This window comes from Pleurodeles waltl, chromosome 11, assembly GCF_031143425.1.
Source record: "Pleurodeles waltl isolate 20211129_DDA chromosome 11, aPleWal1.hap1.20221129, whole genome shotgun sequence".
In the NCBI taxonomy this organism is placed as follows: Eukaryota; Metazoa; Chordata; class Amphibia; order Caudata; family Salamandridae; genus Pleurodeles; species Pleurodeles waltl.
Genome location: NC_090450.1, coordinates 227,740,874 through 227,862,769, shown reverse-complemented (window position 1 = coordinate 227,862,769; position 121,896 = coordinate 227,740,874). Strand labels below are relative to the sequence as shown.

The window sequence follows — 121,896 nt, the reverse complement described above, 5'->3', positions numbered from 1 at the left end:
AGCTCTAAAGCTACCTGTGACTGCGGGTGGATTAGGCCTTCTGGACTTAAAAAAGCTAATAATAACTACGTATCAAAAAGGTAACTGGTTCCCAGCTCAATCTGAGGACTAATTATATATAAAGGGATGAACAGTGCCATATGTTAAAGAAACACTAATTACATTTTAAAAATGTTACATTTTGTTTGTGCAATTTACATCCCAAATATTTTGAAGATTCTATGTGTACTCGACACTTAGGGATAACCCAGACCACTAGTTTGGCTTTTGCTCAATTTCAAAACCATTTTAAGACTTGGGCAAAAACAGGCAATTGCCTTGCACAACCTTGCAAGGGGTCTGGCCCCTGGTCACCCTTCACAAACACAAACAGCGGATCATTGCACCAGAAGAGTTTTCCAAGGTGAGTGGGTGCTGCTTGTGCAACCACTTGAGAATGCCTATTCTGTTTCTCTCCTGTCTGCAGAGACAACACACCAGGTACCAAATACCTTCCAATAGTCTTGGTGGACCCATCTGGGCCGATTTTAGAATTGCCCCACCTTGTTCTGCTCTTCCTTCTTTATCTGGTTCTTAGCAGCAACCTCTCATTTGAACTGGATTTCATCCTCCTCTTTTAGTATCTTTGACTGGTAGTCCGGGCTCCCAGTTTTGAGATAAATGCAGGGTCCCAGACACATTCTAGTGCTGTGAGACTACAGACAAGTTGTAGGTACCTCATATCCTGACATTAGGTGTCAGAGTGTCACCCACACCATCTGCCCTGCCTCATTAAAAAATGTTTTTAGGTTGAAAGTCCATGGGCGGATGGGGTGAGCCAGATGTTTTTGTTCCGTTTGTTTAAACTAGCATTAGATTAATGACCTTAATGTTTCCCCAAACTGTCTGGCAGGGGTTTTAAAATTTTCAGTAACAATCAAAATGTTGTTGTTACTTTCTCTTTGAGAAAGATTGCGTAGGAGTAATGTCCTTGACAGTGCTGAAGGGCATTAATTTACTAATTAACACGGATGTAATGTGACACCTGAATGTAGCATACCAGGAAGCAATCACAAAAGACCACAGTGAATAAATAGTACTATGCTGAAAGAGTAAATAACATGCACTGATAACATAGTGAGGCATTGCCTCTCTTGGGTGTGTCTTTAAAACTGACGTTTGTTGAATTTTTGTCCTGAATTTTTACCCTTTGGGCTGAATGTTTTTCACAATCCTGTCCAGAATTTGCCTCAATGCCAGGTGGTCACCCTAGTCTGGAGTTAGGGGTAAAGAGTTATGTTCCAAGTCCCGGATCAGCTACTTCACTCTAGGTGGTCATGTATGAACAAACATTCTCAAACATATACAACAACAAAAGCCATTCCGAGATAACTAACCAGTCACCCATAAACATTAGCAAACCCAGTTAAACAAGAATACAGGAAGCTCAATTAATAGTTCAAGAAAAAAGAAAATACAGCCGCTATTCTTTTATTGTCATATTCACTCAAAAGGAAAACTGGCAGGGCAAATTCAGCAAATGGGCCCTGCACAACACCCACCAGTGGATACCACCGGAAAAACAGTCACTCAGGTTGAGCTTTTTAATGCATTAAGTCCACTTAAAACATTTAAGTTGATTACTTTGCTGTCTTACCCTGCAGCAAAAAGTCAACACATTCCTGCTCCAGTAAACGGAGTGAATACTTTAAGAAGTGGCACAATTCAGTCAAGAGGTTGTCCCTCCCCCCACCAGACAGTTTCAGTGCAGTCCCCTTAAATCACACATACAAGTCGTCCTTCAGTTAATCTTTCTTTCCGTTTGTGCAGCTAGAGTAGCACGGGATGTGAGGCGATTCTTTTTCAGTCCGGTCCACAATGTTAACAGTGCTGCTGGGAAGTAGTTTTGGAAGTGAGGTTTGGTGACTACAAAGCAGTCTATATGGGCTATGAGGGGACTCTAAACATTTCAGCACTGGAACGGGGCCACACCTTTAAATGCTTATCGGCGCCATCCTATCTGGGTCATCAAGGGTCGAATGAACATTTTGTCTAAGCTCAGTCCCAAGAACAAGCCTTCGAATACTCGTCCATCTCCTCCTGCGTGCGCAATAATTCTTGTATTTCACTGTCGGAAATATCCTCCTCTCCTGTGCAGGCCCGGACCTCAGAAAGTTGTGGCATTCGGAGTTTTTTTCTTGGATTTTCAACGCATGGTGGAAGAAACGGCCTTTTTACCTCTGGCCCCTGTCCGTTTACCAGTTTACTAGTAGGAAGGCTGGTCCCTTTTAATTTATCATGCGGTTCATCAGTCATGCTTTCTGAACGGTTCATTGAGCAAGACTCCGGTCTAGTGATTTCTATGTGGGAACCAAGAGCCTGTTCGAGCAAGAAGTTCCGATGATTCAGGATATCGCCTAACCACTGGACGACCATTTTAGCGTTCTTAGCGAACTTCTTTAACCAGGGAAGACTGTATGCCAGTCTTAGCAGCACACTGTAAATTTCTTTAAGCCGCTTTGTTGACGGTGGTGGCTGATCAATTTCAGCAAGCTTACAGAAGAAGGGAAAGGTGTGCTTCAAGCGTGAGGCTGGGCGAAGCGACTGCCATGCTAGATAGGCAGCAGCAGTGATGATGGGAATGGGGTGACGGCCGGTCACTAACCACGTGTCACTGGCCACTTCCATGATCTTCAAGGTCATCTCTGCTATTTTGTCTGCATCCTCTGAATGCTGAGCTGGAATGTTGCTATCACTCCGACACAGTCGAAAACTGGAAAAAATAGGAAAAAGGAAAGAGAATAAACGATGAGAAGTCAGTCTTTGTTGAGATTCAGTCATTTTTTTGAGTTTAGGACAAAACACAGCAATCCAACTTCAAATTAAAAATAAAGGATTATGGTTAAATCTACAAAGAATGTCCCACCTCTTTTTCAGTGCAAGTGATTTACTCAGACACAAGTCCCCTCAATTTCAAAATAAACAGGTGAAACACAAACAATCCCACAAAACCTTTAAGTAAAAAGTCACAGCCCACTGCATCAAAAGTAACCAAAAGTGTAAGAAGCTTCAAGGTTGCTGGACGCTCTTCGCCCAAACAAAGATGTAATTGCAACTAATCATCTGGTTATGTAGACTAGTTGTCAAATCAAAAAAGAGATGAGGAGATCGAGCCAATCATGAAGATAATAAATTTTAGAGCAGCAGAGCAATTATAACAAAAGTTAAACTAAATATAGGGCAAATTGCAGAGGGTTGTAAAACCAAAGTTTAGCTCATACATGTTAAAATTCAATGATTGCATTTTAGTAAATACAAAATTAACATTAAGTCACTTCCGTATTTACACTTGAAAACAACTTTTATAAATTCAAATATCTAACCAAAAAACAAAGTAAATTCATATTTAACAAAAACCATTAATAAGCATTTGTAACATTTAGTGAAAAGAAATAAGATAGTTTTTAAAATCAATGTTTCAACACATTATGTAATTAAAAAGTATGTACATTGATAAATTGTTAAATTTTACTGAACCGTCTTTTTTTTTTCCTTATTTCTCATAAGGGCAGCAAGCAAGGACAACAGAAGGTTCTTCAGAGAAGGAAAGTCTACTTCTAATTTGACATTATAACTAAATTAAAGGATGCAGCAGATGCAAAGTTTAAGGCGGTGTACTTGTTAGGTTAGGTATGGTATTATATGAAGTTGATAGCTTGTACAGGTCAGAATGGTTGTATAAGAGGGTGTGTTTAAGATTAATAATGTATATGTTATTTGCTTTATGGGTGTACGGACGTTTGAGTGATTGTGAGGTGTGTAATATTTTGCAGTCGGTGTGGGATTGCCCAGTGTGTGTGTGTGTGTGTGTGTGTGTGTATATATATATATATATATATATATATATATATATATAAAAAAATGTCACTTACCCAGTGTACATCTGTTCGTGGCATGTTCTGCTGCAGATTCACATGCTGTGCACTGCTCCTGCCATCTAGTGTTGGGCTCGGAGTGTTACAAGTTTTTTTTCTTCGAAGAAGTGTTTGAGTCACGGGACCGAGTGACTCCTCCCTTTCGGCTCCATTGCGCATGGGAATAGACTCCATCTTAGATTGTTTTCCCGCAGAGGGTGAGGTAGGAGTGGTAGAATGAGAATAGTAAAGATGTCCATGCAATGGAATAGACATGTATGTACATAGTTTGCGTTAAAGTAGTGTATATTTACATAAATACAATTTCTAATTGCAACTTAAACGGCTACAGGCTACTGGGAGGGCGCATGTGAATCTGCAGCGGAACATGCCACGAACAGATGTACACTGGGTAAGTGACATTTTCCGTTCGATGGCATGAGTAGCTGCAGATACACATGCTGTCCATAGACTACAAAGCAGTAATCCTCCAAAAAGCGGTGGTCAGCCTGTAGGAGTTGAAGTTGTTTAAAATAATAATCTTAATACAGCCTGTCCTTCTATGGCTTGTTGCGTTGCTAACACAGCTACACAGTAGTGTTTGGTAAAAGTATGAGGTGTGGACCAAGTGGCTGCCTTACAAATTTCTGTCCTTGGTGTGTTACCTAGAAAGGCCACTGTTGCTCCTTTCTTTCTAGTGGCGTGTGCATTTGGTGTAATGAGTAGCTCTATTTTAGCTTTAAGGTAAAAAAGTTTGTATGCATTTAACTAACAGTCGGGCTATGTTCTGTTTGGATATAGGGTTACCAGCATGGGGTTTCTGGAATGAGACTAACAATTGTTTAGTTTTACAAAATGGTTTTGTTCTGTCTATGTAGTACATTAGTGCTCTTTTTACGTCTAATGTATGCAGTGCTCTTTCTGCTACTGAGTCTGGCTGTGGGAAGAAGACTGAGAGTTCCACTGTTTGGTTTAAATGAAACAGTGAAATGACTTTTGGATTTGTGCGGAGAACAATCTTATGTTTGTGCACTTGTATAAAGGCTTCCTCAATAGTGAACGCTTGTATTTCACTAATTCTTCGTAGTGAGGTGATTGCTACTAGAAATGACACTTTCCAAGTTAAAAATTGTATTTGACAAGAATGCATGGGTTCAAAAGGTGGACCCATGAGTCGTGCAAGTACAATATTAAGATTCCACGAGGGTACTGGTGGGGTTCTCGGAGTTATGATCCTCTTTAGTCCTTCCATGAAGGCTTTAATGACTGGTATTCTAAACAGTGATTTTGTGTGTTTAATTTGCAAGTAAGCCGAGATTGCAGTGAGGTGTATTTTGATGGAAGAAAAAGCAAGATTTGCTTTTTGTAGGTGTATTAAATAGCCTACGATGTCTTATATGGACGCATCTAACGGTGTGATGTGTTTCGCGTGGCCGTAGAAAACAAATCTTTTCTATTTGTTAGCATAGCAATGCCTGGTGGTAGGTTTTCTTGCCTGTTTAATGACTTCCATACACCCTTTTGGAAGATTTAGATAGCCAAACTCTAAGACTTCAGGAGCCAGATTGCTAGATTGAGCATTGCTGGATTGGGGTGCCTGATCAGTTTGTGTTGCGTTAACAGGTCTGGTCTGTTTGGAAGTTTGATGTGAGGTACTAGTGAGAGGTCCAACAGTGTGGTGTACCACGGTTGGCGTGCCCACGTTGGTGCTGTGAGTATTAGTTTGAGTTTGTTTTGACTAAGTTTGTTGACTAGAAAAGGAATGAGTGGGAGAGGGGGGAGAAAAGCGTAAGCAAATATCCCTGACCAGTTGATCCACAGAACATTGCCCTTGGACTGAGGGTGTGGGTACCTGGACACGAAGTTTTGGCATTTTGTTTTGTGCCGAACAGATCACGGTCTGGTGTCCCCCACTGGCTAAAGTATTTTTGTAGTATCTGGGGATGTATTTCCCACTCGTGAGTTTGTTGGTGACCTCGACTGAGATTGTCCGCTAATTGATTGTGGATGCCTGGGATATATTGCGCTATTAGGCGAATATTGTTGTGAATTGCCCAATGCCAATTATTTTGTGCTAGGAGGCATAGTTGTGATGAGTGTTTTCCCCTTGTTTGTTTAAGTAGTACATTGTTGTCATATTGTCTGTTTTGACAAGAATGTATTTGTGAGCTAGAAGAGGTTGAAAAGCTTTTAGTGCTAGAAAGACTGCTAGCAGCTCTAATTGATGTATATGTAGTTGTTTCTGTTGGTTGTCCCACTGTCCTTGTATATTGTGATTGTTGAGGTGTGCTCCCCACCCAATCATTGATGCAACTGTTGTGAGAATGGCATGAGGCACAGGGTCTTGAAAAGGCCGCCCTTTGTTTAAATTTACAGGGTTCCACCACTGAAGCAAATAGTGTGTATGGCGGTCTATCAACACTAGATCTTGGAGTTGACCCTGTGCCTGCGTCCATTGTTTTGCAAGGCACTGTTGTAAGGGCCGCATGTGTAACCGTGCGTTTGGGACAATTGGGATGCATGATGGCATCATGCCTAGGAGTTTCATCACAAATCTGACTGTATAGCGCGGATTTGGTTGTATTTTTGGTACCATGGTGTGGAATGATTGCAAGTCCAAGCCCACAAAGGGTACACTCACTTTTTGAGTGTTGCTCCCAAGTGTTGTTGAATGTGGGATGGTTGCAAGTGTGATTTTTGGTAATTTATAGAAAACCCTAGAGTGTGTAGGGTATCTATTATGGAACATGTGTGATTTTGGCACTGCTGTTGAGTGTTATCGTTTATTAGCCAATCGTAGAGATATGGGAATACATGCACATGTTGTCTCCTTATGTATGCTGCTCTACTACTGCAAGGCATTTTGTAAATACTCTGGGGGCTGTTGTAATCCCGAAGGGTAATACCTTGAATTGGTAACGTTTTCCTTGTATAACAAACCTGAGGTATTTTCTGTGAGATGGATGGATATATGAAAATACTCATCTTTTAAATCCAGTGTTGACATGTATGCTCCCTGTTTTAGTAATCTGACTACATCTTGTAGTGTCACCATGTGAAAGTATTCTGATTTGATGAATAGGTTGAGAGTCCTGAGATCTAAAATTGGTCTTCGTGTTTTGTCCTCTTTGGGAATAAGGAAATATAGGGAATAAACCCCTGTTCCTTTTTGTTGATGAGGTACTAGTTCTATGGCCTGTTTTGTTAATAGTGCCTGCACCTCGGTTTGTAACATTGTTAGATGTTACGACAACAGTTTGTGCGCTCTTGGGTGAATATCTGGAGGATAATGTGTGAATTCTATGCAGTAACCATGATGGATAATTGATAGAACCCATGTGTCCGTTATGATGTTTGGCCAATTATTGTGGAAAATTCCCAGTCTTCCTCCCACAGGGGATGTGTGTTCGGGGGAGGGTGATGGGCAAGTCACTGCTTGGTACTAGTGGTCTGCTTTGTGGGTTGGAATTTTCCCCTGGGCCTTGGGAATTGTCCCCTGAAGGACCCACAAACCCCCCCCCCCCCTTCTCTGATATTGTGAATGGTAGGAGGATTTTGTTTGAGAGGTGGAGGTTTCTGTTGACTGTGGTCTAAAACCTCCCCTATATTGCGGTTTTCTGAATGTCCCTCTGTATTGGACAAGTAGAGCGCTCCCATTGCTTTGGCCGTATCAGTGTCCTTTTTCATTTTTTCGATGGCTGTGTCCACTTGTGTGCCAAATAGCTGTTGATTGAATGGCATGTTGAGGACAGCCTGTTGAATCTCCAGTTTGAAACCTGAGGATCTTAGCCAAGCATGGCATCTAATTGTCACTGCAGTGTTTACTGTTCTTGCGGCAGTGTCAGCGGAATCTAATGCAAATCGTATTTGATTGTGCGATATTGATGGTCCCTCTACCACTTGCTGAGCTCTTTTCTGGTATTCCTTGGGGAGAGGTTGGATGATATCGCTCATCTCGTCCCAATGAGCTCGGTCATATCGTGCAAGGAGGGCTTGAGAGTTTGCTATGTGCCACTGATTGGCAGCTTCTGATGCTACCCTCTTTCCTGTCGCGTCGAACTTCTTGCTCTCCTTATCTGGAGGCGGTGCATCTCCAGATGACTGAGTTGGCTCTCTTTCTCACAGCTCCAACCACTACAGAGTCTGGGGGCAGCTGCTGTGTGATGAACACTGGTTCTGACGGTGGTGGCTTTTATTTCTTTTCCGCTCGTGGAGTAGTGGCTCTTCCTTTCACGGGCTCCTGAAAAATTTGTTGGGCATGTTTAAGCATGCCTGGGAGCATAGGCAGACTTTGGTAGGAAGCATGCATTGAGGACAAGGTATTAAAGAGAAAGCCGTCCTCCAATGGCTCTGTGTGCATGCTCACATTATGGAAAGCAGCAGCCCTAGCCGATACTTGAGTATATGAGGTGCTATCCTCGGGTGGAGAGGGTTTCGAAGGATAGCACTCCGGGCTATTGTCCGACACAGGGTCATCATAGAAGTTTCAGGGGTCCGTATCCTGTTGCAACTGCACAGTGTGTGTGGGAGACTGCAGTGGGCTTGGCAAGATGTGAAATTGTTCTTTGAGGGGAATGCAGTGGAGAATGTTCTGGGGAAAACTGGTGTTACGGAGATTTTTCTCTAGGCATTTTAGCCTTTGGCTGCTCAGTGTCTGAACGTCCTTGGAAAGCCAGTTTCCTTTTGAATTTGAGAGGAGGAGCCGTTTGGATCTTCCCAGTATCCATATGGATCTGTATCCTTGCCTCCATTTGGTGAAGTTCCTAGAATCTGTGTCTCTCTCAATTGTTTGAGTCCATGTTCCTCTGTGTACGAGGCTTTTTGCGTCTCCAAAGCCGTTTTTTTTTGGTATCGAAATGCCCATGCTGACAGTAGGCCTCGGCTCCGAAAGACTCTTTCGAGGCTTCGCTGACTTGACGAGTTGATGTAGAGTGTTCTCGGTCACTGATTCTCAGCTCGAGTCTGAAGACTTCAGCGCGGATTTGGCCTTTTTCGGTGCCAAAGATGTTGCTTGGTCACCGGTTGATTTCTTATGGGTCGAGCCATTGCCTTCCGGCAGTGGCGTCCCTGAGGCCTTTATTTTCGTTTTGAACTGACTCTGGACTTCGGTCAGGGCAGGCGTACTCAAGTGCTGGCCTGCTGTGGTGGTCGGTCTGTGTTGGAGTCGTCAGAATTGGAACCTTGGATGGAGATAGCCATCTCCCCTTCCTTGATGTCGAGGTGCTATGAACTCTTCGATGCAATTTGCAATCGCCTCGCCCTGCGATCCCTCAAGATCTTCTTCGATCAAAAGGACCTGCAGGCCTTGCAAGTACCTTCTCGGTGGTCCGGTGACAAACACAGATTACAGACCCGGTGTTGGTCTGTGTAGGGATATTTAGCGTGGCACTGTGGGCAGAAACGTAACGGGGTCCGGTCCATTAGGCTTCAACGTTTTCTTCGGACGGGCAGACCAGGCCCTGGCTGGGCGCGGAAGCCCCAAAGGGCAACCGAAACTTGTTTCGCCGGTGTCGATGCAAGAAGTTTCGCGATCGAAAACAATACAGACGATTTTCGGTGAAGTTAGTCTTTTTCTGAATCGAATACACAGAGCGAAGAGGAACACATCCGAAACCGATGGCAGAAAGAAAACAATCTAAGATGGAGTCGATGCCCATGCGCAATGGAGCCGAAAGGGAGGAGTCACTCGGTCCCGTGACTCGAAAAACACTTCTTCGAAGAAAAACAACTTGTAACACTCCGAGCCCAATACTCGATGGCAGGAACAGTGCACAGCATGTGTATCTGCAGCTACACATGCCATCGAACACATATTATATATATATATATTTGTTTTTAAAGACGGAAGACACCACCATTAAAAGCCATTTTTTAACACTGCTTTTATTTTGGGGACTTTTATTGTTAATGAATTTGACCCTGGAAAAATATATTCTAACATTTTAAAAACACACTACTTTATTTTTCAGAGTGCAGACCATTCTTTAAAATTAGTATTAAGATTTTAAGAGAAATATTGTTTTCAAAGGATTTTTTTTTTTAACTCAAAGGGAATATTTTATTATGTCTGAATTTTTGCATTTCATTTTGGTTATCTGGATTTCTGGCTGGAAAAGAGGATTTCTTTTTTGTTTAAGGAGACTACGGCTAGGGAAAAGCAAGTATGTATTTTCCTTCCTAGTATTTTACATTGTACAGGTGAGGTTATTAGTTTGCTGCATTTCTATTAATATAGTGTATCAAATTTGATATTTACCTCAGGTTATTTTTTTAATACAAAAATTTCTTTAAAAATATATGTATGTTATGATTTTATTTATGTTAGTCGAAATATGTAAGGTTACTTTTAACATTACATTTGTGTGTCTTATATATTTTTATTTGAATGTGCCTAAGTTTTATGTGGGATAATTCTGACAGGAAACTAGGATTTTTTTTAATTTTTTTTTTTACATTTTTATTTTACCCGTTTGCATTTTTTGCATACTCGATTTTACTATTTTTTTAATGTAGAACTGCTTTTGGAATTTCAAAACACAGTATGCAAAGAACATGATTTGGTGTTTTTGTTTTACACTTTCATTTTTCAATTAGTTCTGTGGTACTCTGTGGGCTGCATGGATGTGTGAGAAAGTGCCTCTTTTTAGAGGTGGTCACCCCCATTTTTTGCCCAGACCCAAGTGTATGTGCTTGGACCCATAAAACATAGCAACTCTGGCTAAACCACAATTGGCATATTTATCTCTACAGTAAAATCGTAGTTTATGGATCAGCAAACTACACAAAGGCATGTAATTGTCACCTATGGACTGCAGCACATGTTTTGCCACTCTTTAGGCTGAAAAGAAATCATAGCCTCAGGCCTACAAATTTAGCCTGACTCCTTCAACTTTTTAACCAGCAGGCAAACCTGTCAAAACAACCCTTTGACAGACAAACCATCATTTTAAATATTAAATAAGTTATCCTGAAGTAGGCCTTGTAGCCCCCAAAAGAAGGGGACTAGTATTTAAAAGTTGCAGACGCAGGAATGTTATGTTGCCATTTATCTACTGTGATTAGTCCGCAAAAGCTATTTTAACTGAGAGGCTGAAGCTGTCCTATAAGTAAAACTAAAGTACAGAATAAAATAACTGCCATCTGTGGTTTGGTAGAAGGTACTAGAATAAATCAAAACACTATTTATATTGTTAATAATTAAAAAATTATTTAGCAAAAGTAGCTTTTAACAAGTTAGACCGTCTCCCTTGATTCTTAGTAGGCTAATTAGATTTAGTGTGCCTGCAGGTGGCCCGACCAGTGCTTTCCGTTAATGTGGTAGGAAAATGGCTCTCAGAGCACAAACAATCACTTAGGCTGTTTCAGCAGATGACCTATGTGTGAGTTAGGTTTCAAATCAGCTAGGTAAGAATAGCTGGGGAAAGATTAGAGCTGTAATTAACTTCAAAAGGACAAGAGTGACATCCACCCATTCACAGTGAAGTGTAAATGGAGACCTGGGGAAGGCAAGTGTTTTGTCCTGCAGGTTCTCGGTAGCCAGTTTGGCACCAGCCCAGTGGGAGGGGGAAGTGGTCTCAATCATTTTGGTGTAGCTGAGGAAAGGGGACTGCTCATTTCAGTCAACAAACACCTGGGTGGCACACCCTGCCTTTAGTGGCAGGGAGATTGCGCCATGTTGGATTTGGCTAGATTGGTGCTATGTAGGAAAATTATCAGTAAGGCAAAGTGTGTTGCAAAAGGGGGGGGGAAGAGTTGCCCCTGTGATCTTTCTAATTGATTAGGGAGTGTCCAGGAGTCACCCTCACTCACTGACTTGTGAAATCTACAAAGCAGGCACCTCACCCAAAGAATATCAGAACATTTTTCTGGACCAGTGGAAGATCAGATGAGGACTGGACCTGCCGTTTGGTACCTGTGTGGAGAACAGAAACGGACTTGCACCTACTTGTAACCAGGGTTAAGACGTGGACTGTAAGGATCAGTTGTTTGACCTGTGTGACTAAAGGGAAACAACAAGCTGCAAGAGACCTTTGTCTTCAGTTGCCCGGCAGCAACTGCACTTGAAACAGACCCTGCTGGTAGCCTTTGCTGGATTGGGCTTGGACCCAAAGTACTTTCCTTGAGGTCCTGGGAGCTTTAGAGGTGGCCAAGAGGAGCATCTTTAGAAACACTGATAAGTTGGGGCTTAAAAATGTTTTGACTCCCAAGATCAAAACGTTGGCAGGAGCTTGCAGCAAGAGGTCAGATATAGCTGCAGTCTTTTTTTATTTCCCTTCTTTCTTCGCTGGAAGATTCTGAGCTCTATTAGAGAAGGACTAAGTCATAAAGTAGAAATCTTGACTAGGCTCATTGGAGCTTTACTTTGTTGCTTTTTGCCTTAAAAGCTTACAAAAAAAATATTGGTGTCTGCTTATTGTTTTTTTGTTGTTCTTTTCATGTCATTTTGCTCATTAAATATTTCTCTATATTTTTCTAAATTGGTTGAGGAATTTATTATGTTGTGTTTTGACCTTTTAACTATTTTGTTACTGTTAAATACTTTACACCAGAGGTGTCCAACCTTTCTGTATTCAGAGCAATTTTTGTTCAGGGAAAGTCCGGTTGGGCTACTAGAAAAGAAAAGGTTACTAGCAGACATCTGTTGGTGGCATGTAGTGCTGTAGATTCACATGCTATGCATAAGGTCGCCATCTAGTGTGTGGTTCGGAGTGGTACAACTTGTTTTTCTTCAAAGAAGCTTTCGGAGTCACAGGATCTAGGGACTCCTCTCTGTAATACTGCACATGGGCATTGAGCCCTTTGTTAGATTGTTTTGTCACAGGCGGTAGAGTGAAGAGGATGGGTAAGATGTCCATGTAATGTATCTACATATGTACAATATTTACATGTCAATAAATTGCAACGGCCACACGTGTCCGGGGAGGTGGGAGGGTGCTTGTGAATCTACAGCACTACATGCCATGAACAGATGTCTACTGGTAACATTTTCCGTTTGATGGCATGTGTAGCTGTAGATACACATGCTATGCGTAGACTTTAAAGCAGTCCATCCATCAAGCAGTGACTAGCGTGCAGGAGTTGCAACTGTTTGAAAGTGTTTTTAGTATTGCTTGGCCAACATTTGCCTGTTGACATGCAAATGCATCTAAACAATGTTTTGTAAAGGTATGTTGTGAGGGCAATGTAGCTGCTTTACAAATATCTGCTGTAGTTATATTACCTAAAAATGCCATGGATACACCTTTCTTCCTAGTGTAGTGCGCTCTAGGTGGTGTAGGTAAATGTCATTTGAATACACTTGACTATCCATCTAGCTATACTTGCTTTAGATATAAGCTCTCCTTTAAGTGGCATTGAAAAAGCCCCAAGTTGTTTTGTTCTTCTGAAGTCTTTGGCGCTGCCTATATAATAGACAAGAGCCCTTTAACATCAAGAGTGTGTAGAGCCCTATCTGCTACAGAATCTGGTTGGGGAAAGATAAGGGTAATTCAATTGATTGATACGAAATTGTGAAACTACTTTTGGATTAGTTCTTCATACAAGTTTCTCCTTGTGAATTTAGAAGAAAGTTTCTTCCAAGGTTAAAGCCTGGAGCTCACTCACACATCTAAGGGAAGGGATAGTGACTACAATTCCGGTCATGGAAAGTAGCATTTTTTAAAGAAAAGGAGTGTAGTGGCTCAAAAGGAGGACCCATAAGTCTTGTGAGAACAATGTTAAGATTCCAGGATGGGGCTGGAGGAACCCTTGGTAGAATGATTCTTTGAAAGTCCTTCCATAAACGCCGTAATAACAGGAACTCTTAACAAAGTAGTATTCTGTTTGTTCTGAGGATATGCAGCTGTAGCTGCTAAATGAAGACAAATGGATGTGTAAGCAAGATTAGCTTTTTGTAAATGCAGTAACAATCTCTTGAACCATTCGCTTGAGAGGGTCAATGTTTTTTGATTGACAATAGCAAAACAAAATGTTTCCATTTTGCCACGTAATATTCTCTAGTTGTGGGTTTACGTGCCTCTTTAAGAATATCCATACATTCTGGTGGTAGATATAAATACCCACCTTCTATGACCACAGAAGCCATTTCCCCAGGTTGAGCGTTTTCGGGTCTTGAAGTCTTATTGGTCCTTGATTTTGTGTTAGAAGATCTGGTCTGTTGGGGGAGCTTCTGATGTGGAACTACTGAGAGACCCAGATGTGTTGTGAACCATGGTTGACGTGCCCACGTAGGAGCTAGTAGGATCATGGTGAGGGAAGATTGTCTGAGCTTCCGCACAACAAAAGGAATGAGTGGGAGAAGCAGAAAAGCATAAGTAAATATTACTGACAACTCATCCATAGAGCATTGCCTTTGGACTGAGGATGAGGATACCTGGAGGCGAAGTTTTGGCATTTTGAGGTGTGGCAAATAGGTCTATTTGAGGTGTTACAAACTTTTAAAAGTACTGGTGAAGGACCTGTGGGTGGAGTTCCCATTCGTGGACTTACTGCTGCATCCTGCTAATCAGGTCTGCAAATTGATTGTTTGGCCTTTGCGAGGTATTGTACCACTGTGTGAATGTGGTGATGAATTACCCATTTCTATAATGTTTGTGCAAAATGGGATGGTTGAGGTGATTGTGTGATCCCCCGTTTTTGAAGATTGTAGATGGCAGCCATGTAGTTTGTACGTACCAACACCACCTTGTGTTGCAAGTGTGGGCGGAAGGCTTTCATTGCTAGAAAGACTTGCAGTTCCAGGTGATTGATGTGTAAGGACTGTAGAGTGTTGTTCCATAGCCCCTGGACTGTGAGGTCATGGAGATGAACTCCCCAACCGGTATGTGAGGAGTCTGTAGTGAGTGATCTGAGACACACAATCTAAAAAGGGCCACCCTTTCATACAGTTTGCGGTGTTCTACCAATGCAGAAAGCGAGGAGCCTGGCAGTCCAACAACACTAGATCTTCCAGTTGACCCTGTGCTGGAGACCACTGATGAGTGAGGCGCTGTTGAAGGGGAAGCATATGAAGTCTGGCATGAGGTACAATGGCAATGCAGGATGCCATCATCCAATTGGCGCATAAGTCCTTACTATGTATTAATGGTTCTCTGTTAACAGAGCAATCATTGTTTGAAAGGTGTGAATACAGGCTGAACTGGGCAAAGCTAGTCCTAATTGTGTATTGAGAAACACTCTCAGATGGGGCTGTATTCGGAGAGGTTGAAGATGGGATTTGTGGTAAGTGATGGTGAATCCTAGTGTGTGTAGGATTTGAATTGTGAGTGGAGTGTGATGTTGACATTGTTGGAAGGTATTGGCTTTGACTAGTCAGTCACACAAGTAAGGGGAGACATGAATGTGTTGTCTTCGTAGGTGTGCGCCCACTAACGCAAGACATTTTGTGAATACTCTGGAGCGGTTGTGACCCTGAAAAGGAAAGACCTCAAATTAGTAAGGTCTTCCTGCAACCACGAATCTGTGGTATTTGCGGTGTGCCGGATGAATGGGAATGTGAAAATAAGCATCCCTTAGGTCTAAGGCAGTCATAAAAAAAAAAAAAATAATCGCCTGTTGGAAAAGGGGAATGATATCTTGTATCTCTGACACCGTGTAAAGGTCTATGAGACATCTTTTTGAATATTAGGAAAATACAGGGAGTAAACTTCCATACCCTGGTGTTGTAATGGCACTGGTTCTATGGCCCCTTTGAGAAGAGGAAAGCATACTTCCTCTTTGAGGAGTGCAAGATATTCTTGGGAAAGTCTGAGTAGGAGGGGGGCATGTTTGGAGGAGTTGAAGTGAGCGCGAAACAGTAACCATTTTGAATAACTGAAAGTAACTATTGATCTGTGGTAGTTTGAGATCATTGTGGGTAAAAATGTTATAGCCTTCCCCCTACAGGAGTGGTGGGAGGTGGAGGCAGTCATTGTATGGTGGTGGATCAGGTAGATGTCTTTCCTCTGCCTTTGCTATTGTTCCTTCTAAAGGAACCTCTAATAACCTCTGGAGTAGGACTGGCTTGAGAGGGGAGCTTAGTTTGTGTGAAAGACTGGACTGTAAAGGATGACCGAAAGCCTCTTGGGAACCCTGGGCGACGCCAATGACCTCAGTGCATCCTGGCATGCAGTGCCCCCAGAGCTTTGGTAGTTTGATTATACTTGTTGAGCTTTTCAAGTGTGGTATGTACTTGTGGGCTCAATAAGCACTCTTTATGGAAAGGCATGTTTAACACTGCCTGCTGTACTTCTGGTTTAAACCCCGAGCACCTGAGCGAGGCATGTCGTTTAATGATGGCGCGGATATTAATACTGCGGGCTGCTGTATCAGCAGCATCCAGCACACATAATAGAATTATTGGTAACAATGTGTGCTTCAGCTACAATTTTTGCACCTCTTTTACAATATTCCGTGGGGAGCTATTGAGCTCTTCCATGGCAACCCAGTGTGCCCTGTCATGGACTGGTTAGGTGGAATTGGGAGACTATCTTAGGGAGAAATTTGGGGCTGGTGCAAAGGACAACCATCTCCCTATGACCTTAAAAGAAAGGTTCTTCTAATGTTAATACTGCAGCTAACTGACACACCCAAGTAAAGTGATAGCAACTAGGTCTGCCACCTTCCAAGACAGGTACTGAAGGGGACAAGTTACTTACCTTTGGTTACGCCTTATCTGGAAGAGACAATATCGATTTGCAGATTCCTTACCTTAGAATTTTCCCATGTGTAAGTATGGACTTAAAGAATTGTCTCGAGCTTTGCCCCTGCGCACTGCTAGGTGGTGTTGATCGGCTCTGCGTCTGCGTCACCCGTGCTGGATTATGATGTTGCGGATCCTATATAGGTGCAACCCTGGTAAGCCGTCAGTTTATTTTCACTACGTTCCAGACCAGAGGCGCAGAGCCATGAAGACCACTGGTGCGTCAAAACTAGGGCTCTGCAGTGGAGTCCCTGTCCCTACAAAACAGTTCGCAGAGCTGGGAGGATGGGTGGGTCGGTAAGGACTCTGCAACTAGATATTGTCTCTACCAGATAAGGAGATACCGAAGGTAAGTAACTTGTCCACGTGATAGACATCTAGTTGCAGATTCCTTACCTTAGAAAAGATACCCAAGCATTACCTTCCCCGGAGGTGGGTCTACAAACCTATTCGGTCCTGCTGGACTTTCTAGTGCAAACTGCCTGCCCCTACAGACCTGACCGTCCAGGCAGTACTGTTCAGTAAACATGTGGTGAGATGCAGAGGGTGGCAGACTGTCTGCACCGCTGGCTCCCTGATCCACGAGGATGGTGATGAATCGCACATCCTCGGCCATGCAGAGGCTGGGCAGCATGCACGGCACGGTGGCTGGATATGAACAGACTTGGCATACCTTTCAGTAGCCACGAGAGGGGCTAAGAAAACAACCCCCCCCCCCCAAAAACACCTGACTGAGGAACTCTAGGGGCTGCTGTGAGGCCCAAGAATCTGGACGTAGTGTCCAGTGTTGGCTGGCGTGGAAAGAAAAGAACTGACATTGGTGCCCTGGGGTGGTGCCTATATTGGACCCGCAACGTCATATCCGGCGCAGACGATTGATTGAATCTGGACGTAGCATGAGAATCCTTGAAGCACTAAAGCGCAGAGTCTGCGGCCATCAAAAGGCATATCCTTAAGATACAAGATTGGCTTGGACATCCTGTGAAAAGCAAGACATCCTCTACTAGACATGGCGCCTAAGGGCACTGTCAATGCAACCGCTCTGCCCAGTGAATCGGTAGTGTTCCGTCCACATCGGATTGTGAACTTTCCTGCATCTCTCCCATTAGAACCTGCTTGGAAAAGTTAAGGTCAGGCATTCTTCTGAACCTGTGACAGCACTTGTGGAACTATATTCTACAGCATGTGGGAATAACGCCCAAAAGGCATGCAGTGCTCACAGACCACAAGCCCTGCCTGTTGGATTTTGTATCCGGGGGTGCGGAAGGGAATGCGCGCGCTGGGAGGTGACTGCTTCGATAACCATGCTCTCATGGGTTGGGCATTGTGTCAGGAAACCTGGGTCACTCAGTGGCAGGCAATTGTCCTGTTCACAGGAGCCCCTGAGAAGAGACAAGAGAATGCCGCTACCTGGTGAGGGGTCCAATCCACTGGCTTCGCCCAGGTACGTACAACAGTCCTTAGGGTCTTGGAGGAGGTATTCTAAAGGGTCCAGCGACCCCTCCCGTTCGTCTCTGAAACGGAGCCCACAGTAATGTGGCTTTGGCACCAACAGAGGCCTTGCCTTCTATGTTGTATTCTGAGTTGGCGTCATATGAGGCCCATCCATCAGAGTCGGAAAGGAGGATGGGCGGTGCGCCGCCCAAGGGCACAGGCAGCACCAGGTGCAGCAGCATCAGGCCAGGGCCAGCACCTGGGAAGGTTAAGGTGGTACGACAGGCACCATCCTGATCCAAAGGATCCATGGGTGCACCCCCCAGAGCCTAGGCTGAAGCAACCTCTGTGGAACCTAAAGAGGCCTTTCCAACTTAGTAGGACCCAAAGGTACACCAACGGATACCCAAAACTGGGGCAGATGGCCTAAAAAACTCAGAGTTGGGTAGAGGTCTCTCCTCAAAAGTCAGGGAGGCGCAGTCTCAGCCCAGATGCAGGCTCCGCAGAGGGAAGCCTAGATTGACGACACTCCTGCTCCCTCATCAGCCGACAGACAGGATGAAGTCTAAGAACGCTTCACTTTCTTTGACTTCTGCTTATGCCGCGACTTACCCATTTGTCCATAGGACATGAGTAGGACGACAAAGGGGGGAGGGGGGGTCTCTATAACTGATCCCCAGACCTTCCTCTCAACCAAGATTGGATGTCTGGGAGTGTGACCACGACCCGAAGTCTAGCTCTGAGTAAGACCCAAAGAAACACAAGGTGCATATCCGTTTCGGACATTACCCAATGACAATATCCACAGGGCTTGAAACTGGTCTTGCAAGAAGACATCCCTCAACACACCAGGAGAGAAATACTCAAAAAAAGTTCCAAGAAAAGTAAAAAAAAAAAGACCAGTCAAAAACCGACTGAGGGGTAGCTCTTTTTTAGGATCAGTGTTGGCTGGCGTGGAAAGAAAAGAACGGACATTGGTGCCCTGGGGTGGTGCCTATATTGGACCCGCAACGTCATATCCGGCGCAGACGATTGACTGCATCCATCAATGCCACCTAATGGTGTGCAGGGGTACGGTGAGAAAAACCTCCGGATCCAGTCAGACACCTGGGGAAATTCTAAGGTAAGGAATCTGCAACCAGATGTCTATCAGATGGGCAGAAACTGAGGACCCATGAGTCTCGTCAGTACAATGTTGCATGGTGGGCTGGTGGAACCCCAAAGGGGAACAACCCTTTCGAGCCCTTCCATGAAAGCTTTAATGACTGGGATTCTGAAGAGAGACATGTTGTCTACTCTGAAGGTAGGCAGCAACAGAAGCCAGGTGTAATCATAATGAGTTTAAGGCTAGGCCTGAAATCCTCAAACAAAGCAGATAATGTTCTGCAGTGTGGCAATTAAGGGATCAACATATGTCTTGACTGACAATCGCACACAAATCTCTCCCACTTGACTTTATAGCATGCCCAGGTCTGTAGGCTTCTTTGAGAATGCACATGCATTCAGGTGGAAGATTAAGATATCCAAATTCTATTACCTTTGAAGCCAGATTGCAAGGTTGAGAGATCTAGGGGTCTGGTGCCTGATTTCTGAATGTCCTGCATGATAGGGCCTGGCCTGTTGACGGGCCTCTTGCGCGGAACTAGAGCGTTTGAGTAGAGTTGTGTACCAAGGCTGGCTGGACCATGTAGGAGCCACCAGGATGAGGGTGACAGATGTTTGCCAGAGCCTCCGAACCACAAATTGAGTAGTGGGAGAGGTGGAAAAGCATAAGCAAATGTCCCTGACCAACTCATCCATAATGTATTCCCTTTGGATTGTGGGTGTGGGAACCTGGATGGGGAGTTTGGTGTTCTCTGCCGTGGTGGAAAAGGTCTATCTCTGGAAACCCGAGCGCTAGAAGTACTGGCAAACTGAGTGGGAACTCCACCCGCAAGTAGACTTGTGCTACATCCTGCTGAGGAGGTTGGCAAAGTCACTGTCCATCCCCAGAATATACTCCGCTACCAGGTGGACAGCCCATCGCTAAATGTTCAAGGCTAACTGCAAGAGTTTCGGAGACATGGTGTTGCCCCATTTCTGAAGGTAATACATGGCGGTCATGTTGTTGATCCGAACAAAAATGATCTTGCCCATCAGGTGAATTAGGAAAGCCTTATACTGCTAGGTGAACAGCTAGACGTTCCATGTAATTGATGTAGAGGCCCTGGTTTGGGCTCCCACCAGCCCTGGACAGTCAATCTGCAAGTGCACACCCCCTTCCACAAGGGATAAATCTGTTGTGATTGTCCTCTGCAGAACAGAGTCTAGAAAAGGCCACCCCTGCAAAAGATTGTTGTTGTTCCACCACTACAGAGCGCGACAAGTGTTCTGACGATCAACACTAGTTGTCCCAATGACCCTCCACCTGAGACAACTGTGCACTAAGCACTTCTGCAACAGACATGTCTTGTCTGGTATGGGGTACAATAGCAATGCAGGAGGCCATCAAGCCAAGAAGACGCATGAATGTCCTCAGCAAGACCAGACTGTCTGGCTGGAAAATGGGACTAATATTGGGTAAGTGTGGAAATTAATTCCAAGTAAAAAAAAAAAAAATGTCAACACCCATTGGTTGGGAGTGACCTTCCACCAAATATTAAGACGCTCTCCAACAGGTGGTTTGTTAGTGAGGAGGAAGGAAAGGCAAGATAGGGTTTGGTGGCAGTGGTGGCGGTTGCAGTGGCTCCTTTGGGGGAGCCACATTTACCTCAGCCCAGTGAATTGTTGCTTCGATATACTCCACTGAAGTAACCTCTGGGAGAAGGTGGCTGGCCTGCGGATGTAGATAGGATGTGGAGGAGTCAGTCGAGGTGGTTTTCAAGCCTCCACAGAAGGGTGTATGATCAAAAGGCGTCTCAAGTGCATCCATAGCCTTTGCTGTCGCCATATCTTTAAATTTACTACAAAGTATGGCCTACTTGTGGTGAATAGATGCGGACCATCAAACGGCTTGTGAAGGAGGTTCCCTTCGACCTCTGGCTTGAAGCTGGAAATAGAGCCAGGAATGGCTGGCAGGAGGAGGCTGGAGTTCATTGTTCTTGCAGCTGTGTCTGCAGCATGTAATACACAGTGTATAGTGGTATTTGAGAATTGTTTTCCCCCCCCCCCGCCAGAAACAATGCCATAAGTCCTTTTCCTGTACTTCTCTGGGAGATGCTGGAAGAGATCCTCCATTGGTATATTTGGAGAGTAGCCCAATGGAGTTAGCAAAGCCCCAATGACTGGCTGATTGCATGGCTACCCCTTTCCCCGCAGCATCTATATGCTTGCTCTCCTTGTCTGGTGAAGGAGTGCCACCTGTAGCCTCTCTTACGAGCTGTACTGACCACAAGAGACTCAGGTGTCAGCTACTCACAAACGTAAATTAGGACAGGAGGGGAGGCCTTGTATGTTTCGTTCATCCTGAGATTAATTACATTAGCACAGATGAGGTCTTGCAAGATGTCAGTAGTGTGGTGGAGTAGGCTTTTGAGCATGAGAAGGTATTCAGTTGAGCAGTGGGTTGAGGAGAGGTTTTCAAAGAACAGGTCCTCCTCCAAAGGCTCTGTGTGAAGATACACTATATGGAAGGAGGTGGGCCCACCAATAAGTTCCTGATAGGACATGAATCATCCATCAGGGAGGGGGCAGGCATAAGTTGGGGTCTGTAGCCGCCGGTGAGTCTGCATCGCATTAGTCCCATGGGTGGCCCGTTGGGTGTGCTGTTCTCAAAAGATGAGGATTATCTTGGTGTAAATATTGCAAAGTGACATTGTTTCTTTTTTTGTGTGTAATATCTGAAATGATGCTTTAACGCATAACGAAGTACACCCCAAGTGAGCCAACACCTCTTCCCCCTCCACGTCAATCTGCTCCAGACCAATCCAAGCCACCCACCCACGCAATCCACCATACTTCAATCCTCCCAATCTGTCCCACTCTCACCCAAAACAGTCTGCCCCAATCCACCATAATCCAATCGAATATAATCCAATCCACCGTAATCCAGCCCATCACACCCCAATCCAAACCACCCATCCCAATCTAAGCCACCCCAGTCAATCCAATAAATCTCAGTCATTCTAATTTTCTCCACTCCACCGCATGCCAATCCAATCAACCCCAGTCCACCCCAATGCAATCCACTCCAATCTACCTCACTCTAACCCACTCCACCCCAAACCAAACCAATCCACCCTTTCAAATGGTCTACTCCACCCCAAACTACCTACTCTAATCCATTCCACCTACCCAAACTACTCCAATCCATATAATCCAACCCACTCCAAACCAATCTACTCTAACCCACCCAGCTCAATTCACCCCACTCATAACCTACCCCCTATCCAATCCAACCCAGCCACAATCCACCCCACCCGCAACCCAACTGCAGTCCAGTACACCCGCAACCCAACCACAGTCCAACCCACCCCTAACTACAACCCCACCAATCCATCCCAACCCAACCCCCAACCCACTTTAACACAATCCAATCCACCTCACCCTATTCCACCACACTACTGCTCACCATACTATGAAATCCTCTACCACTGAACTCTACGACACTACTCCCCCTAAGGCACTCTAATCCAACAAATCCAGTTGGACATTGGTGTACAAAATGGCAAAAACATTGTCAAAGTAATAGCTCTTTTATAGGTGAGACCTAGTGGCTTTGCCAATGCTGGTTATATCCTGGTTCTGGAAGGTGGCAAAGCTTCTAGACAGTGGCTTTGCAATGCATGGAGCGGTCTGCCTCAGCTACCCTGGTTCAAAGATGGCTGCAGTAACAATGTGAGGCTCTTAGAACCTTTGTGTGAAGGCAGAGTACAGGCTATTCATCTGCAATTATAGCTTTGCTCGGCTACATCCCCCTCCCCCATCCCCCCATCCAGCCAGATGGCCCATTGAGGCACACCGAATCCCTCTATTGTGTGTCACCCAAGACAGGCCCAAGATAGGCTTCAAGCACAAAAGAGCTAAGAACAGGTAAATGCCACCTTTCTAAAAAGGGGCAATTAAAAAAATGTAATAAAAAAAAAAAAAATGGACAGACACCAAATAGGATATAACCACCTGCTCCCAATTGGAAATTAGATCATATTAAATGTAATAAGGAACTTCCAATGTTATCCTACGGGAGCCAGAGGCCTCACAATAGTGAAAAATAAAATGTAGGGTTTTTGCACTGCCAGGACATGTAAAACTTTAAAGTACATGCCCTTCCTTTTAATTACACAGCACCCTGCCCTATGGCTTACCTAGCACCTAACTTAGGGGTGGCATATGTAATAAAAGGGGAGACCAAGATTTGGCTAGGGGTTTAAAAACGCGAAGTCGGCACAGCAGTTTAACACTGCATTCAGGAAAAATGTCAGGCCTGGGACATATTTTAAAGTGCTACTTAAGTGGGTGGCTCAATAAGTGCTACCGACCCACTAGTAGCATTTAATTTTCAGGCCCTAGGTATATGGTACACCACTCCACTAAGGACTTTAATAAAACTAAAAATGGCAAGTGGTTATAAACCAATTTAAACATGTTTGATGGGAGTGAGCACAAGCACTGGTTAGCAGTGGTAAAGTGCACAGAGTACTAAGGCCAACAAAAATGTGGTAATCTTATCTTAATAGGTGCAACATTTTATATGCGATTACAATTTGTAAACTTAATTGTGGTTCCTTTCATTACCTTTTAGTTGTTGAAATTTTCAATTACAGCTCTCGTGTTTATTTTGTGGTTGTATACGTTTTATGGTATCTTAAAAGGTACAATCTTGGAGCAATGGCAACAGTATCGCCACTCTCAGTAGAGATTATGCTCTTTGTGATGTCTGTACAACGTTCTCCATCATTAAAGCAAGTGACTTCAATAGAAAAATAAAGTAAAAGCACCAGTAGAATGTCAAAGAACTAAGATCTTACTTAACTCCGATGTCCAGGAAGCCTTTCTTCTGTACTTACAGGTAAACAATTTTTGATTTTTAAAGAGAAACTCCATTTTTATTTTTATCACGATGAGCGCATACAAAAGACTGTTCATTCGGTCTGTACCAATCACAGATGTGGCCACTCCCTAGGGCCTCTGCTAGCATCACTCAATGTTCAATGACTAGAATTAGTTGTTCAAATCTCTGCATAAAATTATTTCTCTAAGTCACAAAAGGAAAGATGACTTACCTTTTGCAGTGAGACTTTACCATTTCAGCCAAGCTCACAGCTGGTACATCTAGCTCCAGTTCCTTCACAAGACTGCCATATGTGCTAGCAAACAAGAAACAGTCGGCATAGAGAACAGAGCAGATAGTGCCCATGGTCAACGGCCACGAGTGCTGTCGGCAGGTGATGTAGATGCAGCATCCCACTATGACCTCCTTCCTTGGAAGCGAGGCTTGGTGAAAGGATGGGTGATTGAAAGCACGCTCAAAGTAGGATATAGCTGTGTCTTCAAAGGTATTAGGGAGTCGAAGGGTCCTGCACAGATTGCGCACACGTATAATCTCTGAAGAAATATGAAGAGACCATAGTACGCTTAACAGGGTGAAACAGAGATGGAATGCGAGTTGTAGGGAAAATACATAACAAAAAGAAAAGGAAATGGAAGGGCACTCATCTGGACAAACCCCCATACATCAAACAGTAAATAAAGGCACTACAAATTTGTATACAATGCTTTGTACAAAAACGGTTCATCATTCCATAAACAAATACAAGGAAAGAGGATAAAGAAAGTGCAATAGGTTGATAAATGTCAAATGGGAAGAGACATATCAAAGTCTTAAAGATGGAGGCAAAAGGCAGAAATGGAAATAGTAGGTGATAAAGAGTGGAAAGGGACAGAAACAGAAAGGATTAACAAAAAGGTTTAGCAGGAGAACATGACAAGCAGTTAGATGAGAAAAATTAGTAACCACTTTTCTGATATACTTACAGGGCTTAAGTCCTATGTGTTGACGGCAAGCAAGAAATTATATCTTACCTGTAATCTCAGTTCTCCCTCAGAGGAATCTCCACTGAAGTCATTAGATCTGACTAGTCCCTCCCACTTGAGGGGTTCCCAGAGTTCTTCAAAATATGCGATCTTAACTGAAGATGTTCACCTTACTTCCATAAGGCATAGAGAAACACTTAAGACATGTAATTTGCAGTCTATAGTGAACGTCTACAATGGCCAATTTCTTTAGATTTGTATTTTAAAAAACAAGTCAGTTCAATGCACAATATAATAAAATATATACATGCGTGTCTAAGTTAAGTGTGCTGGAAAATGCGTAATTTGACTAGAAAAATCTTTCACAAACCCTAAAAAAAAATTTAAAAAAAAAAACAAAAAAACACATGAAGATGAAGAAATAGTTGACAGTGTAGCCCCATAGGCTGCCCTTAAGCAACTGTGAAAATAGCGTCTGCGCCTTTTAGGTCCCAGAGACCACCAGTATCCCATCAAGCCCAGCAGTGCCAGTTGCTTCAGTTCTTTTTGTCTAAAAATGGCATAGTTTGGTAGATCAAACGACCTCCTCTGCCATTTCCACCGGGAAGCATATGGACTTCAAATGGAGATTCTCCTAAAAGAACTAAGATTACAAGAAAGAAATCTCTCTCAATCTCTCCATTGATAGTCATAAGCTTTGACTTTTTGACTTGAATAGCAAGTTCATTCCCCCACCCCCCACCAAAGTAGTGGAAAAGACAGAGAACCCAAGTAACCATAGATTAAGCAAACACATTCCTCATGGAGGCCGGTCCTACTTCAGCATCTGCTTTAGCATTAGAATCCAAACAATAATGTTTGGTAAAAGTGAGACCAAATCTCCTTTCAGTCGCTTTACAGATCTCAGCAACGGGAACATTTCCTCAAAATAACAGTAGCTGCTTTACCCTCTAGAAGAATGGGTTTTAGGTTTACCAGAAATAGCCTTGTTTGATTTCTGATAACACAAGAGAATGCAAGATACTATCCATCTGGATTATAGACAGTTCGGAGACGGCTAAGCCTGTACGAACTGGACCATAGTTTACAAAAAATGTATATGACTTGCGGATGTCTTGTTTCATCCAGATAAGGCTTTAAGATTTGCCGGACGTCTAAAGAATGGTGATACTGTCTTTCAGCATCCATCTACACCAGCTGAAAAGTAAGTAAAGAAATGGTATGACTGATGTGGAATTCTGAAATAACATTTGGTAGGTAACTTGGGAAAGTCCTCATAACCCCCTTATTTGAATGGAAAACACGAATGGCTCGCGAGAACATGGCGCTTCAAATTTCACTAACCTTATGTGCTGAAGTGATCGCTACAAGAATAGCAACATTCAATGAGAGATGTTGTAAAGAAGCAAAAAAGGGGCATGAAAAGGATTATATTCAGCAGCACCCAAGGAGGAGGCGGACTCATAGTGGGGAAAACAATTTTTTCAAACCTTCTGAAAATTCCTTGATAACAGAAATTTTGGAGAAGAGAGAAAAAAAACAAACGAAAAAAAAAAAAAAAAAAAAAAAGAAGGAGTCAAGGACATATTCTGCAGGCATCAATTGCCAACAAGTGGACATTGATGTAAGAATTGTAAGTCGACTGGGTCAGGTACAGTAAGTATGGAATAGTCACTTCTTGAAACTTAGTAGGTTCTAAGTTCTAATAAGAACACCAGATGCAAAACCCCTTCCACTTAAGAGAATAAGCCAACCATGCCTCTGCACATTTGGCTTCTTTCAGAACGTCCACACAGTCTTGGGCCAGATTCAAATGTCTGTACTGCACTAGCTCAGGAGCCATGCTACCAAACTCAGAAGTGACTGGGATGAAGCCAGAGTCCAGGTCTAGTCTGCACAGCAACCTAATGTGCGGACGCTCTGACATGTGGAGAAGGTTTGTGAACCGCCATTGTCGGGGTCACTCTGGAGGTATCAAGATCATTTCACCCCTCGAGTAAGACAGTTTGATCAGGACTGATGGAATGAGAGGTATCGGATGAAAGGCATAGATAAATCTGCCTGACCAAAAATCGATCCAGAGGGCATTACACAGAGACCTTGGTTGGAAGTACCTCTCGGCAAAGCCTGGACATTAGTTTTCTGCAGTGGCAAACAAGACTATATGGAGAGTTCCTCACATGTTGATAACGCTTTGTATGACAATCATGAAGGATCCATTTGTGGTTTTCCTGAAGGACTCTGCTCAGACTGCTTGAACGTTTTGAAAGCCTGGGAGATGGGTTGCAGTGACCCACAGGTTCCTGGCTATCAGCCTATTCCAAACTGTCTGGGCTTCGTGAGACAACGGTCTGCACCTTGTTCCCCCCCCCCCCCCCCCCCTTCTGGTTGAGGTAGTTCATGGTGGTCGTGTTGTGTGTTTGAACAATCAGTGAATGTCTTGAAGGACTTGAGAAAGAGCTTCAAAATTAAGTGAATAGCCTGCAACTCGAGGAGATTGCTGTAATAGGTAATTTCCCTCGGAGACCATGTTCCCTGAATCTGTAGGATATACATGTGCGCTACGTGTGGAGGCGGGCATTCGGAGTTAGAAAAATGCACAAAGCCATTCATCCTGGAAGAGACGGCACAATTCTCACCGTGGGAGGAGAGGCTTTCTTGAATGACAGTCCAGATGAATTGATAAGTCTCTTCGCTGAAGGATAAAATCTTGCTTGGACGGTTTCGATGGTGGCACCCCGACAATGTAGAGACTGGATTGAAGTAGGTCGATTTCCTATGATTAATATTTAGACCTAATTGGTGGAGAAGACTGCTAGTCAACTGATAGTGGCGTTGGGACTCTTGCGGTTTTGACGCTTTGATCAGCTGGTCGTCTAGGTATGGACGGACAGATATTCTGAGCTCTTGGAGATGTGCAGTGATCACTGCCATGCACTTCAAAAAAGTTCTTAGGGCTGATTTGAGGGGGAATGGAAGCACTTTGTACCAACAGTGATCCTGGCCTACGATGAAACTCAAGAATGTGCTGTGTTTTCTAGTTATTGGAATCTGGAAATAGAAGTCTTGGGGGGTGGAGGTGTCTATCACACACAGCCTGCCCCCTGGATGGGTTTGTGGATAAATCGGAAGAGCAAGCATTCAACATTTCACTCTCCCAATCCACTTGTAGGCTGCCTTCTGATCTAGAATGGGTCTGTATTCATTTTTGGGGCCCTTCTCTTGAACCAAAAAATAAAATAAATAAAAAACGCACACCTACAACAGGAGTTAATCCCAATGCCTCTTTGACAGGGACGATCTCCACCACTTGCTTGTACAGAAGCATGTTGACTTCCGAACGCAGCATCAAAAGGGGTTGATCGCATGGTTTGTGGAGGTCTGGTAATACAGAGTAGATTGAGAACCCAGGTGTCTTCTGTGATGGATTTTCACTCACTCAGGAAAAAGGAGGGGGAGGGGTGAAGTGGAGTAGGGATTCATTGTTCAGAGCCTGCTGCAGGCTCCACCCCACCCCCCCTTGAGCAGTCTGTTGGGTAGATCTTCCTCTGTGCTGTCAACTTTGTTCATGTGGGTATGGTGTTTGTGGTTGGTTGTGTTAAGGCCCTTATTACCATTGAGGGGTTTGAACCCCCTGTGGGTAAAAATGCTGTAAGGCTTGTATGTGTGACGTGATTTTTGTTGCGAGACCTACCACCTTCAGGGTCTCCATTTCGGACCTCACCTAGTTCACTTAGTCAACCATATGGCTGCTGAATAAGGTAGTTCTACAGAATGGCGGAGTAAAAATCTGTTGGGATTCGTGCCTATGGGTTGTCAGTCGAAGCCAAGAATGCCTTCGGAATGCCACACCATGATAGTATTGGGGGCTGCCAACTATGAGGAATCCATGGCTGCACTAGTTATTTGGGTAGAGAATATAATTCCTTTGTTAACAACTTTGAGGAAGTCCTCTTGTTTATTTCTAGGTTGCTGTTCTTCAAATTTCAGTAAAGACTCCCTCTAGGATCTGTTGTATCTGCCCAGGAGAGCAGATGCACCAGCTGCCTTCATGGTGGTGGCAACCATACCACGAACCTTGCGTCCCGCTGAATCTAATAACTCTTCGTCTGGTGGTACTGAAGACTAAGGAGTGGTGGAGTGTTTCTTTGCATCAAGGATTATGACAGAATCAGGAGGATCAGCGCAGAGAAACAGTGGGTCCTGCTCTGGAGGACTAGATTTCATTTGTAGCCTCGATGGAGCAGATGTGAGGAAATGCTCCATGGCTGGCTCAAAAAGGTCCAGAACTTATGGCAGAAGAGGTCTGGAAGCTGAATCGTATCAATACGGACGCTATCAGTATGCTCTTTATTTTATGTCATTATCATTCTTATATGCTGAAAGAATGACATGATGAGACACTTATTCATGATGAATACAAATATCTTGTAAATGAGTTTCCAATAATTCCAACTATTTACTTCCTTCCCAAAATACACAAATCTTTAGAACATCTGCCAGGGAGACCCATTATATCTAGTTGTGGCTCTTTATATGAGAACAGGTCATCATATATTGACTACTTCCTGGCTCCATTGGTTCCAACTCTAAGTTCCTTTGTGAAAGATACAGGTCATTTCCTGAGAATATTGACAAATATTCATTCGGCCACCTGATGTCTATTAGTGACATAGATGTGGTGTCCTTTTCTACATCCATTAAACACGAAGTAGGTCTTAAAGCCATTGAATACTTCTTGAAACAACGTAAAATACAGGAAATGCAACATTCAAATATGCTTCAAACAATGATTGAGATATGCCTAACAAATAACATCTTTATTTTCAAATCATGAAATGTTCGTATAAAACACAGGAAACAACTATGGACGTTTCCTTCTCTCCAGGCTACGCCAATCTCACCATGGGTTGGTGGGAGAGGAAAAAGGATCAATAAATGGAAAATGTAATACTTTGGTTGAGATTCATTGATGACTTGTTCATCATTTGGAAAGGTACTAACTTGGAATTTCAGGATTTTTCTTTTACAATACTAAACAATGACAGGTTTAAAATTCACACACAAAACAAGTAAGAGAGATAGAATTTTTGGACATTAAGGTTTACGTGCACAATCACAGTCTGAAAGCAATGCATCGAAAACAGACTGCAAGAGTATTTTACACGGGGAAAGTTTCCACCCACAAGGCTTAATAAAAAGCATCCTCTGTGGGGAATTCCTAAGAGCCAGACGAAACTGCTCGAAGGACACAGTAATGATGAAATCATTTGGAGGATGTTTTAGGGAAAAAAAAAAAAAATTGAAACAAGAGGCTATCCCAAACAGTATATCAACCACAGAATGACAAGGGCACAAAAATATCTAGAAAACAAACATTGTTACCCCAAAAAAAAAAAAAAAAATTGGTAACAAAGAGGACCAAACAAGAATGATAAGGACATACAATAAAGAGCATAATGATATCTTCTATAGCCTTAAAAAAAAAAAAAAAAACATTGGCGTCTGTTGAAAAAATATCCTGATAGACACTATGGTAGGAACAAAACCAAATATCACCTACAGATAGGCTCCCTCCATTAAGGACAAACTTGTGATAAGCCATTTTTCCAGGGAGGTCCAACAAACTTGGCTGAATAAAGGTAGCCTGGGTTTCATCAAAACGCAAAGCATGTCGCATTGGAGAAAAGAGAAAGAAAGTTACAAAAAAAAAAAAAAAAAAAAAAACACCCACACACACCTTAGGACGAACCTTTAAGAACAATCAGAAAATACCTTGAAACATATGTGGTCTATGTGCTAAAATGTAAAAGCAGCATGAAATATGTAGGCAGACCAACTTGCAAGCTAAAAAAACAGATAAGAACACATAAGGGCAGTGAACAGGAAAGACTTAAGCTATGCAATGGTGAAACACCAAAATTCATGCCATGAGTGTAACTGGAAAACAATGCGCTACTTTGTAATAGCTGATGTCCATCAGAGTGAGAGGGACATCAGCTATTACAAAGTAGCGCACTGTATTTTACAGTAACCACTCCCTTGCCCTTTAACCCCTGTTGTAAATAAGAATAGTGTTAATCTCTAATTATAGTAAATCCTACATTATCATAAGCACTAAGCATGCGAACACATTTTGCAGTTACTGTCAAACAATATAAAGACAAAAAGATACAACTGTTTAAAATTGGTAATCCTGTAACTAGATATGAATTTACAAAAACAGAAATAGGTCATGCACCAACTAAACTATTTCAAAGAGATCGGGACTTAGTATATAAATGGAATAGCTGACAAGATAGAAGGGCATTAAGTCAAGCTTAGGAGGGCCAATGGATCATTTTCAAGAATTAATTTGAAACGCTACATTTAATCTGTACACCAGGATTACTTTTCACTAAGAAAAAAAAGACCAGTACAATGAAACAGAAGAATAGAAGTTGCAATTGTAATTAAAATAAGAACTCCTGGCATGGTGTAAGGCGGACATGCAAAATAGCGTAGTGGAACATGAAAGATATGTTGTCCAGAATGCCCTGGGACTAGTAGTAGTCACAAGACTTTATAATTTGAAATGGGAAAGGGACTTGGTTAGCCGTGATCAAGATTGAAGAGGTCGAAACGTGTCAGGTGGTGGGGGCACCGATGTACTTTTGTCATAATGAAATAAAGAAGATTTGAAATACTTCCTGGAGTGAAATGCATTTTTCTTGTTGATAATGTAACAGTAGTGTGCCTGTAAAACTCCCACATTGGCACAGGCAGTGAGTGTGCAGGCTGAAGCACAGCCATTGTTGGAGATAGAAAATGTCACTTACCCAGTGTACATCTGTTTGTGGCATTAGTCGCTGCAGATTCACATGCTGTGCACATCCCGCCATCTGGTGTTGGGCTCGGAGTGTTACAAGTTGTTTTTCTTCGAAGAAGTCTTTTCGAGTCATGAGATCGAGGGACTCCTCTCATTTCGGCTCCATTGCGCATGGGCGTCGGCTCCATCTTTGACTGTTTTCCCCGCAGAGGGTGAGGTAGGAGTTGTGTATGCTAGTAATAGTGCCCATGCAATGGAGTGAATACGTATGTACATAATGTAGTTTAAAGTAATATATTTACAAATTTACAAATGTTCAAGATCAACTTCGAAACGGCTACAGGCTACAGGCTCCCGGGTAGACTGCTTACTAGTATATGCACAGCATGTGAATCTGCAGCGACTAATGCCACAAACAGATGTACACTGGGTAATTGACATTTTCCGTTCGATGGCATGTGTAGCTGCAGATACACATGCTGTGCATAGACTAGTAAGCAGTTATCTCCCTAAAAGCGGTGGTTCAGCCTGTAGGAGTTGAAGTTGTTTGAAAATGTCCGTAATACTGCTTGACCTACTGTGGCTTGTTGTGCCGTTAACACATCTACACAGTAGTGTTTGGTAAATGTATGAGGCGTAGACCATGTAGCTGCCTTACATATTTCGGTCATTGGAATATTTCCTAGAAAGGCCATGGTAGCACCTTTCTTTCTAGTTGAGTGTGCCTTTGGTGTAATAGGCAGTTCTCTTTTTGCTTTAAGATAACAGGTTTGAATGCACTTAACTATCCATCTAACAAAGCCTTGTTTAGAAATTGGATTTCCTGTATGAGGTTTTTGGAAAGCAATAAATAATTGTTTTTCGAATAAGTTTTGTTCTGTCAATGTAGTACATTAACGCTCTTTTGATGTCTAATGTATGTGGTGCTCTTTCAGCTACAGAATCTGGCTGTGGGAAGAACACTGGTAATTCTACTGTTTGATTCAAGTGGAACGGTGATATGACTTTTGGTAAAAATTTAGGATTTGTCCGTAGAACTACTTTATGCTTGTGTATTTGAATAAATGGTTCTTGTATGGTAAATGCTTGAATCTCACTTACTCTTCTTAGAGATGTGATGGCAATTAAAAATGCAACTTTCCATGTTAAGTATTGCATTTCACAAGAGTGCATGGGCTCAAAAGGTGGACCCATGAGTCGTGTTAAGACAATGTTGAGGTTCCATGAAGGAACTGGTGGTGTTCTTGGTGGTATAATTCTCTTTAGGCCTTCCATAAACGCCTTTATGACTGGTATCCTAAATAGTGAAGTGGAGTGCGTAATTTGCAGGTAAGCTGAAATTGCGGTAAGATGTATCTTAATGGAAGAAAAAGCTAGCTTTGACTTTTGCAAATGTAGTAAGTATCTTACGATGTCTTTGGCAGATGCGTGTAAGGGTTGAATTTGATTATTAGGACAGTAATAAACAAATCTTTTCCACTTATTTGCATAGCAATGTCTAGTGGTAGGTTTCCTAGCTTATTTTATGACCTCCATACATTCCTGTGTAAGGTCTAAGTGTCCGAACTCTAGGACTTCAGGAGCCAAATTGCTAGATTCAGCGATGCTGGATTTGGATGTGTGATCTGTTGTTTGTGTTGCGTTAACAGATCTGGTCTGTTTGGCAGTTTGACATGAGGCACTACTGAGAGGTCTAGTAGTGTTGTGTACCAAGGTTGTCTTGCCCATGTTGGCGCTATTAGTATGAGTGAGTTTGTTTTGACTCAACTTGTTTACCAGATATGGAAGGAGTGGGAGAGGGGGAAAAGCGTAAGCAAATATCCCTGACCAACTCATCCATAACGCATAGCCCCGAGACTGATCTTGTGGGTACCTGGATGCGAAGTTTCGGCATTTTGCATTTTCCTTTGTTGCAAATAGATCTATTTGTGGTGTTCCCCAAATCTGGAAGTAAGTGTTCAGTATTTGGGGGTGAATCTCCCATTCGTGGATTTGTTGGTGATCCCGAGAGAGATTGTCTGCTAACGGATTCTGAATTCCTGGAATAAACTGTGCTATTAAGCGAAAGTGGTTGTGAATCGCCCAATGCCATATTCTCTGTGCCAGGAGACACAACTGTGTTGAGTGTGTCCCTCACTGTTTGTTTAGGTAATACATTGTTGTCATGTTGTCTGTTTTGACAAGAATGTGTTTGTGGCTTATTATGGGTTGAAATGCTTTCAGCGCTAGAAATACTGCCAATAGATCTAAGTGATTTATGTGAAACTGTTTTTGCTGAGTGTCCCCATTGTCCTTGGATGCTGTGTTGATTGAGGTGTGCTCCCCACCCTATCATGGAGGCATCTGTGGTTATTACATATTGCGGCACTGGGTCTTGGAAAGGCCGCCCTTGGTTTAAATTTATACTGTTCCACCATTGAAGCGAGGTGTATGTTTGGCGGTCTACCAACACCAGATCTAGAAGTTGACCCTGTGCCTGTGACCATTGTGATGCTAGGCACTGTTGTAAGGGCTGCATGTGCAACCTTGCGTTTGGGACAATGGCTATGCATGATGACATCATGCCTAGGAGTTATCACCATTCTGACTTGTATTTTTTGTTTTGGATACATGGCCTGTATTACATTGTGAAATGCCTGAACCCTTTGTGGGCTTGGAGTGGCAATCCCTTTTGCTGTGTTGATTGTCGCCCCTAAGTATTGCTGTGTTTGACACGGCAGAAGGTGTGACTTTGTGTAGTTGATTGTGAAATCTAGTGTGGAGGGTTTCTATGACATACTTTGTGTGTTGTGAACACCGTTCTAGCGTGTTGGTTTTGATTAACCAATCGTCTAGGTACGGGAACACATGTATTTGTTGCCTTCTGATATGTTCAGCTACGACTGCCAGGCATTTTGTAAAAACTCTTGGCGCAGTTGTTATTCCGAATGGCAACACCTTGAATTGGTAATGTACCCCTTGGAATACAAACCTTAAGTACTTTCTGTGTGAAAGATGTATCGGTATATGGAAATATGCATCCTTTAGGTCTAGTGTTGTCATGTAGTCTTGTTGTTTGAGCAGTGGGATTACGTCCTTTAATGTCACCATGTGAAAGTGATCTGATTTGATGTAGGTATTTAATGTTCTGAGATCTAATATAGGTCTCAGACTCTTGTCTTTTTTGGGTATGAGAAAGTACAGAGAGTAAACTCCTGTTCCTTTCTGTTGGTTTGGTACTAATTATATTGCTTCTTTCTGTAGCAATGCCTGAACCTCTAGTCCTAGAAGATCTATATGTTGTTTTGACATAGTGTGTTTTCGGTGGGACATTGAGGGAATTTGAGAAATTCTATGCAATAACCATGCTGGATAATTGCCAGTACCCAAGTTTCTGTTATCTCCTCCCGATGTTTGTAAAATTTGCTTAGTCTCCCCCCCACAGGTGTTATGTGTTGGGGATGTGGGACTTGGAAGTCATTGCTTGTTTTGTGGAGTTTTGGGGCTTTGGAACTTTCCTCTATTCTTTTGGAATTGTCCCCCTCTATATTGCCCCCGAAAACTTCCCGCTGATATTGGCTTTGATAAGTGGGCTTTGCTTGTGAGGTTGTGGCCTCTGGAGGTGGACCTCGAAACCCTCCCCTAAATTGTGTTTTGTGAAATGTGCCACTGCTCTGTGGGGAGTAGAGTGCGCCCATGGCTTTTGCCGTATCAGTATCTTTGAGTTTCTCAATAGCAGTGACGACTTCCGGCCCAAACAACTGCTGTTCATTAAAGGGCATATTCAGCATGGCTTGTTGTATTTCAGGCTTGAATCCTGACGTACGCAACCATGCGTGTCTCCTTATCGTTATTGCAGTATTTACTGTCCTTGCAGCCGTATCTGCTGCATCCATTGCTGACCGTATCTGATTATTGGAGATACTTTGTCCTTCTTCCACCACTTGTTGTGCCCTTTTCTGGAACTCTTTGGGTAAGTGTTCTATAAAATGCTGCATTTCGTCCCAATGAGCTCTATTGTATCTTGCCAAAAGTGCTTGTGAGTTGGCAATGCGCCATTGGTTTGCTGCTTGTGCTGCAACCCTTTTACCCGCAGCATCGAATTTGCGACTCTCCTTGTCTGGAGGTGGTGCGTCTCCCGAGGTATGAGAGTTTGCTCTCTTGCGAGCTGCCCCGACAACCACAGAGTCTGGTGTTAATTGCTGCATAATTGGTGGTGGCTTGTACTTCTTCTCCACCCTTGGAGTTATGGCTCTGCCTTTTACAGGATCCTGAAATATTTGTTTGGAATGTTTTAGCATTCCAGGGAGCATAGGTAAGCTCTGGTATTGGCTATGAGTGGAGGATAGTGTATTAAACAAAAAGTCATCCTCAATTGGCTCTGCATGCAAGGTGACGTTATGAAAAGCAGCTGCCCTTGAGACCACCTGCGTGTAGGATGTACTGTCTTCAGGTGGCGTCGGCCTCGTAGGATAACAGTCTGGGCTGTTATCTGATACAGGAGCATCATAAAGGTCCCATGCGTCGGGATCATCTTGACTCATTGCAGTATGAGTCGGGGATTGCATCAGTGGTGGAGTGGCTACCGGTGATGTGTGCACTGATGGTGGTGGAGTTGTTTGTCTTGCCACCTTTGCCTGTGGCTGCTTGTCCTTTTTTTGAAAGGCAAGTCTTCTTTTCATCTTAATTGGGGGAAGAGTGCTTATCTTCCCTGTGTCCTTTTGAATGTGGAGCCTTCTTTGAGTGTAGTCTGGCTCTACTGATTCAAGTTCTTCTCTGAACTTATATTTTTGCATCTGGGAGGACAATCCCTGTTCCTCTGTGTAGGAACCTGTTTTCGGTTCCGAGGCTGGATGTTCTGGAATCGAAACCTTTTCGGTCACCTTTTAGGCTCCGATTAAACCTTTTTTATTTTCGGCGTCGTGGTGTCTCGGTGCCACTGTCTCGGGCCCGAGATTGCTGTGTGGCGGTATCTCGACCGGAGTCGGATGACTTCACCACAAGCGTGCCCTTTTTCGGTGCCGATGATCGGTCACCTATTTTTCGGGTTAAGCCATGGCCTGTTGGCGGTGGCGTCCCCTGGGCTTTTGTCGTCTTCTCGTGAGTTTTATGTTTCGACGTCTTACTCACGGTTTTCGGCGTTTCTTCGGGATCGAGCTCGGCCGAGTCCGATTCCTGGATGGAGAAGGTTTCTTCTTCCTCCTCGAAACGCCCTTGTCCTGTCGGCGCCAACGCCATCGGCAGTCTTCTTGCTCTTCGGTCTCTTGATGTCTTCCTCGACCGAAACGCTTGACAGGCTTCACAGGTATCCTCCTTGTGCTCTGGAGACAGACACAAGTTACAGACCAGATGCTGATCTGTATACGGATACTTGTTATGGCATTTTGGGCAGAAGCGGAATGGGGTCCGTTCCATCAGCCTTGAAGAGACACGTGGCCGGGCCAACCAGGCCCGACGGAGAATCGAAAAAACCCCGAAGGGCCACCGGAGCTCTTCAAAAGTCAGTGTCGATCTGTTGTAACTAACCAGATACCGAACGCAAACAATACCGACGATTTTTCCGAGATTCTAACTAACTTTCCAACCCGAAACACGGAGCGAAAAGGAACACATCCGAACCCGGTGGCGGAAAAAAACAATCTAAGATGGAGTCGACGCCCATGCGCAATGGAGCCGAAATGGGAAGAGTCCCTCGATCTCGTGACTCGAAAAGACTTCTTCGAAGAAAAACAACTTGTAACACTCCGAGCCCAACACCAGATGGCGGGATGTGCACAGCATGTGTATCTGCAGCTACACATGCCATCGAGCATATATATATGTCCCTCTCATCTGAAGTGATTTGCCATTGTGGACTTTTACAATAGGCTGCAAATTACAGGTCTTAAGAGTTTCTTCAGGCCTTACTGAAGATGAAGAAAGACCCACATCTACACTTAAGTACATATTTTGAAGTGCTCCGGGATCCCAGCTCGTGGGTGGGACAGTTCAAAGATTACAACTTCAATATAGATTCCCCTGAGAGAGAACAAGGCTTTAAGGGCAAGTACCTATATTCTCAGGCTTGACATAAGTTTTGGACTTACAAAGCAAAGGTTGTTTTTTCAGAAGCACGATTACCTCCAGAAGAAAAGCATCTATGAAATAAGCACCAAGATCGAATCGGGAATCTAGCGTACTTGACAGACTGGGAAGTTCCCAACTCGAATAGCCACTCACTACTGAACCTTTAATCAACATGGTCTGTGCTGCAGGTGAGTTTAGAAGTAGATGTCTTCTTTGTCCGATCTGATGTCCCACTTAGTTAAATACACAGACTTAGAACATTGTAATGATCCTAACTTAGAGAAGGCTTAAGGAGGTGCTTCCTCCAAGCAACCTCAATATTAATTTTGCTACAGTACTGAAGCGGGTAAATCCTCTGTTGAGTCTGGGGTTCTACTAATATTAATGCGGAGACAAGTCCTGCCCTAGCTGGTAATCGGCTAATGGAAAGTCATGGTTTATTGCATTCTCTGTTTCATACGTAAGCACTTTTGAGAGTGCTTCTAAGCAGGTTGATGAGGTTTTACGCAAGTGCATTGGTAGGCCTATTAGAAAAATTAGACACAACCGTACAGGCCACTACTAGTGTTGGGGGAGCTGCAACTAATATAAATTTTGTCTGACTGAGAAAACTGGAGAATGGCAACTAAGCAACGTGGAATCTTTTCATTACCAAATGGTGTAGATTTTTGCCTAAGTGAATTCACTCACTGCCAACACGTGCATGAGAACCAGTGTGAAAGGGTTGGTGTGAAAGTAAGCCAGCACAAACGAGAGTGAAAGGGGGGCCAGCACAAGCAAAAGGGGGGGGGCAGCACAAGCAAGAGTGAAAGGGAGGGCCAGTGAGAGCGAAGGGACTACCAGAACAAGCAAATAAAGGGAGGGGCTGTGACCAGTGCAAACAAGAGTGAAAAGGAGGGACAGCACAAGCAAAGGAGGGCCAGAGCAAGCAAGAGCAAAAAGGTATAAATAGCGCAAGCGAGAGCAAAACAGAGGGCCGGAGCATACAAGAACAAACCAGCAAGCGTAAAAAACAGAGCAAGATTAGACAGAAAGCATGCAAAAGGCTGAGAGAGCGAGTAAGAGACAGCAAGGGATAGCACAAAGTAGCACTAAAGAGCATGCACCAAATAGCAAGCAACTGAAAATGGTAACAAGAATGCGGAGTAAGCAAGCGCAAAAGACCAAGGAGGTGCAACAGAAAGAGCAAAAGGCAGCCTGGGTGAGAACGCAAGACAGCCAGGGCAAGAGAAGCCTAAAGACAGCCATGGTGAGAGCGTAGGAGAGCTAAAGAGCAAGCACAAAAGAAGGCCAAGGTGAGAGCGCAGAGTAAGGCACAGAAGAGAGATCCCTAAAGGCAGCACAAAATTGTGCAAAAGTGAGTACGCACACAAGAAAGCAAAAAAGAGTGAAAGCAAGCACAAAAGAGCAAGAGGCCAAACAACAGCAAGCACAAAAGAGCAATAGAGTACAAACAGCAAGAGAACACAAAAGAGCCAGGGAAGGGTGCAAAAATGACACGGAAAGAGCTGAAATGAGAGTTAGAGAGCATAAAAGAGCTAAAGAGCACCAACCAGCAAGTGCTACAGTGATCAAGCAAGCATGAGAGAGCAAACAGGTCATAAGGGAGCCACAGAGCGCACAAAAGTGCTAGAGAGCGCAAAGTGAGCCAGGCTGAGTGCACACTACACCTAAAAAGCAATTAACAGAGGCAAGTGCGAAAAGGAGCATAAAAAAGGTGAGAGCACAAAAGAGAGCTAAGGAGCAAGAGCAAAAGTTGGCCAAACAATGAATATGAAAAAGAGCCAAACAGTGAGCACAAAAGAAAGTTTAAGAATAAGCCAAAAAAGGAAGCCAACGAGCAAAACAAAAAAGAGAGGCAAAGAGCAAGTGCAAAAGGAAGCCAAAGAGAAAACGAAAAGAGGGAGATAAAGGCAAGAGTAAAAGAAGAGCCACGACGAGAGCGAAAAATACGGGACCCAAGAGCCAACGAGAAGAGGGGGGTGGAGGGGCGGCAAACCTACAATCCTGAACATTCCAGCATGTGTGCGCTGCATGCTAATCCAGATTTCAATAAAGAGTTTGTTTAAAACGGGTTTGTCTCAAGATGATTTATAATCCTTTATTGGAAATACTCTTTTTGATGTAGAAAGACTGATGTTCACAACAGAGCTGCCTTAGTTTATGTCTAACATTAGTAAGCAACAAGTGGAAATGAACAATCAGAAAACACATTATCCTTACCACGCAGTTTACATCGACTAATGCTATCCTTCTCTCCTGTGCTCTCTGAAAACCGCACACCTGCAAATACAAAATACGTCAAACATTTGTTTAGGATCGTTCCCACGTTTAAATTGAATCTCCATTTATCTCGATCTTCAGTTATACAAAAATGTAGGAGAGTGAAAATGTATTGTGCAGTTATCCATCAACCTACTAGACGATATAAGTTTTAGCCACTGCTGTTTTTAATAAGTAAAGGTAACATGTATTCCTTTGGGATATGCTGGAAGAAAAAAGTGGGATTTGAGGTACGTGCCTCTAGATTTTACAAATCTATAGCCTCTATAAATTAAATCAGGTAATGCTAGCATCCAAGACGGGAAGCTGAATATAAATAGTTTTTTTGTCAAATCTTTTACAGAAACATTTAAAAGGTACATTAAAATCGGTACACATTAGAGTCAATGCCTTTCAAAGCTTATAAAAGTTTGGATAAGTTATGTTAAGGGCTTTTGTGGGAAACACGAACTTATAATAATAATATATCACTAACAGTCAGACTTTTAAAATCTTGCAACACATAAGTGCTGACCTTAATGTATGGTATTTCAGGTAAAACTGCCACATAGCATATTTCTAAAACGCACCCACATTTGTTGGTTGTCACCGTGTTTTTACTGCTTTACTAGTATTCACTTCACCTAACCAAGAAAATGTGCCTTCACACTTTAGTGGGGTCACTAAGTTTTTAAAAGTTAAATACCTTCAAAAAACAGTGTTTGATCTCTATTCACCTTAATGGAATCACCCTCTTATTCAACTCAGATGGGCAGCAATTTTGAGTCAATTGGTTGACAGACGCACATAAAGCACATTCAGCTATGCCTTAGGTACGGCCTTTCATAAATTGGTAAAATACACAAACTACTCAGATAAGCAGAAACATTAATATCCTTAAAGCCATCGTTACAACCACACTGTGAATTACACCATTTGTAAGTGGCTCACCCCAACACTGTCAATTAATTAAAAATGTTCTAAGCCCCAAGATCTTCAGGAAAGTTCTGCAAATAAATGCACACGCCCTACAACACCCAGTTTATATAGACCAAATCTATAACAATGATTTATATATACACAGTTAAAAACCAAACAGTTATAGGGATGTTATAGTTAGGCTCACATTTTAAACATACGAAACCACTGAAATTCAGTTGTTTCATATTTCAAGTAACCAACTCGTGTCCCAAGGTAACCACAACTGGCACCCCAGCCATGCAAAGTTATCTAATCAATAACCTTACTGCAAATGTTAGTGATATTATCGCTGGAGTTATAAAAAATAAAAATAAAAAAAATAATGTCAGGAGTGCTGTAATATCTGGGGTAATTAGCAGAGAACAGTGAGGGCGCCGTTAGAGTAAACTTACCCCCACAAATTATGAGACACTGATGAGATCTTTGGTAATATCAATGAAATATTTGCAGTAAAAGTTTTGATTGACAAAACTGCAGGTAGGGGATGTGAGTTATAGGTACCTTAGGGCACGAGTTAGTTACTTGAGATAACTAACTATAAGTGGTGAATTCCTATGTTTTTCTATGTTAGAAATGTAAGCCTAACCATAACTTTTATTTTTTTAAATATACACACACACACACACACACACACACACACTTAAGATTTACCTGTAAAACCATTACAACTATACCTTTGTCATTCATTCCTTTACCACACATGCCATTACAACATATTTCATTACAAAGACTTATTGGTTGTAAAGCCATATGTGGTAATGTTCCATGAGTGGTTAAGCCTGCATGGTAATGGCATGCGGAGTTCAGTCTTCGTTGTAAAGGCAGTTTCCCCTTAAGCACCAACCATCATTTCTATGACAAAACAAAACCACTCATTTTGTTCTTTTCTAAATTAAATGTTTTAAGTTTTACCAGTTTGACTCAATCATGATGGCTTCCGTTGTGCAATACTTTTGTCATAATAGAACTGTTGGCACTGTAGTTTTTCCTTAGAAAACTCTGGGAGGCTGCGGTAGAACACAAGGGAATCAATGGACAGCCTGCTCCTGTTGGAAGTACATGTTTTACTGAGAATGTCTGACTTCATTCTGATATGTCTGAGAAAGATGGTGTGAATTTACGTAAAGCAGTACGTCATTTTAGCTTCTTGAACACCTTCCATCACCTCTATGGGTGAATCTTGAGAACAGTTCTCTCAAACAGGATTCATGAAATCCCATCAGTTACACCACAATTCCTAAAGTTAGTATGGTACAATCAGCAAATTATTTATATTGTAACTAAAATTTGTTACCACCCTTTATAAATTCTCCTTTCTGTGTCCCTCACAGCTTGGCATTCACTACAATGCATTTCAATGGTGTGCTATTCTGTATATTGGTCCGACGATGGCTGACTGCACTTCCTGGTTAAAGTGCCAACATCCAATCAGATCTCCCTATGAGATCTATGCTTGGGCTCCGCCGGGATATACAAATTTGGATTTCCTTTAATTTCTCCTAAACTACTGAATGGATTTACATAAAATTAAACATAGGCTCAGCTATGGATCAAAAGCCCCCTTTCCGATAAATTTGGTGTAATTCCATCCTGTGGTTTGGGGTGCAGGCATGTCTAAAGAGTCTATGGGAACAAATATTGGAAACAATTTGGCTGCCCCTTTCTCTCAGCCCCAGCTTGACTGACCATCCCAAAACTTTCCATGGACATGTCCATAAAGCACTTTTTTGGGAAAATTTTGTGAAGATTCATCACGCAGTGGCAAAGATATAGGCAAGTAAAAAAAAAAAAAAGAAAAAAAAAAACACACACACACACACACACAACCACAAACCACACACACACACACACACACACACACACCTTTCTCGGGAAACTAGGTCCTAACTATAACTACCTGCTGGCGACCCTCGGTAAGTGAAATATATATATTTTCCATCCCTACAATTCAGTCTCTCTTGGCATTCTCTGCAGCTGGTGGTGGCATGGGAGCTTGACCACTCGCCCAATAAACAATCTCCGTAGAATACCGCACTCCATGAGCTTTATTTATTTCAGTCTTGGATCACTCCACCAGCGCACTTAGACCTCCCTGGGTTTCTCATAATGGATGAGTCCCTCATCTCATTTTATAACTCCTGTGTTTATCTATTAAGGGGGCATTGTGGGAGATGAAGTTCATACATTTAAAACCAGTTGTCCCTTCACTGATTATTTTCATCATTTGATCAACACTTCAATGGGAAACCAAATTTGCAATCATTTCACCAATTCAATAATTCAGCCAGTCAAGTGCATTTGTGTACAGAAGGACTTTGTTAAAGTTCTTCATGAGTGTGCACTATTCAGCAGGTTTTTAATACAAAAACTCAACATGGTGTAATCGTAGATATTTTGGTACTTTGAGGGACATAATTGTGTATCTATGATGGATTCACTCACAATATAATTTGTCTAGTACCGCATTAACATGTGGTTGTTCAACTGCTTCCTACTGTAGGAATTGGGAACTGCATCTGATAGTATTTGAACATTTTAAGCCATTGTGCCAATCTCACACATGCATAGTACAATAAAACATGTTATATTAGTTCTACATGAAAATCCAGGTTTTCAAACACATTAATTAAAAAACAGTGTAGCAGCAATGGTTTAGTACCTTATGAAATTTATCTGTGCAACAATGGCTCTTACAATGTTGTATTGATCTAGTACAACTGTTAACATACAGTTGACCAATCTCTTCCACTACACCTTTGTTGCACATGTGCAGAATGTCCTCCATCATTTAATATTGACAAGTTTCATGTTCATCTCGTTTTATCGCTTGCATTGGCACCTCGTTTGTATATCAACCATTGTGAACTGAAATAATATAGGCACTAACCACTGACAATCGGTCCATGCACTATAATGGTACAAAACGTTCCTTGTCATTATTCAGTCCGTTCGGCACCTTTGTTTTTAGTCTGAATGTTTTTTGATTCCAGGCGTTTCAGTATGTGAGTTCGACTGCCACCCCGTTCATTTGGTGGGATCGTGTATACTCCAAAGTATCTCATTGTTGTAGTCTTAGCAATGTGCTAGATATTTTGCTTTTGCAAATGTTGAGTCTTGATGTTTTACTGCTCATATGTGTCCCAGGATCCTTTAACATACATGTTGTGCTACCTAAATAGCAGAGACCACAGGCACATTCAATTATATAAACCGCACATAAGGAATTGCACACAATTCTGCTTTTAATGTGGATTGTCTTTTAGTCTCTGTCCGTGATGGTTTGTGTCTTCACTCCAGTTTTGCAAGCTCTGCAGCTACTGCATTTGATAAAATCCACTTTGCCGATCTTCTAACCAGTTTTTTGACCAGTGAACTTGAAAGGGACTTTTTACCAGTTGGTCCTTTAGTGACTGCTTTTCTGTATGTAACCTGTGGGTATTTTTACCCAAGAGTGTGCGGATACCAGAGTCTTTGGAAACCAGATGCCAATGCTTACGCACAATGCTCTTAATTCTCCTGCTCGCCTTGCTATGTTAGTATAACTCTTGAGGATTCTTGGTCTCCTTTAGTGGTTACTTCTCGCTTGTCGAGTGATCACTGTATTAGTATGAGGTTTCAATCCCACTTCCTGTAAGTTCCTTTGTAGAACTTTCTCTATAGCCTCTACATCTAAGTCTCTGCTGTATCAAACTTTTCTTAGGCTTCCCCATCACTGGAACAGTTCCTTCACATACTCAGTAACTCCCCTTATGGCACACTCCTAATCAATAGCTTGGGGTGGAAACTCGATTAATGTAGGATATGGTTTGTGGATGTCTCTTTTTTATGCAGTGCAGTGTTGTTTTGCCCATCGTGAATACACTTTTACATCCAAGAAATGTATACTGATCTGCTGGTTGTGCATGTGATTTGCAAGCCTAGGTCATACTCACTAAGGCCTGGGAAGATTTGTATGAACTCGCTAGAATCACCATTTCAGATTAAAAACCAGATAGATAGTCTATGTACCTGACCAATACAATGATTTTCTCTAATGCTTGTTGGCTGCTGTGGCCCCATGCATACTCTTCCTCCCACCATCACTTAGTTAAATTTGCAGAGTTTGGGGGAAAAGGAAATACCCCTGGCAGTTCTGCATTGCTGATGGTAGATCTTGTGATTGAAAAGGAAAACATTGTTGGTTAGGCACACCTCTATCATCATTAGCAACATCTTTGTAAGACAACAGACTGTAGAACTACAACATTCAAAGTATGCACATGCCTTCAGGCCTACTTCATGTTTTACAGACTTGTATGACACTACATCAAGTCACTATTAAGAAATCATCCCAGTCTACGTTGGTTAGTATGTGCAAAAATAATACTAATACATTGGATCTCTGATGTGGGAACTTAAAATGTGAACAGTGTGTGCAAAAAAGTAGTCTACACAGATTGAGAGACTCATTCCAAACAGGGAATTACATGATACGTTTGGTCTCCCTGGAGAGGGGGGGGGGGGGGGGGGGGGGGGGGGGGGGAAGGTAAGGGTATTGAGATAGGAAAAAAAAAAAAAAAACACACACAGGGTCTTGGGTATCTTTGGCAAGACATCGATTGTTGGGATAGAAGGTTGTTCATTCAGAATAAAGTTGTACTCCTCATCAATGTTTAGTGTCATCTTGTGCCATTCTTTCAATATTTTTTTTACCAAGATGGTGTCATTTGTTTCACAGTATTTTGGTCCAATTTTTTTTTTTTTTTAAATAATTGTATCATGTAGTTGCCTGTAAGCCTCTTTCGTGCAGTCAGTTTGTTTGAGCAAGACAATATTGCCTCTTATCTGCTGGTTTTATGATGATCGGATAGTTTCCAATCAGGTTCCTTAATGCTGCACGTTCTTTCCTAGTCATGTTTTCTATTTTTCCCTGATGTCTAATTTGGTTCATTTTTTCCAGGTCCACCACAATCGCTTCTGAGAAAACGTACGTTTTGTTGCCTGGTGACAGTGATGGGCAGAATTTAGATTTATTCTTTAGATTAAATTAATGATGTCGGTCCGTGTCAACTGACAGTTCCTGTAAAATCTTTATCTGTGTCACCTCATCATCCTCTAGGTCATATATCAAGTCAAACATTTTTTAAGTCTGGAATTTGTACAATTGTTAAATCAAGTCTCAATTATCTACACAAGTCCTTTCAATGTGTTTTTGAGGCTTGGATGCATGCACTTTAGCTAGTTTTAATTTTCGCATATATTTGTAGTCATCAATCCTAATTTCCATTTAAAAGTGTTATTCAGGGAAGAAAGAAAGATCGAGTACCTTTGTCTTCAGTCAAGTTGTGACTGCATAAAATCACAATTGAATTTGTATCCATGTTTATGCTTTTTTTTTTTTTTAGATTGCGAGGTGGATACTGCTTTCTTTCACCTTCTCATTTTTCTGGTTCATATGGTTCTCTTGATTCCAGTTTCCCATGAGCCCTGCCTCCGTCTCTCCTCATTTCCATTCCTCTCGATATTCTTTGATCCAGATAAAACAGTCTCATTGCTGCTAAAGAACGACTGGGTGGGGATTGGCAGTGCCTGGTACTCTCCTTCACTTAATTCAATATCTGACTCACTGGTGATGTCACTCACTGTGTGTAGATTTTTGGTTTGGAGATAGTTGCATTTCACTGTATCAAACCTCTTAGCATATGTTAGTATCCTGCCTAGTTGGTAATCTATTTAATCATGTATACATTTTAATTCCTGTTTTTTCACTTCATATATATTTTTTTTTTTTTTAAGCATGATACTATTTCCTTGGTTCCCTCATCTTTGTGTTTTGTGCCACATTATTTTCCATTCCTCCAGTGATTTTATGTATTCGATTCAAATATTGGTGTTTAATCAATATTTCCATCATATTTAATGATCACTGCATGTTTTGTCCCCATTCTTCCATCACCTCCATTTTCATATCAAAATGAGCGGGCATTGTGAAGGTTCCGATGCCTCTCTGGACCATGTTGACCTCAATATATTTTTCAATGGGTGGGGAGGGAAAGAAAGAAAAGGAAAGGAAAAAAAAAAAAAAAAATCCCACACCACACACACGCCAGTGCCTGTTTTGGAAACCACCCCTGGGAGGGCCAGGGACCAAAAAGGGTCGCCCTCACAAGGCTAATTGAGCCCCAGGGTACACCACCTCCCCAGAGGTAAATAGTTGTTGGGGGGGGGGGGGGGGTCTGAATTGACCCCTTCTCTTCCCTCCCCCCACCAAGCCTGAGGGACCACCAGCTCCCAGGGACCAAATGAGCAGTAGAGGGCCCTGCTGACACCCCCCCCCCCAATTCTCCAGGGACTACCACCTCCCTGGGGCTGTCCTGTGAAAACTGAAACGGGGGGTAGATTTAAACCCCCCCCCCCCCCTACCTGGAGCCACAAGTGGTTCTAGGGACCCCCATTCCAAACAGGCCGACTCCTGCTCTGTCCCAGGGTGCCTAACCCCAAAACATAGCTCTTTGCTCTGACAGCTCCCACCAAGTCAGCAAACATAACTCCGCTCCCAGCAAGCAAGAGCTGTCAAATAGCTTTCACTTGCTGGTAATGGAGTATCATCTGTTTACCTGCTGGCATCTAAAGGATAGCACCCCCAGAGAGAGAGCTGCATGTTTAGCAAACTCCCCACCAGTGACAGCTATGCCATCTCATGCAGGAGGCAGGGGCCAGCTGGGACCAAAGGGGCATTAGGGACACCACTCTTAGGGCCATATGTATGAAAGCTTGTTCCCCTCAGGCACAGAATGGGTAAAATCCTTTGATACATCTGGCCCTTGGTCTCCAAAGCTGCTGACTGGGTGCACTGGGGGAGGGGGAGCTAGATGATATGGCCGGGCCCCAGGGGATGAGGCCCTAAGGGCATATATCGGACCAGGGAGGAGGCCACACAGCTCAGTCTCCAAAAAAGGAAACATGTTGAGGCTGGGTCCCCTGGAAACAAAATTAGGCCGGGTGAAGGGGGTTGGGGGGCGGTGGAGGTTGCTACGCAGCCCCCTTCCCCCAATAAGAAATTAAGATGACATCTCACAAAACAAAAAAGCACTTAGATCATATAGCTAAGAGGAAGGCCTCTGGTTTGGTGGAAATTTAGGTCCTTGTAGTCTCACTCTATAGGAGGGTTCATGTTATCACAGAACTTTGGAGAAGGACGCACAAGTTGCGATCACATTGCCAAACGCACACAAGGTGACGTTTCATTGTGGTCCACATTGCACCTGCACTGTAAAATACACACAGGACATTAGCCCAAGGAGTTGGAAAACTCCACTTGGGTAGACATTTTAGTGCAAAACGGTGGACTCTTGTTGGATAAGAGGGCAGGTGGTGTCAGGAATCCCCAAAGTACCTCCTGTGTTATCTGTCAGCATCCCCAGGGGTTAGGGTTAAATCTCGGTTCTTGGTTAAACCTTCAGGTTTCTAAGTAAACAATGTGCTGTGTTACACAATTGGTTTTATCAATGCTTCTTTTACCAATGCTTGTTTGCTAATGTGAGCAGGTGTAGACATGTGCTTCTAATTGGGTGTGGTGACTCATCAACATGTGGAAACTCAACTGCTTTCCTGACTGGCTATACATAGCGGAGTGAAGCATGCCTCCCTGCTTGGCTTTGTTTTGCTTCCTGATCTCAGCATCTGACTTGGCAGTCCAGCCCCTGCTGTCATCCTTGTATTCAGGACTTTTGAGGTAATTCTTTTCTTCGTTCCTGTACCAGCTGACACCAGGGATTCCTCCAGCAAACCGGAAAAGTCTGCAGCTAAGTGACTAATATTCTCCAGTGAGTTTGTTCTTTGAGCGCTGCGCTTTCCTAGAACAGCTGGTGTGTTTCAGACCTCGTATTTTGGCAGAGTGCTTATCTTGAAAAGACAAATGCATTTCTGAACATTCTACATTATTACTGTAGTTACTTGCCTCAATGTGCTTCAGGAAGTCTGCTTGAACTCAAGTACTACAAAAAGTGACAATGCAATTTTAAAAGAGCAGTTACGTAACTTTTCTTTCTTTAATTGTATAACTCTTGGATTTAAATTGTGTCATTCATGCCTCCGTTTCAGATGAGGAATTTGCTTTTTGAAGTTTTTTTTTTTTTTTTTTTTTTAAACACACACCCCAACACACAGCAACCAAACTGTGCCACCCTAACTGTTTGAACCCAGAGTGGACATTTGTATTTCTTGGACGGTTTTTGTTCCTTTTGGTTTGCCCCTATGCATGCAGGAAAGTTATGTGATCATTATTGCCCTTGTTTGTCTTTCTTGTGCATGAAAAGTGCAACCACAGTTCTAATTGTAGTGTGCAACAGTGAATCTCTGAAGCCAGCCCTAGTGTTGCAGTACATATTGTTATGGCATGCACCCACTCAGACACACTTGTACCCACTCTCACAACCAGACTCCCTCTTATACACAGGGCTTGACAAATCATAAAACACTTTTATGAGACCTGCAGTTCGAGTAACTTAAATGATCTACTCGCCGTAACTGCAGTGTACTTGACCCGTAAATGGGTTTCAAATTGTGTGAGCCTAGGCCAATAGTTTACAGTCACCTTTTTCTTAATGACTGCACCTTCAGATATGTGAGCGCAGCATTTCTGCAGTACCAAAATACCTATTTTGTTTGATTATTTAGATTAACGTTTTCTGCATGCATCAGAAGGATCTAGCCCACATACCCATGAGGTCTAGCCCACATAACCTAGGACTTTAGTTTACTAACATTGAAATCACGGCAGGAGTTTCTCAATTTGCTTAAACACTTATTTTCAATAAATATATTACTAAACCATGATGTGGTAACATACTGTCATCTACACACAGTAACTTTCAAAGAAATGTCCAAACATCTCCACCAACTTGCACCTTTACTGGCAAAACTATACTGTGTATTAAAAATCTGAATATTGGGTTTCAGAAAAAAACATATCCTTTGCACATCAACATGTAAAGTATTCCAATTGTTTTCATCCTATTAATTTTTTTTTGACCACACAAATATAAAGGCTTTCACAACTACTGAAATATATTTAGAAATGTTTGCACAGTTGACTTAGGTTTTTCCTAAAACACAGCGTTTAAATGACTAACTAAACTATAATGGGCAAATTTCCGTGGTCTAAACGTTAGTTCTTGTCTTATTCCGTCACCCAGCTATAAAGTGAGTCAAACCTTTATATTTAAAGATTCAAGCGAGGTAGAATTTATAAAGAGATAAGAACTAATGTTTAAAAACCCACTTAAATGTGCCTGTTACAGTTTAGTGTACTAGCCATAACTTGTGCCTCTATGATACACTGCTTATAAACTCACTGATTTTGTGCAGCAGGTTTTAATTTTACACTACAACCTACTTTGAAGCATGCCTCTGCAATCCGCATCAGGTGCGCTCACATCTTTACCTTGCTAAGGAAGAGTAATACTTGCACACCAAAATTCACAGGTTTGTAAACATGCACAAGACAACTCTGTTGTTGGACTATAGGCCCTTTCCTTCTAAGTTCTTTTTTAAAAGACCGGAAGGGTTAACGGCGTAACATAACTAAACAATATCAACAACATTGGAGATGTCATATAGTATGTCATTTAATATGTGAGGTCATAATTAGTGCAAGACCAGGCGCAAGTTAGTAATCTCACTAAAGAATGGTGAACTTCAAATCACTGAATGCTAGATCTTGTGCGACTGTCACTAAAATATCACTTTGACATATATATATATATATTTTTTTTTTCCCCCAAATGAGAGATTAGCTGTAGTTAGAAAAAACTAAATTTAGTATTTCAGTACCAAAAAAACAGCTCAAAATAAACAAACCTTAGAAAGTCTAAAGTTATAGTTATAACTAAAAAGGTTTAATCTGCACCCGCCAAAATCTTACTACAACTTGTGCACCTCCATACATAATGTTGTCAAATCGCAAGCCAGACTAAATTAACTATAACTCACCCTCTACTATAGATACACTAATAAATGTCATTTCAGATAGCATGAGTATGGTTATGAATGCTATGATTTAACATGCTTTAAGTGATGGAATATGAAAGTATAGCAGTGCAGGTGAAGGTGCAGGTTATAATTAATTCAGCTTGGCTTGCAAGTTGTCAACACTCTGTATGGAGGTGCGCGAGTTATAGTAAGAATCACGCCGGGCACAAATGGCAACTTTAGAATTTCTATGGTTTGTGAGTTTTACTTGGTGTTATATAGAAATAATAAATTATGATTTGCAACCTAACTACACAAATGTAGTCTCATTGATTTTTTTTTTTTAAGTTGATTCTAATGATAATGTTGTTTATTAGGGTATTAATGCTTGAATTTTTCGTTTGGTACCGCAGTTCTTTTGGGAAAGGTCAAAATTCAATATGAATGTCGGCATGATCATCATCATCATGTGCATCTGACAATGATAAAGCTGGCTAATTGCACGACTTCTTCCTGTTTCATCCTTTTGAAGGCTCCCAGATAATTTGTGCCACATTGCTGTCAGCTGCAAGTGGTTCCGGCAACTATTGTAAGTCAGCTTGATTAATGAATTTTTTTTTTTTTTTGGGTGCGTGGGGGGCGCTTCTCAGTCCGTGTTGTTTAAGTTAGTGTATACAAAACACACACACACACACACACACACACACACACACACACATACACGGCAAGCCCTGGTATGCTTCATCTTCTGCACATTGGCTTGCGGAAAATCATTATTAACTTGCATTTTGGAATGGCTTTAAAAACTTGTTTGTGCAGTTTGTAACCTTTCTTCCATGTGGAAGAACTAGAGTTGAGCTGCCTTTTTTTTGTAAGTTGTTTGTTTTATGAAGGTTTAGGCTGATGTAGGAGTTTCTCTTAAGCACCAGGTCACCTTTTTGGTGTTTGTGTGCCTATAAACTCCTAAAATAATAGATATTCACTGAAGAAAAGAAAAGAAAAGAAAAAAAAAAAGTGGTATTAGAGTTAATTGTTGACATGACATAACTAGTGTTTAAAAATAATTGAAATTTGCTACTTATAGTTCAGTGAACTAACTACAACTTGTGCCCAGTCATGCACAGCTTATGACAGAACAAATTACATCACTCATGAACTTGTGAATGAAATCATGTAGGATATCACGGACGGCATCTCAAATTACCTCACTGACAACATCATCCAGTCTGACAGCATTTTATAGGACGTGAAATATTTCAAAAAGCTACACCTGTGCCCAATTTTACTAACTTTCAATCTGCAAAAAACCCAAACTCCCCAGTTGTAAGTGTTAAATCTTATCCAATTTCAACACACCTGTAGGTCACTTTAACCCTTTTGTTTTTTAAATGTAAGGTAAGATCTTATTACCATACCCAACTGTAACATTACTTTCACTTTTGATTTGGTTTCCCAGTTAATTTCAGTAATTTTTTTACTCACACTCAATGATGAGTATTGCAGGATTAGGCACAGACCAAGGCCTCTGGGCGAGGCCCTGAGCCAACCACCCTGCAGGGACCATGCCCAAACACTCCATGGGCACACATTTGCAGCAGTGCTAAAATCTGGCACCCCCACTGTAGCACTTGGCTCTCCCAGAGTAGCGCGACAGCAGTCCAAGGCCTATCCAGGGAAAGTGGTGTGGGACAGTACCCCAGTCCAGCAGTACACAATGAACACGACCACATTACTGGTGGTTTTACTTAAAGGAAACCTACTTTATTATGCATTTACTACCGAATATTATGCATTAATTTACAAATATTTATGAGAGGACAAATGACACTAACAATCAACAACTCTAGGGAGTCCTGCATTCTAACACCTAGATAGTCCTCACACTTACGAGACACTAGTGGCGCACAAAATGCCTGTAATTTGCTTCTGTGTTACTTTTACCGAAGTTTTGGGTTGTAAGTGAAATTATTGCATACTTGCACAAAATGCAAAACCATTACTTTGCGCTATATTTTATTGCAAAATGCGCCCTGGCCAGCTTTGTGATTTAAGAATGCATTTCAAGGTGCAAAAACTAAGTGAGGAAAATAATTAAAAAACACTCAACAGAAAACAAAATCACAGTAAACAGCCGACGCTTCGGTTTCATTTTTACACTGAACTTGCAGTGAATTTTTACCACGGGTGGCACATTTGCTGCTAATTTTTTACCACAATGGCATGTAAGGACATGAAGTAGTGTATTGACATAACATACAAATGCAACACCATTATAAGAGCAAGGAAAGTACACCACTTTACAATGGCTTACTTCTAGCCTGGTGATTTGTGATGATACAAAGCATCACTGTCATTTTAGTTATAGTCAATAAAGCACCACAATTTTAATAAAACATGAGCAAAAGTTTTTTACTTTTAACAGGCAGGATGTGCAACCTAGGTTCCATCAAAACAAAAGGGGTGTGAAAGGTCCCCAAGCACAGGTGAGGTCAAAAAGGGCTAGTGACTGCCAAGTCCAGGCAGTGGATTGTCCTGCAAGACGGGATAGCAGGGGTGCTTTTAGCACTCGAGTGAGGGCCGCGACGCCCCCCCCCCCTCTCTACCCCCCCCTTTCCTCCCCCAGGCTCCATTTTGGATGCAGCTTCAAATTGACCTACTCTCTTATGCATTTGAGGCTCTTAATCCAATGAGCAAATGTGATACACTTGTGATGAGGACATGTTGAAAATTATGTGTAGTATACGGACTAGGTAATCTAGGTGAACCATCCAAGAGGCAAATAATGGATTGTCCTAATGATGATCCCATTTGCTTAAGGGATTGACACATCGACCAAATCACTCGGACCTGCATGAATTTATAAAATAGAGTTTTTTTTTTTTGTTTTTTTTTTAAATTAATAAATTTGAAGCCAACCCAGTTTAGGAGAGGGGGGGATATGCGGCCTCCACTCCCCCAACTCAGTTTAACCCCTGCCTGCACTGAAGCAGGCAGGGAAACAGATGAAAAAAATTGCTTCTGCCCACAGGTAGCAGCATTTTTAGCGGCTCCCTGTGGATGGGAGCAATGCTGCTTGGAACCGGCTGAGGACTCCAGGACATTGGGGGGTCCCGCAGCAGCTCCCAACGAAGGCACTGTGGTTGCCCCTGGATAAGTTCCAGAGAACCCACCATTTAATAGCTGGGAACCGAGGGAAGGGAGTGGGGAGAAGAGATGAAGGTCTCCGGAGCCAATACTAGGGCAAGAGTTGGGGGTCGCTGGGGCCAAAAATTGACACACGCCCCCTCCCTTACAATTAAATGAATAGGCACCAAGGGATTGGCCCCGGGAGAAGGCTGCATGCCCCCCCCCCCCCCCCCGATTACAATAAGGTCAGCTCCAGGTGAATAGGTCCCCAGGGAGGTGGGGGGTCACATGCCCCCTCCCCTTTAAGTATTGTATTATATTGTAATAGTATTTATATAGCACTTACTACCCCTGACTAAGCGCTTTTCGGCAAGTAGAACGCTACTCCGGAACCCAAAAGGAATTAGTGGTGGAATAGTATAGGGAAATAGGAGTACAGTTTTAGTATTATTATAAGTTAATTTGAGGCGCGGATATGCGAGTTTGTTAGTTGTTAAGTATGCCTGAGTCCCTGGAAAAGGGGTTCCTGGGACCAGAAATTGGTCTGTGGAGAAGGTCTACAAGCACCCCCCCCCTTTTTTTTTTTTTTTTACAATAAGGCCATGCCCCAGGGCAAATAGGCCCAGTTTGGGGGTGGGGGGTTGGGGGAGGGGGAGAAGAAACACAAGGGAGTGGCTGGATGCGGGCCACAGGGCCTGCTAACCATCTGCCATGTACAGAGGAAGGCCGTGCGAAGTGTTGGGTTGACGCCATACAGTGTACAGTTTTATGTAAGAATATAAAGGGTTCAATTTCAATAAGGCACATCTACTGACTGCGTCAAAGGGTCAGAGCACCTTAATAGAACAAGCATGCCCTACTGGCTCCATCAAGGGGTCAGCACATCAACATATATATATAAAAGTAGACATATTGTCTGTCAAAAAGTCACCAATTACTTGTAATCAAACATATGGTTTATAAATTCACACATTGCTACGTTTGATAAGTGATTAGGTCATAAAATATTCCACCAAAAAAAAAAAAGGGGGGGGGGGGGAAAGGAATGCCTTTAAGTCTTTAATTTTTCAAACCACAAACCGCAACCCTAGAACCTACCACAAGGTTCCCTGCACTCCATTTGAAGTGCATACAGCTCCAGCTTAGAGTGCTTTATAAAAAAACATAGTGAACTATAGTGCGGTCATGGATTCTATGACCCAGGAGACTTTGATGATTTTTTTTTTCTCCCCCTCCCCCCAAGGAGCAGCTGGGGGCTGCTACACTCCCTGTAGCCCCCACAACATTATAAAATGGTTGCCGATACCCCTGCCTCCACTACCAAAATAAAAATACAATTAAAAAATGCCCTGGGGTGTTATGGGGTGCTCCTAGCATCAAGCAGTGAAAAATGTAGGAGACAATCCTGCAGCTCAATATCTTCTGTTATTTATTGAGCAAATGTGGGGGGCTGCAGAGGGAGCCCAAAAAAAAAAAAAAACACCTGCAGTTCCTGTTGGCTTTCCAGCCAGAAATCATACTGAGTGCTGATAGGAGTCAGCAATTTATGTATCCCTCTCCCCCACCTCAATGAAGTAGCTACTCTGGGTTGTGGGGGGATAACCCAAGGCTGCCAAGGCCCAGCCAGCACCAATCCTGGGTACCAGCAGGAGCTGGATTCTTTTCTTTGCTACCGTCCAGATGGGAGGTACTTACATCTGTGTTGCAGTCTGGGCAATGTGCTCAAAAGAATGCGGTCATGGAATAAAGTTTAAATTCGCCGTTTGCCTGCTCTCAGACAGGTCCCAGGGCACTGCATCACTTATTGGGCCCAGGTGGATAGGATCCTCGGGCCGGTGACCGGCATGGCGAGGGGTCCCGACACGACATTACCCTGTCACGGTGTCTTTTCCTCTGGATCTGCACGCTGCTGAACAAGAAGGCCCACCCCCGCTGTCGTCGACTCAAAGTTTTAATAGCACAGAGTTATGATAAAGCCAGGCGGGGTGAAGGGAATGAAGGTAGGGAACAGCTGGGAGAGAGATCTGAAAAGGAAAAGGTTAGAACGAACATGCATATACTCATTAATGACAATCTAATTCACCATTAGAGCCTTCGATTACATGCATCTCCATTATACCAGATTGATACTCTTTGTGCTTGGGCAATAGCCCCTTCTGTAAATCACAACACCAGAATGAACTGAGACCACAGAGTCCCAAGAAGACCAGAGTTTTAGACCACGGACACTCTTAAATATCATAGAACCACTTATGCATTGATAAAACTCTAAACATTAGATCTCAGTTTAGAAGACTCGTAAAACACAAAGAGGTCTTTTCAGACAATATAAAGCATCTCAATATGTATCTCACATATCATGCATCCTAAAACAATGAAACTGATTTCTTGATCTTGGAAACCCTTTTTGGATAAAATGTTCTCCTGTACATGAAAAGAGCTTTAAGTATTGAGCCAAGGGCGCTTTACTTTCTGTGAACTGAAGTGCTTTCAAATATTGTGACCAAAGTGCCTTTTCTCCTCTGGACCTGAAGCGCTATGCCAATGCGCGTTTATTCCTTTTGATTGAAGCGCTGAGTCACTGCGCGGTATTGTGAACTGGGGCACTTTAGATAGCGCGCTGCTGCCGTGAACTGAAGCGCTTTACTGAAGTGGCCTAAAAACACCATGCTAGTTAGGCTAGGGGAATGCTGAACATTAGGACGAATCAACTCCCTTCAGATTTGGGCTCTTCACGACCTTACCGCCAATGAGTATGACCTACTCGTGTTTGAATTCCCAAATGGAGTAACAGGAACCTTAAAGTTAAGCTGCCATTGAAGAAATACTGCTTTGCTCTAGAGGAAGGTCCCTTGAGGTCTGACTGCATCGAAGTCTTCAAAATAGTGAGCCACGAGATTGGGTGTGGCTGGGCTTTATAGGCCAGCCACACCACAAGATGGCTGCTGCCTCTAAAAACCTGGGAAATGTAGTCCCTTCTTAGAATAGCACTGATAAGTACATCTTGACCACCCATGGCCTGAACCTGCAGCTATGTGAGCTTTACCACATGGCAAACGACGAAGTGGGGATGACCAGTGGTGCGCATAACGCGCCGCAAATCTGTGCAGCGGATCTTCTGGTGGAACCTGGACCGTGCGCAGCCTTGGTCCGGACATCCTCAAAATGTGAAACTCTGCCCTGGGGAGGAACGGGGTTCTTGGAGAGGAGGGCCTTACTCCCCCTTCTCCTTAAATTAAAACCGGCCTGAGGGTCCCCAGAACCGCCATAAGGCTCACGGATGGGGCAAAACACTCACCCCCACCTAAAATGTAGCGCTAACCCTGCCAGGGTCCTGGCCCACCCTCAGTAGCTGGTTATTTAAAAGGAATGTGTGCTTTTTTTTCCCCTCTTTTTCCTGAGAGTCCCGATCATCTGCACTGTAAAATACCTATAAAGTTTGAACATTTATTACTCCCAGCGCAGCCCTCCTTTGAGGTCATGCAATACTCGCACAGGAGCCACTGCTTAAGCTGCCTTGGGTGCACTACCATGGGAGGTGAAGCATAGAGCACTGTGATACCTGCTAGAAAGTAAAAAAGTTCAATAATAAAAAGGTTTCACAGTACTGATAAGGGAGTTTCCCCAAGAAACTATGGCCAAAATAGTTATTTGAGAAATGTGGTAGTACTGTGGTGCCTAGTTTTCTCTAAAAAAACAAAAAAACAAAAAAAAAAACAAAAAAAAAAAATAATAATTCAATATAAATATGACATGTAAGAGAAAATGGGGTGGCTTTGGCAAGACTGTTTATAGTGTGTGTACACACTTATGGGTGAAACTGGAAGTATTTCTATGTTATTTTTCAGTTCCTGTTCACTTCTGCTGTAAAATATACTCCACCTCTTTAGTAGACGCATGTCAAAGCAAATGTTATTGTGTATTTCTAGGATTTCCCAATTTAACTAAAATGATTGGACCAATGCCCTTTTTAACTTTGAGATATACTGGAACAGATGAAGGCTGTGTTGGGGGAGAAGAGATATGTTAACCTTACTAAAGTTTTTCACTGCAATTGACACAGCTACTCAAATTGTGGCAAAATTATTTCCTCTGCAATATTCTATCATCACTTTAGGGTGCGCACAATTTGAGATTTTTAGCCATAGGCAGTGGTTGGTGCCATTTCATATTTTTGTTTCTGATCAAAAGGTCATGTCAGCTTTGGGAAAATGCTGAAACTAATGCGTACTCAAGACCAAAAGCTTAAAATCCAGATGTGACCCATGATGCTAATGTCATAATGTATGACACAGAAGAAGACTGCAGCAGAATGACAACTGTTTATGGGTGGGAGGAAGTGTGAGAGACAGCTGAAAAAACCTCTTGTAGAGCGCTTAAATACAAAGAAAAAAGTAGCACCTTCAACAATGATCAGTGGAGGGGCTCAAGTAATGCACCCATGCTCCAAGAGAGGGAGAAAGAAGAAAAAAAAAAAAAAAAATCCACACACAAAAAGAAGCCTATGGCAGCTGACCAATAGGCAAGCAAGCAAATGAGATTGACAATGAAGCGAACCAATGATAAGCAAAGTGCAGCCTCTAAGCCTGGATAGAAAATAAACGTACTCACAAGAGAGCTCAAGCGCGGTCTTAGGCAAGACATAAAAAAAAAAAAAAAAAAAAAAAAAAAAAGATAGATAGATAGATAGATATCTATCTATCTATCTCTAGAATGGAGAGAAAGGTCAGCTATAAAGTTTTAATCTAGCCCAATGTTTCCCGACCTTTTGACTCCTGAGGACCCTCACTGAATCACTACTGGAAGCCGGGGACCCTCAAGCAATATCTACAATTTAAATTTCAAACAGTAATTTACAAAAAAATAATACACAAGGTACACACCAAACAAATACTCAAATTACTAAAGATAATTATTTTAGATTAACAAATATGCAAAAACTGAAAAACTAATGGAAAGGTTGGTGCTACATCTTGGCAAACAACTTTTCAGTGTTTGGTTTCATTCAGGAAAGCTGAATCCTCAGGTCAGATTATACATTTCCCAAGTGATTTGGGGTTTTATTTTTTGGTACATAGGATTAGAGGAAGCCTGCGGAACCCCTCGGAATGTGTCATGGACCCTGGGGGTCCGCTGATCTAGCCCATTACTTAATAAATCGCTCAAAGTTAGGTGATTTTTTTTTTTTTTTTTTAATAAAAAAAAAAAGAAAAAAAAAAAAAAAAACACACAATTGCTTGTAATCACTACATAAGAAAATTGAATGATTAAATGACTGAAAGAGGCATTCATAATATAGTAACTTTTCAGGTTCTCGCTGAACTCCAGCAGTTGAATATTTGAGTGTATTATCATACAAACTGTACATCCTTTTCACTCTATTCAAGTTAAAATTGGCCTGCAGCCAAGAAGAGCTTAGTTACCGCCAAGTTAATTATTGTGTGTCCCAGTATAGAACCCTAAATCGATGTGTCGCAATTTCGGACAATAAAAAGGCGACAATACGGTTATTGTAGATGGAGTGAAAGGGAAATACTACACAAAATTACACTTTTATTTTCCCTAACCCTATGATTTCTAGTGGGAGGGTAAAAAGACATCCTGGGGCTGGTAAATCACCAAAAACACTTAACATTAAAAAGAAGCCGGACTAGAAATGACTAGAAGCCTGTCAACATATCTATACTGAATGCAGTTATGGACATTCAATTTGTTGCAGACAATTCCATTGTTGTTGCATGATATGTATCTTCGTAAGTAACAAAATCTTGAAAAATATATATATATATATATATATATATATTAAAGTATGGAAAGATCTCAGCAGGAAGTGCGTTAGCTAAGTAACTGGACAACTTTAGCTTGAAGATGCTTTCACATGGAGAGATCAGTTCATATAAGACTTGTGGTCGCTATACTTGATCTATTTATACAGTAAGATTAAGATCCATCTTTAGCTGAGCTTAGGACCAGCATCAACAGGAAAATGAGTCAAACTCTTTTGCAGAGACACTATATAGCGCTCATGCAAAACTGGTCAGTACTGACAGTTAAAACCAGAATGCCAAACAGTTATTATCCCAAATAATTTTGGATTACACCACTTCTTACATATGCAAGATAACTTACGTATATATGAAGTGGTTCATTTCTAGCAAGCAAACAAGATTGAAGAAAGCATTTTGCAGTTTCAGATTGGACCGGATGTCCGGAGAGAGGCAACAAATTAAGGTTAATTAACTATTATAAACTAAATTGTCAAATGTCAGAAATGTATTTTTCTATAATGGTACTTTTTCAACTGTTCAAACCTTGGAGTAAGGGGGGGGGGGGGGTGCTTTTAGGTCAGTACAATTAATCTAGATGCTTACAAGGCAATCAAAGTCAACAACCAGTGTCCAGTCTTTTCTACTTATTTGAAAATGCTGAATGATGAAATTCAGCACGAAGAGGCACGGTTGTAGCTGAAGTTGCTAGAGAGTTCTGAGGATATGAAAGAAGCTCAGGCACAGGTAGTCAGGATCCCATCAGTCAACCAATTGTTGAAAATGAGGCAGCAATAGCAAGGAAAAAAAGTAGAAAATTCTATAAATGTCAGATGACTCAACGGACTTGCGTCACACCTTAATGAACGGCAGTGTAATATTTTCAGGAACATTACAGCAAAAGTTGATCATGAATTATGCATGATAAATGTAACTTTACATGCAACACATTTACCCTACATTTGTCCAAGTTAGTGGTCCGGCAGACACCAGGAAACTTTTCCTTTTACACATGCTCTGACCTTAGGTTAAAGGAAAAAAAAAAAGAAAGAAAAAAAAAAACACAAGCAATAGTTCATTTATTGTAGGAGGACACACTGGTCTTGCTGCTCACAACATCCGAGGTAAAACTTCTCATTGTCTTTAATCAGTGGAACATGACAAGAAACTGGAATATACAAAAAGTTGTGACAATGCTTGCCATGAAGTTCAGAGTCATCAGAAAATAAGGTTCTTATTGAAGCGTTTAGCACATTTTCAAATTTGAGGCTAGCCTTCATTCGTGTGAGAATGCAAGAAGTTCTCAGAAAAGCCTATGGCATACTATTTGAAGGAACACATGTCCTAATGTATGGTGACCTGCTTCAGCTCACACCAGTTAAAGGGAGCAGCCAGTGTTCAAGTTACTGCATGAGTAAACAAGAGACTTTGGTCAGTACTTGAAATGTCAAAATATGGTTAGATTTCCAATATTCTGACTGTATGATAAACATTGGGTAGGCTGCATATTTTAAGTTTGGCCCTATGCTAAAAGACTTTAGCTAGATCTAAGAAGGTGAAGAAGCTAAAATAGCTAATCTTCAACATTTCAGAGCCATTATGTTTCAAAACACTACTTCACCTCCAGCTGTATTGGAGGAGCTCAGAAAACTCATTACCACACTGTGACTCGTGCCAATGTTGGAGGAGTGTGCCACGTTTAATTGAGAAACGTATTTACAGAAATGGGGAATTAGTTATTCAACTCAATGGACAAGGTGTATAATCAGGGATGAAATTTACCATGATGTCAAAATGTGGTGAAGAAACTTGATGAATTAGAAGTCAGTTTTGCGTACAGCTTGTTTAGAAACCATTAAGGACCTTGATTAGGAGTTAAGTGTATTGGTAAATACCACTTGACTTTAACGAATCATGAGTTAATAACTATATGTGGTACTAAGTCCATGTGCTAAATACTGTGTTATAGTTCACATGCGCTATCAAACAAATATGCTTTACCACATGTTATTTCCCAACTGCAAAAAACAATGCATGAGGTAACTAGTCAAATCAAAAATATGAGTGGTCATTAAAAACCACTGGAATATACCACCTTAAAAATTCCTCCAGTCAAAACCAGGTCGTTAAAATTTCTATAAGTGTAGCAAACAAAAGAAATGACATAAGACTATACAAAAAACGAAGACCAACACAATGATGCAAAAAGACAGAGCACATGCACTGTCTTAGCTGAAACAAAATGAAATCACACAACTGCACATAACTGCCTTACCTATACAAACAGTTATGGACAGGTGAAGTTCTCACAGGTTGACTTGAGTACCTTACACTTCCATTCCGCAATAGCACCATGAATGCATCACCGCTAAGCCACTAAATCACGCTAAGTCCGTTCATGTTCTCAAAAAACACACACACACACACACACACACACACACACACACACAGCCGGATGATGGAAACCAGACCACCAATTAATGATCTGAAGTGGTGCAGCAACACAAGATAGTATTCAGGATTGACAGGGTAAGGCTGGAACCAATAAACATAACTAAGCTGGAGATCCAGGGGACATAAACGTGCGATATGGGCCCCATACAAAACATTTTCATCACGGAGTCCAACATAGGGACTAACCGATACCAACCATAGCCCCACAATGCTAGCAGCACCAGAACTCTTGGAAACAGGAACCATATAAGCAGTAGGTTTGGTAAGTGGTATTTCTCAATTAGCCTTCAACAAAATACTCTGCTAGGGAAGGATGCTTTGCAGGGAGTGAACAGCATATACAGTTCCCCTTAAATACAAACACAGATAGTGTCAGCAAAATAATCATCTGTGCTACAGCAGGATTTCCAGACACCTAGAGTCCGTTGCTGCACTTATGGACAACTGGTTGCCTCATGTAGACAGTAACAGGTGTGCTGAAACCTCAAAATGAAGCACACAATTTATGTGCAAATACTGTGTGAAGTGGATATGCATACACTGAACTGCTGTGTTAGTTGCTCTGGAAGAAACCACAATGTCCTGACAATCCTCGAAACATCTACTCACCCACTGGGTATAGCAAGCCATATTTTATTAGGTCAAGCTATTTTCAGGACCAACTCGCCCCTTCTGGCAGTTGACAAATAGGTGTTCTGTTCAGTTAGAAAGTGAAGAAGCAATAAAGACCCTTTGAACACAGAGCAAATGTGACAAGATACGAAGATTTACAGAGAGGTCAAAAGTCAGTTTGTGTTCTTAAACTTATTTTTCCTTCAGACTGCAGAATTTTGCCAGGTGAACTGGCCGAACTGCTGTACAAAGTGTGTACAGTAGTTTTTTTTTTAACACACATTTAAATACCTAAGTCAACTGTATAGATATTTCAGTAGTAGTTTTTTGTACTTCTGAGAGATGAAAATAAATTTCATTGGAGAAAAACAAATTGGAACACTTTACTTGGTGGTGTGCTAATGATAAATCGGTTTTCTGAAACCCAATTTTCACAGATTATTGCTAATACAGTATATAGTTTTATCAGTAAAGCCGCAAGTTAGTGGGAAGGTTTTGGGCATGTTTTAGAAATTTACGGTCTGTAAATGACACTGCACTACGACATCATGCTTTAGTAATATATTTATTAGAAGTGAGCGTTTAAACAAACTGAAAGACTCCTGCCCTTATGTCAATGCTATTAGTAAACTAAGAGGAAAGTCATGGATCACATGTGTACCATATAGGCGAGGTAGATTATAACTATACATAGAGCAAATATTTAGTCTGTTTAATCAAACAGAAGTTTTTTGTACACCAGAAATGCTGAAATTACACACTTGAAGGTGCACTCATGTGAGAAAAAAAAAAAAAAAAAAAAGACTGTAAAATAAAATATTTCGCTAGGGTCACACAATTGGAGACCGGTTTCCGGGTCAAGTACCTTACAATTAGGTTGAGCAGATTTTTCAAGTTACTCGACCTGCAGGTCGAGTAACATTTCTATGACTTATCGTGAATGCCTGACCTCAAAGAAACATTAGTCCTACTATGGTAACATCACCAACCCGTCATCATCAAGATAATGCACTACTATTGTTGTGGTGCAGAAGATTTCAACCTTTTCTGTAATAAGAGCTACTTTTGTTCAATGAAAACCATTACAAGCTACTAGAATCAGTGCTGTAACAGTGAACATATCAAGCAAGATTATCTTTGTGGCCACCCTTGTCAATATTACCAGCACTGATCACCTCTGAGCAGCAGGAGACATGTCAGCAATAATGTAAAAAAAAAAAAAAAAAAAAAAAAAAAAAAAAAAAAAAAGCCACACACCACACCTTTGTCAATTTGGAATGCATTTACATTGGTAATACATAACAACCATAGCTGCACTGCCTTGGGCATGAAGGTATTATCATTAACAAGCCCCCACTATCATCACATAATTTATCATTCAAATATGTTTTTTGAAATTAATCAATTTGTAGTCAAACGTCAGTTTACTAGATCTAAGAATTCACACATTTGTCTCAAATTCACTTTCCTATTTGAGTGCACCTAAGTTAACTTACCCAAGCAAAAGGTTATAACATGGTAGGGTAGGTTGCAACTTGTGGAATCTGTATTTACCGTATGTGCAAGTTTAGTTATTTGTCCCACCAAACTCATAATGGAGGACAAGGGATATGTTATTTACAGAACCATGGGGAATATTCATTTACATATGTGCAAGTTTGGTCCCCCCCCCACCCCCCACCAAACCCGTAATTGTTGCCCAAGTCTCCATAAACAGTCAGTAATCATTTTATATTTAGCAAACTGAACAATGGTAAATGTGGTTAACTTAATCATATATCCCAACAGAACTGAAAAAGTTTATAAAGAAGGAAAACCACGGCACATCCCAGGAAGTTGTAATGTTCCCGTTTATTCCTCGTAATGTCTTAAGATGAAACAATGGCATGTGGCCCAAGCAGACATCTTGGAGCCAGAATCAAGGATGACAACAGAAATCCTTATCAAATGGACAGCAGCCCAAATAAACAACAGCCGACACGTGTTTCGTCTGGGTACACTTTATCAAGGCTATAGTAAAGATATTGGCTCGATGTTCCAAAGTGCTAGAGACAGATTGATTTGAAAAAGCGGTCAAGAAAGGAAAAGCATGAGGACCATGGTAAGCCTCAAATATCTCCACGTGTTTCTCACTGCGTTGTGTTGACGGCGCCGCAAATAGTGATTGAAAAAGGTTATAGATGTCTTATGCTGCACAGTCACACGTTAGACCACTTGCTGGACTACATCTTCCAGATTACGAGGAGGGAAAAATAAATTCAGAGATCTTGTGTTTAAAAGAGTGAATTAGATTGGTAAGTTTGTATGTTGCTCATTTGGCGCAATACACAATACCACAAAAATGTGTAATCTCTAGCATGCAGAAATTGGAGATAAGTACTGTAAATAAAAAGAGCAGAGAGGTTGTTAAGAGAACAAAATTTAGATGCAGTAAAAGAAATGGTAGGCTCCTGAGTGACTCACTCATTTATCTTATTTTATCTGCAAATGTGATTCATAACATGGATATTACTTTAGGTTACTCCTGTCCTTCAAAAACATCCAGAATAGTAAGACTGCAGAGCTGTCAAGTCTACTAAGGACAGCACAGGAGAAAATGTACCTCCTACAGCAAATTATATGAAATGTATTGATTTTCGTACAGGAAGAGTGCAGTTTACTGTAAACTCAAAGGAGGATGACCAGGAATTTTTCCATGGTTGTATTAGAAAATTTAAGTTTGCAAAACTGATTGTCAGGCCTTGCTCTCTGCAATGTTGAGCATACTTATCACACAAGAACACCGCATTTCCATCACTTAAATACATAAAAGTGCATCCATCCACCGGTTTTCACTCTGGGACTCAAAGGCACATTGTAGCCTGTGGAAATGGAAAGGATGGAGTTAAGAGTAAAAACAAATTATGTAAGACCGATACCTGTTCCTCTGGTGAGCCATAGAGGGGAAGAACTTCTACCAGTAGCTCCAGCTCATTTGGAGAGAAGGCACGGGTCCTCTCACCTGCTTGGCCTAGCAAGACTGCTCCCAGAGGAGGCAAACAGCAGCTAAAGGTGGAGGTGTTGTTGATAGCAGTGTCGGGAGGCAAGGAGGCAAGCATGTTATTTTTCATACCATGGCATACATATATGCCACGTATGCGGTCAACAGCAGAGATGGACACAACCATTGGCCCTCTACAATACCCACTTTAAGCCCATAGCTATGCCCACTGTGGATGAACTACAACCTCCACTCCCATGTAGTCGACTTCTGCCAGCAGCAGGTTCTGCATGTCCAATATGCGAGGTCAGTCAACCGCCATTTTAGCAGTTGTAAGTACAGTATTTGTGACTGTTAAGTACATCACCACCACTCCAAACAAGGGCTAACATGTTTACATATGGACTACTCCACTGTCAGATTTCCATGACACAAATCTGTGTAGTTCATTACTGTGCATAAAGGCAAAATGTGAGCAGTGGACTGTACACTGCGGTTGACGGTTTTTAACATTAAACATCCTAAATTAACATTGTGCTAAGAGTACATTACTGAATGTATAATTTGCACATTTATAATTACATAAACATTTGAAGGCCATTATTGGTGGATGTTGTACAGTAGACAGTTATGCCTTCTGAACCAGTTATGTATTGCTACAGTACTTCTGGGTGACTACTTCACATATGTTGCCGTGGACATTGGGGCCAATATATAAAAATAAAATAAAAAATAAAAAACACCCACACACACACCACTCCAGTTTTCAAATCACACATAATCGTACATGTATCCCACCAAATGGGAAACATAAGGTAGCATAGCATTTCTGGCCACAGGTTCTTTTCAGTGCACTGTGGCTATATCTGGCAGTATGACACAACCAATGTTCAGTGGTGTATTACAAGATGTGATTTCATCAATGAGACATTAACAGCTATATCCGGTCCCCCAGACGTGAGGATTCAGCCAATGTGAAGGTTGACTTCTACAGATGTGGTCGCCTCCCACATGTGGTAGGAGCCATTGAGTGCACCCATACTGCCTTAGTACCACCCCAAGCCAGGAAACAAGTTTACCGGAACATAAAGAACTTCCTATCTATCAACGTGCAAGTTGTAAGCTTACTGGTTCTGTATATTCCAAACGTCTGTGCCCGGTTCTTAGGATCAGCACAGGATTCCTTCTTACTGCAGAACAGCACCATACCCCAGCTGATAACAAGCCAGTCCCCCTCTGGTAGTAGTTGACAAGTATGATCTGTCCTAACTTTGTATGGCTAATGTCAAGTACTACAATCAGAAGGTGTGTGACATATTGTAGCTCGTCTGTCTTCCATCTAAGAGACTCAGCATATCCCAACCGTCCATTGTTGCGACACCGCTGAGTAATCCAACTATGCATGGGAAGTCTGCTTCAGCGAGGCCCATGGCAGGCAGCGGAGCGGGCTTTTGGACTCTTGAAGGCCAGATTCAGATGACTGGACAAGACTGGGGGAGCCCTCCTCTACCCCACCCAGGAAGGTGTGTCAAATTACTGTGGCCTGCTACATGCTCCAGAACATCGCCCTGCGAAGGAACATCCCTTATATCGCAGGGGATGGGGACCATGAAGTGCCATCAGGTGAAGATCCTGAAATGTCAAATGATGAGGATAGTTGTGCAGAGTAAGGAGCGGACATGGGTCAAGATGTCACTGACAACTTATCATGAGTGCAAGTAATTTGTGAGATGTCATGACTGAATATTAAAGCAACTCTTGTTGTGATGTGAAGAGTATAGGTAGGGAAAATATTGTGAGAGCTGAAACTTGGCAAAAGGTGTTTGAAGGTTTTGACACATGCTCATTTTGTTAGAGTTGCTTTGTTTAGCTAAGATTGTTGTCATGGACAGTGTACTTCAGAAGTGGATTATGTGAATTGTGTCATATTAATGGTTTCATAACTAAATGTAGTTTTTGTCCGTTTTTAGGTACCTTCACCATGGCATCTTCACTTGGACAGTTCATAGTTGTGACATTAGCAGGTACATGATGTTTGGACGTATGTTCTGGGCATGAATTGTTCCTGGAAATGTCTGTCACAGACTTTGGGTGTACAAAACTTGCATCAAGACAGCTTGCACAGAGCTAGAATGGAAGTTAAGAATCCACTGGACTTGTTCCTTGTCCTGTGGTGGCCCTAAAGCAGTGTGTGCCATTGTACTCCAACAAAATGTTGTGGGAGCAAATCATGCTAGTTTCCCTTCTCATTGGCAAAATCCTCATTGTGTATATACTGTATGTAGTGATGATGTGTCTCCTCATTTTAGACAAGTGCTTGTGGCACATCGCAGACAGCTGTTTGAGACATTCCACTAGGTGCTGCAACACTGGTTTGGACTGACCCTATGATGAGAAACTGTTGCACTGCAATGTGTCTGTTTCTTGGTTTAAATGATGTGCAATTATTTTTGTAAGGTAGGCAATATGGCTCCAGCTAATGACCAAAAACAATTTTATTTTGCCAATTCAATAGGAAATGATCGTATGTATTCCCCTCCTTCTGCACCTGAAAATGTGATCCCTGCCACAGAATATTTGAGTCATGTATGACTTGCTATGTTTCTGACATTATGGCAGCCTATGATTGGAACAATGGAATAAAGCCATTTGCATGTATGTGTTGGTGTGACATGGTTGCGATCCTAAGCCAAACATGGTGTACATGCAAAATATCCATGCTTACACAAGTAGCTTGCGTTGGCATTGTAAAGTTCACATGGTACTACATATACACATTGCTATATGGGAGAGATTTACAACAGTAGACAATGAGTTTGTGACTTGTTTATTTAATAAAGTGGTAAAAGGTGGAGATCCAGTGCAAAGATAAACAAAATGAAGTGAAGTAGTCAGTCATGGTGAATGAAACCATAGTCGTAGATTTAACGCCGCGCTCTGACGTGGCGTCTTTCTGTCCTCGCGGGTGGAACATGCTACCGATATTCAGAGCGCCATCCCCCGCGTTTTTTGACTTTGCTTTCTGGGAAGCATATATTTTGCTCCCGGTCACGCTACACTTACTTGTAACCTTTTACCTTCTTTTGTTGTTGGTGGTGTGTTTGTTGGTCCTTTTGCCTGTCTCTATCCATGTTGTGTCCATCTTGTCTTCTTCGTGTTTTTGTCCCAGCATGCTCTGTTTTTCTTTTATACTACTTCCTTTTTCCTATACTGGTCTATGGGCTTTTCCCAATCCAAGATGGTGTTACTTCCCTTTCCTGTGATGTCACTTCCCTTTTCTCAGTATATAAGTCAGTCTTGTTCCTCCTTGCGTTGCAAACACTTCCTTCTGGTTGTGTTGTTCGCTCCTGTTCTTTGTTCCTGCTTTTGCCTTGGGATATTTTTGCCTGCTCCTTTTTTCCTGCCTTGTACCCTGGATATTGCCTATTTTTGTTTCCTGTTGTCAAGTCCTGTTTCTTCTTGTTTTCCTTCAGGAGTTCCTGTTAGAGTTTTTTTCCCCAGTGTTGGGGTTTTTTCCCCTCTGGGACTCCTTCTGGAGGGTACGGCCTGCTTTGGCATAGCTTGTCAAGCGGCGCCGTGGCTACTAGAAGGGGTCGCCCTTATCTGGGAGTATCCAGTAACCTGTAGAAGACTTGGTGTGTTAGCCAATCCGAAATCCAGAGGTGAGAAGTCCAGCGCAGTACGTGACAGTAGATGCCAAATTGTCTGAAGTCAAAAGTCCAAAATACTACTCCCATCAAAAAGGGAAAGTATCCAGAAATAGTCCACAGCATAAATGTATTGCCCACACTGGAGGGCAAAAAAATGTGGTCCGTCCTGCTGTGCTGCAGTGGAGAGGCAAAGGATTGTGGTCTGGGATGGGGTGTGTTTTATAGTGCCACTTGCAGGTGTTTCCAATTAGCCAATGTAGATCAGCTGTCTTTGTGTGTCCATCCAATGGGCACTGTTCTGGTGCTTTGCTGCCAGCATACCACAATGGCCTAATGCGGTCAGAAAAAAAAAAAAACACACCAAAAGGGGACCGCCAGTACCCTGGCAGTAACAATTGTCACAGTTGGCGATTCAAGCTGCATGCATCGTAATACGCAGGCAGAAGACAGACTCTGTGGTCTTCTTGGGACCATAGCCTTGGCAGTACGGCCATGAGACCGCCAAATTCGTAAACAGGCCGCATGTTCTTCAGGACACAAAATGTGGGCATTCTGGGTGCACAGATAAGACAATGACAAAAATATATGATCTACTTGTAAAGGATGAGGGTCAACATACTCCCAAACTGCAGAGCCACAGCAGGCAACAGAAACACACTTAATATAATACAAAATGAGCAAGTGCAGAATAGACTTTCAACCTAGCCTACTGGTAAAACTAAACTGGAGAGAGAAGGAATGAAAGACATGATTCTGGAGCAGAGGAGTTGAGAACAACAGCATGCTTTATCAAAGACCACACGCAAATATGTTAAATCCTTGCCTTAAGACAATGACACCCCCCCCCCCCCCCAAATTAGAAAAAACTTTTTTCAATGCAATGGGTCTCGCATTTGCTTTAGTTAGATCTGTTAGCATTGTAAATTCCTTACTGGACTTTTCTTGCCACTTAAATTGAAAATGAAAAGTAAAACAGTTGATGTAAGTGAGGTGAATTAATGTGCCACGGCTGCCATGATCATGACCGTTAAGGAGAGACACAAAAAGAAAAAGCTTGCTCACAGTCAAGGGAATCGACAATAGTGCAATTATCCATGTAACAGGGGCAGTCTGAAAGGTGGTAACAAAACTGTCCCAAGGAGGGACAGACATTAGGCATTTACCAATGATACAGAATTTTTTTTTTTAAAGGTAAGCCCATGAACGAGTGAAAGTGATGGGTGTGCCGTGGGTGTGGTTAAAAGCCCACAATATGTACAAAAGGTCAAAGCGCTTGCGTGCTTGACGTAAAAATGACAGGTTTTAGGGTCCGACACGTCTGCAATCATAAAAGGCTTGACAAAGTTGGTACTAAGGTCTGGACCATCCATGAAGGAAGGAAATCCTGCAAGGAAATGTTTTAAAACATTTGCTGTCCTGGCCGGTATTAAAGCCTCATTTGTATACACTAAGGAGGAGGGACCTATTCCCCACACGCCACATCCTTGTTCCTACCAAGGAAACATGATTCTAAATTGTTGCTGTATAAAATAAAGATGTGTGGTCAGCACACAGTTCTGATAAACAAATCTAGCTAATTTAAATAAAATTAAAAAAAAAAAAAAACACATACACCACCACACAAATCTGCTCACTCACCCTTTCACTCAAATCGAACTCGAAAAACATTTCAGCCCTAGGATCATTTAACCTGTATGAAGAGTAAAACAACTGTATTATGGATTGTTCCCACTGTTGTACGAAAGAGGCGTGATCCACTGTCAGATTTGAGTTTACAGAGCAAAATGTTTACCTTATTTGAATTATGGAGTGGTGGCCTTTCCTGGTACGGATTCTCAAATTTGGATCAAGCCCAACGTATCCTTGTTAGAACGAATGTTGGCCTTTTTTCGTGCATCAGGCATGAGCGGATTAGGATTGAATATACTATGTGTCAGCCATTGGCTTTTGAACCTCAATCTTTTTAAAACGTGTTTCAGAATAGAACTAGTCCAGTCATATTCTATAAAAGGCCGTACTTGGTTACCAATTGATTCTTCTAACAATGGATGTGCTAATCCCTGGCTCCTCCACATGAAGAGAGCCCTTGGCAATCCTGGGACCAGAGAAAGAAGGGAAAGTTTTTTTTTTTTTTTTTTTTTTTTTTTTTTTTAAATACTATGCTTTCAAACATTTACTATGAAAAAAAAAAATTATATCTCAGAGTCATAGGTATTCCCTAGACTGTCAATACGACATATTGCTGTCAATGTTAGATCTTCGTGATATAGATCAGTTGATTAAGATACTTATCACAGGATTTCTGTAAAATCTGCAGGTCACACGTTCTAGTCCCAATCCGAAATCACGGTGGGTAAATGCAAATACTGTACAGATACATCTATAACGTATCGATATCAGGCATTTATACTAAAAGTAAAGGTTGGTGGGTTAACATGGCCTACTGCAGAAATGTACAATTAACGTATGTCAGATTGCAATCCCCATCAAAAACACAATTGAGCTGAGGCACCTATGGTATAGATATTTGCAATGGCTAGGAGGACACAGACTTCAAATCCTCGTTAAATCTCCCTCTCAGCAGTGCATTGACAGTGAAGTCTTTAAAATAATATTAGTAATAATTTAGGGAACATTTACCCTTACATTTTGGCATGGAATGCATTTCTACTGACATAGGAATTGTACATTTTTCCCCCCACTGGGTCGTTCTGTATCCGATATACTGTGCTTTTGTGGCCCAAATATCTGCTGAGCATTCAATTTCGTTTTAAGCAATGGAAAATATATCTCGTGGATTATATAATCTCCTGAACATACACCACAGTGCTATGTGCCCATCTCCCCTTGTGCAGTTTAAGCTCTCAGACGTTTATACAAGGTGTTTATAATACTTTGCAAAAGCCCTAAATAACATAATCGGGTTAAAAGCCTAATCAATTCAGGCTAGCAAGTGATTTGCCACAGAGAACCGAGAGGTTGACTGACCTTCAATCTCACTTCTCTCAATTAGTCCCATGTATCCTAGTTCACTCACCTTGTGAAAAGCCTTCTTCAGCTTGTGTGGTAGTCAGGAGGCCCTCTGTCAGGATAAATCCACAAGCAGCACACACCAACTGGTTCTGGGAGTAATGGGCATCATCAACTATGTCTGACGAACCACAATCCGGGCATTTACTAAAGTCAGACATCCTGGAAGGTGTTCTCTACAAGACAACAGAAGAGTTCAATATACTTCCGTAGTTTCCTGCAACAGCACAGGTTTAAATTAAGAATAGATCAAAGGCTTGGTGGTCACATGGTCCCAGCTCAAAAGTCTTCCAAACAGGATGCAGTTCGCCATACACCTGTGAATGCACTTTACAAACATATTGTATAACAATACGACAGTGCATTTCCATGACAGAGATTATGTCTATATGTGGCTATTTCTGTAACCATAAAAACAGCAGCCCACAAAAGATAAACTCATTCTTCAATAACATATGCACCTTAATTTTTATCTGTGCAATCCCTGGTCCAATAGGGTTATCAATAATCTATTTTTCCTGCTTATTGGGCTGGCTATCTAACAAGATGATAAGGAGACAACATGTCCTATTTACACAGACATTCCGTAAATGAAGCCGAATATTCATTATATAGCTCCAAAATCATAGTTTCCACGACTTCAGTATTTATGTAATGCATGACAGCTAACCATGGATGAATGTATTCTGAGAGTCATCTCAGAAAAGGGAGGGACTTGTATAGTAAGTATCTAGGATTGGAGGTACTTACACTAATACTAGCTCATTGCAGAGAACTAAGCGTTCATTAGCTTAGAAATTCAGGTGCCTCTGCAGTACACATTCACTGTGAGCTGACTTCCATCAGTCCTAGGATCCACATAGCTATGAGCAACTAGACTTCACTGGTCGATAGCCTAAGGTCAGCCAATCCAAGACCAGGCTTTAAAACCTGAGCCAAGAATAATTGTCAGCAGAAGGGCATGGTAGGGCTCTCACTGCCACCCAATATTAGGGTTTTCAAAACTTAGCACAAAGGATAGGACACTTATGATTCAGACAAACAAATGGTTCACTCCTGAATTAAAGAACCTAAAAAAGCAAAATACTCTTTAATTTAAAAAGAAATTTACGAACCACTGATCCTACCAGAGTGGGGACCTTACAAAAATTAAAACCAGACTATAAAAGAAAACCATGTGACAAAACAATCTGAAAGTCAATGGTGCTATATGCACAAGCTGTCAAAACTCAGAGACCATTTCCAGGTCTGGGACTATATTAACAGACTTGAGGTAAATGAGCATCCACAGAGAGAACATTGAGTAAGCCCTGACATTTGGGAAAACGTTATCCTTTCACTTTATTGCAACAGAAGTATTGCTCTGGAAAATTCAGTCGTACAGATTGCATGTTCAGCTCAACTCAATAATACTAAGACAGAATGGACTGTGTAATCATATAGTCAACTCAATAAGGATCATCATAGTTTAAAAAAAAAAAAAAGAAAAAAAAATTAAGAGCAAGCGTGGCCACAGGTGCGAACACCAAGTAGCCTATTTAAAAATCAGACTTAGAATGCTAGGAGTCTCGGCTGTCACCTCTGTTTGAGGCTTCATTCCTTATAGGCACCATTGTTGAATGTAGGAGTGGTTTCATTCATCTTCTGTCCCCTCTACAAAAATAAGGGCAGCAGATCGGATCCCTCCAATTACCACCTAATTGCGTTGCTAGACATCAAGGGTAAAGCATTTGCAAGGATTTTACTACGGAAGCTTAATAAAAAATAAAAAGTCAAATGATAACAGCATTATCCCTTTCTCCCAAACAGGTTTTGATTTAACTGTAGTGCTATGGATAACGTTGTGACATTATCATTTCTAGCTCATTATGCCATCATTCAGAAACGGGACCCATTGCATGCTTTATGGATTACACAGCAACCTTTGATAAGGTTGACTGTCAGAACCTTTGAGAGGAAAAAAACAAAACGAAAAAACTGGCAGGCTGGGGCATCCCGCAATGTTTACTTCAAACCGTTATTTCATTATAAACAGAAGCCTGGGTGTGCGTGAAAGTAGGTAATGGCCTCAGTTTCAAAGAAAATCCTTTAAGTACAAGGCCTTGAAGCAAGGATACGTATATGTACATGCTTCTCTTCTGTTCAGTCTCTACACAGAAGACATCAGCATATCACTAGGAAAAACTAGTTAATTTCTTCCAACGAAACAAAACAACCGCCTGGAAATACTACAGAATGTAGATGATATTGTCATAATAGATCATACCTACACTGACCTGCTAAGAGCCTTAAACTACATAGTTCAATTCCTGAAAACAAAATCAGAACGAAGTCAAAGTTATGATGTTTGGCAAACATCCGGGGAAACTCTGGGGTATCTGGCATACTGAAAAAGCACAATGAGATAGCAACTAGCACAAATGAAACACAGAAGCTATGGTAGAATATGGCCACTGCGGCCCGACAAAGTTACACAGCTCTTCTGCCAGGGAAGTACAGAAGGTAAAAAGAGCCAACATTTTACCATACATATATTAGGGCCATTAAGGCTTCCCAGGCCGCTTCACATAGACACAAGACTTAATACGGTGCAATACATTTTGAAAGCTTTTTCACTTGCAGTGGCATTTTCTGAGATCACAAATGTAATTAGTTCGGTTTAGTCCATCAAGACTTTACATGCAAAGCAAACGTCTTGGCATATTGCTCACTGGTTAACAAGAAAACACCAAAATAAGTTATAAAGCCAATCCTCTCAAACAGTGTCTCGATGCGCCACATAATGAACTCTATTTGAACCTGGAAGAAGAGTCAATCTCTGATAGTAATCTCGAATAGAGCATTTAATTCGGACATAAAAACACAAGTCACACTGCTTAGCCGCATTGCTGATGTTCTAGATCAGAAAAAAAAAAAAAAAAATATATATATATATATATATATATATATATATATATAGAGAGAGAGAGAGAGAGAGAGAGAGAGAGAACACTTGCAATATACAACGAAGTCATACAAAACTATGACCACACAGTTATCCATCAGAAATATGCAAATTAGTGGGACTATCTACTGTCCATATGAGGTTTTTGATGTTTCCGAGAAAATAGACGAGACTTACCAACCATCAATTCCCAAATCAAAGGTGCAGACCGTGTGACTCTAAGAAGTAATCGTTATGGCACTTTCTTTGCTGCAGTCTCGGGGTGAAGTGTGAGAATCAAGTGTTTGTCAAGCAGATTCTCATGAAGAAAAACATTATACGATACAAGGAGGCCTTAAAAGTCTATCTTAACTCACAGAGCACCTCGGATCTCTGTTGAGTCGCCAATTTCTCTACAGAGGACTCCATTACTACAATAATATTAATCAGGGACACTGTATTTCCGCAAATGTTTAACTTGCGATTAACAATGCCTTTCTTTGAATTCAGTGATTGATCTTTATGATTATTGGTTTGAAATCAAATTTCAATATGTATTTTTTTTGTTTGTTTTAACTGCACTGCTTTCCATGCATTTTATTGTACTGCCTAATTTAATTTTAGTAGAATCAATGTTTGCTCTTTTGGGCAGCAATAATTGCTCACGTCACTATTTTGTAAGACTGTAATCATTCAAACATAATAAACTACCTACTTATTTACTGCCACCCATGATTTTGGATAGGAAGAAGGAGGAGCGAGGGCAGGTGTGTTATACATGTTGTAATATTAGTGAGGAGCAGGTGTGACACCACATAACATGAGTGAGTGGTGGCTGAACACTGGTTAAGGGTTTATTCACAATTCACAGGGGGCCTAGAACTGAGAAGAATGGCCCAGCTGTCTGGTTCCTGCAGTACTGGCCTCATTTCTGTGGCACAGGGTAGGCCGGTGATTGGCATACAGGGCACGCATGTTTAGTATTTAACAAAAAGTGATAAACCATTAGCTATGTTCCACCAGCAGGCTGCCTGAAGCCGCTGCCCATGTTTGTGGGTGCAGAGGGGAAGAGAAGGCAGCTTTGCTGAGTGTAAACGATTGCTGGATTCTGTAAACCACAGTCCTGGCCTCTGATGAGGTATGGCCATGAGTGTGGACGTCATCCCTCTCTGGCAGAAGGTGAGCAGGAATGTATGCACGCACTGCATTCGCGGCAAAAGAGCAGCACATTATTTAGGTAAAGAAACCTTCCTACTCCGCTTCATTTTCAGGTTATCTGACCTAATGTGATCAATCACCACATCATCAGCCGTTCTGTCCCATTGCCTGCATTTCAAAGGTGAGTGAAGGCAATGCTTTTGCAACTCAAAAACTTACCAATAGTACATCTATGCAAAAGGATTAAAGGCTGCCTGACAAGACACCTCGAGCAGAGCGCAACACTCCAAGGACCGCATCACATGTATAACGGTGATTTCCAATATGTGTGAAAACGCCAATTACGGAACATATCTGAATTCCGAGTTTTGTGGCAAACATTACATTCCACACAAATTTCCCTGTGTAAATTAACCAGAATTTATTAGGATAAAATACTTAGTGATTACCCGACGACTCCATTTTGGGGGGGAACGCACCAACATATGCATGTTGTGGCCCATACTGGCTCCAATTACTAATTACCTTGAGGAGGGTGAGATAATAATCGCACCATGTGAAATCAAATATCATGTTATAATTCATTGGGTAAGCTAAATACCTCCGGTCAGGAACTTTGCTCTTCAAAAATGGGGAAAAACAGCCAAAATCCACATGTACCAATACTTCCCAGGCACTTATGCTGTTAATTTTCACCAGGTCCGATCGAGCGAAATTTAGTTCGAGGAAATTAGGGGTGGGGCAGGTGGAATGTTTGCCGCGAAACTCAGACTTCTTGTATGCGCAATTTCGCAATTACTGCATGTACTGGTATTCAGCCTCAGCTGTGATCAAAATCTGAGGGTCTAAACTCATAAGAGAAGGTAATTACCACACCTACTGAACTCCAAACTCCTAGGCAGATTATGTCATCAGATGTGGTAAGCAACTCAACCACCTCCCGAACACTCATAATTAGAGCCACAGGCTAGCAGCGGTATGTCAGCTGTGAAGAATGGCTTCTCTGCAGTTAGCTTCTGTTTGCAGTGAGGTTGGCAGGGAGCAGCGCCATCACAGAAGGTGTCCTACACAATTCAGGATGTGGAAACTTGTAGTTTAATTGGCCCTGAATGTGTGAAACAAACAAGCTGGGCCCAGTTTCAGGAAGATTCCTAGGGAGTTTGTTTCTGCCTTTCAACCAATTTTCAATTGCTCAAATATTGTGAGATTAGTGGACAGAGAGAATATAATTTTGCACAAGATCAAAGTTTGATCAATGAGAATATCCAGTTTATTTATTTTTGTACTCATTAAACACACTTAGTAGAAGGGGCAAGAATGATCATAAATACTGACAATCGTAGGCAAATAGTAGAATATGAATACGCTCAAAAGATGATTGATAAAGGGCACTCAAAATGGCCAAATTGGGAATCTGTGGTTAAGAACATGTGTCTTGTCACTACAGTTCTAAAGTAGACCACAAGTAAGATGGCAAGGATTCAAATGGGGAAGCCAGAGGACTTTTTTCCCCAGAGAAATGTGGCACTGTGTAGTGGGCTCTGATAAATCAGATTTACAACGCTGTCTTTAGTTGCAGCATATTTAAGTAAATTGTTAAAACTTGAATTACATGTCAAGACTCCGCATTTCATGTCTAGATCGTAAAAACTGCATCGCATTGCGTGGTGGTTTCTGCCAAACCCACTTTATTTCCCATCGTGTGACAACCAGTGGGTCCTGGAATAGCTTGCGGTAACTGGGCAGATGCTAAGGTTTTTTATTTGATTTTATTCTTTCTCTCAACTAGGTTTTAAATTGCATTCAAATATTTCCCAGTGTAGACAAGCAGAGTAATCTCAAGCGTAATAAGACAGCTGTAAAATATTTGACAGCTTTGTTTAAAACCATCACGGCTTCGGCGAACGGTTTCAGACAGTTTGGAGCTCGATTATCTAGTGGTCAGTACTTCAAAAGTGCTGCTGTCTGTAGTATTTTAAAGAAAATGCGCTGATCTGTAACCTGCATCTGTCCTACAGGTAAGGTACACAATTTAGGAGCGTTTTAACGACTTAGTTTAAACTGATTCCTTAACAGAATACCTTGATTTTCTGAAAACTATTAAACGTGCATTTTATGATAACATGGCACTAAACATATTCATGCTCAGGCTCACTGTCACAAGTCTGGGTGGCTAGAGTAAGACACATTTGCTCATCTATGTTCTCTGTACGGAGTTGATTTGGTCGGTCTATGCTTAAACTTAAAAGGACCCATGACTCTGCCTAGCTATTGTAACTATTACGCCTGGATATACTTGTGTTTTAATATGTCTGACTTATAAGCGTGCGTAAAACATCCTACGCACAATTAACGCAACCCGCGAGTTTCAATAGGGCTGATAACGCTAATCAGATAAGCCATAAATTGTGACTATGAATCAACTTTTGTGATAATGGTCTTTACTTTATCATACCAACCGCATTAAAAACCAATATATACAAACTATTAACATAACCACATGCTGCAACTTAATCGGACAGCCCACGAACTCACCGTGATGATGTATCCTTAGCACTTCCGGGTCGGTAACCACGGCTAAACTCACAATCCACTGATAGCAGCCTCTTATGTTTTGGGGGTTGTGGCGCTGAAGGATTTTAACCAATCATAATGCGTAGCACAGAAATAGATGTTCTGATTCGCTGGGATTGGCTGCACGTGCCATTGACAAGACGCCCTCTTCCAGTCGGTTGCTACCGCCTATTTTGAAGCAGGCTGCAGTGTCTAACTTTGCTAGAAGTCTACCTAATATAAATTACTAACCGGCAGGGTTTGACAGCCCGTCTCCAACCGGCAGAGCATGCCTCTTCTTGTGAAAGAGGGGCATTGTGGAGGGCAGAGCGAGTAGGTGGCTTAGGTTGGATGGGCGAGCCACTGAAAGCTCGAGCCTGTACCGTTGCCTGGCTGATTCCGTCTCAGCTCGAGGTCCAGTTGGAACTTCGAGCTTAAAACGAGCCGAGTTTTCATGTGGCATCCGCCTGCTGCTCCCCCTACACAGCATATGGTGTTACGGTCAGACTTGCCAACCTTGGCCCTGGGGAGCCAGGTGCGACTTGGTTGGTTGGTTGGTTCAACATTCTTTGTTTCTTGGACAAATTACTTAATCTCCACGTTAACGACGAATATCACCTTGTGTTACTTGTTCTCATATAAAGTGCTCCAGTGCTTTCCAGTCGAGTTGGGGATATATGGAAAGTGCAGAAAAATGCACAAAGAGGTAAAATCGAATCCTTAGCAGAAGGAAAAACAAACGGGCACCCGTTTATTGGCTGATCTATACAAAGTAAAACCAGAAATTGTAGATACATTGTGGCGTTCCTGCTTAAATTGTGTGATCTGGGATAAATATTTTATTCCACCAAAACTCAGTTTTTTTTCCAGTTGTATACAACCCAGTGTGTTTGATTTAATAGGCTATAATGTTCTATACTAATCTGGGCCACATGTAGGGTTTACATGTGAATTGTTTTCTCTTTTAGCTTACTAATGTTTAAAAATTATAATTTTTAATAAGTACTTTACAGTGCAGTGCTATAATGTAACTTTTTTTATAACACTTTTTATTTGTAATGCACATTTATAAACAATATCAGGGCAGGTCCTAGGAGTCTTGGGGCCCCAGGGGAAACAGAAAATGTGAGGCCCCTCTAAATTGCATGTGACATCACAAGAAGTGACATTACAGAACTATTAATCTTTGGCATCACAGAAGTAGCATAGTCCTTTCATTTGAATCTTGTACTCCTGCATTGATGTTGGAAAAATGAAAAGGCAAGTTCCAAAATGCAAGGAAATGAGCTACTTACATGCGGTATAAATAAGCAAACTCGAGACCTTCTCTGGTGGAGTCTGTGATAGGGAAAGTTACAGTTTCCATATAAATGCATTTTACTGTGACGGAATAGTTTGATGGTGCGTTTGTTTTGAAACAAATAGCGAGTTGTGAGAATAAGGCAATGGACAGTTTTGATGTGAGTGTGTTTACACAAGTATGTGTGTTTGTTGCAGCTGTATACCAGTGCAGTTTATTCCTGTCGCTGCTATAAAATGAGAGTTTAGGTCTTTGTATCATCTGGATAGAAAAACAATATCATCAATTAGGTTTAGCCTCACGACTACTGCGGAACAGCTCACTTTCTTAGCTACAAACTGTAAGAAGACCCTTTACTCATCCCTAAAGAATTGGTCTTAAACTTTTGGCGTCATTAGGAAGTTCTTGCATCTCATTGCTGTAGGGATGTTACTAAAAAGCACTTGCTTTGCTGGTGAACTAAGGGGGGATTGCTGTGATGGACCCACTATAGGGAACGCATTATGGGTGCATCAGCAAGATGTCTTAATCTAGGGAGTCAGACATTGTTTATAGGTGCTTTGCGGAAGTTGCACTGGCTTACAAACATCACAAAGGTGTCTTTCCCTGCTTCTTGAAAAAGGTACTGAGGATACACTAGTACACAGTTTATTTTGGCATAACATCACTTACAATGCAGCCAGTGCAATGCTAAAGCATTGACCACACTGCCATTACCACGCATATGCGTTTACTACGCATATGCATGGTAACAGCAGAGAAAGCTGTCTAGGTGTCGGGGCGGAACAGAAAGGAGCAGAGAAGAGAGAGGTAAGTGGGGCAGGGTTTGGGGCTGGGGATAGCTTTTTGGGACTGGTCAGGGGGTTGGGTAGTTTTTAGGGCAGGGTAGGTTTTAGGGTTCAGGGTGAGGGCGGAGGGGTCAGGGTAGTTTAGGTCAGGGCTCCGGGTAGGTTTTAGGGTTCAGGGCAGGTGGGCAGGGTAGATTTTAGGGTTCAGGGTGGGGTAGTTTTTAGGACAGGGTGCGGTAGGTTTTAGGGTTCATGGTGGGGGGTCGGGTAGTTTTTAGGACAGAGTGGGGTAGGTTTTAAGGTTCAGGGTAGGGTCACGGGGTCGGACTAGTTTTTAGGACTGGGCAGGGTAGGTTTTAGGGTTGAGGAAAGGGGAGGCAAGGTAGTTTTTAGGACAGGGCAGGGTAGGTTTTAGGGTACGGGGCGGGGTTGGGGTAGATTTTAGGATAGGGGGTTGGTAGGTTTTAGGATACAGGGCGGGGTTAGCGTAGTTTTTAGGACAGGGTGGGATAGGTTTTAGGGTTCAGGGCGGGTGGGGTCGGGTTTTTTTCTTTTAGGACATAACGGGGTAGGTTTTAGGGTACAGGGCGGGGGCGGGTCAGGGTAACTTTTAGGACAGGGCATGGAGCGGGGTCGTTTTCAGGACAGCGCATGGTAGGTTTTATGGTTCAGGGTGGGGGGTAGGTTTTAGGGTTCAGTGTGGGTCAGGTGTGTTTTGAGGACAGGGTAGAATTTAGGCCTAAGGGCGTGGGGGTTAAGGGCTCATGGCAGTGTGTGCAAGGGGCAGTTTTAATGGCTTTGGCGGGGTGGAGTATGGTATCAGGTGTAAGGGGGCAGGGCAGGGAAGAATTTACTACGCGTGTTCCTTTACCAAACATGCATGTACAAAGAAATTTGTTGTAAAAGCATTATTAAGACAACGTTCTAAAGGCATGCACGATATACGCATGCATTGTTCCATCATAGATCCTTTATTTTGATCACCTTGCCTATTGCTGTAAACACCATATACATCTCAAGCACAGCTCATGTCACCATGAGGCTCGCTCTACAGCCTCATGCTTCAAATCAAAACATGCTAAAACTTACAGTTACTGGTGTTGCATTCAAGTAGCAGTTGGGTATCACTCAAAATGTCATACAAATGCTGTAGCGATGTCACACATAAACACAGCAAATACAGAAATGTCACACCTTAGCAAGGAAGGAGCCAGAAAATCAAAATACCCCACCCCCTACTTTGAACCAAAGCTGTTGCAGCACCAAGCAAGTGAAGTAAGTCATCAATGCCCTCCCCTGAAGAAAGCTCTTGTCTACTCTATCCAAGCATCTATTCAGTCATCTTTCAATCCATCATTTCACTTTTACATTCTGTCATTCTTTCATCCATCAAACGGTCTTTCACCATTCATTCTGTCTTTCAAACCAGTCTTCTGCTGAGCTATATAAAAACCTATCCATACATCAATTTACCCATCAATCCCTCCACCCTTTCACCCCATCATCCATCCTGTCACTCACCCATCAATTTATCCTTTCTTCTATCCAACCGCCCTTTCACTCACTCATCCATCCACCCATTCACTCATCCTCCCATCCTTTCACTGTTTCACTCATACATCAAACATTTCTTCCATCTCTCTACCTTCCCTTTCACTCATCTATCCATACTTTCACTCATCCACCCTTACATCCATCCTTTCACTCATCCTTCTACCCACCCACCCTGTCAATAATCCATCCATCATCGCTTTCACTTATCTATCTACCCTTTCACTCAGCCATCCATCCTTTCACTAATCCATCCATTTGTCCACCTATCCATTGACCCTTTCACTCATCCGTCTGTTAATTCATCCATCCATCCTTTCATCATCCATCCAGCCTTCCACTCCTCCATCCATTCATCCTTTCAATAGTCCATCCATCCTTTCACCCATCTACCCTACCTTTCACTCATCTATTCATTCTTTCGCTCATCCATCCTTACATCCAACCTTTCACCCACCTATCCATTGTTGACCCTTTCACTCATCCATTCATTAGTCCAGCCATTCACCCAACATTTCACTCATCCATCCATCCTTGTACTCTGTCCCTCCTTTCACTCATCCATTTATGCATCAAATCTGTCTTTCACTCATCTGTTACCCACCCTTTCACTCAGCCATCCATTGTTTCACACATTCATCCACCCATCCATTTACTAATTTCACTCATCTATCCATCCTTCTTCCACTCACTCATCCTCCCATTCTTTCTCTCATCATTCATGCATCCACCCTATCACGGATCCACCCAGCCACCCCCACACTCACTCACACTTTCATGTTCATTATTAGCCTTTATGAGTTGCAGAAAGAAAAGGCCCTCAAAGAACTACACAACTGCTGTAGTTTTCTAAAGTTGGCGAGCAAGGGAGAGGGGGTTATGACACATAGGCAATAACTTTGAAGTCATTTGTGATGCACAGTGGCAGAACCCGAGGTGACTTTGACATGGTGTCGTGTTTACTTTTGTTGCTGTATAATATAGTGCAAAACCGGCACTGGGGCTTTGGAACACTTTACACAAGTCCCAATTACATTACAAAAGGTCAGATTGTATTTGAAGGCATGGGGAGATTTAAGTGATTAGCCCAGGATCACCGGTTTTAGAGCCGACGCCAGCAAGTGTATCTGGTTCCTCAGGTCCATTGAACTACTTCATGTGCTGCAAGGCTCAGGGGAGGGACTTTCGTGCCCTGGGCTTCAAATCCATAGTGTGGCACCACAAGCCAAGGAGAACAGGGGGCCCGGTCCTGGACCTTGCAGCCTGATTCAGCGCTGTTCACTGCTTGGCTTGTGAATGAAAGGAACTGCGGTCCACACGGTTCCAGGTAAACAGGTTATTTTATTATGTTCCAACAATCTTCTTGCTTCTGACCTCCTTCCACCGATCTCCAGCACCAACTGCCAGCATTACACAAAATCCCTTCTCACATTCTACATTCCAAGGTTCTCTGCGCGTCGGTTCCACAGCACGAGGAAACAGAATAGCACGGAAGAACCCATACCCAACACATCTCTTCCCTCACAACGATTTCAATAAACAATAGAAACAAAATAAATCATAGGAATAATTCATAAATACACAAACATTGAAAAAACAATTGTACATCAATGCATTAATATTGATATATTCTAACAAGAACACTAGCATGTGTAATCATCAAATTTCTTAGGGGGTTTAGCAGTTCTGGACGAACGTCTGAGAGGATGTACAGGTGAATTGTTTGCCTTAGAAGAATTACAACCTGAACGCATAATGTAATCATAAAATTTCTTAGGTGGTTTGACAGTTCTCTTAGGATGTTCTCTTAGGATGTTTGACAGTTTTTGTTGCATTGGTAGACTGAAATGTCAGACGTTCAACACGCTCACCACCATCACCACCCTTGACATTCTCCGCTCGAACAGACTTAGTAAGGGATATCTTATCTTTATTCCACCACTTGCCATCATCAAGTCTAACAGCACTGTCACCTACTTGGACTATTATCTTACCGCTGGAGAATTATGACAGACTAGTCGATCTTGGACACTTCACCCTCACTTCATCACCTACCTTCCAATCAAACTTGCGGCGGTGAGTTTCTTGTGAACTCTGCACATACTTTTGCAAACTTGACGTTTCTCTATCACACCATCAACTTTGTACCATGGCACACAAAAACGACCCATCCATTCTCTGGTTAACTTTGAGGATGGAACACGTCCCTGTAATAAAACAAAAGGAGATACTTGTGTATCTGAATTATTAGTGGTGCGTACAGCCCACAACAATTTATCCAATTAGTTTTTACAGGGCAAACCACTCGCTTTAGACAATTGAATATTGTCCTTGAGGACTCTGTTAAACCTCTCTACTAATCCATGACTCCTAGGATGGTACAGGGAAGATTTAGAATGTTTGATTCCCAAGAAATTCCCAAATTTTGTAAACTGTCCGAGGTAAATTGAGAACCATTGTCAGTCAAAATTTCGTCAGGAATTCCTTCCCTAGCAAAAATCCCTTCTAACCATCGGATCACATTATTAGAGTCAGGAACTTTGAGAAATTTACTTCTGGCCATCTACTGTAAAAATCTATTAGTACTAATCCGTTTTCCTGGAATCCATATGATAAATTCACAGGTCCAATTATGTCAATTGCTAACTTGCTCCAGGGTTTATCCGGAACACTAATCGCTTCTATAGGGACTTGGAACTGTGATTTGAGACTTGTCACTGATTGCACAATAGACACAATCCCTTACGAAGTGTTCAACACATTTATCCACTCCAGGCCACCAGAATCCTTCTCTGACTCTCCTTTTCATGGCACGCATTCCTATGTGACCCTAAAGCGCAAGGCTCAAAACCCTTTTCCTCATACCATTTGGCACAACTAACAAATTCGACCTATATAATAAACCATTGATTACTGACAACTTGTCAAAAACATGTTTATACTTATCCTTAAGATCGCCATCCCGAGACCACTGTGACAACCCCATCATGACTCCTTGCACTATTGACTTGATATCTTGATCCTCTTCACCAGCCTCCCTCCATTCTCCTTCACCTAATGCTCCATTCAATTGCTCACCTATTATACAAACAACAACCTCACCATCTTCATCCTTGGACTTCAGATGCATAGATGTCTCTTCTAACGACTCAGTGTTCGCCAATCTGGACAAGCAATCGGCTAATATGTTTTTCTTGCCAGGCACATACTCTAACTTGAAGTTGTGTTCATATAATTTGTACTGCCATTTAGCTAGTTGTGGAGTGGCCTTCTCCCCACCTTTGGCCGTAAATAGTTGAACTAAAGGCTTATGATCAGTTCTAACTGTAAACCTTGTGCCCCACACAAATTGTTTCAAGTGGTTAATACCCCACCAGCACGCCAAGGCTTCATGTTCAATCACAGAATATGTTGCTTCAGCTCCTTTCAAACTTTTTGAAGCAAACGCAACAACTTCCTCCCTACCATCCCTTTTCGCAACAACACAGCTCCTAAATCTTTTTGGCTAGCATCAGTCATAATGATTGTATAATCTCTGGTGTCAAAAGGTTTCAAGGGAATAGCTCAGGAAATTTCTTGCTTAATATTTCTGAATTCCCGGTCGAAGTCAGCATCCCACACAAATTTAATGTTCTTTTTAAGTAGCTTCCTCGGATAATACTTCTTTTCTGAACAGTTGGGTACAAATCTAGCATAAAATTCTACTAAACCCATGAAGGACTGTAGGAAAGTACCATCTTGCCTGGCATGTTAACCCATATTTCACTGTATATATGTTGTTTTAGTTGTATGTGTCACTGGGACCCTGCCAGCCAGGGCCCCAGTGCTCATAAGTGTGCCCTGTATGTGTTACATGTATTATGACTAACTGTCTCACTGAGGCTCTGCTATCCAGAACCTCAGTAGTTATGCTCTCTTATTTTCTTTCCAAATTGTCACTAAAAGGCTAGTGACCAATTTCACCAATTTACATTGGCATACTGGAACACCCTTATAATTCCCTAGTATATGGTACTGAGGTACCCAGGGTATTGGGGTTCCAGGAGATCCCTATGGGCTGCAGCATTTCTTGTGCCACCCATAGGGAGATCTGACAATTCTTACACAGGCCTGCCAGTGCAGCCTGAGTGAAATAACGTCCACGTTATTTCACAGCCATTTACCACTGCACTTAAGTAACTTATAAGTCACCTATATGTCTAACCTTCACCTGGTAAAGGTTGGGTGCTAAGTTACTTAGTGTGTGGGCACCCTGGCACTAGCCAAGGTGCTCCCACATTGTTCAGGGCAAATTCCCCGGACTTTGTGAGTGCGGGGACACCATTACACGCGTGCACTATACATATGTCACAACATATGTATAGCGTCACAATGGTAACTCCGAACATGGCCATGTAACATGTCTAGGATCATAATGGCATTGGGGTGACAATTCTATGATCCCCTGAGTCTCTAGCTCAGACCCGGGTACTGCCAAACTACCTTTCCCAGGGTTTCACTGCAGCTGCTGCTGCTGCCAACCCCTCAGACAGGTTTCTGCCCTCCTGGGGTCCAGCCAGGCCTGGCCCAGGAAGGCAGAACAAAGGACTTCCTCAGAGAGAGGGTGTTACACCCTCTCCCTTTGGAAAAAGGTGTCAGGGCTGGGGAGGAGTAGCCTCCCCAGCCTCTGGAAATGCTTTGATGGGCACAGATGGTGCCCATCTCTGCATAAGCCAGTCTGCACCGGTTCAGGGATCCCTCAGCCCTGCTCTGGCACGAAACTGGACAAAGGAAAGGGGAGTGACCACTCCCCTGACCTGCACCTCCCCTGGGAGGTGCCCAGAGCTCCTCCAGTGTGCTCCAGACCTCTGCCATCTTGGAAACAGAGGTCCTCCTGGCACACTGGACTGCTCTGAGTGGCCAGTGCCAGCAGGTGACGTCAGAGACTCCTTCTGATAGGCTCCTTCAGGTGTTGCTAGCCTATCCTCTCTCCTAGGTAGCCAAACCTCCTTTTCTGGCTATTTAGGGTCTCTGTTTTGGGGAATTCCTTAGATAACGAATGCAAGAGCTCATCAGAGTTCCTCTGCATCTCTCTCTTCACCTTCTGCCAAGGAATCGACTGCTGACCACGCTGGAAGCCTTCAAAACTGCAACAAAGTAGCAAAGACGACTACTGCGACCTTGTAACGCTGATCCTGCCGCCTTCTCGACTGTTTTCCTGGTGGTGCATGCTGTGGGGGTAGTCTGCCTCCTCTCTGCATTAGAAGCTCAGAAGAAATCTCCTGTGGGTCGACGGAATCTTCCCCCTGCAACCGCAGGCACCAAAGAACTGCATCACCGGTCCTCTGGGTCTCCTCTCAGCACGACGAGCGAGGTCCCTTGAATTCAGCAACTCTGACTCCCACAGTCCAGTGACTCTTCAGTCCAAGTTTGGTGGAGGTAAGTCCTTGCCTCCCCACGCTAGACTGCATTGCTGGGAACCACGTGTTTTGCAGCTACTCCGGCTCCTGTGCACTCTTCCAGGATTTCCTTTGTGCACAGCCAAGCCTGGGTCCCTGGCACTCTAACCTGCAGTGCACGACCTCCTGAATTGTCCTCCGGCTTCGTGGGACCCTCTTGTGCAACTTCGGGTGAGCTCCGGTTCACTCCTTTTCGTAGTGCCTGTTCTGGCACTTCTGCAGGTACTGCTTGCTTCTGAGAGGGCTCCTTGTCTTGCTGGGCGCCCCCTCTGTCCCCTCACGCAATTGGCGACATCCTGGTCCCTCCTGGGCCACAGCAGCATCCAAAAACCCTAACCGCGACCCTTGCAGCTAGCAAGGCTTTTTTGCGCTCTTTCTGCACGGAAACACCTCTGCACGACTCTTCACGACGTGGGACATCCATCCTCCAAAGGGGAAGTTTCTAGCCCTTGTCGTTCTTGCAGAATCCACAGCTTCTACCATCCAGTGGCAGCTTCTTTGCACCCACAGCTGGCATTTCCTGGGCATCTGCCCACTCCCGACTTGATCGTGACTCTTGGACTTGGTCCCCTTGTTCCACAGGTACTCTCGTCAGGAAATCCATAGTTGTTGCATTGCTGGTGTTGGTCTTCCTTGCAGAATTCCCCTATCACGACTTCTGTGCTCTTTGGGGAACTTAGGTGCACTTTGCACCCACTTTTCAGGGTCTTGGGGTGGGCTATTTTTCTAACCCTCACTGTTTTCTTACAGTCCCAGCGACCCTCTACAAGGTCACATAGGTTTGGGGTCCATTCGTGGTTCGCATTCCACTTCTAGAGTATATGGTTTGTGTTGCCCCTATCCCTATGTGCCCCCATTGCATTCTATTGTGACTATACATTGTTTGCACTGTTTTCTATTGCTATTACTGCATATTTTGGTATTGTGTACATATATCTTGTGTATATTTGCTATCCTCATACTGAGGGTACTCACTAAGATACTTTTGGCATATTGTCATAAAAATAAAGTACCTTTATTTTTAGTATATCTGTGTATTGTGTTTTCTTATGATATTGTGCATATGACACTAGTGATACTGTAGGGCCTTCACTTGTCTCCTAGTTCAGCCTAAGCTGCTCTGCTAAGCTACCTTTTCTATCAGCCTAAGCTGCTAGACACCCCTCTACACTAATAAGGGATACCTGGGCCTGGTGCAAGGTGTAAGTACCCCTTGGTACTCACTACAAGCCAGTCCAGCCTCCTACATTGGTTGTGCAGCGGTGGGATAAGTACTTTGCAACTACTTACCACTTTGTCATATTGTACTTTTCATAAGAGAAAAATATACAAAACAAGTTCAGTGTATGTACACATAACCAAAAAGTTTTGCTTTTCTTCCCTCACTTCTTTGCTAAGTGCTGAAAAGTACCTCTAAAACTTTCAAAAAGTTCTTAAAAAGTTTTTTTTTCTGTCCTTTAAAAAGTTCTGAAACTTTTTCTTTCTTTTTCTGTCCCTTAAACTCTTGTCTATCATGTCTGGTACAGGCCAAACTCTTGATCTGGCCAGCATAGCTTATGACAACCTTAGCTGGAAGGGAGCAAGGAGTCTCTGCATAGATAGAGGTTTAGGGGTAGGGAAGAATCCCTCAAGACAACTGTTAGTTAATATGCTCCTTGAACAAGATAAGACCTTAGTTGGCACTTCTGGTGAGAAATTAGCTGATGGTTCCCAATCTGATCCTGGGGCACCCCTAGCAAAAGATTTGGGAGGGAATCTTTCCAACCTGCCCCTTAGCAGGCCACCTAGCATAGCTGGTACTGATGTGAATTCACATCACAGTAATAGTATTGCTTCTCATCAAAGTAGAAGTGTTACTTCTGTAGGCCAGAATGTTAGAGTGCCATCTGTTAGGGCCAGGTCTCCCTCTGTTCATTCTCACCATTCTTCTGTATCAAGAAATGCCCAACCCACCCACCCTGATGACAGAGTGTTAGAAAGGGAGCTCAATAGATTGAGAGTGGAACAATCCAGGCTGAAGCTCAAGAAGCAACAGCTGGATTTAGATAGGCAGTCCTTTGATTTAGAAAAAGAAAGACAGAGGTTGGGGTTAGGACCCCATGGTGGCAGCAGCAGTATTCCAAATAGTCATCCTGCAAAAGAGCATGATTCTAGGAATCTGCACAAGATAGTTCCCCCTTACAAGGAGGGGGATGACATTAACAAGTGGTTTGCTGCACTTGAGAGGGCCTGTGTTGTACAGGAGGTCCCTCAAAGGCAGTGGTCTGCTATCCTATGGCTATCTTTCAGTGGAAAGGGTAGGGATAGGCTCCTTACTGTTAAGGAAAGTGATGCCAATGGTTTTACAGTTCTTAAGAATGCACTCCTTGATGGTTATGGCTTAACCACTGAACAGTACAGGATGAAGTTCAGAGAAACCAAAAAGGAGTTTTCACAAGACTGGGTAGACTTTGTTGACCATTCAGTGAAGGCCTTGGAGGGGTGGTTACATGGCAGTAAAGTTTCTGACTATGAAAGTCTGTATAACTTAATCCTGAGAGAGCATATTCTTAATAATTGTGTGTCTGATTTGTTACACCAGTACCTGGTAGACTCTGATCTGACCTCTCCCCAAGAATTGGGAAAGAAGGCAGACAAATGGGTCAGAACAAGGGTGAACAGAAAAGTTCATACAGGGGGTGACAAAGATGACAAGAAGAAGGATGGTAAGTCTTCTGACAAGGGTGGGGACAAATCTAAAAATGAGTCTTCATCAGGTCCACAAAAACACTCTGGTGGGGGTAGTGGGCCCAAATCCTCTTCAAATCAAAACAAAGAAAAGAAACCATGGTGCTATTTATGTAAAATAAAAGGCCATTGGACAACAGATCCCAGTTGTCCAAAGAAAAGCACCAAGCCTCCTACCACTACAACCCCTGCTGCTACACCTAGTGCCCCTAGTAATAGCAGTGGTGGTGGGAGCAAACCTACTAATAGCCAATCCAAGGGAGTAGCTGGGCTCACTTTTGGTAATTTAGTTGGGGTTGGTCTGATTAGGGAGACCACAGAGGCTGTGTTGGTTTCTGAGGGGGCCATTGATTTGGCCACCTTGGTTGCTTGTCCCCTTAACAAGGATAAGTACAAGCAACTACCCCTAATAAATGGTGTTGAGGTTCAGGCCTACAGGGACACAGGTGCCAGTGTTACAATGGTAATAGAGAAACTGGTCCACCCTGAACAACACCTACTTGGTCACCAGTACCAAGTAACCGATGCTCATAACAACGCTCTTAGCCACCCCATAGCTGTTGTGAATCTCAACTGGGGTGGGGGGGTTACTGGTCCAAAGAAAGTTGTGGTTGCCTCAGATTTACTTGTAGACTGTCTACTAGGGAACGATTTAGAGACATCAGCTTGGGCAGAAGTGGAGTTGGAGGCTCATGCAGCAATGGTGGGCATTCCAGGGCATATTTTTGCTTTAACCAGGGCTCAGGCCAAAAAGCAAAAAGGACAGGGTGACTTGGATCCTGGAAGAATGGACCAAGTGCTCCCTAAAGCTAGGGTTAGTAAAGGTAAAACACTACCTACTATCCCTCCCTCTACAGTGGATTCTACTTCTGAGGAAGATGAATTTCTACCCTGTGCAGAACCTACACCAGAGGAGCTGGAAGCAGACACTGCTGAGTTTTGGGTGAAGGGGGGCCTGCCAGGGAGGAGCTGAGTGTGGCACAGCATACCTGTCCCACACTAGAGGGTCTAAGGCAGCAAGCTGTCAAACAAGCAAATGGGGATGTCAGTGACTCTCACAGAGTTTACTGGGAGGATAACCTTTTGTATACTGAAGCAAGGGATCCAAAACCTGGAGCTGCCAGGAGATTGGTGATTCCTCAGGAATACAGAAAGTTCCTCCTAACTCTAGCCCACGACATTCCCTTAGCTGGACATTTGGGGCAAATGAAATCTTGGGACAGGCTTGTTCCCTTGTTTCATTGGCCTAGAATGTCAGAGGACACAAAGGAATTTTGTAAGTCCTGTCCTGTCAAGCCAGTGGCAAGACAGGTGGCACCCCAAAGGCACCCCTTATTCCACTACCTGTGGTTGGGGTTCCCTTTGAAAGGGTAGGGGTTGACATAGTTAGCCCCCTTGACCCTCCTACTGCTTCAGGCAATAGGTTTATCTTGGTGGTAGTGAACCATGCCACCAGATATCCTGAAGCAATTCCGCTAAGGACCACTACAGCTCCTGCAGTGGCAAAGGCCCTCCTGGGAATCTTTTCCAGGGTGGGCTTCCCAAAAGAGGTGGTATCAGACAGGGGAAGCAATTTCATGTCTGCTTACTTAAATGCCATGTGGAAGGAATGTGGTGTGACATACAAGTTCACCACACCCTATCATCCACAAACAAATGGACTGGTTGAGAGGTTTAATAAAACTCTCAAAGGAATGATAATGGGACTCCCTGACAAACTCCGCAGGAGATGGGATGTCCTGTTACCTTGCCTCCTTTTTGCTTACAGGGAGGTACCCCAAAAAGGAGTGGGCTTCAGCCCCTTTGAACTCCTATTTGGACACCCTGTAAGAGGTCCTCTAACACTTGTGAAGGAGGGTTGGGAACAACCTTTAAAAGCTCCAAAGCAAGACATAGTGGACTATGTACTTGACCTAAGATCTAGAATGGCTGAGTATATGAAAAAGGCCAGTAAAAACCTTCAGGCCAGCCAAGAGCTCCAAAAGCAATGGCATGACCAGAAGGCTGTTTTGGTTCAGTACCAACCAGGGCAGAAAGTGTGGGTCTTGGAGCCTGTGGCCCCAAGAGCACTCCAAGACAAATGGAGTGGACCCCACATTATTGTTGAGAAAAAGGGTGAAGTCACCTACTTAGTTGAGTTAGGCACTGCCAGGAGTCCACTTAGGGTGCTCCATGTCAATCGCCTGGAACCCTACTATGACAGGGCTGATCTCACTCTGCTCATGGCAACAGATGAGGGACAGGAAGAAGAGAGTGACCCTCTCCCTGATCTCTTCTCTTCCACAGAACAAGATGCTCTAGTGGAAGGTGTAGTACTGGCAGATTGTCTTACTGCTGAGCAGAAGGACCACTGCATAAATCTCCTGGGTCAGTTTTCTGAACTCTTCTCTACTGTGCCAGGCACCACTTCCTGGTGTGAGCACACTATAGATACTGGAGACAGCTTGCCTGTCAAAAGTAAGATCTATAGGCAGCCTGACCATGTCAGAGACTGCATAAAGCAAGAGGTGCAGAACATGCTTGAGCTAGGAGTGGTTGAGCACTCTGAAAGTCCATGTGCCTCTCCTGTGGTACTTGTACCAAAACCTCATTCCAAAGATGGTAATAGGGAAATGAGATTTTGTGTTGATTACAGAGGTCTCAACCAGGTAACCAAAACTGATGCTCACCCTATACCCAGGGCAGATGAGCTAATAGATACACTGGCATCTGCCAAGTATCTAAGCACTTTTGATTTGACTGCAGGGTATTGGCAGATCAAGTTATCAGAAGATGCAAAAGCAAAAACTGCATTTTCAACCATTGGAGGCCATTACCAATTCACAGTAATGCATTTTGGATTGAAAAATGCCCCTGCCACTTTTCAAAGGTTGGTGAACACAGTCCTGCAAGGGCTGGAAGCTTTTAGTGCAGCATATCTAGATGATATATCTGTCTTTAGCTCCAGCTGGGATGATCACCTGGTCCACCTATGGAAAGTTATGGAGGCCCTGCAAAAGGCAGGCCTCACTATCAAGGCTTCAAAGTGCCAGATAGGGCAGGGGAAGGTGGTTTATCTGGGACACCTGGTAGGTGGAGAACAGATTGCACCACTTCAGGGGAAAATCCAAACTATTGTAGATTGGGTTCCCCCTACAACTCGGACTCAGGTGAGAGCTTTTTAGGCCTCACTGGGTACTACAGGAGGTTCATAAAGAACTATGGCTCCATTGCAGCCCCTCTTAATTACCTCACATCTAAGAAAATGCCTAAAAAGGTACTATGGACAGCAAACTGTCAGAAAGCTTTTGAGGAGCTTAAGCAGGCAATGTGCTCTGCACCTGTCCTGGAAAGCCCCTGTTACTCCAAAAAATTAATTGTCCAAACTGATGCATCTGAATTAGGGGTAGGGGCAGTCTTATCACAACTTAATTCTGAGAGCCAGGATCAACCTGTTGCTTTTATCAGCAGGAGGTTGACCCCTAGAGAAAAGCGTTTGTCTGCCATAGAGAGGGAGGCCTTTGCTGTGGTCTGGGCACTGAAGAAGTTGAGGCCATACCTGTTTGGCACTCACTTCATTGTTCAGACAGACCACAAACCTCTACTTTGGCTACAACAAATGAAAGGTGAAAACCCTAAATTGTTGAGGTGGTCCATATCCCTACAGGGAATGGACTATACAGTGGAACATAGACCTGGGAGTACCCACTCCAATGCAGATGGACTCTCCAGATATTTCCACTTAGACAATGAAGACTCATCAGGTCATGGCTTGTCTTATTGTCCTTCGTTTGGGGGGGGGGGTGGGGGGGAGGGTTGTGTAGGAAAGTACCATCTTGCCTGGCATGTTACCCCCATATTTCACTGTATATATATTGTTTTAGTTGTATGTGTCAATGGGACCCTGCCAGCCAGGGCCCCAGTGCTCATAAGTGTGCCCTGTATGTGTTACCTGTGTTATGACTAACTGTCTCACTGAGGCTCTGCTATCCAGAACCTCAGTGGTTATGCTCTCTCATTTTCTTTCCAAATTGTCACTAACAGGCTAGTGACCAATTTCACCAATTTACATTGGCATACTGGAACACCCTTATAATTTCCTAGTATATGGTACTGAGGTACCCATGGTATTGGGGTTCCAGGAGATCTCTATGGGCTGCAGCATTTCTTGTGCCACTGATAGGTAGATCTGACAATTCTTACACAGGCCTGCCAGTGCAGCCTGAGTGAAATAACGTCCACGTTATTTCACAGCCATTTACCACTGCACTTAAGTAACTTATAAGTCACCTATATGTCTAACCTTTACCTGGTAAAGGTTGGGTGCTAAGTTACTTAGTGTGTGGGCACCCTGGCACTAGCAAAGGTGCTCCCACATTGTTCAGGGCAAATTCCCCGGACTTTGTGAGTGCGGGGACACCATTACACGCATGCACTATACATATGTCACGACATATGTATAGCGTCACAATGGTAACTCCGAACATGGCCATGTAACATGTCTAGGATCATGGAATTGTCACCCCAATGCCATTCTGGCATTGGGGAGACAATTCCATGATCCCCCGAGTCCCTAGCTCAGACCCGGGTACTGCCAAACTATCTTTCCCGGGGTTTCACTGCAGCTGCTGCTGCTGCTGCCAACCCCTCAGACAGGGTTCTGCCCTCCTGGGGTCCAGCCAGGCCTGGCCCAGGAAGGCAGAACAAAGGACTTCCTCAGAGAGAGGGTGTTACACCCTCTCCCTTTGGAAAAAGGTGTCAGGGCTGGGGAGGAGTAGCCTCCCCCAGCCTCTGAAAATGCTTTGATGGGCACAGATGGGGCCCATCTCTGCATAAGCCAGTCTGCACCGGTTCAGGGATCCCTCAGCCCTGCTCTGGCGCGAAACTGGACAAAGGAAAGGGGAGTGACTACTCCCCTGACCTGCACCTCCCCTGGGAGGTGCCCAGATCCCCTCCAGTGTGCTCCAGACCTCTGTCATCTTGGAAACAGAGGAGCTGCTGGCACACTGGACTGCTCTGAGTGTCCAGTGTCAGCAGGTGACGTCACAGACTCCTTCTGATAGGCTCCTTCAGGTGTTGCTAGCCTATCCTCTCTCCTAGGTAGCCAAACCTCCTTTTCTGGCTATTTAGGGTCTCTGCTTTGGGGAATTCCTTAGATAACGAAAGCAAGAGCTCATCAGAGTTCCTCTGCATCTCTCTCTTCACCTTCTGCCAAGGAATCGACTGCTGACCGCGCTGGAAGCCTGCAAAACTGCAACAAAGTAGCAAAGACGACTACTGCAACCTTGTAACGCTGATCCTGCCACCTTCTCGACTGTTTTCCTGGTGGTGCATGCTGTGGGGGTAGTCTGCCTCCTCTCTGCACTAGAAGCTCCGAAGAAATCTCCGGTGGGTCGACGGAATCTTCCCCCTGCAACCGCAGGCACCAAAGAACTGCATCACCGGTCCTCTGGGTCTCCTCTCAGCACGACGAGCGAGGTCCCTTGAAATCAGCAACTCTGTCCAAGTGACTCCCACAGTCCAGTGACTCTTCAGTCCAAGTTTGGTGGAGGTAAGTCCTTGCCTCCCCACGCTAGACTGCATTGCTGGGAATCGCGTGTTTTGCAGCTACTCCAGCTCCTGTGCACTCTTCCAGGATTTCCTTTGTGCACAGCCAAGCCTGGGTCCCCAGCACTCTAACCTGCAGTGCACGACCTCCTGAGTTGTCCTCTGGCTTCGTGGGACCCTCTTGTGCAACTTCGGGTGAGCTCCGGTTCACTCCACTTCGTAGAGCCTGTTCCGGCACTTCTGTGGGTGCTGCTTGCTTCTGAGAGGGCTCCTTGTCTTTCTGGGCGCCCCCTCTGTCCCCTCACTCAATTGGCGACATCCTGGTCCCTCCTGGGCCACAGCAGCATCCAAAAACCCTAACCGCAACCCTTGCAGCTAGCAAGGCTTGTTTGCGGTCTTTCTGCACGGAAACACCTCTGCACGACTCTTCACGACGTGGGACATCCATCCTTCAAAGGGGAAGTTTCTAGCCCTTGTCGTTCTTGCAGAATCCACAGCTTCTACCATCCGGTGGCAGCTTCTTTGCACTTACAGCTGGCATTTCCTGGGCATCTGCCCACTCCCGACTTGATCGTGACTCTTGGACTTGGTCCCCTTGTTCCACAGGTACTCGTGTCAGGAAATCCATCGTTGTTGCATTGCTGGTGTTGGTCTTCCTTGCAGAATTCCCCTATCACGACTTCTGTGCTCTTTGGGGAACTTAGGTGCACCTTGCACCCACTTTTCAGGGTCTTGGGGTGGGCTATTTTTCTAACCCTCACTGTTTTCTTACAGTCCCAGCGACCCTCTACAAGGTCACATAGGTTTGGGGTCCATTTGTGGTTTGCATTCCACTTCTAGAGTATATGGTTTGTGTTGCCCCTATCCCTATGTGCCCCCATTGCATTCTATTGTGACTATACATTGTTTGCTCTGATGTCTATTGCTATTACTGCATATTATGGTATTGTGTACATATATCTTGTGTATATTTGCTATCCTCATACTGAGGGTACTCACTAAGATACTTTTGGCATATTGTCATAAAAATAAAGTACCTTTATTTTTAGTATATCTGTGTATTGTGTTTTCTTATGATATTTTGCATATGACACTAGTGGTACTGTAGGAGCTTCACTTGTCTCCTAGTTCAGCCTAAGCTGCTCTGCTAAGCTACCTTTTCTATCAGCCTAAGCTGCTAGACACCCCTCTACAATAATAAGGGATACCTGGGCCTGGTGTAAGTACCCCTTGGTAGTCACTACAAGCCAGTCCAGCCTCCTACAAGGACCTCAATTGGTCTTTGTTTTCAGGGCAAACGAAATCCTGAATAGCTTTCACCAAACTCACCTTGGGTTTGATGCCATCCGCTGACAACTCAAATCCTAAGTAATTCACTGTGGATACTCCAAAACGACACTTACATGAGCTGAGAGTTACACCCTTCAGCTTCAATACATCTAGCACCATGCTTAATCTTTCATTATGTTCACACGTATCTTTTCCATAAACCAGAATGTCATCCTGGAACGCCATCACACCTTGCATACCTCTGAACATGCTTTCCACTGTCCTTAGGAAGACAGCGGAAGCTAACCCAAACGGCATGCATTCGAATTGGAATAACCCAAAAGGAATGATGAAGGTGGTGTAATGTCTGGAACTTGGATGGAGATTAATTTGGTGATAAGGAGAAGTCATGTCAAGCAGGGAAACATTTCCCCCCCTTAACAGAAGATAACATTTCTGAAATGTTGGGTAAGGGGTATTGATCAACCCAAATTTGATCATTAAAATCATGTAAGTCCACACACATTCTCAACATTCCGTTGGCCTTGCGAGCTAAAACCACAGGGGCCACCCAATCTGAGGACTCAATAGGTTTGATTATGTCTTGTTCACACAGTTTGTCTAAGTCTTTCTTGAAATCCTCCCTTAAGGTGAAAGGAACTTTCCGTACATTGTGCACTTTTGGCTGGGCATTTTCATTGATTTAGATTTTGTACGAGAACCCCTTGAATAACCCTACCTTATTAAAAATTTCAGGATAGCGGGATTCCCACTCCTCACACGTTATAGAGGATACAAGCATCAATTCACTTCTCGTTATAACCTGTTTAGGGTTATTCGGATCCAAAACCAATTCCAACTTACCTTGATAAAACCACCTCAAAAGGCAAGCATTATCCTTAGCTACGTATATGGTGGCAGAAGTTGTGTTATTCCTAATTACTGCTAGAAGGAGAATCATTCGTATCAACATTGTTTACTTTGTTGGACTCATATTTATCCGACTTGTAGGATCTATTTGCTTTACACACCCTTGCAAAATGGCCTTTCTTATAACATTTGACACAAATTTTGCGATAGCTGGACAATACTTGGCATTTTCCAAATGTGCAGTACTACCACATCTATAACATTCTAATGACCTAGTAAATTTCGTATCAGATTTTCCGACTGTGGATTGTGGTGAAAATCCCTTGTTTCCTTTTTTAAGTTTTGTCTTAACTGCAAATACATCAGACCTCGGAGAATGAAGTTTCTTTTCGGAAATAGACATTTGTTCCATGAAAGAAGCTGTGCTTTCAATTCTGGTAGCAATCTCCAATGCTTTCTGTAGAGTTAAATTTGGTGTAGATTACAGAGCCTCTTGTACCTTCTTATTATTGGTTTTCTCCACAAGTTGGTCCTTGATCATTTCTTCCTCAAATTCCTTATAGTCACACGAAACCGCTAATAGTCTCAGAGCACCAACATAGCTAGACACAGATTCGCCATCAGCTTGAACCCTTTTGTAGAATTGATGTCTCTCCAAAGTAACATTCCTGCATCTTTTGAATCTTGTGTCCAGAGACTTAATTGCTGTTTCGTACTCATCTTCAATGCCATCACCCTCGCCCACAGCAGTTACAACAGTCACCTTTAGGAATATATTTTAAATTTTTCTGCCCCTCATTACCCAAACAATGCCTCAAAATTGCAAAAAAAAATTTGTGGGTGAAAGTTTCACCGTCAAGAGCATCCAAATATGCTTCAAATGCCTCCTTCAATTGCTCCCAATCAGTGTCTGGAGAAGCTGGATTTGGAACAAAAGGAGGAGGTGGTGAAATGGATTGCAGCACCACGTAAACAAAACAACGTAACAGGATAGGTATTCAAGTTAAAAGGTACTTGTAATGTGATACATGCGGAAACAAAATGAAATAAAGTAGTAATGTTGTTTGGAGTGAAAAAAAAATGGCAGACGAGATGTGTCAAGGTGAGATAGAAAGGGTGTGCGTATCACCGTGATACGCGGGACTTTATGCTGGTAGAATTGAAAATAATTGCAACTATGCTACCAAAAACCAAGTTAATGTGAGATTGAAGGTGTGCGGATCACCTTAACACGCAGTTCCACGCATTCAAGATGATTGTAGAAAGAAAGCGCACAACGCATTGGGTGCAACACAGTACTCACGTGAATCCCCTTTGGGAATGCCAAAACGGAAGAAGAAGCTGTCGGAAAGCATCTCTGAGTGTTCAAAGAGACGAAAGAACTAGCGTCTTCATCTCCTTAGAGACGCCATGCAGAGCGGCGTAACTCCTCTAGTGTGCCGTTGTCAAGACACTTGACAGATGCAAGCACGCTCCGCTCTCGAGGGGATACGTAAAGAACTAGCGTCTCCGTCTCCTAGGAGACGCCAGCAGGAGCGGAATTGGCTTCCTTGGTGTGCCGTTGCCAAGGAAACACTCGACAAGCGCGAGCACGCTCCGCTTCAACGGCTGCGGTCACGTCCGGAAAAATAAAGAACAAAAAAACCCAAGACGTGGCCATATCAAAAAGTAATGTCCCACGACACCAGGAAGGATTGGCGCTAGCACCGAAGGTCAGACGATTCTAACAGGATGGTTCCTAATTCTTGCTTGTGGAGTCATTTACTTAAGCAGTGTTGATAGTGGTCTTCGTCACAGGTAACCCTCGTCGCCACTGAAAGGAACTGTGGGCCACACGGTTCCAGGTAAACAGGTTATTTTATTATGTTCTAACAATCAAGACTTCTTGCTTCCGACCTCCTTCCACGGCTCTCTGGCACCAACTGCCAGCATTACACAAAATCCCTTCTCACAGTCTACATTCTGAGGTTCTCCGCGCGTCGGATCCCCAGCACGAGGAACCAGAATAGCACGGAAGAACCCATACCCAACAGTGAAGTATTACAATAATCACGTTTACATAATTAAAGTGGGTGATCAATAGAGACGAACATCTACAAAGTACATATTTTAACTGTGATATAATAAAAATGTTGTTGCACGCAAGGTGAGTGCTAGACGCGCAAAGAGGAATACACTTTAAAGTACATACTCTACTTCAAGCATCTTTTATGTACAGAACAGGTACTGCTGTGGTAGCACGTGTAAACTCAATTTACACACAGATAACATGCAACATGACTAGGTGTCCTGATTCTAAACAAAAAAACAGAAACCGGAGGAGTATGTCTAAAGATTCGATGGCCGTTAGGCACAATATGACTCACTTAACCACTTGGCTGCTAAGAATCACTCGGAGGGCAAGGAGAGGGGCCCCATACCTTGGGCCTTACAGCACTGGATAATGGCTGCAAGGCCCAGTGATGGGGCCTCGTACCTGGGCCTTTGCAGCTTGATCCAGCACTTGAAGGCCCAGGGGAGTACGCTTTGCTAAACACTGCTGTCATGCCAGTCTGTTCTGGTTGTTCCCTCCTCCCCTAACCCACCAGTTCTCACCTGATTTTGGCTGATCCTTGGAACAATCGGGTCTTCTGTTGCCTGGCAATCCAAAACAGAAAGGGTAGACAAAGCTTCAGGGCAGCTTTTTGAGAGAGGCCGTTTCCTGATCAAACACAACTGCTGACTGTTTGGTCCTGCCCACTTCCCCCCCCTCCCCCCCCTCAGAAATGCCACCACACCTTTAGGCCAATAAGGTAAAAATACCTCACTTAAAAAATACATTTGTGATTGGATGGAGGAGGGAGCCCTAAGGGAGCGTGTGGACTGATAGATGGTGTGGCCTTTCACTCGGAACTGGGGCCCCATGTTTTTGAGCTGTGCGCAGAGCCTTGGGCCGCTGCCTAACGCTGGCCCTGCACAACATAACATTCGTGTACCAGTGAGTCCTAAAAAGTAATTCCAACTCTTTACCAGGTATAATCTGTCCCCCCTAGTTTTACAGACAATCAATACTATTTGTCGTCTTGCATCAATTTCACTGTTAGAATATGTTTCCCACATAATAAATCTATGGCGCCCATATCTTTTTATTTTTATTTTTTAGAACCACATTTTCATTAATTTTCATTAAGTTTGAAAACAGTGCACCTACGTTAAGCTCTGACAACATCAATAATACAGTTACAAAGCAGAGGACACAATCCATTGCTGGTCTACCAATGCTCAGTGTTACATTACAATAAAACATCTTGGTAGGCCCACCATTTCCCCCATATTTGATCATGTTTTTCCAGGTACCGTCGAGCTGCATAGATCCGTTTTTCTTGATGCACACACCAATCAACCCCCGCCCTCCATCCCGTCACTGAAGGAGCTCATGGAACCCTTCACCTGCGAGCAGTATCTCTCTTAGTGATAAGACATGCAACCCCTACAAATATCTGGTCAGCACGGGAACCTCCCAATTCCTCCAGTAACCCCAGTAATGCAACTATGGGGCTTAATTCTATGGGTCGCCCCAGGACCTCCACCATTTCTTTACCAACTTCCTCCCAAAAGGGCCGTATTTGGGGACAACTCCAAGTCACATGAAGGATGTCTACCCCCAGGAGACCACACCTAGCACAGTTAGACCCTGCCCCGCCGACATCCTCGACATTATTGCTGGGGTCAAGTAAGATGCGATAAGGTAGTTCAATTGCACCATTCACAGCCTAGCTGAGATGGTTAATTTCCAGGGGCCAGTAGTGCCTCGTCCAGCTCCCCCACCCAGTGCGCCCACTTCTGTCGCAGATGGTCAAGCCCATCTGGGATGTTCGTAACTAGAGATTTATACATTTGGGACACTGCTTTCCTCCCCAGGATCCTAGTTAACAATTTTGCTTCAGACGGGATATAGTGGAAGTGTTGGGTATTTGCCTGAACGTGGGCACCCAAGGTATGGCACAGTTGCATTTATCGAAAAAATTGTGTCTGGTGTAACCCATACTGTTCTCTCATGTCCTGGAATGACCTCAGGCTACCCCCTGTGTAAACGTCTCCTAAGTAAGTGACCCCTATTAAGTCCCATTGCTGGAAGCCCTTTAATGGAGTGAGTTGGTGCAGCCAATCTCCGTGCCACAGTGGGGTCATTTGAGTAAAACGCCAATCCCATTTTATGAGTTTTAGGGCCGCCCTCCAACAACCCACCGTCACCTCGGTGCAAGACGCTGTCTGGACAGGAATTCTGCCACAGTTAGGCATACCCAAATAGGTTTCCAAACCCCACCTCCTGGATCACAAGTTGATACGCCGGGGCATCCCAACCTCCTGCAAACCAGTTGTTTATATGCACAACCTGGGCTGCTAAGTAGTAGATATATAGATCTGGGACTCCCATACCCCCTTCGTACGGGGACTTCCTCGCAGTGTTAAAAGCCACTTTATGCCACCCTCCGTTCCCAATGAAATCGTTAAATTGGGATGTGATGGCTCGGAACCACGTCCTTGGTATCTGGTAAGGATAGTTCGTGAGGGCATACAGGTAGCGGGGGAGCCACATCATTTTGAGGAGGGCAGTATGCCCGATGGGGTTTAAGAGGAGGACCTTCCAATGCGGCAGGTCCCTGTCCAGACATGCTGACAAGTCCCTAATGTTTAGTACCCACGCCAAGTCAGGCAAAGGGAGACGTGGACTCCCAAATATTTAAACACGTTCCTCCACACTGAGAATTGGGGACAGCACTGTTGACTTTCCACATCCCCCCTAACTTTCACTAATGTTGAATTTTGGGCGTTGACCAATTGCCCAGATACCTCCCCAAACCTCTCCAGTAGTTCCACACATCTGGGGCCCGACAAAGGCGGATCGCTCAGAAATACCAATACATCATCTGCATACAGTGCCACTCTGTCCTCCACTCCATCTCCCCATCTCCAGCACCACATCAGAGGATCGTTCTGCAGCAAGCATGCCAGGGGCTTAATGGCTAGCGCGAAGAGCAGCGGGGATAAGGGACATCCCTGGCATGTTCCCCATTGAATTGGAAATGTCTGGGAGAGCTCTCCATTTACCCGAACCTGGGCCATGGGGTGTTGATACAGGAGACGGATCATCCGGCGGAGCAATGGCCCCCGTCCCATACGTGCCAGGATTACCTCCATGTATTCCCATGAGATCAAGTTGAATGCCTTGCAAAAATATATAAGGAGAAGAGCCAGGGGACCACTGAAGTGTGAGCCACGAGATAAGGCTACCTGAACTTGTCGGATACAATGCAGCACACTTCTGCCAGGCATAAAACCAAATTGATGCGGATGAATGAGATGGGTCAGCGTACGCATAAGACGGATTGCCAGTTCTTTGGCATATATCTTTATGTCGGCATTAATGAGGGAGATTGGCTGATATGACGCACATTGGTACAGAGCCTGCCCCTCTTTGGGCAGGACCACAATAGTGGCAGAGTCAAGTTCAGAGGGAAAGGCCCCCATCGACAGTGCCTCAGCATAAAAATTCAGGAGATGAGGTATCAACAGTGAACGGAATCTTTCGTAGTACTCTCATGTGTACCCATCTGGCTGTGCTGTTCTTCCACCACTAAGCTCCGATATGGTGGCATCCACCTCCTCTGCTGTCAATGGCAGGTCTAAGTCCTGGGCAAGAGTAGATTGGATAGTTGGTACCGGAAGGTCCCATACCATGGAACCCTCTTCCACCAGATGGGGGAGGGGTTCTTTAGCATACAGGTCTTGGTAGTAGGCCGCGAAGGCCTGACCAATTGCTACCAACTCCACGTTTGTATCCCTCTCTATCTTGTACGGCAGGCACTACTCTTGCTGCTGCTCCACGCGTTGCTAACCAATAAAGCAGTTTACCTGACTTCTCACCCTTCTCACACACTCTCCTGGTCGACGCCTGCCAACATTGTTTGGCCTCCTCAAGGGATATTTGTGTCGTTCTGACCGCGCTGGGGCCAGTTGATGTTGCACTACTGGTGCATCCAAGTGTTTAGCTCGTCCCTCCAGCTCCAATATCTTAGCCTCGAGTTGATCACATTGCGCCCTCTGGCGCCGCTCCTGCCCACAAGTAAACTTTAATAATGCCCCTCATTGCTGGCTTACAGGCTTCCCACACTGTCGCCCCTGAGGCCACCAAGCCCACGTTGTATCAGCCTCAAGTTCCCCTTCTACAAAACGGGTGCACTCCGGGGACTTAGGATGCCAAGCATTGAGCCTCTAGATCAGTCAATGTGTCTGGTACACAACACCCCAATCAGTGGGGCGTGGTCGGATGTACCCCTAGGAAGGATCCGAATAGACCTCAAGTTCATTACATCCATCGCCAGAACCCACACAAGGTCAATTCGGGCCTCGGTCTGATGGGCGGCGGACCGATGGATGTAGGCACGCTCCAGCGGGTACCACTCGCACCATACATCACATAGTCCCCATCAGTCCGCCCAGGCCATAAGGCTCGTCGAGCAGGTACGTCGGGCGGAGCTGGGCTCCACAGAAACATCCCAAAGCCGGTCCGGCACTGCATTGAAGTCACCCCCTACCAGTGTGAAGTCAGCCGGGAGTAACGCCAACTGTGATCCAGTTGCCTCACAGGTAGACTGCAAAAGATTTGGGGGAATAGCGCAGGACACCAAATTATACTGCTTGGCCTCCATCTGACCCCCTACTCCAACATACCTCCCCAGTGGTCCTTGTGAACCTTAGTAACAGTCAATGGTAGTGACTTATGAAGCAGCAGAGCCACTCCCCAGGACCCACGCATAAATCCCGAATGGTAGACCCTATCATATCCGAAGAGCAGCTAGTTCCCAGTAGGTGTGTCTCCTGCAGTAGGACAATCCCAGAGGCATGTCTTTTGATGTATCTAAGTACTGGGGTCCGTTTAATGCGGTCTACGTTCCATGAAATGATCAAAATCGTAGTCAACGCAAGCGTATATGTGTCTGACCTACTGGGCTCTCTGACCAGCAAAGGACAGCGTGTGGGAGCGGTGGTCTGCACAAACAGATGCTTTCATTCCATCACCCAGTCTATGGCTGTGTCTCAGGGCATAGTTGGAACATCAGAGGTGCACAAAATCTGCAAGTAGACTTGAAAACAGCATGCAACATTAACTACTGTACTAAAAAATCAATACCCTTCCTCCCATTCCCCCCCCACACTTCCACCCAAGAAGCATCCTAACCTAAGGTAACTCATGGAGGTGTTAGGCGATCTGCATCTGGATACCCCCATGCTCGTGTTCGGATAATCCACCTGACAACTTCAATTACAATAGTAAACATGTAATGGGGAGCACTACCCAGCACTTGCAGCCCCACCCTCAAACATCAACACAATCATTATCCCCAAGCCCTCTCAGGAGGGGAGGACCCAATATGGCCGCACTTCTGTCCAAACATACTACAGTACTTGTTACAGTGACATTCACAGTTCCATGGTTCAAATCCGTATCCGGGCACCAATCAAGGAGGACACCCATCGGAGCCGAAGATGGCCGGAGTGTCTGACAGAGAAAAGTCACAGGTCTTCACCTGCAGTGGATCCAGTCCCGGGGCTGTGCTCGCCGAGGCTTCCCTTCCGCCACCAAACCAGGGGCGCGTCCGTTTGGATCTCCTCTGGGACTCGCAAGCCATCCCGCTAGGCCTCGGTGGCCGAGCAGCAGCACCGTTTACAAGATTCGCCATCAATCCACTCCTTGGATGCACCTCCCTGTGCTCCGTCTCCCATTCCCTTGCTTCCTGCGGTGTTTCAAAGAACAAGGACGAAGCACCATAGATCACCTTCAATTTATCTGGAAAAAGGAGTATATAGCGCACATTCAGCACCTGTAGTTTCTGCTTAACTTCCTCGTATGATTGCCGGCTTTGTTGAACAGCAGGAGTATAATCTGGGAAAATCAAAATTTTGGAATTAGAATACCGTATCTCCTCTTGGGAGGGAGCCTCCCGCAGAATAGTATCTCAGTCTCTGTAATTGAGGAGTCGGACCACCACCAGCCGGGGAGGGGCCCCCAGTGGAGACCGCCAGGCAAGCACCCGATGCACCCTTTCAACCACAAAGCAACTCGAGAGCTTGCCCTTAGAGATCCAGGATCGGAACCAGGTTTCCATAAGATCTTCCATTTTGCCTCCTGCTATTTCCTCCAGCAGCCCCACCAGGAGAAGATTGTTTCTACGCAACTGATTCTCGGCATCCTCGGCCCTCTCCTGCAGGCCGGCGACCTTTGAGGTGAGCTGAGAAACTCTTGTCTGAAGACTAGTCACTTCATCTTCCACTGTAGAACTTCTAGACTTTGTCTCAGTCACTCTTTCATCGCAAATCCTGCCGCACCAGGGAGAGATCCACGCGGACCCCATCCACCTTGAACTCCACTGCCTCTCTTGCCATGTCCGGTGGGGAAGAAGGGGTCCCGTCTGTCTCCTTCATCACACCCAAAGTCTGGCCGGTGCTTGAGTACCTAGGCGCTGTGTACTGATCCATTTTGGTTTGTGCCGCCTTAGTCTGGGGGGGAAGGGGGTGTCCCGCCCCATTTTCAAGATACACCTGCACAGCTGTCTACCCTCTGAAAAGAAAAGTCCAACATAGGAGTGGGGCCAGGAACCCTGGAAGCCGATGGCTGCGCCAGCACTCAGTTCAGCAGCACTCTTGCACCAGTCCATACCATAGCCCACTTTGATTGAGAAGCTCACAGTAGACTTCTCTTACTTTAAAAATGGATGCGTGCAAGGCTGTGACAGGAGAAACATCCATTGATTTACTGGCAGTGCGCCAAATACCTGCAGTTATATTGGCTTGCTCCCACAGACCCTGAGGCCTTGTCTGACCCCATTCTGAGCTCCACCATACCACCTCATGATCAGAGGCAGGCCTCACCCCACAGCAAGCCCAGGCCATGATTCAGCCCCGACTCCAGGGCCCCCGCGACCACTTGTGATGTCACATTGCATGCTCATTCCAGCCGCCCCAGTCCGCCGCAGGGCAGCTCGCATCCACCAGGGAAGAGATTGTCGCTCCCAGCGTGTCTGTAGAGGCAATGAGTGTTCCCAGGGGGCACTGGTCACCACCTCAGACCAAGATCACCTAATGCGGGAGTAGGTTTTTGGCAGCCCCCTTGGGCCCTCACGTCCTGCAATGGCCAACACGAGCAGCAGTCAACCAGGCCGTCTCGCTGTGTTGACCCATCTCAGGCCGCCTCACCGGTGCCTCCACAGTAGTGCACGGCCCTCCTCACTGCGTCTTTGCCAGCAGGTGGGCTGCCAGGAGAAGGGGGTCCGACCCCAGGGCCCTGTGCAGCCTACCTTGACACTCGCGTCCGGATCGCTGGATTCTACCACTCTGGGTACACCCCCCAGGCATCCCCTGGGGGGCAGACTCTCCTCCGCCGTGCTGTGCCCCCAATTCCAGTGCTGGACCCACTAGACCATAGCTGCGGTCCCAGCCGGGGGGCGTATATAGAATACTGCAGAAAAAGGGTGGGGGAAGCCCACCAAGGCAATATTGAGTGGCGGCGGCAGCAGGACCTCCAACCACCAACACCGGGCCGCAGCGCCACATCCCCCTCTCCTAAATTAGAGTTTAGTGCATTCTCATTGCGTCTTGGTAACCAAGTCTGAATCCCACTTAGACGGTTGCACAAAAGGGAACCCTCTTCCTAGATTTATATCTACCCTGTAACTTTTGGCAGTGAGGGGTGCCTCTTCCTGTTTTGTGCTGACACTTCAGTAGGTCACTGATGGTATGCAGTGCCCCCATTGCCTGCCACACTTCTTGTGTGGCCCTTGGGGTGTCGGTCACCACTCTGCACAACTCTCACAGCAGAATAAGGGGGGGAAGCAAACCATGCTACTCCTCTCCCCGGCACCTTGGGTGTTCCAGGCCACTATGACTGTTTTAGAACCACCACAGCTTCAGGCCCCTCACACACCAACCAGCAGTCTGATGATTCTAGAGCTGCCGTGCTCGCCTCCTCTATCGTGCGGTCACGTCATCCTCGGCAGCAATAGAGAACTACAGCCCGACTCTCCACTGTGTACCGGCAGGGGTGTTGGTTCAAATGTGACTGTGGCCATTCAGCGCACCTCCCAGCCTCTTCTTTGTGTTGGCTGGTGTCACTCCCGTGCGTTGGTGAGCCACAGCGCCTCATTCGGGGCCCCTCCAGTGCAAGGAATCTGATGGGGAGGGAGTTAACGGCTCTACCCCTCCTGACTTCACCCTTGCCTGCAGTGATTCACCACAGGATTATGCCAGATTGTAAGGGGGCCTGCTATGATGTTCGGGAACTTGCAGCCGCCATCTTGGCTGGTAGCCACTTATATGGTGACTTAATGTCAAGGCTTCCACATGTTAAAGAAATACACTTTTATTAGTTTTGAAGCCACTTTGTCAAATCTATGTGATTTTTGTATGATTTACATAGCAAAATTTTCAGAGCTTGGCTCATGCACAGACTCTAAGAGCCGACCCAGACCCTCAGTCAGCTTGGCTCTGGTCTCCCTGTTAATTTGTTGGGTTGCCCACCTTTACCGGTTGGTAAGAGTGAGCGATGGTTGGACCAAATGCTCAAATTATTTAAGTGGCATGAAAAAGTGTGTGTTTTTTTTGGAGGCGGGGATGGGGGAGCAGAACAAGTCTCTAAAAGAGGCAAGGGAAAAGAAGCACTAGGAGTTCTATGTCAGGACCGGAGGCTCAGATTATGCTTCTCTTTCTATGATTTATTTTTTCAGCAGCCAATCAAAACTAAAGTTGAAAACACTACACTTCCCATAAACATCATAATGTCACATGACCAATCATAGAACAACCAGCCCTATATAGCCATAATGAGACCAATAAGACTCCTCTCTTTGCTGCTTCGTAGCCAGTTAAGTACTCTCATTTCCTTTCAGTAATAACTGTGTATAAAACTGTGATGTTCTCCTGCGTGCATGTTTGGATTTTGTAGTATATTTTGCCCACGGGCCGCTGACGATTTTGTGAGCGTTTTGTCTCTTGACGAGGCAGCGCTAGTTTTGGTATTGAGGACTTCGGCTGCAGCGCACTGACGATTCGGGGAGCGTATTTACCTCCCTGCGAGGCGCGCTTCGTCTTGCTACTATTTCCTGTTGAGCAGGAGATTAGGGGAGGGAAGACGCATGTCACTCTTCGCGCTGTCCTCTTTTGATCTCTCAAGCTTGGGGCATCGCGCACATGCGCACATTACCAGAGTCCTTCTTCGATTGAATTTCGAGTGCATCTGAACACGGAGAGACGTGTGCTTCGTCTCAGGCCCGAGCGCTTTCCTTCCCAACTACGCCCAGCAGGGATTTCTCCTCTGGGCTGTAATAATTCTGATTGGGCATTGCCTGAGTGTTTTGGCAGGGCTCCCTCCACGTTTACTTAATTTCTTGGAGTTACTGGCCTTAAAATCCATTGAGTGTGGTTATTCCTCCCGCTTCTGCCCTGAAGCTTAATTTCAACCATGTTTTTTTCCTGGCTTTGAGGAGATTACAACTTTGTGTCATTTACCATGGCCACATATGATTAAGAATCTGGGGAAGGTCTCTACTATGATGGCACTGTGGGGTCTTTCGAACAAGACTTGGTCTATGCACTTCATTCTGGCATTCACCACACTGTTAATGTAGCCTTGGCCAAGGCTATTCAGCCTATTAAGGAGCACTTGTTTGATTTTGCCAAACAGCAAGGATGGCTCCCCGGCATTCGCCACACTGTTAATGTAGCCTTGGCCAAGGCTATTCAGCCTATTAAGCAGTACTTGTTTGATTTTGCCAAACAGCAGGGATGGCTCCCCGGCAATCTTCCTAGCGGCACCGACAATCCCTCTGTTTTGCAGGGCTTTGCGGGCTCGTCATCAGATAATCCTCATGTGGCTGATTTTGAACAATTGGTGAAGTCCCTATCCAAGCCCTGATCTTGTTGATAGTACCCCTCCTCGCAAACGCACAAAGAAGTTTTGCCACTCTCAGGTGGCCAACAAATGTCCCTGATGTCCTCACGTTCGAACCAGAGGCTATTATACACCCTGGTTCATCTTCCTGGACCCCTCCATCCAAGGTGGCGAATACATTCAGGCCCATATACGCCACAGTTTCGATAAAGATGTCAGATCTTGGTTGCAGTCCGAATGTCCTACACCCGACCTTCCCACCAAGGTTACCGAAACGCCTGAGATAGATCCTACTCTCTTAACCTATCTCAAAAACTTTTCAAAAGACTCTAAGAAGGGCTTTGATCGCGAATGGCGCGGATGTCAGGACAACCTTCTTGCCGTCGCTGGGCTTCTAACAAAGATCCTTGAGATGGGTTTCCTCGCCCAGGAGTCTGGGAATCCCATTGATCCTAAAGTACTGGTGGGCTGGGCCTCTAGGGCCATGTGTTCTTTTGGGTAACTCCAAATGTGCCGTCCCTAGTGAACAGTGGCATTCCATTCTGATTAAGATGGACCCGAATTTAGCTTACCTTGCCACCTCTGAGGCAGGTCCCTTGGTGAAAGGACTTCTTTTCGGGCCCCCTTTCTTTAACGAACTTTCTAACAGAGACATATGCCAACATGGTCAAAGCGCAAGGGTCCATCAAGAAGGTCCTTCATTCACTTTTTGCCAGGACAGTATGCTTTAGACAGCAAGCCTTCAGCCGCAGTTTTCAACAAGGTCCTCAGCGAGGATATTACCAGCAATACAGAGAAGGTTATCAGGATTCTTACTCCTCCTTCTACCCATCCTGACCTTGAGTGAGTTGCTTCCGATTCCGAAGGGGAAAATCCAGAGCCTCTCAGGCCTCTTACCATGAATCCGGTTCTACAGGTGATAATAATTTCGATTTCAGATGTAATTTTGGGGGGCAGGACAGATTTTTCCTTCACAATTGGCAAAAACTTTCACGGACTCCTGGGTTCTGGAAGCAAAACAGGGTTACAAAATAGAGTTTTACGACTCCCCAGTTCAACAGTTCCCTATACCCAAGATTTATTTTTCCCTACAAGCTCAGGAGTTCATCTCCTCAGAGGTTTCAAGCCTCATGGCCAAAGGAGCCCTAGTGAAGGTACCCCTTCACCCGCATGGTTTCCTCAGCCCAGTTTTCCTAGTGGACAAGAAAGGTTGGGGATTCCTTCTAGTCCTAAATTTGAAAGACTTCAATAGGTGGATTGTTTTTTGCCACTTCAAGATGGAGGGCATTCACTTGTTGAGGGATATCATACAAGAAGGGGATTGGATGGTCAGAATAGATATAAAGGATGCCTATTTGACCATACCTATCTTTCCACCCCACTGTTGGTTCCTACAGTTTCTTTAGATGGGGGCATTGCTTCGAGTACAAGGTCCTCTCCTTCAGCCTGTCGTCGGCCCGGGGTGTTTCACGAAAGTGATGTGACCAATAGCGGAATCTCTTCGAGACAAAGGGGTTTGTCTGATCATTTTTATAGACGATATCATCATCATGGCCCAGTGTCCTCTCCTGTTGCTCTCTTACCTAGAGTGGGCTCTATCTCTTCTATAAGTTTGGGCTGCATTATCAACTGTCAGAAGTACATCCTGACCCATTCTCAGCAGATGGAATTCCTGGGGTTTCAGGTAGACTCAGTTCTGACCCAATTAATTCTTCCCCCCTCAAGATCTGCAACATCAAGAAGGAATTGAGATCATTGTTTAGCAAGCAGACAGTCTCTTTGAGATGCTTTGCTCCAATGGTGGGCCTTCTGTCCTCTTCGATACAGACTGTCTTTCCTGGTCCCCATCACTATCAAGCCCTTCATGCCTCAAAATCTTTCCCCTCCATAAGGGCCCCAGCTACTCGGACATGATTACATTGTCCCCGGAAGCCAAGACGGAGATTCTTTGGTGGCTGGAGCATATGGACGCCTGGAATGGCTGAGTGATCTTTAGATCATCTCTGGAGACTGTAATAGAGTCCAACGCCGGCCGATCTGACTCTGGTGACTTCCCTATGGAAGGCACAGGCTTGTTTTCCGGTGATTCTGGAACTAAGTTGTTCCCCTCCAGTCCTTCTGCATCAAGGTGGAACCTGCTTCTAGATCCCTTGGGCCTTCCTCATCCTCTGATTCAGTCAGAACACCCCTCTCTGGTGGCGTGGAAGGTTTCAGGGAGAGATAGTTTCTCCCAGGACTTTCGCAGGAGTCTACTGAGTTCATCTCTCAGGCCTGGTGCTCGGGCACTCACAAACTGTACCACTCAGCTTGGGAGCGCTAACGCAATTGGTGCATTGAACAGGGTTCTGATGCCCTTTCAGCAGATTGCTCTTCGATTTCGATTTTTTTTTGTATTCCTTAGCCACTTCTGGTATGGCTTATAGATAAGTGAATAACTATAGGTCTGCCATTCCTGCAGGTCATGTACCTATTAAAGGTAAGCCTGTGGGTGAGCTTCCCACTGTATGCAAACTCTTACGAGGCATTTGCTTCAATCGTGCTCCTCAATCAAGATATTCTTCTTTATGGGATGTAAATATTGTTTTGTGTTTTTTTAGACTCTTGGCCTGCAAATCAATATCTTTCTAGAAAGCAACTTTCTGCTAAGCTTACCATGCTCTTGTGCTTGATTTCTTGTAAACGGGTGGGAGTCACTTTTTCCATTACATGTCGTACTAAATGTAATACACGGACAATTTCTTACCCTAGTTTCCTTGATAATTATGTGTAGTACAGTGTTTAAAAGAGTACGAGGTGAATACTGCTGACATTTATACTGACATGGAAGCCAATTGTTGATTTTGTTACAGAAGCCTTTTTGCCCGGTTTTCTCAGCTACCTTGGCTAGGTTGATGCGATGGCTTTTGTCTGGGGCAGGTATTGACACCTCCAGATTTGGTCCTCATTCTGCTAGGGGTACTATGGCGTCTAAGTCCTTTTCATTAGGCTCACGCCTGGTGGACACTCTCAAAGTGGCTGACTGGACATCTAGGTCGACGTTTAAGTAATTTTACTACAAACCTATTGTTGATGTTGCTTCAGTGGGTGTGGCTCAGCTTTAAACTAGCATAGTCGTAGCCTCCAGTCCTGACATAGAATAAAACAAATTCTAGCATTCACTTCAAGAATTTTTCAATTCTATTAAGGACACGGAGGCGCGGTTTTCCCCCAGTTTGTTTTTTCATTATTGCATTGTGATGTTCTAATGCATGATTTCTTATTGCTTAAAATGTCATTTTCTTTGATATCCTTTTTTCCCCTGACTGATGATATTTGCTTAGGGTATTGAAAGTTCTGTCAGACCAGTGTTTACTACTTTGGCATTATTTCTGCCCTAGGTAATGAGGACAAGTGATCCTGGCTCTTCTTCCTGCATTTGCCGGATGTGTTTCGTCCTCTCCTGCCTCCAAGAGTAGAATTGATCCGTTCGGGAGCAGCGATTTGAAGTTCCCAGTTCCAGGGTCTTGTTCTATTCCGGAGTTCCCCTTGGAGTTTGAGTTCCCGTTATGGTTCGATCATTCGTTTCAGTATTGAAACTGTTTAACTGTTTCGGATTACGCAAAGAAAAAGGAGGCTTATTGGTCTCATTATGGTTATATAGAGCTGGTTGCTCTATGATTGGTCATGTGACATTATGATGTTCATGGAAAGTGTAGTGTTTTCAACTTTAGTTTTGATTGGCTGCGAAAAGAAAAAATAAAGCATAGAAAGTAAAGCATAATCCTCGTCTCCATTCCCTTAATAGAATTGAAAAGTTCTTGAACACCAGTTACAATATACAAGATTATTTCTTTAGATTATTTATGTATGTATTTATTTATTTATGGGTTTGGAGAAATTAAGTGATTTGCCCAGAATCACAGGACATTTAGCAAACTCCTGGACTCGAACCTGACTTCCAATGACACCTTGGTCCAGAGCAAGAAAGAGAAAATCACAAATTGGGGTCGGAAAAACAGTGACAAAGGAGGTAAGCAGGCAATGTTTCAGTGTTTCAATCCTGAAGCAATGCGAGTGAATTAAAAATGATTAAATTCTGTGCAAGGGGTAAGTGGTCTTCGGAGTGACTCAATCACTCATGTTCTCCCCTATAATCCTTTACTCTCTGTCTCTAACTCATTTTGACACTTGCATCCTTTTTCTCCTTACATCTTTTAAAATCCTCTATCTTCATAATTCACACATTTTCTCATTGCTGTTCATCACTGTCTTTTCACTCTCTTCTTCTGGATATACTTCCTTTAATCTCCTCCACTTCACCACACACACAACCCACCCACTCACCTGTAACTACTGCATCGCCCACTCACCTGTAAACTGCATTTCTCCTTTGGTACTGTCAATATTTTGACATATGTGCGCATCCTTCACATACTTTCGCACAATTACAATTAGTACATATGTGACCTTTGCCCTGTGCACCTTGCAGAGAGGCCAAGAAGTGGATGTGCTTGTAGTTTGAACACATTTATGACCTACTAAGAGCAACTGTGAGAAACTCCCTCTGCCATCAGCCTCACTTCTAGAATTCTGAATCGTGCCTGGACATAAACAACCCCCAACAACGTGAAATCACCCAGACACCTGGAGGCAGCTCAGTTGACGGTATGCACTACACAAAAGTCTCATGTTGGATGAGAAAAAGTTAATACAGAAGCACATCTGGAAAAAACAAATACTTTTAGGGAATGTAAATGAATAAATATGAACACAGGCTACATCAGTGACATGGCATACGGAGTTTAGTCAGTGTTAAGGGCAAGAATATAGAGCCCAATAGGAACCCATTTCAAAGCCCGGCCCCAATTCAAAGCCCTGGTTAGATCCTGTCACAATCTGCTAGAACTGGCCGTTAGGAGGGGCGTTTTTGCTGCGGTCCACGTTTCTGGTGCTCAGTCCAGGCTGATGACAGCCATATAGGGTGCGGGGGGGGGGGGGGATACAGGATGCCAATTCTTTGAGGCACCTGAAGCTTTTCTAGGATTTATTGATACATAATATTCCCTGTGTTAAGCGACAATCCCTGCTGCTACACTGACTGCTGTCCGGCCTGTCAGATAGCATGTCAAACTTTGCGACGTGGGTGAGTTGAAAGGTCCCATACCTCATGGAATCCATGTACATGACATTCTATATGGCTCCAGTGTTAATGACTTTGAGGAGGCATATATCTGCACCAGTACAAAAGTGTTTAAGATCCATTGTCCTTGCAATTTCTGTGATAAAAGGGCATTTCTCTTTGTGTGAAATACAATAATTATGCTGGCCTTATTACACCCTATTTCTTCCATTGCCAATACATTTAATTTTAGAGTCGAAAATTAGGTAAGTGATGATGATATTTGAATATTTTTATAATTAAAAACATAACCTGATTTAGACTTAGTCGGATGGGATACTCTGTCTTGGCGGCTATCCCGTCTGCCATATTACAAGTGTATTAGTGCATTATATCCTATGGCACTTGTAATACGGCAGATGTGATATCCATCACGACTGTGACAGCGTATCCCATCCCCTAAACTCTAAATCAGGCCCATAGTCTTTTAATTTTGAATGTAGAGAACTGTGAGTTTTAATAATCACGAATCTTATGAAGAGCACATGTTGTAAAGTAGACCAAAGAATGTGTACAGAACATATTATGGACAGACGTGCAGAGCAGTACAAGGTGGTCGCAAAAGGTAGATGAGGGAAGGAAAAAGAGAGCCACCATGACCACGTTTATGAGGACTATTTGTTAAAAAAATGCAACACAGAATTTCAGTGGTTTGTGGCAGTCCAAAGTTAGTACCTCATCAACTAAATGATTCTCTCAACTAAACCCAGGTCCTCAACACTCAAATTTCATAGAGTTGATGTAATACAAATGTGGTTGATTTCTTCCAGGTAATAAGAGGGCTCTTCAGTCATGTATGAAAAGCAACTTTCCAAGCACTGCTTCCTCAGACCGCTAAGACCCTGTTCTGTTCAGTAGAGGACGTCACTGTCCTCAAAATATTTTATTTTTATGATGTATAATAACTCTCACAAAGGTGCAGGCTTCTACAGTGAGCTACATCATCCACAGAATGGTCAATAGTTTAATGTCATCGACTATCATAAACTGCTCTCTTTCTGGCTGTAATTTGGTTTATGGCACAAGCTTTTGAATTTAGTTCATACAGGATGGCAATTCTTTAAGGCACCTGAAGCTTTTCTGTATTCCTCCTCTTGCATCACAAGCAATCCCACTGACATTGATTTCCTTACGGGTTTTCAGTTTCTCACTTCTCTGTAATGCCCACGCATGATTTTTTCCTAATACCCCTATCCTTTTTCGATTTTACCTATTACATCACTGCTAATGTGCATCTAAATTGACCTTCACTTTAAGAGAAACTGGAATGAATCCATAAGTAACTTGGGTTATGGTTGAGGAGGGTGTGCTTCCGTGGTACTCTAAAACCGAGTTTTGAAGACTAAGTTGACTGTATGACCATGCTCTGAAAAAATTCCAGTTAACATGTCGTGTGCTCTAGACCTCAAACTTTTACTTCTGTGGACCCCCATTTTATTATTACTGGAAACCGGGACCCCAACTGTATCATTATTGATGTCCAGGGACCACCCCCCTCCAGACATTACTGAAAGCTGAGGCCTAATCTGTTAATATTATTTAACTTTCTAAGCAGTTGTGGACACACCCAGGGGTCCTCGGCCCACAGGTTGGGAACCAGTGCCCTAGACAGTGAACTGCAGTAATAATCGCTAGGAATAAAGCACGCAAGTGAAGTTTGTTTTGGTCACCGGTTCTCAGAAAGTAGCACTGATAGCCTGTATCCATTCCCCTGGCATCCAGGCTGTACCTGCTATCCAAAGTTTCGTACTGTTGTTTGCACGGTGCCAGAAACAATTTCTCATATCACCTTCACAGCCATGACATTCGTAGAGTGACACAAATGCGTCATTTAACGGCAGTGCTAAGGGTATTATTGTTATTGGTTATATGAGAAGTGCACTACCTCCAAAGCTTCTTGGTGCTAATTAAACCTTCACAAAACATGTCAACCACACTGCTACATTTGCCTTGTCCCATTACTATTCCCATCTATATATGAAAAAATTGTAAGTATGGATTGCTGATGAAAAATATTTCACCAGTATTGCTGGCTCCTTTTGGGTTCTCAGCTGTCGTTTGATAGACCTTTTGTCAGCTGTGTTGCTCCCCTCTCTCGCCTCTTCTTCTTCACTTTAGTTTCTCTCACATATCAACTCTCCATAGACTCACATAACTTGTGACTCGAGCCTGGGAGCTGTGTGGTAACCTCTGTAATCGAGGAACCCAGCACGCAGGCCCTCGCGCTACCAGTGTTTACATGTTCACATCAGGCACCCACTTGCCGCTTCAGAGCAGAGGACGCATGGCTGCTGCTAATATAATCCTATGTTTAATGCCCTAAACTACAAGGTTGTGGGAAGCGCTGTCGTATTTGGTCCTTTTTGGTAGTGTACAGGGGCAGCCTGCTCAACCTGACTTTTATTCTGATGTGTTACTTTGCTAGGATGCTTTAAGGTTGGCTCCTTTTAAATGTATTTTCTTGGTAGCATTTTGCTGAATACAGCATTCCTCTCGTGCATATCTAGTGCATTGTTCCATCTAAAGACAACTGCCTTTACAATCTGTACTTCATATTTATTATTTCACTATAGTTGTTCTCCAGATATGTCAATCATCATGTACTTTGGCACCAAGCAGTTTTTTTAAGGCTGTCTTGCTTTTTATGTTTAACGTATTTACAACACAGTTCCTAATTGAGAATTAACTTCTTAAGGTTCTTTGGTGCAACTGTTGGAGGAAACATATTGACCACAGTGAGAAGGTTCAGGATGATGGGACTGTAATTCAAGCCAAACAAACCCAGGTAAAGGGGGAGCCAATCAAACATTCCTCGGGTCCCCACATAAGATATACAGCATATCATGTGCAGTCCTTATTGCCAGTACACGGGTCTCTTCCAAAGGAATTTTAATACAGCTGAACCAACAAGATACGGAACACAATTGATAGGCAGAGAAGAAAAATTAAGGAAATAAGCGACAACAATAGCCATATTCCTCTTATGCATAACTCAATAATGGTAAACAGCCATGTGTACATGGTTCCCACCCTCTTGCCCCCCTCTACAAGCACCTGTAGGCATCCTAAACTCCAATCAGGGCTTTTTCCAGTGGCTCAACATCGTTTGCACTGTTAGTGTGCAAATTAACTGGACCTGTGCTAGGCTTCAACCAGAACCCTTGCGTAGACGCAATCACCAAGTTTTCTGAGTGCTGTCACACAGTATTATGAGGGGTTATAAGCATTCATGAGGGATGCTCATCAGACCCTGCCACCAACTCCTCCTGGTAAGCGGCCTAGTGAATCCACTCCCCCCCCCTCCCCACCCTTCATGCGCAGCTCCCTGTGCACAGCCAACTCGGCTGGGGCCCATTTCTTCTCAACTCGCCTGTGGGCCAGAAGAGGGGCCCGGTCAATTTCCACGCCATAGCTATATAACGTTTAGAAAGAACCAGGGCTATAAATTGGAAGCGCAGTATACCTTTGTCTTCCCAGTAATATGCCCAGTGTCCAGCAGGCACTGGACGGGGTCTAGTGGGAGCAGGCACCTTGTTACTTTCATTATATCCTGAGCCACTTGCAGCCAGAAGTGAAAGACCGCCGAACACGACCACCCCATGTGCACAAAATCTGCATTGGCCATCCTGCACCAGGGTTACACATTGCTTGCCCCTTGGTAATCCTCCCAATTATTTTCAGGGACAAGTAGGTGTGGTGAAGGTAACTGAATTGAACAAGGTGAAACCAAGCATTGTGCGACACCTGCTGAGCCGATTGAAGGCATCAAGCCCATAAGTTGTCCATTATATTGGTGTATAGCATGGCCCTTAATCTGTCCCTAAGTGCTCTTATCCTCCCAGTGGAGTGTTACCTCAAGTCTGCATGCACTCAAGTAATGGCTCTGCCACATCTCCCTCCAGTCAACAGAATTTCCGGTGGGACCCTTGTGGGCAGGACACCACGCTTAATGCCCCAAGTGTTCTGCATCACCCCCTTGAGGGACGAATAGAGCAGGAACTGCTCAGGTCCTAACCCATATATATCAACCAGTTCTTCGAATGGTGCAACCCTCCTGTGATCCCATCTGCCCTTATCTGGATCACTGAGTCCTCCCAGTCTCTAATCCGATACGTCACACGGAGGATGGTACATTCTGACAGCGCTCATATGGAAGGCTGGGGGGCATAAGGTGTTGTCTTCGCGGCTATACTGCTTCCAAGTTTGAAAAACCACAAGGAATAATACACTGGCAGAGTCCCTGGATGGGGTGACATCCAGTAGCCGGTGCAGAAGGTGGTATCCACCCAGTTCAATCAGAACCCCTCAGTATTCCAATAGAGGGGCTCGAGCCAGCCATTTCATCGGCCACTGCAGCTAATCCCTAGCATAATACAGCTCATAATTGGGAACTCCCAATCCACCCTCTTCCAAGGGGGCATATAGCTTACCCAGGGCCATCAATAAATGCTGCAGTTCCCTAAAGAAGGGCTTTCTTATGACCATTGGAATGGCTGCGAAGAAATAAAGGAGCCAGGGGAGCACCAATACTTTAGAGATGGCAACCCTGCCCACAGATGAAAAACAATCCAGTCCAGAAATGGAGCAAGCGGCATATAGAAGTTATTGCTATTGTGATACACCTGAATCCCCAGATATTTAATGGTGTTGAATTCCCATTTTAAGCCTGTACCGGGCAGACTTACCTTTGGTCTTCCGTTAGTGGCACCGAGGGAAATAATCAAGACTTATTCCAATTAATATAAAGACCCGACACCTTGCCAAAGTTCTCCAGCTCAGCCATTACCTCTGGGAGTACTCCTAGTTCTGCCCTCAGGTAAATTAGTGCATTGTCTGTGTGAAGTGATATGGCCTGTGGAAGTCCCAGTACCATAATGCCCTATTTCAGCTCTTCTTCCCTTAGTAAGCACACCAGTGGCTCTATCACCAGGGTGAAGAGTATGTGGGACAGTGGGCATCCCTGTTATGTTCCCCTACCAATCAGAATAGGGTTCGCACCCAGGTGACCGGTGTTGTATTTAGAAGCTTTGTCCACATAGGGAAGTTCAGTCTGATGCCCATTTGCCTACTCACCAGCATGTGATATTGCCACCCTCTTGTGTCAAATGCTTTTTCAATGTCTAAGGACGTGACCCAGCCAGCTGTTGCCATGTGCCACACCCAGTCCATGACATGAAACAGACCACGCCGGTTAAGGAATGTGTTAAGCCCAGTATAAAACCACCCAGGTCAGGGTGCACCAATGCATCAACTACAGCAACCAGGTAATTGAGATGCACATTACCTAGCACCGTGTAAGCCGAATTTAAAAGAGACGGGGATGATAGGATGTCACATTCAGAGTGTCCCATCCAGGTTTCGGTTGGACCACAATTTATGCCTCCCTCATGGAGCTTGGGAGTGACCTGTGGGACAACGTCTCCTTGTAGACCTTCAGCAATATTTTTTTATACTAACATTTTATTATTTGTTTATAGCATAAAAACAAAACAATTGGTTTGCATGATATGGATACATTAACATATTGATCCACTTCCACAACGAGGTCCCAGACCTGAGTTGGTATGTTGTCCCCCCAAACATTCTGGATATTGCCTCGGTCTTCAACTAGTTTTCCAATCCATGATAGTCCCACCACTTTTTCCAGATTTTGTCATACTTACAGGTGCAACCCATTGCTTAATAGATCGTTTCCTCAAGCTTGCTGCAACAGCCCATACCTCGTGTCCAGGCCTCCATCAAGTGAACCGTGGGGAGGTCCAGTGTAGGGCTATATCTCTCCGGACAATTAATGTGGCTGGACCCACCAATGCTCTATCCCCCCTGGGTCCACCCATATCATCTCAGATACTAAGTAATACAGCCATGGGTGAGCCTCAATAGAAATGCCCTCTACAGGAGAGATAAAAAACAACAGGTGATGAACGGAATGCAGAGCAAATCAAACATTCACCCCCAGTTACAGATCTGGGTTTAGTCCATCAGTTTTTTTTTGCTTGCCATGCCATTCCAGTTTGGACCCAGCCATATGCAAATTAGTCTTGACCCTGTTCCCCATGGGAACAGTCCAGCCCGAACTGCCAGGCCA

At 43.6% G+C, this 121,896-nt stretch overlaps 1 protein-coding gene across 1 annotated transcript; it reads right to left on the bottom strand.

The window, feature by feature from the left end:
- Positions 1-1,454: 1,454 nt before the first annotated feature.
- BRF2 (BRF2 general transcription factor IIIB subunit) lies at positions 1,455-79,329 on the bottom strand. The gene is made up of 5 exons (XM_069213452.1): positions 79,238-79,329; positions 72,629-72,797; positions 40,034-40,093; positions 24,207-24,528; positions 1,455-2,752 (listed from the first exon to the last, which is right to left on the bottom strand). The coding sequence occupies exons 2-5, from the start codon at positions 72,780-72,782 to the stop codon at positions 2,038-2,040; spliced, it is 1,251 nt and encodes a 416-aa protein (XP_069069553.1). The 5' UTR covers positions 72,783-72,797; positions 79,238-79,329; the 3' UTR covers positions 1,455-2,037.
- Between the last annotated feature and the right edge of the window lie 42,567 nt (positions 79,330-121,896).

What these genes read in the sequence shown, in the direction of transcription:
- BRF2 (XM_069213452.1), bottom strand. Translation starts at nt 72,782, where the DNA reads ATGTCTGACTTTAGTAAATGCCCGGATTGTGGTTCGTCAGACATAGTT. An exon ending in TGAAGAAGGCTTTTCACAAG is followed by an intron (nt 40,094 to 72,628) that starts GTGAGTGAACTA and finishes TTGTATTTGCAG; the next exon opens with GTGTGCGGTTTTCAGAGAGC. An exon ending in GTAAAGTCTCACTGCAAAAG is followed by an intron (nt 2,753 to 24,206) that starts GTAAGTCATCTT and finishes TATTTTTTCCAG; the next exon opens with TTTTCGACTGTGTCGGAGTG.